The sequence below is a fragment of the Aristolochia californica genome, unplaced genomic scaffold (assembly GCF_029961685.1).
Source record: "Aristolochia californica isolate CCGP_79_NKW_82.1479 unplaced genomic scaffold, dmAriCali1.0.hap1 SCAF_9, whole genome shotgun sequence".
NCBI classification, from domain to species: Eukaryota; Viridiplantae; Streptophyta; class Magnoliopsida; order Piperales; family Aristolochiaceae; genus Aristolochia; species Aristolochia californica.
This window is the reverse complement of record NW_027182290.1, coordinates 1777021-1917990: the sequence shown is the minus strand read 5'-3', so window position 1 is coordinate 1917990 and position 140970 is coordinate 1777021. Positions and strand designations below refer to the sequence as shown.

The 140970-nt window shown below is 37.8% G+C and overlaps 14 protein-coding genes across 23 annotated transcripts; 6 read left to right on the top strand and 8 right to left on the bottom strand.

Annotated features, from left to right (window-relative positions):
• The first annotated feature begins 24221 nt into the window (after positions 1-24221).
• On the top strand, positions 24222-26039 carry LOC137941938 (alkane hydroxylase MAH1-like). Its single transcript, XM_068787558.1, has one exon. It carries the CDS (start codon positions 24262-24264, stop codon positions 25867-25869), a length of 1608 nt encoding a protein of 535 aa, XP_068643659.1. The 5' UTR covers positions 24222-24261; the 3' UTR covers positions 25870-26039.
• A 2887-nt stretch (positions 26040-28926) lies between these two features.
• On the bottom strand, positions 28927-36782 carry LOC137941553 (probable protein phosphatase 2C BIPP2C1). The gene is made up of 9 exons (XM_068787013.1): positions 36517-36782; positions 35471-36399; positions 33124-33269; positions 32885-32954; positions 30978-31065; positions 29772-29941; positions 29558-29701; positions 29343-29471; positions 28927-29227 (listed from the first exon to the last, which is right to left on the bottom strand). The coding sequence occupies exons 1-9, from the start codon at positions 36734-36736 to the stop codon at positions 29060-29062; spliced, it is 2064 nt and encodes a 687-aa protein (XP_068643114.1). The 5' UTR covers positions 36737-36782; the 3' UTR covers positions 28927-29059.
• Positions 36783-37674: 892 nt separating this feature from the next.
• LOC137940150 (non-specific lipid transfer protein GPI-anchored 11-like) lies at positions 37675-38439 on the top strand. The gene is made up of 3 exons (XM_068785088.1): positions 37675-38026; positions 38145-38174; positions 38264-38439. Exons 1-3 carry the CDS (start codon positions 37675-37677, stop codon positions 38437-38439), a joined length of 558 nt encoding a protein of 185 aa, XP_068641189.1.
• Positions 38440-40880: 2441 nt separating this feature from the next.
• On the bottom strand, positions 40881-44099 carry LOC137942174 (inositol-3-phosphate synthase 1-like). Its single transcript, XM_068787868.1, has 10 exons — positions 43759-44099; positions 43560-43628; positions 43288-43423; positions 42913-43160; positions 42536-42762; positions 42320-42435; positions 41833-42009; positions 41565-41753; positions 41402-41464; positions 40881-41297 (listed from the first exon to the last, which is right to left on the bottom strand). Exons 1-10 carry the CDS (start codon positions 43944-43946, stop codon positions 41178-41180), a joined length of 1533 nt encoding a protein of 510 aa, XP_068643969.1. The 5' UTR covers positions 43947-44099; the 3' UTR covers positions 40881-41177.
• A 9299-nt stretch (positions 44100-53398) lies between these two features.
• LOC137940057 (acetyl-CoA carboxylase 1-like) lies at positions 53399-68178 on the top strand. Its single transcript, XM_068784977.1, has 32 exons — positions 53399-53650; positions 54823-55198; positions 55277-55483; positions 55562-55723; positions 55798-55890; positions 55997-56092; positions 56722-56895; positions 56974-57067; positions 57392-57579; positions 57689-57739; positions 57891-57930; positions 58036-58160; positions 58251-58367; positions 58472-58546; positions 58648-58704; positions 58817-58921; positions 59016-59102; positions 59552-59743; positions 59884-60072; positions 60324-60434; positions 60567-60659; positions 60758-60934; positions 61065-61142; positions 61243-61365; positions 61495-61764; positions 61860-62215; positions 62345-62582; positions 62672-63009; positions 63089-63302; positions 64645-64824; positions 64952-67096; positions 67551-68178. The coding sequence occupies exons 2-32, from the start codon at positions 54824-54826 to the stop codon at positions 67605-67607; spliced, it is 6807 nt and encodes a 2268-aa protein (XP_068641078.1). The 5' UTR covers positions 53399-53650; position 54823; the 3' UTR covers positions 67608-68178.
• Positions 68179-79531: 11353 nt separating this feature from the next.
• Positions 79532-80050, top strand: LOC137940149 (chaperone protein dnaJ 20, chloroplastic-like). Its single transcript, XM_068785087.1, has one exon. The coding sequence runs from the start codon at positions 79532-79534 to the stop codon at positions 80048-80050; it is 519 nt and encodes a 172-aa protein (XP_068641188.1).
• A 592-nt stretch (positions 80051-80642) lies between these two features.
• LOC137941412 (uncharacterized) lies at positions 80643-84568 on the bottom strand. Its single transcript, XM_068786806.1, has 10 exons — positions 84410-84568; positions 84034-84314; positions 83674-83812; positions 83374-83495; positions 82907-83110; positions 82633-82692; positions 82402-82540; positions 82111-82229; positions 81769-81993; positions 80643-80944 (listed from the first exon to the last, which is right to left on the bottom strand). The coding sequence occupies exons 1-10, from the start codon at positions 84546-84548 to the stop codon at positions 80750-80752; spliced, it is 1623 nt and encodes a 540-aa protein (XP_068642907.1). The 5' UTR covers positions 84549-84568; the 3' UTR covers positions 80643-80749.
• A 1387-nt stretch (positions 84569-85955) lies between these two features.
• On the bottom strand, positions 85956-91015 carry LOC137940425 (sulfate transporter 1.3-like). Of its 4 annotated transcripts, none has more exons than XM_068785485.1 (14): positions 90992-91015; positions 89295-89653; positions 89160-89208; positions 88870-89077; positions 88608-88782; positions 88454-88519; positions 88256-88369; positions 88056-88172; positions 87841-87967; positions 87407-87693; positions 87137-87327; positions 86842-86927; positions 86641-86717; positions 85956-86506 (listed from the first exon to the last, which is right to left on the bottom strand). In XM_068785485.1, the coding sequence occupies exons 2-14, from the start codon at positions 89616-89618 to the stop codon at positions 86354-86356; spliced, it is 1974 nt and encodes a 657-aa protein (XP_068641586.1). In that variant the 5' UTR covers positions 89619-89653; positions 90992-91015; the 3' UTR covers positions 85956-86353. The 4 variants fall into 4 exon arrangements, with proteins under 4 accessions (XP_068641586.1, XP_068641584.1, XP_068641587.1 ...); XM_068785483.1 differs by lacking the exon at positions 90992-91015 and adding an exon at positions 90631-90923; XM_068785486.1 differs by lacking the exon at positions 90992-91015 and adding an exon at positions 90175-90623.
• A 5744-nt stretch (positions 91016-96759) lies between these two features.
• Positions 96760-100449, top strand: LOC137940440 (low affinity sulfate transporter 3-like). The gene is made up of 12 exons (XM_068785505.1): positions 96760-97232; positions 97319-97367; positions 97566-97773; positions 97890-98064; positions 98176-98241; positions 98326-98556; positions 98652-98778; positions 99025-99311; positions 99448-99641; positions 99740-99825; positions 99909-99985; positions 100061-100449. Exons 1-12 carry the CDS (start codon positions 96915-96917, stop codon positions 100208-100210), a joined length of 1968 nt encoding a protein of 655 aa, XP_068641606.1. The 5' UTR covers positions 96760-96914; the 3' UTR covers positions 100211-100449.
• Positions 100450-105444: 4995 nt separating this feature from the next.
• Positions 105445-107716, bottom strand: LOC137942144 (uncharacterized). Its single transcript, XM_068787837.1, has 2 exons — positions 106626-107716; positions 105445-105666 (listed from the first exon to the last, which is right to left on the bottom strand). The coding sequence occupies exon 1, from the start codon at positions 107674-107676 to the stop codon at positions 106627-106629; it is 1050 nt and encodes a 349-aa protein (XP_068643938.1). The 5' UTR covers positions 107677-107716; the 3' UTR covers positions 105445-105666; position 106626.
• Positions 107717-109133: 1417 nt separating this feature from the next.
• On the top strand, positions 109134-111047 carry LOC137942169 (protein SODIUM POTASSIUM ROOT DEFECTIVE 3-like). Its single transcript, XM_068787861.1, has 3 exons — positions 109134-109455; positions 110148-110223; positions 110727-111047. The coding sequence occupies exons 1-3, from the start codon at positions 109159-109161 to the stop codon at positions 110894-110896; spliced, it is 543 nt and encodes a 180-aa protein (XP_068643962.1). The 5' UTR covers positions 109134-109158; the 3' UTR covers positions 110897-111047.
• Positions 111048-113522: 2475 nt separating this feature from the next.
• LOC137941709 (FCS-Like Zinc finger 7-like) lies at positions 113523-114853 on the bottom strand. The gene is made up of 2 exons (XM_068787240.1): positions 114346-114853; positions 113523-113894 (listed from the first exon to the last, which is right to left on the bottom strand). The coding sequence occupies exons 1-2, from the start codon at positions 114666-114668 to the stop codon at positions 113738-113740; spliced, it is 480 nt and encodes a 159-aa protein (XP_068643341.1). The 5' UTR covers positions 114669-114853; the 3' UTR covers positions 113523-113737.
• Positions 114854-119212: 4359 nt separating this feature from the next.
• LOC137941887 (pentatricopeptide repeat-containing protein At1g62260, mitochondrial) lies at positions 119213-121706 on the bottom strand. Its single transcript, XM_068787497.1, has one exon. It carries the CDS (start codon positions 121587-121589, stop codon positions 119511-119513), a length of 2079 nt encoding a protein of 692 aa, XP_068643598.1. The 5' UTR covers positions 121590-121706; the 3' UTR covers positions 119213-119510.
• Positions 121707-122542: 836 nt separating this feature from the next.
• On the bottom strand, positions 122543-135979 carry LOC137941417 (TATA box-binding protein-associated factor RNA polymerase I subunit B). 7 transcript variants are annotated; one of them, XM_068786814.1, is made up of 14 exons: positions 135724-135979; positions 133009-133666; positions 131260-131982; positions 130998-131122; positions 127710-128605; positions 126027-126118; positions 125604-125737; positions 125285-125318; positions 124012-124088; positions 123821-123874; positions 123519-123673; positions 123361-123409; positions 123220-123270; positions 122543-122932 (listed from the first exon to the last, which is right to left on the bottom strand). In XM_068786814.1, exons 2-5 carry the CDS (start codon positions 133550-133552, stop codon positions 128021-128023), a joined length of 1977 nt encoding a protein of 658 aa, XP_068642915.1. In that variant the 5' UTR covers positions 133553-133666; positions 135724-135979; the 3' UTR covers positions 122543-122932; positions 123220-123270; positions 123361-123409; positions 123519-123673; positions 123821-123874; positions 124012-124088; positions 125285-125318; positions 125604-125737; positions 126027-126118; positions 127710-128020. The 7 variants fall into 7 exon arrangements, with proteins under 7 accessions (XP_068642915.1, XP_068642921.1, XP_068642920.1 ...); XM_068786820.1 differs by having other exon boundaries at positions 123519-123656; XM_068786819.1 differs by having other exon boundaries at positions 123519-123651.
• Positions 135980-140970: the final 4991 nt, after the last annotated feature.

Genomic DNA, 140970 nt, shown 5'->3' with positions numbered 1-140970 from the left:
AATATGTTTTGCTTATATGAATCCTTGGGTTTCTTTTCTATATAGCCCTTATTGTGGTTATTATCGGGCAGTTCTTTTTATTTTTTAGTCATAAAGAAAAAAAAAATTGTTTGTGTTTAGACAAATGGAGTCATAAGCTTGTTATGTTGCATAGCGAGATGATTGAGCATATTATTAGTAGTAACCTTTTACGTTTTTTTACTGCTTAAAATTCATAGAATATGTTTTCCTCATATGAATTATTAGGTTTCTTTTATATATAACCCTTATTGTGGTTATTATTGGAAAATTCTTTATTTTTTAGTCATTAAGAAAAAAAAAAGTTGTGTTTGTTTTTAAGCAAATGGAGTCATAAACCTGTTTTGTTTTTTCCTTTTAAGGCTTAAACTTAGCCATCCTTATGTCGAATCAACCGATCATAACCAAGAAAATATTAGCTTTCCCTGCAACATCAAATAAAAAACGAAACCACAATCACTTTATCCATTCTAGAAACATATGAGATAACGTAAACCAACAGAAATTGCACCTCAGTCACACATGCGCAAGGGCCAACTCCGTCCACGAGCGACAGACCCCTACCTTTTAAATATTGGGGTTTTTGAAAGAGAAAATGCCTAATTCCGACGGCGATGACCGAGCACGAGCGGCACCAGGCAGCTCGTCCACTAGAATTCTATCCATAATAGGGATGTTGGGTATACGATTAAAGTCCCACATTGGTTAGAAGTGGAGAGGATCTTGGATATATAAGTGTGGACACTATCTCCATTGGTATGAGGTCTTTTGGGGGTAAAGCTCAAGAGAAAATCCATGAGGGCTTAGGCCCAAAGTGGACAATATCGTACCAATGTGGAGATAAGTGGTGTCAATAGTCCTTTCAAATGGTATCAGAACTATGCCCCGGAGTTAGCCATGGTAGATGAATCCTCTGAATGCTAAACGAAGGTGGCAGGCCTTGAATTAGATCGCAAAGGGATCCGTGGATGTTCTCTATTGTAGAGGTGGTGTGCTCTGAATTCTTCATGGACGTGTCTTGGTACCAACACGGTGAAGAGGAGTTGATCTGGATAGAGCAAGTTCTCTAGATAGGCGATACTCCATGTAAGGCGTGTGCTTCCAACGCATTGGAATGGAGAATCTAGGTTGGTAGAGGGTGGACAGATGGATGATTGTTTTAGGGGAGGCTCGGTGGTCCTTTGTTCAAGGGGAGGATTGTTGGGTATACAACCAAAGTCCCACATTGGTTAGAAGTGGAGAAGATTTTGGATATATAAGTGTGGATACTATCTCTATTAGTATGAGGCCTTTTGGGGGTAAAGCCCAAGAGCAAATCCATGAGGGCTTATGCCTAAAGTGGACAATATCATACCAATGTAGAGATAAATGGTGTCCATAGTCCTTTCACAGGGACTTTCTCTTCGGCAATTTCCACCGGTAACTTGTGCAATGGTGACGATCTTGACGGAGGAGTCACACCGTTCCAATGGGCAAAAACGGGGAAGAAATAGAAGCTAGCTACGACAGTACTCGACGGAAGTAGAGGGTAACCTGACACGAGAGAAGCGGAGGTGTGCCTGGTCCACATCGAGAGTGTCCAAGGAGGGGGAGATGTCACGCACGCATTGAATGCAGGAGTGAGGAAGGTAGTATTGACGGCGTGTGCTGATGTGTAGACCTGTTCAGTGAATTATACATAGAGTTGTTGCTGTTGGCACCGTTGCTAATTTTTTTCTCCATAAATGGAATCTAAAAAATCTATTAGAAAAAATAAAATTACAAGAAATGGTGGGGTTTTTATTATTTAGAGAATTAAAAAAATAAATTTGATTTAAAAGATATGTTTTTTTAACGAGCACGTTCCGGCAGCCAGCATAAACTAATCTTAAATTAGGAATAGGTCGAGAAAAAGAAAAAAATTTCCTATTACGTAGAGATTTGGATTTAGGAATTGCTCGAGAAAAAGAGAAATGTTTCCTCTTCCTACTCGGATTTGGATTTGGATTTGAATCTGGATTTAGGACTTGCTCAAGCAGTGTTTCCTCTTCCTACTCGGATTTGGATTTGGATTTGAATTTAGATCGTAAAGTGGCAATGTTTCCTCTTCCTACTCGGATTTGGATTCGGATTTTAATTTAGATCGTAAAGTGGCAATGTTTCCTCTTCCAAATCCGAGTAGGAAGAGGAAACATTGCCACTTTACGATATTCTATTATACATAAATGATAAAACCAACACTTGTTCGTTCCAAATATTATCATCTCTGTTGCACTCTCGTCCTCCCTCACTCTCTGTAATTCTTCTTCTTTGCTTATGACCTATCTTTCTTTCATGGCTTCCCTGATTCGCGTAGTCGCCAATCACATCTCCATTGTTCCCACCACTTCAATTACCCGCAACAACGCCATGATCTTCTTCCTTCATCATACACGTTCCCTTGACGGCTCCTTGCCCACTGTTGCTCACCAACTCGACACCCTCAGAGTAGACAGGTTCTTCTATTTGAACCGTGAGATTCTGTCTTCTCCGGACAACAAGTACTTTCGGTTCATCTTCGGCATTCTTACCGCGTTCAACTTCTACCCCGACGCATACTGCGACCTTCTTGGGCGACTTCTCTTTTTGTGCCAAAACCTCGTGGAATGGACGAACGACATTGATATAGTGGTGCAGGAGAGGATTGTTGTGTAGGATCACTTACGGAAATGACTCCGTATCAGAGAGGTGACTCTGATACCACATGTAGGATGACTTTAAATAGAATTTCGAAACCATATATGAAATTCATAAACTGAAATCGTACCTCCTGACATGGCGTCAACTTCCAGCGAATAGAGCTTCTCGGTTGTCTATTGTAGAGTTTCGTTGATGGCAACGTTCAAGCATACCTCTGCTAGACTAGACCCCTTTTATAGCCTCCTCTCCATCAAAGGAGACCGCCAAACCGACGGGAAATCGTAAGGTTGTAACCGGCAACCACCATCAATGGAAAATCGTCCGACAAATGGGTCATTTAAGTGACAGATCGTGAACCGTCTTACATGTTGCAGCGGTGCTGAGGGTGAGTCATGATCAACCATCAAATTCTTCTTTCTTGGTGGAAGCTTTCCTCGAGATCTTGAGATAAAGGGAGACGGTGAGGCGGGTGAGGGAGAGATTTGCCCCGTTTGCATGGATGACTTGAGAGGAACCAAGGTGGTGGTAGAGCTACCATGCTTGCACCTCCTTCACAGAGACTACGTCTCTGCATCATTCAAAAGGAGTCCCACTTGCCTTCTTTGCAGATGCAATATTCCTCAAACTTGTTCTTGATTTATTATTAATAGTTTTTTGGTTATAGCTAATGGATTCTATTCATGCTCTACAACCATGCTCTGTTGTAAACATAACGATAATTCAATATTGTAGATAAAGATTCTCCTTCTCGAGTTCATTCTCTTTTATTTATTTATTTTCTGTTTCTCTGTTAATTTGATTTATCTATTATTATATCATTTCGACAAAAAAAAATTTCAATTCACACAAGATCCTCCGATTCAATCCTTGGTAAATTTCACTTGGTTAAACATGAGATTCCACAAAATTAATATATCAAACCCGATAACATTTCCAAACAATCTCTGCTACTCAAATAACAACTTCCAACTAGGTTAATCAGGGAATATATCCCAACATCCATCTCACTCGAACTTAGAACTCAGCCAACAACCTTTCTGGAGTTCCACACACAGTAAGAAGCCACTTGAAACCAAGCGCACATAGATTTACCAAAATCAAGCCGATCGGCCTTCCACATTCTCATTTGCTAAAGCAACATTAGATTTCCTTAGAAAAAAATACCTTTCAAACCAGCAAAAATACTTGACTAGACAGAAAAAATTCCAAATGCTCTCAGATTGAAGCACCAGATTCGTAAAATAGGAAAGCGCGAGAATGTACATTACCCTACCTGATTTCACATCCCATAATGCTTACAAAACAAGGAAAATCAAGGAATCCTAGTCCAGAAGTTTCGACATCACAGGGAGAAGCTAGGATGAGGGTTGTACTGTGGATTTTAGCTCGAAAAAGCAGTAAAACTGGAAATTTCTCCAAGGAAGGATGTGTCGGAAAGGAAAAAAAATGGTTTTGTTTGTGAGAGGATTTAAAAAAAGGGACGTTCCGCCAAATCTTCCGATTTCCGCTAGTAAAACAGATTTTTTGGAAATTGACTAACTGCCCTTGAGAGCTCACAAAAACTATTTTTTTCATACTATTCTCATTTTCTCTTTTGAGGATTTTTTTTTCAAATGGCCCCACATCTAGAAAAGATCCTAACCATTGAATTGATCCAAAGTGGGTTTGTTGTTAGGGCCATTATAATGTAACAAAGACCTCCAACTAATAAATTAGGAAATATGTCATTATTATTTGTTGGTAAATCATCCCCTCATATGCTTTTAGCTTATGGTTTTCCTATGCATGTGGATTATTTTTGTCTATTTTCACTATTTATTCTTCATCCATTTTTTTTTTTTTTGACCTTCATCCAAGCAATTTATGAAAATGCAATAACATTTACCCACTTTTCTTCAAAACTATGAAAACCCTTATCCCCCCCTTTCAATACTTGGAAAATAGTCTTAGTAATTATAATTTTCAAACATGTATATTTTAATCATTTTAAATTAAATCATAGATGTAATTTAAGGGTAAATAATCAAGTATATTTTTTCCAAATATCTAAGTTAGAAGTGAGCTCGACAAGATGTCTTACCCTTTTAATAAAAAAAATATTATATAATAATACATTTAAAATATCAAAATATTATCGAGTAATTGACTATCTAATATAACTCACTATTCCTTTCAATACTTGGAAAATAACTCCTCTTGTTTTGATAATTATACTTTTTAACACTCAAAATTTATTATTTCAACTTAAACTCATAGAAACTCATTATTCTTTTCAATACTAGAAAATTAGCTCTTTCAACTCCAATAATTATAAATTTCAATACTCAAATTTTATTATTTTAAGTTAAACTCATAGAAGTAATTTACAGGGTAAATAATTTAACCAATTTTTTACTTATATTTCAGCCATACGTGGGCATCGAATTTTCAAAGAAGGCAAAATGTCTCACTCTTTTTTATAAAAATAATATCTTATATCATATGACATTAGAAAAAACAAGAACACTTGTTACCAATCAATTGAACTCTTAAGGTTCAATATATTGATATCCACGTACTCAAAATCATTATATTTTATATAATAAAATGCGAGCTGAAAGTATTATTAGATTAATAACATGTATTGTATTGAGTGAAAGTAAATCTTCCACTAGGATAATCACAAATCACAACAAAGAGAGAATCAAGATTGCACCTAAAAGGTTTTTCTATAACTTCAATCAATATTTTTAGACAAAAATTACCAACGGTAAAAATAATATTACTTTTTTTCAAGACAAGGGTAGTTAATCGCGGGTTCGAATCTCCGACATGGCTTGTCTCCTCTTAGCAACAATGTGTGGGTTCCAAATTGGTTATTAAATTAGTCAAATCGGTCCAAATGTCTTGTTATTAAATTAGTCAAATTAGTCCAAATGTCTTGTTATTAAATAAAAAAATTGACAGTGCAAATGATAGAAGGTGAATGTAGCAAATTGGCAAGGCCAAGATAAACATCTTATTATCGCATGCAACGCAAATTGAAGAATACAAAATGCTCAAGCAACTCGACAAAATGTGAAACATAGAGTGCATTTTGGGAAAAATATGAAAGGCTAATTCCCATAAGCGTCTCGAAAAAATCATAAACCTTCCATGAATGCAACAAAAATATAAAAAAAAAATTAACAAAAAATTGAAATGAAACAAAGTAAATGTAATCGTAGCCAAATATGATCTAACATTAGAAGATGTGATGTTGGGTCCAAAACCATCCCAAAATGACTAGCTGCCTTAAAAAACCTCTTTTCCAATTATTTAACTCAAGATGTTTGATCTCACTAATCCATGTGGGACAATTCCTTAACACTCCCCATCATGTATAGGCACGTGGATAATTTGGGTGGAGGCTCATATATGAGTACTTACTTTGATACCATGTTAAGTTGGGTCCAAGGCATATCCCAAAATGACTAGCCACCTTAAGAAACCTTATTTTCATCTAATTATCCACTTATAGAGTCACAAAAGAGGGTCTGCACGTGGGGGAGAGTGTTAAGGAATAGTGCCATATGGATTAGTGAGATCAAAGATCTTTAGTTTATTAGTTGGGAAAGAGGTTTCTGAAGGTGTTTAGTCATTTTGGGATTGGCCTTGGAGCCAACTTAACATGGTATCAGAGTAAGTACTCGTATGTGGGTCTCCACCCAAATTATCTACATACCTACACGTGAGGGGGAGTGTTAAGGAATAGTAAATAAGCTTGTTATTGGTGTAAAAAAAACATTATGTTTTATCTTTCTTTCGGTCTATGGATTAAGCTCCCATGGCCGATTCATATACAATTTCTTTGTACGTATGTGCTTATGTTTTTGTTTTTTTGTAGTCTTTTGCAGGTTTAATCTTTACCATATTGGTCTAACTTTAGTGGACATTTTTTGGGAATACTATCCTAAGGATCTGTTTGGAACCCACAAAAAAGAAAAGAAAAGAAATAAAAAGGGAGAAAAAGTTATTTTCTATTGTTTGGCAGTAGAAAATCATTGAGAGAAAAGAAAATAAGAGAGAGAATCACTTTCTTTCTTAGTTAATAAATTTTTTCTCACAAACTGATGGAATTTGGGGAGAAAATAAAAGAAATAGAAACTTGAGAGAAAATTTTAATCATCAAAATTTTAAAATATTACTAATTTTCTTTTCCTTTTCAGTTTCCACATGTATCCAAACAAGAAAATCTACATTTTTCTTTCATTTTTTATGGGTATCCAAACAAGAGAAAAGAAACCTTTGTTTTTCTTTTCTCTCTATTTTCTATGTTCCAAACACAACCATAATCTTTTGTGTTATTAGTGAAAAATGAAAAATAAACAATCACAAATACCTATCAACCACAAGCACATAACATATAAGAGAGAGAAAAAATGAAACGTTTTAATTAAGTTATTATGTCATTTGACTTGAATAGAATGAATAAATCACGAAAAAAGGTAATTACCTTGTGGAATTCAGTTATAGATTGGAATCCTATTTCATATACTACACCAATTGATTAAGTCTAGTAGCTTGAGATTAAATCTAGTCAACTTTTTTATAGTACAAATTACATGTAAATTCCAGCATAAGAGTTGTTGAATATGCACTTCTATATCACAACCAAGGTTTCTCTTCATTCGATCCAACTATTAAGGCCAGTAATTTTACTTGGTCATCCATTATGTTATTTTACCGATTCATTTTTAAACAGATTTTAATGAAAATATTTACTTACATAAAGACTTTTATCTATTTACCCTATGTCATTTATTAAATGGAATAGATATGGATCAAGGCCTTTTTACACTTGATGATCAGTTTTATAATTTTTGATAATCTCTTCATTTGGAAGTGTATAAGAAAATATCTCCTTATTTAAAGGTTAATAAAAGATAAATAATATTTAGTTAAAGTAAATTTAATTAATAATTTATGATATTTTAGCATTATTTTAATTAGTTTAATACTCATTTCATGAATACATTTTAAATCTACCAGTGCATGTAAACCCTGGCCTGTCTACATATCTTAACCAGTCTAATGAAAAATGAAATATGAATATCCAACTTTGAACGATCATTCAATGGTGGGGGTGATAAAACAGATAAAACAGAATGCTAATGGACGTTGAAGCAGAGGATAAAATTTCAATAATGTATTGATAAAACAAGCAGTCTATATAAATAGACTAATACATAATTGTAAGCAACTAAAAATAAACACGACATGACAGACACGATCCAACGTGCAAAACCAACTTTTAACAATGTAAAATGAAACTAACATTCCTAAAGACTAGGACAACAGAAATAACATTCAGTTTAATAAGAGTCAAATTTTGAAGCGCCATCCCTCAAATTGACTCATTTGAGATGCAAACACCAAGTAGCTTCCTAAGCTTCTGAAATGCATGAAACTTGAGAGGCTTGGTTAGAATATCAGTAATCCAGTCTTCACTTTTGCGGAAAATAAGATTAATGACTCCATCATTTGTGAGATCCCTCAAGAAATGATACTCCACATTTATATATTTGCTTCAACCATGTAAAAATGGATTTCTTGAAAGCTTTATTGCTGAATTGTTGTCACAATAAATCTGAGTAGGTCCATCCTTCTTAAAATGCAGCTCTTTAAGGATTTTCTTTAGCCAAATAGCTTGACAAGCACAAGCTGTTGCAGCAACAAATTCAGCTTCAGTGGATGATAATGTGACTATTGGTTGTTTCTTTGATGACCATGAAACAACTCCTGTCACCATCATGAAAACATACCCAGATGTGCTTTTTCGATCATCTGAATCTCCTGCATAATCACTATCTATAAAGCCAACCATATTTGACTTTTCTCCTTTCTTGTAGAACAACCCAAACTCCTTAGTACCTTGCAAGTAACGGAAAATTCTTTTTGCAGCTACTAGATGAATCTCTGTAGGACATTCCATGTACCTGCTAATCATACTTACAACATGCATTATTTTTTTGGCATAGAAGTGGTGCAGTCTTCTACTGGAATTTTCATTTCTCACATGAATATAACTCACTTGAATTTGTAAATTTTTGTGAGAATTATGGAATCAGGAGACAACTTACAACAGCTTATACACCCCAACAAAATGGTGTATACGAGAGGAAGAATCTGACTATTATAAATATGGTGCAAAACCAAATTTTAACAATGTAAACTGAAACTAACATTCCTAAAGACTGGGATAACTAGTCTTAATTTAGTAAATAATTATTTACTCAACAATAAGAAAGTATTGGAACTTGTTCATTCCGACATTTGTAGGCCAATAACACCACATTCTAATGAAAGTAATGATATATCTTTTACCTCCATTAGAATGTGGTGTTATTGGCCCACAAATGTCGGAATGAACAAGCTCCAATGCTTTCTTCGCTTTCCAAGATTTTCTTTGTGGAAATTGATTATAGTGTTGTTTGCTAACAACACATTCTTCACAAACTTGAGAAGAGACTATAATTTGAAGAAGTCCCGTCACCATGTTCTTTTGTTGTAGTGTTTTCAATTTGCCAAAATTCAGATGCCTATAGCGAAAGTGCCATAGACAAGCCTCATCTTTTAATTTTGCTGAGAAGAACGAATGAGCTGTGTTGTGGAGATAAAGTGGGAACATATGATTCGCTATCATATTAACTTGAGCAATTAAGCCAAACTTTACATCTCGAATTCGATATACTCCATCTTTGATAGCAATCTCGTATCCTTTTTCTTGTAACTAACCCACATTAAGTAAGTTGGTCTTTAAATCTGGCACAAAAAGAACATTAGTGATAGTGTGAGTGAAATTTCCTTTCGGTTTGGATTGTTACCTTTCATTTTCCCATAACAGAGATTGTGGAGTTGTCACAAAACTTAATAGAGTTGCAAAAGGATTCATCTAAGTCAGAAAATGCCTCCTTTTCTCCACACATGTGGTTGCTGCTGCCAGTGTCTAAATACCACATGTTGTGTCGAGTTTCATCCTTCACATGACACACCATCAAAAGAGACACATTTTCTTCCGTTTCTGCAAAGTTAGTTTGATCTCCACATTGTTTATTCAAATCAATTTGACATTTTGATTTATAATGGTCATACCTATGACATCTGAAACATTCAACATTGGACTTGTCTGCTGATTTTGATCTATAAGTTGTTGATTGGTGGCCTCCATGTCCTCTGCTTCTCCCTTAAAACTGACTCTCTTGTTGATGATGATTTTGTTATTGGTGCCCACGATCATTGTTGTTTCTGCCTCTTCTACCTTGACCTCTGCCTCTTCCTCGTCCTCTATCAACTCTACTAGGTGTAAAGTGTTTTTCTAATAAAGAATTCAATACTTGTTCTTCTTTGTTCTATTGGTTAAGTTTTTGCTCATGAACCAACAAAGAACCTTGTAATTCATCAATTGATAATAGATCAACATCATTAGCTTCTTTTATAACACAAACAATAAAATTAAATTTTGGTGTCAAGGATCGAAAAATCTTCTCAACAATAAGAACATCCTTTGTCTTGTTGCCATGGATCCGCATCTTGTTAACGATTGTCATCGTTCTTGAAATATAATCTGTAATTGATTCTCCTGATTTCATTCGAAGTATTTCGAACTCCAAACGAAGTGCTTGAAGTTGTTGCCTCTTAGTCCTTGTTGTACCTTAGTACTTCTTCTTTATGGAATCCCAAATATGTTTAGTTGTGTCTTTGCAAAGAATAGTTTTCAAGATTGATCGATCATTAGCTCGGAATAAATAATTCTGTGTTTTAAGATTCTTTAGCTTCAACCCTTCAAGCTCTGTCTTTTGTGCATCTGTAAGCACAACTCCTACTGCTAGTTCTGCTACTAAAGAAACAACAACCGTCCAATATTTTTTGGACCGCAAAAAACTTTTCCATGAGTATGCTCCAATGGTCATAGTGACCATCAAAGCTTGGAATAGCTGGTTCAAAACTTGGAATGAAAAACTGGTATGGCTCGGCTCTGTGTTTAGGTTCGATTCGGCTCGGCTCGGCTCAATTAGTTTTGGCTTGGCTCAATATTTCTGTTCCGTTCAATTGGTCTTGACTCTGTTCAGTAATACGGCTCGGCTAAATTTTTATGGCTCGACTCGGTGCATCGGCTCGGCTCGGCTCAACTATTTTGACTCGGATTAAATCGCTGATTTAATTCGCGTCTTCCCCCTTTTCTCTTCGGACCAGAGCGTACGAGAAAAAAATTCTGCGTCTAACGAAACGAAAAAAATTTCTGCTGAAAAATTTAGCGAGAGAATAAAATACCAGATACCGACGGTACCGACGGCGGCAACGGCGAGGAAGGTCTGCGGCGTCGGCGACTCTGATTTCGGGATTTCTTCCTGACGGCAACGGCAGCGATGAGTTCGGAAAAAAAAATCGGCTCTGTCTCTGTTTCTTCCCGGCGGCAACGGAAGATCTGCAGCGACGGCAGGATTTTCGGGAGCTCTGATTTTCGGAATCGTTCCGAAAATTTTCGACTCTGGAGACCTGTATCTGCGGCACGGACTTTCAGCAATGGGATTCCGTCGCCAGTAACGACAGCGGCGACAGAGAAAGATATGCGGCGACGGCGACTCTGATTTCGGGATTTCTTCCCGTAATTATCGATTCTAGAGAGGTCTCGCTCTCTCCTTCTCCTTCTACGGCTGCGGCGTTGGAAGGATTTCGACTCTGGTACCGGCAGTGGTGATGACGGCCCTCGGTGATTTCGACTCTGTTTCTTCAGCGACGGGAGCTCTGATTTTCGGGATCGTTCCGAAAAAAAATTCTGGAGAGGTTTCGCTCTCCTTTCTCCTTCAACGGCTGCGGCGCAGGAAATCGAACGGAAGACGAAGGCGGCTGTGGCTGTGTTGTCTCCTAACGGGATTTTTCTCTAAAGGGAATTTTACTTAAATACCCATTTAAAATAAATTATTTTCAAAAATACCGACGTCATCAAAATATTTCTAAAATTACCCAACTTTGACCGGTCAAATGCCTATGTGGGCAGTCAAAAGCGACACGTAAGCTTTGACTACTTATGTGTTGCCATGTCATCATAGCAATCAATTTACATTGACACGTCGTATGACACGGACTATTTTACCACATCATCTGCCACATAAGCTACTACGTCACTTAAATAAAATATTAAATAATATTTTATTTAAAATAAAAAAATCTTATTAATTTCTTGCCACGTAAGCCCTCACTTAAGTTTTTTCTCAAAAATCTCTCTCCTCGATATTTCTTTCACCTCGCGTCTCCTCTTGACCCCTCCTCTTCCTCGATATTTCTTTCCCCTCGCGTCTCCTGTCGACCCCTCTCCTCTAGCTGCTGCCGCCGCTCGCTCTCCTGCCGTCGCTACTCACCCCTCGACATCCCCCCCTCAATATTTCTTTTCCCTCGCGTCTCCTCTCGACCCCTCTCCTCTAGCCGTGGCCGCCGCTACTCGCCCCTAGACAGAGTCATAGTGACCATCAAAGCTTGGAATAGCTGGTTCAAAACTTGGAATGAAAAACTGGTATGGCTCGGCTCTGTGTTTAGGTTCGGTTCGGCTCGGCTCGACTCAATTAGTTTTGGCTTGGCTCAATATTTCTGTTCCGTTCAATTGGTTTTGACTCTGTTCAGTAATACGGCTCGGTTAAATTTTTATGGCTTGACTCGGTGTGTCGGCTCGGCTCGGCTCAACTATTTTGACTCGGATTAAATCGCTGATTTAATTCGCGTCTTCCCCCTTTTCTCTTCGGACCAGAGCGTACGAGAAAAAAATTCTGCGTCTAACGAAACGAAAAAAATTTCTGCTGAAAAATTTAGCGAGAGAATAAAATACCAGATACCGACGGTACCGACGGCGGCAACGGCGAGGAAGGTCTGCGGCGTCGGCGACTCTGATTTCGGGATTTCTTCCTGACGGCAACGGCAGCGATGAGTTCGGCAAAAAAATTCGGCTCTGTCTCTGTTTCTTCCCGGCGGCAACGGAAGATCTGCAGCGACGGCAGGATTTTCGGGAGCTCTGATTTTCGGAATCGTTCCGATAATTTTCGACTCTGGAGACCTGTATCTGCGGCACGGATTTTCAGCAATGGGATTCCGTCGCCAGTAACGACAGCGGCGACAGAGAAAGATATGCGGCGACGGCGACTCTGATTTCGGGATTTCTTCCCGAAATTATCGATTCTAGAGAGGTCTCGCTCTCTCCTTCTCCTTCTACGGCTGCGGCGTTGGAAGGATTTCGACTCTGGTACCGGCAGTGGTGATGACGGCCATCGGTGATTTCGACTCTGTTTCTTCAGCGACGGGAGCTCTGATTTTCGGGATCGTTCCGAAAAAAAATTCTGGAGAGGTTTCGCTCTCCTTTCTCCTTCAACGGCTGCGGCGCAGGAAATCGAACGGAAGACGAAGGCGGCTGTGGCTGCGTTGTCTCCTAACGGGATTTTTCTCTAAATGGAATTTCACTTAAATACCCATTTAAATAAATTATTTTTAAAAATACCTAGGTCATCAAAATATTTTTAAAATTACCCAACTTTGACCGGTCAAGTGCCTATGTGGGCAGTCAAAAGCGACACGTAAGCTTTGACTGCTTATGTGTCGCCATGTCATCATAGCAATCAATTTACATTGACACGTCGTATGACACGCACTATTTTACCACGTCATCTGCCACATAAGCTACTACGTCACTTAAATAAAATATTAAATAATATTTTATTTAAAATAAAAAAATCTTATTAATTTCTTGCCACGTAAGCCCTCACTTAAGTTTTTTCTCAAAAATCTCTCTCCTCGATATTTCTTTCCCCTCGCGTCTCCTTTCGACCCCTCTCCTCTTCCTCGATATTTCTTTCCCCTCGCGTCTCCTTTCGACCCCTCTCCTCTTCCTCGATATTTCTTTCCCCTCGCGTCTCCTGTCGACCCCTCTCCTCTAGCTGCTGCCGCCGCTACTCGCCCCTCGACATCCCCCCCCTCGATATTTCTTTCCCCTCGCGTCTCCTCTCGACCCCTCTCCTCTAGCTGCTGCCGCCGCTACTCGCCCCTCGACATCCCCCCCCCCCCCCCCCCCCTCAACCGTTCTCTCTTCGTCTCAACCTCATCTCTCATTATTCTTTTTCGCTCCCCTCTGTTCATCCTCTCGCCGCCCCTTTCTCAAAACCGAAAACTATCATTTCATCTCTTCGGCGCCCTCTCTCTCTCAAAACTGAACCCTATAATTTCCTCTCAGGGCCCCTTCTCTTATTACCCTATTATTTCACTCTCTCGCCGCCCCTTCTCTCAAAACCGAAGCCCTATTCACCCTCCAAACCAGAATTTGAATTTCAGAAACCGATTTCGCAGGGTGATTTTTTAGGGTTTTTGTTAATTGAATCTAATTACTGTGTTTAATTACTGTATTGATTTTTTTTGTGATTTACTGTTTAATTACTGTATTGATTTTTTTTTTGTGATTTACTGTTTAATTATTGTATTGATTTTTTTTTGTGATTTACTGTTTAATTATTGTATTGATTTTTTGTGATTCACTGTTTACTGTCAATTGCAGATAAATTAAAATTATTGTAAAGTTTAACTTTAGTTTATGGATTCCTATGCCATTGAATATTGTATTTTCTGAAGTTGTTAGTTTAATTTTAGTTAATTTCGTTTAATTTTCTGATTTATGAAGTTGCTAGTTGTTGAATAAATTTGAAGTGTCATGGAATGATCATGCCATGTGGTGAGGAGTTTTGGGTGTTATAAATATCCACCACAATGTTTTTTTTGTTTTGTTTTTGTTTTCTTATGTTTGCCCTAGTTACTAGGATGGGTACAAATTCTGATTAAGAGTAGGTTGGGTCCAGTTCAAACTAGGCTGAGTCGCCTGTACGGGCGTCCATTAGCCAACGAAACCCGACCCCCATCACTGACGAGGTACGGTTCGTAGTGACTGCGAAGTCATATGGGGCTCTACCAGGGGTGTTCGGTGAATTTGGACTTAGGTGTGTTTTTGCATTGTTAGGACTAGTTATCTGTTATAGAATTAGTTGGATTATTTTTAAAATGTTGAATAATTTTGAAGTTCTATGGAATTATTTTTTTGTTTATGTTATATTGAGTTTCCATGTGTCCCTAGGGATGGGTAGAGAGTCTGATTAAGAGTAGATTGGGTCCAGTTCAAACTAGGCTGAGTCGCCTGCATGGGCGTCCATTAGCCAACGAAACCTGACCCCCATCACTGACGAGGTACGGTTCGTAGTGACTGCGAAGTCATATGGGGCTCTACCAGGGGTGTTCGGTGAATTTGGACTTATGTGTGTTTTTGCATTGTTAGGACTAGTCATAAAAATTAGAACTTAGATAATTTTTTGTAAGTTGCTGAATAGGAGTCTGGGGGCACCTGTCATTGTTAAATTGACTCTATTTCCATTTAATCAAGATGCTTCCACTTTCCATTAAGTGTGTGCCATTGTGATTTGAATTTAGTAATGCACATAGAAGTTCCTTAATATTGATGTGAAGTAGTGAAATTTGCCACAAAAAAGAAAGCTGATTTATTTATTTTATTTATGAAAGCAAATAATTGTATAGAGAAGACTATAGATGAATTTTGGACTAGCAATGTCTTGGATAGGGTTGTGGCATAAAACTTGTGTTGTAACCCTAGTTTGTTTGGTCTCTGGTGGCACCTACCTTGATGCTCTTGTGCTTATCCAACTTTATTGGATACATTGAGCTGAGTTATTTTTCTCCAAACAAGTGCCTAGTGAGAAGAGTTTCATCCATCTTGGTTAATGGACCTGGCAGAATTAGAAGAAGGTGAAAATGTTATGAGTGTAATTGGTGGAAAAACTTGAAGAAGGCCAACTTAGATATGGAAAGTAGCAAATAATTGAGCAGATGGAAGAGGGTATTCATGTATAGTGGCTTTACAATCAGCTAATTGTTAGAACTTGGATGCCCACAACTATTAATTCGTCCAAATGAAGTCAAAATGATAATGGAAATCCTAATGTCAGCAATGTTTTAAAACCTTGTTTCAAGAAAATTTTCTCATCATAATAACCTTATACAAATTATTTAAGTCTTGGATAAACTCTTCCGAATGCATTTTTATAATGTGTATTCCTGCAGTTAATTTTGACTTGAATTGTAGTTGACATGCTTGATATTGGGTCTTCTATGGAAGGAATTATGAGCTGCATAACATTCAACAATATTGCCTTGTAATTCTAGGTCATCTGTGGCTTGTAAGTTATGATAAGGTCCCCCTCCTTCTCATCTCCTTTTCTGATGGACCTGAGGGAAGGCAAATAAACCAGGAAAAAGAATTAAAAATAGTTCTTTTTTACGAGCAGCCTATTCTGACAGTTATTAAAGCAATATGATCAGAGGCTCATGCACTGCCCTGGAATTATCCAAGATCTTTTTTTAATTTTTTAATGTTAATTAGAACCTTTATTTTTTTTTTCAAAGAAATTGGAACCTTTATGTTGATCACCCGCATAGGTTTATCTTAGCTTTCAAGCAACAATTTTCTGTCTTGATTTCTTGGTGCCATCTACATCTTTTTTTCTTTACTGCCTTTGTACATCAGTTATCCCTCTCTCTATAAACTTCCTCTGGTCATTCAACAGAAAAATAAACTACTTATGTGGGAAGTTGTGGCAGAAGTTGTATTTGGCAAGAGTTAAATAATGCATAAAGTTGTAGAAGCTATAGTAGGCTATTTTGTGAAAGGAGCATAGCTTTTCTTACACTTTCATGGGCATGTACTAACTACCTTTACCAAAATGTTAACTTTTTATATTATTGTATTTGTCCACTTCAGAAATAATGTTGATTTTTTTTTTTTTAAAATAGAGAAATGTTGTTTATGTAACAATAGAGGTTCCGCAACAGGTGGTATTTGGGTGCATTTATAGAAGTGTGCCATTATACTACATCTACCGTAGCATGCTTTTACTGCTGGGTCGGTATTTGGGTTCTTTGTTACAGACACTAAAACATTAGACAACTTTGGAAGCTTATTATTCTGTTGGCCAGTTTTATACTAGCCAGGTTTCTGGAATCTGGATGCGACGATGGATATTTAATCTAGTGGTAGCTGATCTTTCATTTCTGGTTCCACTCGTACTTATCTTTAGGTCCATTATCATAATATGTTTCACCCACAATGTTGATGTTGGATGGCACCACTGTGCGGCATAAAAGCTCCCATTTACTACCTTTACAACACGCATTTGTGCTATCAAAATTTTTATGTTACGCTCCTCAGTGACTCTTTTCTTATGACGTGAAAGTTCCAAAGCTTTATTCAGCATCTCAAAAACAGTTGCACCTTCATGATTTTTGTGCTTTAAATTTAGAAAAAAATTGGTTGCAAAACAGAAGAAAGAAGATGTTTACTGACTTTTAAAACGATAGATAGAAGTATTAGAAAAAGGCATAGCATTGGAATTAGCTAACCAAGTGAAACAAGGAATCCATAAGCCAACAAGAACCTAAGGATCTTCCTAGTTTCTACAATTAATATCAGACATTGTAGGATACCATACCAATGTCCCCTACCCTATTTTCTGTTGTCAGTCTGTGACCCACTCTTCAATAAGTAGAAAAAATTCTCTCCTCGTTTCGTTTCTTTTCTTCACACATTGAGCTTGGACCGCTGAGAGCAGAGTACTAACCGAGGTAACAAGGAATCCATTTTTATGACTTCCAGTATGGAGCGCAATTCATTTCAGAATCTGAGACGTCGTGGATGCCGAAAGGCCTGATTCTCGCAAGACGCGCAAAATGGTAAGCCGTTAGAGAGATTTATCAGAAGGGATGGGGAAGGGGCTGGGTGAAGGGAACCCGACTTAAATATAGCCTTGCCATTTGCTATTAAATAGTTTTTTTTTAAAGTCGTATCATGTTATTGAGTTAGCAATCCTTTTGTTTTTGACAAAAATAAACGTTGTGTCATCTACCTTTTGTTCCACTTGGATGCTTTGTACGATTAGGGCATATTAAAAGAATCGTGAAATTTCGTGTTAACTTGAAATGGGAGCGAGCTCTGCTACTTGAATCAACTTAAAGATACACTAACAGAAATTCTTTCCTGTTCTGCAGAATTTACTGGATTTCATGTGAAACTAAGCATACGTTCTTAAAGAATCCAACTATGCATCATATGGCCCTTTTTGTAGATGAACTTCGTCCTCTAAACCCCACGACGCTTAGCTTAGATCCTATGGATTTCACAACACCGGGCTTCTTCCTTTCCCCTCTTGTTCTTGGGCTGGTAGGAGAAGAAGTTTTTACTGGCTTTGCAAGAGTTACAGGCTTCTTAGTCAACGATAATCTTCCCCTTTTGTCACCGACTGATTTCTTTTTGCCGTCAACCTTTTGATCTGGATGAATTTGCAGATGCAGCTGTTCCTTTTCTTTTTTGCTTTGAAGCATTTACCAAGCTCATACTTTTTCTCTTCGGATCACCCTGTCGTGCCTTCACCACATCTCTTTTAACTCTGTCTGTAGTTACAGACTCTAAGCTTTCGTTCTTCTTTATTGCCTCTTCTATTCGGGTTGCCAACATCAAATCCTTCTTTGCAACTACACTCGTAATTTTGCCTGTAACAAGAAGCAGGGATGATGTCCAAACCTCTAAAAGAATTCATACACAACAATATTTTTCTTTTTGAAAGTTCATTCATGTCAATTTAACATTATGACGAATCAAAAGAACAACCAGCTACGTCCAAAAGTCAAAATTATCAGCAACTACTACCAATTCTACACGGCTTAAAGTTTTTTTGTTCAACAACTTGATAGATTAATTTCAAATATACCTTTTGCTCCCATGCGAGCAGTTCGTCCAGTGCGATGAAGATAGTCAATCTAAAAGATCATGACAAATAACCAGATAAGAGCTTTTTCCAAATATAATGGAGGTTGTTGAATCTAAACCAAATAGTTGTTCGGGTTGCAAGCTTACAGATTTTGAGGGGAAGTCAAACATGATGACATGATCCACATCCAAGTCTAGCCCACGAGCAGCCAAATCAGTGCAAACCAAGGTTGGGCAATCTCCATTGTCACTTTTGTACTTCTTCAGGTTTTCAACTCTGAAAGATTGAATGACTTGAGATATTACAGAAGACCATCACTCGATTACCCTTTGCAAGACTTGGCTCAAGAACCTAACAGGCAAATGAAGCTTGATTATCAAATCCTAAAGCAACAAGCACTCAAAGATAGATCATTTCCAGCAAGAAATAGAAAAGATGCATTGACAAGGAAACAAAAAAAATTTGGTTATCCTTTCTAAAACCAAATGCGAAGATGACCAGATAATTAGGACACCATAAACATTCAATACACGATAAATGACACAATAAACTGTCTGGCAAAGAATGTGAGAACCATAACTGATGTGACATGCATGTCATATGGTGTGAGTTATAGCAAATGAAGATGGATGATCAGGGTACACCAAGACAACAAGTTTCCTTTAATTCAATGCAATTATGGTTGCACTTGATATCCAAGTTGCTTGTCACAATAAAATAGCTTCAACCACCACCCAAGAGAAGCTGTACATCGGACCATCGACAAACCTGACAAGTAGCACATACAAAAGAGCAGAAAGGCTCAAAGAACTGCATGGAGCTAATACAGTGCTTTGAGGTCTCCAGTTCCACATTTGGGATTGCTCTCTGTTTCAATTGACTTCATCCTCTCAATAAAGACATTACTATTTCATCCACATGTGAAAGGAAGAGTGTAAAAGGGATTGAAAACAATGATAACAAAGAACAAACTCATATAGAAGCATTCACCATTTTAGGCTGCAGGAAGACATAATACAACTAATTTAGGAAGGCCACATCAACTAACCGGGATTTAAGACTGCTTACATGTTTCCAAATTCACATAATCTCATGAAACTTAGCTAAATATTTGTCCCACAAATAATTACATATTCACTATTAGCAATGAAAAATAAAATGAGATAAAGATATATATCTAGTTATTGTTGGTTTAGTTTACATATTGTGCATGATTACTTTTTTTGTGTAACCAGAGACATAACATATATTTCATGGTTAATGAACACAAGAAATGTATGACAGAATCCCTCCAATGCTTCCATTTGTTTTTTATACATCTAGGGTCTTCTCCCTCAGATACTAAATTCCCATAGGGATGCACGTTCTGTTAGTTTTGAAAATAACCTATCAGTGCACATTTCTTGAATATTAAAATTTTAAGAAACTTTCTAAGAGAGTTACCACATGTTTTCACAATAGTAAAAATTTGAAAATGTCATTACTGCAAAGTTGAACAACTATATGATCAAATCTAATTTCAAGCAAAAAACATAGAGATTAATTTTACATGAATGGGAATGACTTAATTGTCGGTAAGGAAGAAAGCCAACCAGAGAGTAAAACCGGACTAATAAACCACCACCATTGAAGCCTTCAACCCTACCATCATAGATGACCCCACTATCCTTGTAAGCTCTTGCTGCCTTCCAGTCAGTAGACCTCTAGTTCTTTACAGAAATCAAGAATTAGATTATATCAATATAAGGATAAACTAACTGAAGAACGAGGCATTAAACACAGGACATGTTACTCTGACTAGTGTTCTGTGTTATGTTTTCCTTGAAATCAGGTAGTTAATGTCTTATAAAAGTTTTCCTTTCTAAAGATCCTTACCATCAATTGAAACAAATTAGTCACGAATCATATCGGAAAGGTCTTCTACCAAACTCTTACCTGTTGGACAAGTTCTACAAACGAATCTGGAGGACCCATCCGATCCGAGCTTTTGATTGATTATTTCCAGATGGGGAGATCAAATCTTGAACTTACATGAAATGAGGAAAAATAAACCTTAATGCATTCAACTAAGTACTCTATATGTTGAAATGAAACAAAAAATACAGAGGAAACATTAGAATCATCACCAGTCTTTACACAAATGGTGAATCTATAAGGAAACTCAACCACTGACGTGCCCTCATCTTCAAACAAGGGCTTTACCAAATGAGCACAAACCACAACTTCCACTAAGAACGGCTACAAAATATAAAATTTTAAAATGACTGATTAATACATATAGAATACCAAAATATAAAAGGCAATTATCAATAGTAATACTTAAATTTCACGAGTAATGAAAATATTCACCTTGGATTGCTACTTCTTGGAGCGTTAACTGGCGGGTTTCGACATGTTCTAGAGTTATGCCCCGATTGTTTACATCTACCACAGACATAGGTGCCATGTTCTCCTTTATCCATTTCTGTACGTATACGAACTGAACGTGGACGACCTGGTTGTTTCCTTGCAATAGGTGGAACAACTCGCACACCTGTATTAGGCCAATAGAGTTTATCTTTAGGAGGATAAAATCCCATTGCATATGTTCTTCTATATGCCTCTGTTGTATACCAATGACCACACAATTGATTGAAATCATAGTTGATTTTTTTACACACTGCAATGGCATGGGTACAAGGAATTTTTTCCATTTGAAAATGGGTGCATGTACATGGAATTTTTTTATAACACCCAAAACTCCTCACCACATGGTATGATCATTCCATGACACTTCAAATTTATTCAACAACTAGCAACTTCATAAATCAGAAAATTAAACGAAATTAACTAAAATTAAACTAACAACTTCAGAAAATACAATATTCAATGGCATAGGAATCCATAAACTAAAGTTAAACTTTACAATAATTTTAATTTATCTGCAATTGACAGTAAACAGTGAATCACAAAAAATCAATACAATAATTAAACAGTAAATCACAAAAAAAAATCAATACAATAATTAAACAGTAAATCACAAAAAAAAAATCAATACAGTAATTAAACAGTAAATCACAAAAAAAAATCAATACAGTAATTAAACATAGTAATTAGATTCAATTAACAAAAACCCTAAAAAATCACCCTGCTAAATCGGTTACTGAAATTCAAATTCTGGTTTGGAGGGTGAATAGGGCTTCGGTTTTGAGAGAAGGGGCGGCGAGAGAGTGAAATAATAGGGTAATAAGAGAGGGGGCCCTGAGAGGAAATTATAGGGTTCGGTTTTGAGAGAGAGGGCGCCGAAGAGATGAAATGATAGTTTTCGGTTTTGAGAAAGGGGCGGTGAGAGGATAACAGAGGGGAGCGAAAAAGAATAATGAGAGATGAGGTTGAGACGAAGAGATAGCGGTTGAGGGGGGGGGGATGTCGAGGGGCGAGTAGCGGCGGCAGCAGAGCGAGCGGCGACAGCGGCTAGAGGAGAGGGGTCGAGAGGAGACGCGAGGGGAAAGAAATATCGAGGAAGAGGAGAGGGGTCGAGAGGAGACGTGAGGGGAAAGAAATATCGAGGAGAGAGATTTTTGAGAAAAAACTTAAGTGAGGGCTTACGTGGCAAGAAATTAATAAGATTTTTTTATTTTAAATAAAATATTATTTAATATTTTATTTAAGTGACGTGGTAGCTTATGTGACAGATAACGTGGTAAAATAGTGATGTGTCAGACGACGTGTCAACGCAAGTTGATTGCTATGATGATGTGGTGACACATAAGCAGTCAAAGCTTACGTGTCGCTTTTGACTGCCCACATAGGCATTTGACCGGTCAAAGTTGGGTAGTTTTAGAAATATTTTGATGACGTCGGCATTTTTGAAAATAATTTATTTTAAATGGGTATTTAAGTGAAATTCCCTTCTCTAAATTGCTAATCTCAGATAAAAATCAAATGCAAACGTTGAAGAAAAGGGTAAAATTTGAATAATGTATTGATAAAACAAACGGTCTATATAAATATACTAATACAACTAAAAATAAAGACTAGAACAACTAGTTTTAATTTAGTAACAGGTGCACAATAACTTCCTAGCATGAAATTTGATGTCTGTAAAGGAAGTTTTGGTCTCCTACATCAGTTACTTTTGATAGGAGATCATGTGAAATGCCTGAGAAACTTAAAAGAGTTTGGGGACGAAGACAGTAATTGGTGCACAATAACTTCCTAGCATGCAATTTGATGTTTGTAAAGAAAGTTTTGGTCTCCTATATCAGCTACTTTTGATAGGAGATCATGTGAAATGCCTGAGAAACTTAAAAGAGTTTGGGGACGATGAAGTCAAGACATGGTTTCTTGTGATATGATCAACATTATATGTGTGGAAATGGACCCCAAGAAAATGAAAGTTCTTCTGGTCAACTATCACAAATTTCTGGCTCATTTTACTCTCCTCCCCTCCTCTCCCCTGCAGCTATTTTTAATTTTTGCAACATTTAAACTCAGTCGACTGAGTGAGTATTATGATTGAAGCGAACCCAACAACCTTCTGGTTGAAAGTTCGTTGGCTCGAACCACTCACCTTTGTGTATAAATGAGACAAGTGAACTGACACACGGAGGTCAATTGTCAATCGTTGTACAAATTTCGCACAGAAAAAGACTCCAAAAGCTTCGGCATGCCAAAAAATACTTGGAGAAGGGAAATGAAAGAGCATTATCAAGGAGCTCCACAAAGACCCATTCACCTTGCAGAAACCATGAACAAGGTCTTTGCAATCCATGATAAACTTCAGAGCTTCTGGACTGGCTGAAATGTTAAAAAAAAAAAAAAAAACTGTTCTCAATGAAACAGCCTAAATGTGAGAAATTAGGTATTTGCCAATTTACTACACTCTGGAAATGTGAGCTAACTTTCTGTTATCATATACGAAATCTTCGTCTTCAATGGAAAGGCTCACCAACTCTGCAACTACCTGTATTAATTTACAGCAGAAGGCAATTGGGGCAGTTCGTCTGCTGTGCTCAGTAAAGACTGCGAACTTTTCCATTAAAGACCGGAAGTAATGCTATTTTTCATGCAATGAATGGAAGAATCTTCAATCTAAGTCTTCTTTGCTACAATCTTCTACTTCATTAAAGACCTCAAATAGAGCTATACTGGATTCAGTCTTCGATAGTTTTCTTCATAAACAAATGATCTTCTCTGCTATGATAAGGTTGTTTTGGTATGATCCAATCTAATGTCTTACTTTCCCATGATTTTTATGCTAATCGAACTGGACAACCTTAGAAAATATGTTCTTGGGTTTAAAATTTTGTAAGCAGAACAGCAGGAAATGTCTCCTAGCTTCTATTTTCTTCCCAAAAGAAATTCATTCTTTCTACCTGTTTGGTTGGTGGAAGAGCCTCCGTGGAGTAGCTGCAGCTGTATGTGGGGTCATATATATGGTGGCTTTAAAGAGAGAATGGATATGGAGTTTTCAACTGGATGAGGTTTTTTACGTATAGTAAAAATACTTATTTAAAGTACTTTTTGAAATTTAAATACTTTAGAACTCATAAATCCGGGTCCATTTTCGACAGTTTAGGCTTCCTTGTCAGGAATGTCTTGTTGTTTTCAGAGAGCAGTAATTACTCATGAATTCCTGATTATAGACTTTTACTTTTTAACAGAAACAATCTTCTTTTCGTCACCTTTCTCTATAAATGAATATCAAAGCTTTGCGCAATCTGCATCTTCCCGAGTTAACACCTTCTAGTATCCTTCCACCTTTCGTCTTCCATTCTTGGAAGCCATGAAATTTGCTTCTGCTCTTTCCTTACTTCTCGCAGCACTTCCGTTGTTACTTGTTTACGCTCTACTGTTAACTCCTTACGTAAAGGTCTCGTTCCTGCTGCTATGTTTGATTACCTTGATTTCATACGTCAGAGCTCAGAAACAGCCGCTGGTGCAATGGCCGGTGCTGCGTCACCTTCCGACGCTGCTCTGTAATGTGCACCACTTGAACGAGTGGGGGACGGAGCTGTTCACGGCACTGGGTTGCGGCACGGTGAGACTGAAAGGTCCGATGTTTACTGGGTTGGAGCTCATTCTGACGTGCGACCCCTTGAATGTCGAGTACGTGACGAAGACGAACTTCGCCAACTTCGGCAAGGGACCGACCTTCGTGGAGAAGTTCGATATCCTGGGCGATGGGATATTCAATGCGGACGAGCAGTCGTGGTTCGTGCAGAGAAAGATGGCGCATTCTCGGTTCATGTCCAAGAAGTTTCAGAGCTTCTACACGGACAAGAGTCGGGAGGTGGCGATGGAGGGCCTCGTCCCTGTGCTGCAGCACGCGGCCACTCATGGGTCGCCCCTGGATTTGCAGGAAGTGTTCAAGAGGTTCTCTTTTGATGCTTCTTGTGCTTCAATTATGGGAACGAATCCGAGGAGCCTGTCTGTAAGCTTTGCAAAGATCGAGTTCTCTACTGCAATAGACGTAGCAACACAATCTGTTCTTTACAGGCACCTTGTGCCGAGCTTCTGGTGGAAGGTGATGCGGTTTCTGGGAATCGGATGGGAGGGGAGATATGCTCAGTCATGGAGGACTATAGAAGATCATTTAGCAAAGTACATCTCTCTCAAAAGACAGGATCTGGAAAACGGGAAAGGAGGAGACGATATGCTGTCCATGTATATGAGCCACATCCACAGGGACGAAGAAGAAGAGAAGTTTATCCTCCCCAGGGGCGACAGTTTCTTCAGAGATACCGCGTTGACTTTCTTCGTAGCAGGAAGGGACACAGTCGGCTCGGGTCTCAGCTGGTTTTTCATGTTACTCTGCAAAACCCCATCTGTAGAGGCTAAAATTCTCGAAGAGCTGAGGCTCGTTGTGTTCGGGGGGAACACCCAGGAAGCAAAAAACAAGCGGCCATGGTGCTGCTCTTCTGAGGATCTAAAGAAGCTGGTTTATCTTCACGCCGCTATTCTCGAATCCATGCGACTCTACCCTCCAGTTCCTGTAGAGCACAAAGGCATCAGGGAGGCTGACGTTCTCCCAGATGGGACCGTGGTAAAACCTGGAATGAGCATCATTTACTCGATCTATGTAATGGGTAGGATGAAGTGGATATGGGGAGACGACTGCTTGGACTTCAAACCGGAGAGGTGGATCGACGAAAAGGGGAAGCTGAGAAATCAATCTTCGTCCAAGTATGCGGTGTTCAACGCTGGACCCAGGACCTGTCTGGGTAAGAACATGGCTCTTACATTGATGAAGATGGGTGCTGCAACGGTTCTCCTTAACTTTCAAACTGAAATGGTGGAGAAACAGCCCATCTGCCAGGTACCATCTGTCACGCTTCAAATCAAGAATGGCCTGATGGTCAGGGTAACAGAAAGGGATGAGCTTTCCAATTGATCATTACTGATTATGGTATAATCTTCCTCTTACCTGTATGTTGCCGAGTTAAATATAATCCTCCTCTACATGTGTTTTGCCTAGTTAAATATAATCCTTCTCTACCTGTATTTTTCTTGGTTAAAAACAACAAATTCTGGAAGGAATTCTACAAGTGATTTGAAGTTAGGTTCAAAGCTTATCTATCCCAAAAATTTTGTTCTCATGAATTCATATAAGACTATTCCTTAACACTTTCCTGATACTATGTGATGTTGGGTTAATGCCTAGCCAAAAAATAACTAGTCAAATTAAATTATATATTTACAAACTTAAAACAGTTGAAACATATTTAGTTCTTACTAAACAATCTGTTGGAATATGTTGGTGATCTGTGTTAAGACTTGGCTTTCTGCACCTTAATCGACTAGTCTTTTCGGGTTGTATTGGTTAGGTTCTTACATGGTATCAGAGCAGGTTTCACCCATCCCGCCTTTGAATCCCCGCATGTTCTCATGTTTGGCGCGAGGACTTTGTATTTGCATTTGTATTTGGAATTTGTCCTGGGTTTAACCCAGGGGTTTAGTTTGCGGGGGAGTGTTGGAATATGTTGGTGATCTGTGTTAACACTTGACTTTCCGCACCTTAAACGACTAGGTTATATTGGTTAGGTGCTTACATGGTATCAGAGCAGGTTTCACACGTCCTGGGTTTAACCCAGGGGTTTGGTTTGCGGGGGAGTGTTAGAATATGTTGGTGATCTATGTTAAGACTTGGTTTTTCGTACCTTAATCGACTAGTCTTTTTGGGTTGTATTGGTTAGGTACTTACATAATCTACAACCCATATTTTTTAGCATAGCAAATTCTGAGGCCTAGTTCTTGGACCATAAGAAACTCTGGAATAGGAGAAAAATATAAACCTAAAATATTCCAAACTTCCACGCATAACCCTTGAGAATGGCTGCTTTTAATTTGTCACCAACCAGGAACCATGTTTCGTCTCTGTGTGAGTTGGAACTGAGGATGTTACTTGGAAAAAAAGAGAGAAAATCTGAAACTTTAGAAAGGAAAACTCTAATTGGTTCAGCATGTCTCAACCCAGTTCAACTTTAAGTTGGATTTTGGAGGACAGGCTAGTTTAATGAACCCATGCAATGAGATCCGTTCAGTATCTTAGGAAAGCATTGTGAAGGTTAACAAGCCCTAACAGCAACCCGACGACCAGATCACCGAGAGGCAAAAATACCCTTGTAATTTTTATGTAAAGTATTACCATCAATTCGTGGTGATTACAAAGGTTTTAATCTGAGTATTTCATCAAATCTTGCGAGCATCATGTAGGGGGACACATGAAAGATACTTTTGAAATGAAATGGGATTTTCTAGGCTAATAATGAATAAGACCAATCACGTAGGTGGGCCTGAAAGAGTATATCTTCGTATTTATTGAATTCATTCGTACGTACACTGGTTCAATTAATCTAACATCTGACAATCAAATGAAAGCCAACGGCATTGTTGTTGAAACACGTGGACTGGATCCGATTAAGAAAGGTTGGAGAAGCTATACGGATTGCCAAAAATAGAAAAAAACCACTCTCAAGAACAGTGAATACAATAGGATGATGGTACGTTTGACCCACTCTTAGAGAAGTGTCATGGCCAGAGAAAGAGAGAGAAATAAATTTCATCTTTTATTTCCAGAAAGCAGTTTCCCTGCATATCAGATAGCAGAGAACGACCGACCCACACCAACAATAAATACACATGCAGAAACCGTCGGGACGACACATTGCTCTTAACAGTTGTTTGCCATAGCGTTTCTTACAATAATTCAAGCAGCTGCTGGCGTTGCACACGACCGGTTTAAACCCATACCCACACTGCAACGTCTCCCTCCGTAATCCCTCCCTCGCACCTGCACAATCACAGACTCGCCCACATGAAACTTGATTTTCAGAAACGAGACTGGTTAATTTCTCGAGTTTTCAAATCAAGAGTACGTAACTGAGAAATCACTTACAGTGGGCAGGAGCAGCAGATACGAGAACAAGGAGCAGACCGAAGAGAGCAAACGCAGGAATGTTCGTCTGCTACATGCTCGCCATTCAGAGAGAGGAAAGCGAGCGATTGTGAGAATGACAAAGGATACGTGATTGTCGGGTTTTATAAGTTTGGAGTTCCTCAGTGGCAGCTGTAATCTTTAATGACTGAGAGATGATTTCGCTCTACTGACAGACTTCGTATGATTTCACTTGAGCTATGGAAACTAAACTGGACTTGCCTCTTGAAGATTGAATTTCGCGCTATGCAGAAGTAAATGAAGAAAGAAATTTGGGAATCTTTTTCTTTTTTCGGCTTCCAGCGTGTGAATGACAGGGATAAGGAAATTTCTCAGTTTAGGAGGAGCTTGCCTCTTTTATTTCAGTGAAAGGACTCTTATAGGGGATCTTAAATTTGATCAAATTCTACTATAATATAAGTATGCTCCGATTAGGTAATGTTCTTCCCAGTTTTCCATTCCGTTACCTTTGAACTTGCTGCTTAAGCAGCGGGATCTCCTCCACTGTCTGGAAGATCTTCTACAATGCTTGGAAGTAGGGTGGCATCAAACCGAACCTGTTCTTGAATAACTCGAGTTAGGTTAGGATCCAGTTCGGTTCTGTTCAAATAAATCCGATCTTGAATCAAATTTGAGGCTAGGTTTCCTACTAGTTTCAGTAAACCAACCGAACTCGAACGAGGTTCTGTTCTCACAACCCAGGGACTGGAGTGAGTCACGAATCAAAAGGTGAAACCTCTCTAATTGGGACAAAAGGCGAACCTTTCCAATCATCGGCAGGACTGTTCTTAAAAAAACAGCAACAGGGAGATTATCTTTTGTCTAATTGGAACTAACCAACATGAGTTTTGAGTAGCTTTTCTTTGGGAATTTTATCAAGTAATATGAGCAATTGGTCAAAGAGAAGAAACATGAACGAGCACCTGTATTAAGACAATCAATCCTAGTATCTCCAAGATGAACAGGTACATGGATGCTATAACAACCAACATTTTATCATTTTGTATTAATTGGTGAAAATAGAAGTTTATTCTGAATTTTCTTTAGAGAATGTAAAACTAAACTCACGTATTAATCAGAAATGCTTTTGATTTAATTTCATCTACAGCAGATCATTACAATTTTACAGAAGAAATAGGACATTGAGCTATGAGTTGGAGCTCTGAACAATGGACACAAGGACAGTCACATCGTCTAGCTTGCCACCTCTGAATGAAGGGTAGCCAGCTGCTTGGGCTGCATCGGCAAAGGGGCTTCTTGCAGATGCTGACCTCCCTATCTCCTGTGCCCGCATTGCCAGTACCTCAGCAATTCTCTGAATCACAGCAACCATGGAAAGCTCAAAAGAAGAAGAAATGTGAATAATGATAAAGATTGAGTAGCTTAACAGGTTTTAACTGTTTAAGGGGCACACAGAAATCAACTCAAACCTCTGGTTTCATCTTAAGTTGCAAGGATTTTGAAATAATTGATATAATTTCTTGCTCATATAGATTGTCAAAGAAGCCATCGGTTGCTGCAACGATCAAGTCACCTTCATGTAACTGGATTTTGTAGCTCTGCGTCATAGTTGAGCACAAGCAGATTTATTTGTACTAATAGTTGAAATTGTGTTCTGACAAAATTAAATAACCATCATGCATACCTCTATTTGTTCAGATGGATCATCTCCTTTCTGGACCTGGACGGGGAAATTGAACTCATAAACCATAGGAATGGACCTCTCAGAAACAGTGCCATTTCTTACTACCACAAATCCAGAATCGCCGATATTTGCCACATGAAGAACCTACCAATAGTTTCACTATTAGCAATTGTTTTAGTCAGTAAAAAGCCCAAGGAGGTTTCTTGAATAGTACCTGGCCATCAAATCGAGCAACCAAAGCAGTGGATGAACCCGGGGAACTAGCCTCGGCAACACTTCGAATGAGAACTTCATTAGGTTCAGGTGCTCGAGTGCTTAGAGAATTGGACACAAACCTTGCACAAATTTCCATCAGCTCTCGAGCATATAATCCTGCATTAATTCCTGCAGAAGTAGTGAAATCTACTATGTCAAAATGGGTGCATTTCATTGGCATGGGAGATTGCTTTTAAATTATGGGCTCAATCAGTCAGCTGCCAAAACTTGTTTGATCTTTTTGACGATCATGAACTATGCTATCAATTGGAAAAAAACTTATCAGATGCTTGAAAAGTGACTGTTCATTAGGCATCCTCTATGAGTGTAAGAAGAAATAAAAGGTTGGAGAATAGTCAAATGGTCCAGTAAGAATAAAATAAGGTGTCCCATATAGAAGTGAGGCATAAGTTCACAGTAGATCCACTACAAAATAGTACACCCTGTTCCTCGAATACTATTATCTGGATCCATCCATCTCTTTATTACGATTTTTTTTCTAAAAAATCATTGATGCAATTATCATGCTACCTGAAAAACTGACCTTTTGTCTACTACGGCATCATTTACTAATGAATACAAAAAAGTGCAGAGAAAGTTGCAACAACACTTACACCCTCAGAGACTAAACAGAGGGACAAGTAAAGAGTCTGGATTAGAAGCGAACACATGCCATTTCACATATTATTACAATTTTTTCACCATGTGAAGACTCCTACTTCAGTTATAAGCCGATGCCAGTGAAGCAAGGATTTTTATCTGCTTTTACTTCTTCCCTTTCTAACCACTGGAAAAAGGCAGCTTGATACCTCAAGAAAGCCATTACAACTGAATATTAACAACCACCACCATAATTATATAGTGGAATTTGTAAAACCATTTCCCTAAAAGATTGACAGATGCATATTGAACAAGAGTACGCTTCAAGACTTCAGGTTTACATAAAGTTTTGCAGCAGTGAGGATAATAAGAAACAAAAGTACAATAATAAAAAAGACAAAGATACGGTCCACAAGATTATTTTTTTTAATATAAGCAAAAGAGTTCCAAGTAAGGTTCAATCTACTTTTAATTAAATAAGCTCAAGTCGCTAATAAAAATGCATTAGCAAATTTGCTTTTATGAGAATTCAAAGAAAGCTACATATCACTAGCAACAAGATTACCTTCAAGTGACCACGCACCAACACCATCAGCTACACCAAACCAGTTTTCTCTTGACAAAAAGTAAGCATCCTCTCCACCTGTAAATACCTGACATTATATATTACTAAAATTGATGTTCCCTTCATGCTGCAACATTGAACTGAAGTGAAAGGGATAATTTACATACAGACACTCAACTTTTGAATACATAGCAAATAATCATTGAAGACAATCACCTAATTGGAAATTCTCACTCACAGAAGCTTGAGCACTCTACACTCCCAGTAAATGTAAGGCAACAGTAAAAGTGCAAAAATGAGTATTATAAGTGCTTTATTTTCACATCCATTCCTTTGACTTCAACTGCAAACCTTAGAACTTCAATAAAAATGGTCAACTGGTCATCTTTTTGATAGGTGCAGGCAATAGTTAAAACAAAAAGCCAAAGAAGGCCTAACCAAGTCAACAACTTTCTGTTAGGTCTGCAAACAAACTCTCCTATTTTTTGTATTTTTCCTCTTTTAATCTCACTTTTTGCTATTACCCATATCAATTCCTTCACTTCCTTGTCCATAATTTAAAGACTTTTTATGGTATTAGGGCAGAAAAGACCTATTTGATCCTGCATAAGATTCTTCCTCACTAAATATAGGATTGAACGCCAACGTAACCTGTTAGGGGTGATAATTGTTGCTTGAAAGGAATAAGGTAAAGTGAAAAGGCTGAGGAAGGCTATCTATCGAATCAAACATTTTGCATTTATAACAGCAGAGAAATGGTGTCTCTGAGCATCCATTGGAAAAAAAAAATTATGTTTCACTTGAATCCACATATAATTGGAGTAAAAGATGCCATGTTGACTTCTTATTACTTGACAAATTGCGCACCACCATCGGATGTCCTCAGGGAGCTCCTTCTACATTGTCGGTATTCTGATAGTCCATCGTTTTCTCACTCCTCCTCCCCCACCCCCCAAGCCCACCCCAAAAGAATTTTTTTTTTTTTACTCTTACTTAGTCACACATTAGGCATATTAGGATCACTAGAGGACAACCTACCTGTCCTGAAACTAAAAGTGTCTGGTAGGGTTATTTTCAAGTTCAAAAACATTGTAAGTGCCATCCAAGACATAGAAAGTTGTATTTTAGTGTCAACAACACATTTTTAAAGAAGACACCTTATCGTAGTCCAATAGTATAACATAATTCTTTTAATTTGTTCTCTCCTCCACCTCTGGTTTCTCCATGTTAAGAAGGGGACCGGGCTCCTGCTGCCTCAAAAGCCACCGAAGATATATATGAAAGGTAGAACAAGCCTGTAATTACTAATAACAGAAAAGGACCTTCCACACAATTATCTAATTTGAGCAAAGATCATCCTCTATTAGTAAGTGATAATCCAACAACCACTGCAAGTCATAGTCTTGGTTCTTCCACAAGTACTCTTACTGGTGATGATCTCCCCATTGCTTTATCATAATCGGTCAAAAGTACCACTCTATAAGGCAACACTTGGGATTTAATAATTGTCATCCCTTGTCTTTTGTTACTTCATTCGCTTCACTTCCACTGTTGTCTACAATAATTGTTCCAGTGTTATCCTCTATGCCCATTCCTAAGTCATTTCAGGAAGCACTGACTCGTTCTAGGCTGAGGACAGCTCAGGAAAAGATGCATGCTGTTGAATATCGTCAAATATGAGATTTTTGTAAATGCAGTAGAAGGTAGATGCTGTAAAAAAATAAAACGATTATGATAAGCGTAATATGGATTGGGTACTTGGTGCAATGGCCACTCAAAGGAGGGTTCTATTGTGAGGTCTTAGCATCTGGTCCCACCAAGGGCTCAAAGTGCAGTGTCTCTGTGTTCCCCAAAAACCAAAAAAATAAGAAAAAGAACAAATGATAGAAGCAAAAAAGGGTAGATACCTTAGAAGGATGTGGTATAATGGCAGCCCCAGAATATAGGACGAGATTCGTCGGTAATATTGGAGTTTCCCTGAACCAAAATTGAAAGAATCATGTACATAAGGTAAATGTTCAGAAAATCAACCAAGAAAAAAAAAAAAAAACAATAGTGCAAGAGCACTTGATTGACAGATTAGTGAAGGCCTAATTTTCAACATTGAATTAAATAACTGTAAGTCAAAATAGAGGGACAAGCATACCCATAAGGATCAGGACTAGTTTCAGTGTCTCCTGGATGAGCAGAAAAGGAAGGACTTTCAACCATCTGAGCCACCTCAGCACTGGTGTTCCTTTCATCCAGTTCAATGTTTTGCATCTCAGGATGCAATGAAATACTGGCTACTTGCTACAAAAAATGGACACATCCAAAGTATGTTAGCCCTAGCTTATGCAAAAGATACTTATTCCATATCAGGAAATAAAGACAATAAGAATTCTCTGAAATTTATCATGTTACCTAGTACTAGAGGTAATTTAATCCAATTACCCAATTAGTCATCTGTCTTTTATTAAATGGAACAAATACAAAACAAAAATCATACCCATATATAATCAGTGTACCAATTTGCCATTTATAGAACGGAAAAGAACGGGATGGAATGGGGTAATACCAATATGATACCCGATTACCTGATCACCGATTATGTAAGGCTATTATTGCAATTTCGTTACATATCTATTTATGGAGGACCTTGTTATGTATGTTGTTATATGACTTTTTACTGTCTTAAGACATTATAAACATGTGGTTATTTTTTTATTTTTAATAATTTTATACGTTTTTATCATTTTTTACTATTTTTCATTTATGTATCCGTTTATTTGGTCAGTAACCGGGTAAAAAAAATGGAATCTGATACCTTCATTAAATAATCGGAACAGATACAGGATACCAAGATAATAACCGGAACAGTATACAAATAGCCTATTCTGTCTCATCCATATACCATATACACTCCTACCCAATACCAGAATAAAAAATAGAAATTTTTTCTAGATGAAGTGCTCTCAAAAGTTAAAAAATCATCTCATTGGAATAAAGCTTCAAACACTGACGCTTGTTGATGAAAGATTGTTAGTGGAAAAAGAATTCCACGTCTCAGGCTACTGATTTGATTGTGAGCACTGCTTCATGTGAGAGACTATTTCCAAAGTAGTTTGATCTCAGAAAGGTCCTATATTTATCAATTAGAAATAGATTTCTAACTTCAACTAACTGACAGCGACTAGCCAATACAACCCAACAGACCGATCTGTTAGGTGCAAAAAGCTACCGCCTACAAGAGTGGACAGAACCACTCTAACACCCACCCCGCCCATTCTTGACCACCTCTCGCGGGATTCGAGTGCGGGACGTGGCATGCCCAGCTCTGATACCATGACAGCGGCTAGCCAATACAACCCAACGGACCGATCTGTTTAGGTGCGGAAAGCTACAACCTACAAGAGTGGACGGAACCACTCTGACACTAACCACATTGGGAGGAATTGGCCCATTGTATGAGAAAAATCCAAGTCCATCTGTTCATTCATAGTAGTCATGTATGCGTGTTCTCAATATCTTAGGCCAGGTTGTTTGTTTATAACCGGATATAAGGAGAAGTGTTAGTAGGTAAAAGGTTCTAAAATTTTGTGGGTGCACCTAACTTCAATTAGTCATTATGGGAGGAACTGGCCAACTTCAACTACGACAAAAAGTCTTTTTCAAAAAAATTATAAGACATTATTTTAAAAAAAAGAGAACTCTGACCTATAAAGATCAACGAAGTACACATCACCTATGTCAAAAGGGACATAATAGCTACAAGAAAGAGAGACACATAAATAGCCAGAGATCTAAAAAATGAGCATGCAAAAACAAAAACTCAAGACGATATTGATGGCTGTGAGGCAGATACTGTTCAGCTATTCATTAGACATGCATGTGACCAACAAACTAGAGTGAGCACCCTTATCAATGACTTTTAATCATCATGTAGGCTCACGCCAAGCAGCAAATAATGTGCTTTCGAGCAGATGGATAAGATGGATCTCATTGCCACTGGCAAAAAGGTGTAGATGCAGCTAGTTCGTATTTCTCACAGAAATATTCTCTTATCTTCTTTTAAACAATCAACTGAGAACTTCAACTAAAACATCTCTAAGTTTGTAACAGAATGTATTTCAGAACTTTGTCAAATAATCCTTTAGATTAATAGATGAGACTCAACAGCAAACTAGGTCCAAGATTGAGGATTTATTAGCACTTCACCAGATGATAAGTCACAAAATCACATTGTAGCTTCTAATCCTGTTTTTTTCTTGTTTATTATATCATTTAAGTAAAAATTGGATCCATCAATGATATCTTTGCTTATAATGTGAATTGGCAGGTCATTATGTGGACTAGTCCATCTCAAACAAATACTGCCCCAATTGTACTTCATGGATTTATGAAGGACGCTTCCAACTAGAGATGAAGTAAAGCCCTAACATGTAACCATTAAACAGCAAGCCACACAAACACGAAAATGCAACTGACCACTTTTTAGCTTTTTTCAGCCTTACCTCTTCATGATGCCTGTCCACATTTAAAATTGGTTTATTCTCTGCAATACTAGAAGTTTCCAACTCATCAGAATCTTCCAGTACCTTCTGTGGAGATTCCAAACTACTGCTAAACATACTTATCACCACATGACTCTCACTGGCACATTCACCATTATCTGCTTCTGCTTTTTGGGTCAATGTTTCAATGCCAAGAGGAACATCACTGATCATATCATTGCTCTGCTCGCTGCTCAAGAAAGTGTTTTTCTTATCTTTCAGTATTTTTTCAGAGTCATTTTGTGGTGAGGATTTGCCCTCCAGTTTCACGTTAAAATTTTCCAGAATCCCCTCAGTCGATTGCTGTTTGCTGCCACTCCCAACCAACATGTCATCGCTCTCACTAACTACAGGACCACCACCATCATCATCACCTGATATTTCCATAGCAACTGGGCTTACACATATGTGTTCAGTCTCTAGGCCAGCAGCACCTGTCTCTTCCAAATCAATTGAAGTATGCTCCTCATCGGTATGAACAGTTTCTCTCTCCACATTGGAATCCTGCTCTGACAAAATTTCGTGCTGCTTCTTTAAGGATCCTGATTTCGCTTCTTCTTCAGAATGATCACAAACCTCACTAACAGGTGTCATCCCATCAAGAGACGTTTCTGCCAATAAAGGGGCTTCACTAGACAGGCACGCCTTCTGTTCACTCTTTGGACCAGAAAACTTCTCTCCCCAACATTCATTTTCTAACTCCCCTGGTCCAAATTGTTCATCATTTCCTTGAATTTCTGGTTCCGTTTTCTCCGTATCTTCAGAAGCCAATACTCCCTCCTTACTCTCCTCAGACACCAAACGCCTGCTTTCAAATTCTTCCAATTCATTCCGCTCTCTCGCCTCTTCAGCAGTTCCGAACCTGAACACGACACTACCATCCGAGCATTCTGCCGAAATCACCGAAGCCCAGATGAATAACCACAAAACAGCATAAAAGCATACCCACCTCATTTTGCAGAAACTAGACTAAAAAAACGACGAGGTTCAAAGATATGGTGAAGTACCAGTGGCCGAAACAAGATCAAGTTCACCCTCAACGGGAGCCGACGGAGGAACCGCCGAGACTACGTGGTTGTTGAATCTTCGACTCTGCGGTTGAAGAAATGAGGAAACTCGGGCTGATCGAAACAGTTTCGGAGCGACTTTGGCTGGAAACAAGAGCGTGTGGGAAGACGAAGTCGTCAAAGAGCGGAGGTCAAGAAATCTAGTAAAGGATTCCGACATCGTCGAGGTCTTTGGGGGAAGTCACGGTTTTCGCTCCCAGGAGAACATCAAGAGTTCCAGAAGAGACACGAGCGAGGGGCAGTTTGCTCGATCCTATATGTACGAGTATGAGAGGCGAAGACTACGGATAAGCTTACGCGCCATTAAAAAAGCTTGATACGGTTTTTTTAAGTAAAACAAAACAAAGCGATTAATTCAATCCATCAAGGTGCTTAATGAGAATTAAAATTGTGTCTATCTTTATTGATTGCCTTTAACATTTAGGATTCAAATTATCAAATTTAAATAATCATAATAAAAAATTAATAAATTTATTTTATAAAATATTCTAGTAAAAAATTATATTCTTGAAAATAGAAGATATTATAGCTCAAACTGTTTTTTCTTGAATAATATTGTGGGTACTGCTGAGAAGTACATAATTTTATTTGTAAAATATAAAAAAGTATTTTATGAAAAATAATAAATAATAAATAATACTGCAAAGGGAACTTAAATCTTATTATTAATAATAAGAAATTAAGGGTTTTTTTCAAATTCGAATTTTGGATTCTAGGATCTGGTTCGGGTTTTAGTAAACCCAACCCCTATCCATGTCTGCTTCATAATGCTTAAAAAGGATATTATAATAACCGACCCAAATTTTGTCTAAGAGTGGAATTATCTCCTTAAACCCGTCAGCTAATTAAGTTGCTAAACATGAAATGTTAGGAAGTTTAATCTTCTTGATTCAACCCTCGAATCTTTCCAAATCCTCCCTCATCATCTTTACCGTACACGTGTCAAGTGTTCAGATAAATCCTACTCTCCCTCGCTCTTCTCGGGACGTTCGGTCTCATCCTCCCCCAGCATTGGCGCTTTTTATTTTTACCCATTCGCCTCTCTTCCGAAGCCACAGTCATCTGTTCTTCTTGGAAACCTTCTTTCCTCCTCCGGCAATGGCGAAGTCTCTCTGTGTCTTCTTGCTTCTCGCTGCTCTCGTCTCCACGGTGCACTCCGATCCACCCAAGAGCTCGGCGCAATCGCCTACTCCCGACCCTTCCTTCCCTGCCTGCATGACGCAAGATCTCACGCCGTTGATGGCCTGCGTCAACTTCGTAGAGGAGGGAAGCAACGTCTCTAAGCCGGATGCTGATTGCTGTAAATCTTATGGCGAAATTCTTAAGGATAATAAAGCCGTGCCTTGTCTTTGCGAGGCCTTGAAGCACCCGGGTGCTTCTCCCATTCCGTTGAACTTCACCAGATTGCATTCTCTACCTCCTCTCTGTAACATCCCTAATCCTCCTTGCGGTATGTGGAGTTTTCGACGTTTTCGTTGATGGTTTTGTGGTGTTTAATTTTGTTATTGTTTGGGATTTTCGGATTCTGGATTTTGATTAATGGGTGAGCACTTATCTTCTTCGTGCAGGGAATGGACCGTCTCCTTCTCCTTCTCCTGGTAAGTGGTTTTTCTGCCATTGTGAGTGCATTCTTTTCTTGTTTTAATGTTTTTCCATTGTATTGAAGTTTCGATTTTTGTGTGTGCAGTTCCTCCATCACCGCCAAACAATTCACCCCCTTCACCACCGAGCGTTCCCACACCGGTACCAGCAACGCCTACGACGCCTCCACCTGCAGGTTCTGGCAGCTCTGGTGCTTCATCTCTATCAATCTCGGCCGCATTCCTGGCTGTTATCGCTGCTTCGATTGCAGCTCTCTTCTAAGACATCTATGGGATTTCACTGCACTAGATTTAGATTTAGATTTAGAGTAGAAAAAATATCGGGCTAGGGAATCAATCAGTGATTTGCAAGTAGTTGTTCTCGTCGGCATCACGTCGTGCTGACTTGAATCAACTTCCGATATCTATGTTATGAGAAATTTCAGGATGTTGAATTCATTCGCTTTATTTGTTGATAGTCTTGGCAATAAAAGTTTGTTTCTCGTTTTACGGGTAACGATAGTTTAACTTTAGATATGATGAAGATCCACCGAATCCTAAAGACACGACGTTCCCCAGATAAGAGTTCTTTCTTTTTCAACAGAAGTTGAGGTATAATACGAATATATATTTCAAGGTTAACTGGGTTTGATCGCCGGCAGAAGGTAGTAAGGAAGAAGGGAAGTCCGGCGCCGCCTGAAGGAAGAAGACTCATATATTCGGGTTTTTTTCTCCATTCTTCTGTGTTCCCATTGTATTGAAGTTATGAATTTTCCCGTGTACACTGCCGTTCACCACCTCCACCTCCAGAGAAGACTCCACCTTGTCCACTTCCCACTCCGCCACCGCCGAAACGATCCCACACAGGTTCAGCATGTGCCTGCTCCGTTCGTCGTCTCTGATCATCTCGGTGTCATTTCTGGCTGCTAGTGCTCTCAGTGCTTTGCTTGCAGATCCCTGAGAGATCATTCGGGAGATTACTGAGTATACAATATATGGTTAGGGAAGTAAAGCACTGATTTTTTACTAGTCGTTCTCGTCTGAATCAGTTACTCCAGAAGATTTCCAGAAGGCATGAATGGAATCAACTCCCATAGTTGCAGTCAAATATTCCCATTAATTTAGCATTTAAGAGGTCCGTCGTTTTGGAAACTGTAATCTACAGATGGAAAGAGTAACCTTCTGTAGCTTTCATCCGGAAACTTTTGTATTAATTCTCCGAAGGTAATTTTAAATGTGGCCATCTAAATACATCCAATGCAGTCGAGCAGTCTTAGTGTAGAGGTCCAGTCCAATCCAACCCATCCAAGAGGTTGGCTTGATCCAAGAAATTGTTGAATCACATAATCCAACAAATCTAATCTCAGTTAATTTTTTTCTTGGAAACATGCAATTTATTCACAGGACAAAACATGGTTGCCTGGATGATTTTGTTAAATCGCATTATTAGATGGTAAAATTGGGATATCCGGAAAATATAATGCCAAGGGGCATGTTTAGATTTGTTTTACTATATTTTAGAATTTATATTTCTTAAATATTAAATTCCAGAGATAGTGACATGACAATAACAACAAAATAACGTTAACATAAATTAAATAAATTTATCAAGTCATATTGTTTCAAATTTTAAATTTATTAATATGCAGTATTATATCATTTAAGTGAAAATTTTATATAAATTATATTGATATGAAATTAATTATTTTATTTAATATATTCTGAACTTAGTGTTTGACTAATATATTTAAATTACTATTTAATAAATTAAAATTTTAAAATTTGTATATATTACAATAATTATTATATTATATTATATTAATATATACTTTTTAATAAAAATATTTTTTATTTAAAAATCATTCATTTGTTGAAATACTTTTATAAATTATATAAATTAAATTAATTTTTATAATAACTGGTTTATATTAATTTGAATGAGAATGTTAATTAAAATAAAGTGAAATTTGTTTTCGACTTAACATTAAACTGATTTAATCAAATAAATAATATGACTAATTATATTATACTACTTAATGTGAAATTATTACATTTATTAATAATTGTATTGTAGTTATTGTGCTAATACTCAACATATTTATGGATATTTCCAAACATCCTAACTCGAAAATCCCTGTTAATTTGGAATTGAATTAAAATTGAAAAATAAACAAATGAAAACAGATTTCAATTAACAGTAACAGAGCAACAAGGACTAGATGGCATCGAGGACATCATCATATTTGGCCTCCGAAGCACTTATATATATATATATAGATTGATCCACACTCAGGAGATTTGACTGAATAATCTTGGGTTTCTGAACATTTTTAATACGCAATCCACAGCATATGAAAATCTGAGCCAGGAGTTGAATTGGGACTCGCTGGTTCATAGCCAAACCCGGGATGAATCGGAGAGGACTCGGCCAAAACCAACAGAGAGATAACAGTGAGGAAAGTCCAAACTAGCATCTCCTTTTCATCCTTCCACTTAGACGGAGCATGAAGGTCCTCCTGCACGCTCTCCATCCCAGATTGTCCGTTTCTGCTACATGCAGATGGAGCTGCATTCTTGTCCACAGTTTCGAGTACAAGCAACAAAGCGTAAGCCTTTCGTCTCTTTCAGTCAATACAACTCTTTCCAACAGCGGTGGCAATTTCCAATTTCCAATTACAGAGAGGTCGAGCTTCTTCTGGAGAGGGAATCAAATGGACAACTCCGGAAGCAAGCTATACTTGATATTTTATTATATATTCATATTCGCCGTAAGAATAATTACAACAAGGCACCGAGGATTGATTGCACCGAAAGCGCATCACCGGCAACACACTTACATGTGGAAAAAAGGCTAAAAAACGGAAAACAGATTGGAAAGAAGCTATCAACGCCTGAACCATGCAAATACAATTATAATGCAGGAGGTACTACCCGTGAACAAAAACAAAACACAGTAAATACACCTTGGAGACGACGAGCGAGAGTTGATCGCCCCCTATATCTAACTCCGACTACCACTCTTCATTTGTACTCCAAAATCATGTTGTTCTCAGGAGCCAACCCAATGCAGGCCCTCATTATGTTCTCCAGCATCGCCCTTTGCTTTGACAGGGCGTTCACCACTGGGGTGCCTGGCGGGACCTGCACCGTTTTCCCCAACATCATCAGATGAACAGATAACAATTATTAAGATTGAAGTGAATCTGAGATGAAATTGTATCTCAACGGTCGGTCTTGTGATTTACCAGGGGTGCCTTGGTGAGGTAACTCAGAATGGTGGCTACTGGGTGGAACGAGTGGAATTTAGCCTGCAAAAAACACTCGATAAAATTTGTAATCTTGTCGCTAAGAGCAAAAATTTCAAACTGGGTTTGACCCCAGGTAGAGGAGAGGAAGAAGGTAACTAACCTCTCCATCGGCTTTGAGTTGAATCCTGGTGCTGAGCTCGGCGAGTAAGACCAGGTCGAGGATGATTGGAGCGGCCAAGAGCGAGTCCTCGCAGGTGTTGTGGAGGACGATGGTGCTCTTGCCACCCATGAAGATCTCCGAGGTGTACTCGTCCAAGGCTCTCTTGCTGTCTCCGACATACGGCACGTACTGCAGACAATCAAACAAGGAATTAAAACCAAACTCAAACGGGACGATTCACCTGGTTTTAAGATGATTTGCTTTTTACCTTGATGACGATGACGTGATCAGGGTGCTCGCCGGGCTCATAGAGGATGCCATTGCTGGACACCATGTCGTCGACGACGTTGCTCTTTGAGATCTCCTTGGACCTGAAGGTCTGAGGAGCTGACAAGTTCATGCCGTCATTGTTACCCAGATGATTGTAGCTGACAATGGATGTGGGCTGAAAACATAATTTTTTTCAATGCCTCAGTAATTCCAAAGTAGAACCGGCTTCAGTAATTAAACAGTTCAAGTAAGAGACCCAGCAAAGCAACAGGGGCAACTACCACTTTGGTTGCAGGAAAAAGGAGGAAAACAATTAACTCTTCTAGGTCAAATTCAACCGGTTATAAAATAGGAAAATCTAGATTGAGGGCACTCTACAAGACTGTCTTGTAGTGGGCTGTTCTCTGAACATTCTAAGCACTCCAGAATAGCTAAGCTGATATTTAAATTCAGGCAATTCCCGCAGATAAAACATCGTATAATACCTTGATACCAGCACCAACGAGGAAATCAACCAAGACAGACTTCATCTTGGTCTGCCCACTCTTAAAATCATCTCCACCTATCAAGCTGTTCCTCTTAATTGCCAAATCAATTAGCCCTGCACAATTAAATTATCACAACAAAAGGGGCACTTAACACCCATGCAATTTCTTTACGATCAGAGCTTGACATCCTGTATCACTAGTTTAGACTGGAACCTGGAACGAAGGTGTTCTGTGGGCTTCCATTAATGAATGGAACGTTTTCCATGATGCATGCCAAAGCATACAATGTCGAAGGAGATATTTCCGTTTCGTCTCTGTCCAAGGCAGCAAGGAGGTTCTCCGTGGTGTCGTTGAGACCCACCACCACGTTGCTGTATCTCTCAGTGTTGGCAGTCCAGAGGACCACAACTTTATCAACCTTGTTGGCAGCTTGAAAATCCCTTTAGTTCATAAAAAAGCCCAAATCAGAGCTAATCATAATTGGGTAATCAGTTACTGTATAAATTTTAACGAGCGTGACTCTTGGGTCCCGGATGGGTGAGAATTTTTTTGTAGTTCAACAAGACTACGGCCAAAGAACGGATATTTACCTAATATCCTTGATGATTTGTTCAACTTGTTCCTTCTTGGTGCCTTTGATTATGTTATTAGCACGGGAACCCTGGTTGGCGGCAATGAAATCTGCGTCATATATCCCAGGCAAAGGGACCATGGATTCCATGTAGGGCCTCAACTGCTTCTGCAAATCGAAGTCCAGGACCTTAGCCCTAGCCATGGCGTCAGCCACATTCATGTTGCTGATGTCCCAGCCTCCAAAGACAACATCGTCAGGATTCACCTAAAATGAGCAAACCAGAATGCTGAATTAATAATTGTTGAGTAGTAAGGCAAACAAAAGCCAACTTATCAATGCGTATTTTAATGGAAAAATATAATATATTATATACTCTTTATTATATTATTACCATAGGGAGCAAGCTCTTAAACGGAGCGTAAATCTCTTCGCCATTGAAGGACCCAACCCTGATGGACGAAGCTTGGGTCAAAGACCCAAAGTAGTTGGCCTGCTGCACTTTGTCTTTTGTTGCCCAGGAAATGCCCCTATCAAATCAGACATCACAGAACAGTAGCCAATAAATACTTCCACCAAAACCAAAATATCACCTCAAAGCATCATCAGCAAACCAAGATCAACAATTAAGAACAATAAATGTCGGGAAAAAATGACAAAACTTACTCCCGATTAGCGATCACACCAGCCGTCAAGGTGGAACCATTGTTTCCGCCCCACCCAACAAGCATCACCCTGAAGACAAAACCACAAACGAATCCCATTTCAGCGGAAAAACAGAAAAAAAAAAAAAACAGAGCTCCGCACCCTAACATGAACGAACTAAACAACCACGTTCAAGATTTCCCATTTCAAGTACACGCACCCGAGTTTGGGAACACGAGTTTCGGTCTTGAACTCGTATTGGACAGTCTTCGGCTTGACGATCCACTGGTAAATCCCGTTCCGGTTCTCATGAACGAGCTCGGTGGTCTCGTAATTATAAACAGACTGAATTTCATCGTCTGTGTACATCACATTCGGGCTCTCCACACGGAAATTCTCGATGAACATTTTCGCGAAAAGAACGAAAGGTCGAACTGGGAAAACACAGAGGAGCAGCCAAAAACCCTAGACACAGGTCACAGAGACAGGGGTAGAGAGCGAGGTGCGAGGGATAGAGCGACTTCTTCCTCCTCGTCGCCAATTGCCTCAGTTCTACCTCTTCGACACCCCCTCGGTGAGAGATTTATAACCACGAAGGGTAGGCACGTGGCTCAATATAATAGGACGCAGAGGAGAACATCAGAAAAGTTCATAGGGGCTCAGAAAAGTTCATAGAGGCCACTTAACCGCTCTGAGCCGTGACACAAGCGTGGGAGCGCTTTGACATGTGTGGGGACGGGTGTCCAGGCTCTTTACACGTTGGGGGCCCACAGATGGGCACGTGTTACTGCTTGAGGGAGTCGGGCCCACCTTGTTCTCTTAGAAAAGAAGTTTGGCGAGGGCATTCCTTTATATTGGTGAATAATTGGTGAATAATTCAATCAGAAGTTAAAATTCGGCAGTTGATAAAAACAACCTATGAATTAAAGGGTAGTCTATTACTAGTCTATATCACAGTTACGCCAATGGGGTAGTGAGCCATGGAACATCCCTTTTGAGACATGAACATTTTTGTGTAAGAGCCCACCAATGGTCCCTAATGTTAGACAGAAACTAATCGATTTTCATTATTGGAGTTGTCCAAGTTGCATTCTCAATGTGTCATGGACCCATGTTATTCATTGGGAGGCTGGTAGGTCTAATAACAACCAGGGTTTTTTCACTTGTTCGGTCTGTTTGGACTCAAAACTGACACGACTCGACTCAACTGTGGAGTTTGCGACACTTAGGGTGCCTTCCTTGAAAAATAAAACACGTGTGGGATTCGTAGAAAAGTTGCTTGTGAGCTAAAACCATGTTTCCCGTGGGAGTAGGATTTTCTCCGGAAGAGAGAATCTCGATTCCCGGACAATAACTCCACCCGGTTAGAAACAAAGCAAATAGCGCCGAAAATCTCGTGGTACCCATTTTTCTTCTATTTAATGAGCTGAGAATTTTCGTGTCGTTTCGTGGGTCGCGCGAGGCGCCAGTGGCTGCCGCTTCTTCTCAAAAGTGCACGCTTGTGGGCCATCTTGTGGGGAGCTGGATTGCGTCCCATCATGAGTGGGTCCCACGCATCGCATATACGGTTTATTTAGGCTTGTCTGTGGGGAGCGATACCGTGGCCTTTCAGGGCCTGGCGGCCTTGCTATGCCCAGACAGTTCATGGGTTCGGTTCCGTTGATTGAACCAGCCCGACTAGTAAACATTTTGACTGATCACTTTTACTTCAGCCATATAAACACGTAGCACTCCATCTGTCCATTTCCGGTTTGTCTTTATTGCGAATTTATTATAATTTTTAAAGGTTCCCTCACTGACCCAAGTCCAGCCAAACCGTCCCCTCCACCTATAAACCGGTCAGCCTCTCCCTTTCCAGACGTGGTACAGACACGCCATTGTCAGATCAAGGTCTGGACTGTCATATTAAGCGGTCCAAGACAACCCGTCACAAATCCCGATGGGACCCACGCATGTGTAAGTACCTCAAGATTCCCTCAACCTGACCCCTTCGTATAAGCTATAGGAGGAGAAAAAACGTATCAGTGATAATAGACTAGTCGTAATACAGTAGGAGACCTTAAGTTCTGAGGTCCATGATTGTGCCAGCGTGCCCATTTTAGGGGCGGACCCACCAAAAATGTGAGCGCCCAGATTGATGGAGAAGGCCTGAAAGGCAGAGTGTGAATGGGACAGGAGGAGGACAATAATGGGGGGTCGGTATTTTAATCCTATGGTAGGAGTTGTACCACATAGGCCATTGAATGGGGGATGAAAGTGGCCAAATGTGAAGAAAGGGACACCCACATTTTCACCACATGGGCAAAATACACTCTCCATGGGCCAATACATTTCCATAAGGAAGTGGTAAGTAACAAAGTAGGTGCATCAGTAGTTTTTCTTAATATGTATGGATACCTAAAATCTGATACATATTGGCTCTATCAATTAATACACTCTATATGGATAGTGACTCATGACCCTTAGGGTAAATTTTGTCACATATGTATAATACAGGGATTTATTGCAATAACAAAAATGATAAAGAAGAAACAATGGAAAGAAAAAGGATTTGATATCGTAATCGGGTGGAATTTGAATGATGAAAGTTAAATTCGATAAATATCCAATCTAAATTATTAATTGTTAAATTTATATCCGACGATCTATATTCTTTAAAAGTTTTAAATTTCTTGAGTCGAAAATTCAAGAAAATAAGATATAGACAAATATAAGATCAAGTGGTGTATATCCTTTGGAAGCTTTCGTTTTTTTTTTTAAATGGTTGTTCAAGGTGTGGGCGTTTCAAACCTTCTCCAAGTGGTGCATGTCCTTTTTGTTAAAACATAACCTTCAAAAAATAGTTTTCAATGATGTTTTCTTCTCCGTCTAGGAGGTTATTTATAATACATTACAAGTCGATTTTAGGATCAATTTAGATCCTAAAATCAAGGAATAAAATAAAAAATACAATCACGGGATCAGAGGAAACAATCACGCTATACAGTTCAACACTCCCCCTCAAGTTGGTGCATAGATATCGGTCATGCCCAACTTGTTAATTATACCATGAAATGTTTTCCCTGATACTGTCTTCATGAGCATATCAGCCATCTGACTCTCAGATTGAATAAAGGGGAATTGTATAATCTTTGTATCAAGGTTCCCCATGATGAAATGACGATCAACTTCAACATGTTTAGTGTGATCATGTTGAACAGGATTTTGTGCAATTGCGATGGCTGCCTTGTTATCACAGTGGAGATTCATAAGTTTGTCGTATTTAATCCCTAAGTCTTTCAGTATATTCCATATCCATAACAACTCGCATACACCATGAGCCATACCTCGAAATTCAGTTTCAGCACTTGATCTTGATATTGCCTCTGGTTTTTACTTTCCCTATTGGCATTCTTTTGTAGAGCCTCCATTTCTTCGTTCATCACCTTTTTCCATTTTGGATCAGCTAATGCATCCTGCATATTACTAGGAATAAAAACCCTGGATAATTGATCAAACGTAAATGCATACGATTTAGTTAACCTATGGGAGGACACATAGTTGTTGCTTGAGTATTTGGTCTTGACTTCAAGATCAGGTTCATACTGTTTCTTTGGAACTTTCCTATTCAATCTTTGTAGATATCTAGGAGTTATATTTTCTGTAGGAAGACATATTTCTTTAGAATCATCAAACACAAGATTCGTATTTACCTGAGGAGGAACATTCCGAGTTGATTCTTCAGTTGTTGGTGCAGATTGGGGCAACTTTTAGGATTCTTCAACAGGAGAAATTAATGATTCACTCTCGGCTTCATGGTTGGGAGCACAATCTTATTGCACATCATGACGACCTAGTTGGTTAAGAAATTCATTTCACTGCTTCTAACTTAGTAAACTCAGCCCCTCCGCTATTCTCTTGTTGAACATTCTCTTCACTTGAGCTCTCCCCCTGAAGAGAATTCCGAGAGACTCCCCCTGAGAAATAAGTTTGTAATTCATGGAACAAGTTATCTAGAGTTATGTGAAGCTTTCGGGTGTGTGGATCATAGCATCGATATCCTTTTTCAAAATCAGAATAACCAACAAAAACATATCGTTTGGTACATGAATCAAGTTTATTTCGCAAGACTTTTGGGATATGAACGTATACAGTACACCCAAAAACCCAGGGTTCAAGATTCGGAAGATGGGGAAAGGAAATTAAGGAGTGCAATTTTTGTTGAGGAGTTTGAAAGTCTATGACTCAAGAAGGTGTTCGATTGATAAGGTAAGCAACAAATTTGACAGTTTTACCCCAATAAAATCGAGGCATGTTCATACCAAAGAGAGAGGCACACACTACTTCCAAAAGTTGTTTATTTTTCCTCTCTACCAATCCATTTTGTTAGGGAGTATAGGTGCATAAGGTCTTATGACGAATTTCATGATTGTTTAGAAAATTACCAAGAGAAGTATCGACAAACTCAGTACTATTGTCAAATTGCAAAACATGAATCTGTTTTTGGTACTGAGTATGTACCATTTAGTGAAATTTCTGAAAAGCTAGACACACATCATTTTTTTTATCAGCAGGGACACCCAAGTCATTCTAGTGCATTTATCAATAAATGTCATAAAATACCGAGCTCGAGAAATAGAGGGAACCTTTGCAAGACCCCAAACATTAGAATGAATAACCTCAAAAGGTTCAGAACTCTTATTCAAACTTGGTATATAAGAGATACGCTAGCTCTTAGCCAATTCACAAGTGTCACAATGAAAATCCAGATTATTCAAACCTGAAAAAAGGGTGTGATCATAATTTCTTAAGATAACCAAAGGAAAGATGGTCAAGTCTTCAGTGCCATAACCATATAGTTGTTTGAGCACTTTCGTCACTACTAGCTTGATTTGTCTGACTGATTTTCGATCCCCCATTCTCTGTTAACTCCAAATAGTAGAGTTTGCCCCGTCTAACACTATAACCAAAAATCTTTCGAGTTAGAATGTCCTGAAAGACACAAAAGGAGGGCTAGAAGTTATAGTACAAGCAAGAGTTGAAGCAATGTGGCTAACAGACAACAAGTTGTATTCAAGAGATGGAACGACAAGGACAATATCTAATGTAAGATTATTTGACAAGATAACTAACCCTTCCCCAGTAATAGGAGATGTACTACCATTGGTGGTGAAAATAACAGATTGAGGAGAAGGTAGGACAAATGTTAATTGACTGGAATCCCTCGTCATGTGATTGGATGCACCTGTATCAATAATCCAAGTTCTATTCTTAGAATATGAAGAGAATATTGATGCTTTATGATAATACCTGGATAGGCAATATTCGCCGTAGGCACCAGTTTTTCGCCGACGATTTTTTTTCGAAGTTTTTTTGAGAAGTACCACCACTATAGATAACCAATAATCTCGTAACAACGCTATTGTGAATGACCTTTTTCTCGGTAGTGAGTACATACCTAGTTGTTAGATTTTGTAGTGATTGGACGATAGCTCCCCATTCTGGGATAATTCAGATTTTTGGTTCGGTTCGGTCCAGTTCGGTTCGATTGTGGCCCGGTTTGGTTCGGGTCCGATCCGGTTCTGGTTAGGTTATGTTCGGGTCCGATTTGGATCCACTGGGTTGACCCACAGATAAATAAGGGAACAATGTTCCTAAGTTAACCAAAAATAAATAAAAATTAAACGAGCACCTTCTCTGTCAATCTTCTTCGTCAATGTTGGTGGTTCAGTGGTAGATTCGGCGGCGGTTCGTCAGCTTTCGGGATTCCTATCGGATTTCGGGTGGCGGTGGCTCGGTTTTACGGCGACAAACACAAAAAACTTCTTTGATGACGGCAGGTTGTCTTCGGCGACGGTGATGGTGTGTCGGCAGCTTAGACGACGGTGTTTTTCGGCTATGAAAATCGTCTGTCCACTGAGTCGTAGAATTGTTTTTTTTATTTCTTCTTCAACAACGGCAGCGTCGGCTTCCTTCAGCACGGTGGTCAGTAGTGACAATCGAAGTGGGATGACGACGGTGATAATCGGCGACGACGGGAAACTACGGGACATAGCTTCTGTTTTGTTCTTCGGACGACGAAAAGCTACGGAACAGAGTTTATGCGCTGTTCTTCGGCGACGAGGAGGAGAAGAAAGACTCCCGCTTTGATACCATGTTAAAACAAAACCTTCAAAGAATAGTTTTCGATGATATATTCTTCTTTGTCTAGGAGACTATTTCTAATAGATTACAAGTCGATTTTAGGATCAATTTAGATCCTAAAATCAAGGAATAAAATAAAAAATACAATCACTAGATCAGAGGAAACAATCACGCTATACAGTTTCCTCCGATCACGATATACAGTTCTACACCTTTAATTCAATTTGATGATTAAATTTAAAATTTTAGTACACCTAGCTTAGATTGACTTAGCTTTATACTCCGATATTTTCATAACAAATCGAAGTCGTAAATATTTTAATTCATTACTGTTTTATCATTTCTAAAATATTTTAAAATTTATGTAAATACATTTGATTTGATTAAATCCAATCATAAATATTTGGTAATAATTTTATGTATGTAACATACCGGGTGTATTGTTATAACCCATTTGAAAATATCCTAGATGGCCCTCTTTGTCTTTGCAGTTTGTGGGCCATAATGGATTGGGCTTGGTGCCTTGATGGGCATCATGCAATTGAGACATAAATATATTTGAAGCCCAACTCAATTGGGCACAACAGTAATAACACATAGGAAATTATCATTACCGTCGTTTTGTATTTTTTTCATTAATTATATTCACCCCTTTGTTGATATCGATAATTTTATCACTTCCAATCTAGGGAAAGGAATACCCTTGTTACCCAAAAACCTAGTGTTATTAGGTCTAGTTCAGACCTACTGCTTAAATTGGGTTCTCCTAAACCTCGTCGCATTTTTGGGCTTGAAATGTGAGATTGTCAAAAACAGCTGGACCTGATTGGTTTTAGTGGTTTAATTGCTAATTGGGTTAGCTAGCTGTCGAGTCCCATGGGTAACTGTGGCCATCGGGTCCGATTTTATGAGGAACCTGACCTAAAAAACCCGGGTTGGGTTTGGGTATCTGATTTTTCCCTAATAAAAAAATTAGTTTAAATTTTAATTACATTACTTATTAAAAACCTGATTAAATTGGGTTTAATCACATCTAATAACCTTGTCAGGTCAGGTTTAATAACATTGGTTGGGCTCCTATTTATCTATTTTGTCAAAGATAGTTGAGTTCGTCTGTTTGGAATCCATAAAAAAGAAAATAAAAATTTAAGCATTATTATTTCAAAAAATAATTTATAAAAATGAGATAATAATAACCATAGGTCAATTGGTGTCAAATCCATTGCCCCAAGTTCAAATGGACCACGGTGGATAAGGCAACAAGAAGACACATCAATCGTTCAAGTTGACCCTTTTAGTTTTATAATAGCGATTGATCAATTTATAAATGACATAAACATAACATTTGTTGTGTCTATTTGGATGAAAAGCGACTGATGGAAGAAGAATGGTGCACATGATTGAAGAGCTTGGCTTGGTTAGGAGAACCATGGTTGGGTTTTGGTAAACCTGACCCTGACCTGATCTGTGCCCACCCTTACCTATAGAGAACTCCTTTAAGACCGTCAAAGTTCAATTCAATTTAGTTAATTCGAGTTGATTAGCTTGAGTTAGAGCACATTTTGTTGAGTGAAGCCAACTCAAATTGAGACTAGGATGAGTCACGTACCAAATCCATTCAAGACCCTAAAATTGTTTCATAAATTGAATTGACTCGACTAGTCAGACAACCATGACATTAACAAACTGTAACCCTAGTTGTGAAACCATCAAAATGGCAAGCTATTTTTCAGCTGTAATTTTGATCTCCTCAACTTGAACCGCCTACTTCAAGAACCGATCGACCCGGTTAATCGCTAAACCATATTAACAATAACAAACCGACCGACCCGGCTAATCGCTAAACGCTCTTCAAATTCCTTGGGTCCATCGTCTCTGTCCCTTTCCTCCTCCAGAACGATGGATAAGGAGATAATTTAACGAGTATGGCGAATGGGTTGATGGGGGCGTTGCGATCCGTCACCTCCCCATTAATCCTCTCTCGCACGTAAAGACTTTCTCGAGGTAATCCAGAGTCGTAAAACCCTGTTGATTGCGATGACCGCCATTAGAAAACAGTTGCTCCGTTATAAAACATGCTGCTGCAGAGGCGGAAATCATATTTAATTGCGAGGCTTGTATCGTTTCGATGCAATTTACAGTTTTTCCTTGTGGGTGGGAATAAGTTTCCAGTTAAGTAATCCGGCCAGAAGGAGAAATCGAGTTAGAGTAATCGAAGCGACTTCCATGAGAGAATACAAACAAAGCGCGACATCTATTGTTAACAGCGTGATTGGCCTCTTTCAGATCGGAATAATTGATGCGTTTACTTGGATTGCTCAAGTGGGTTATTTCATCTAATTTGTTTGAGTTCTGCTTACGCACCAGAAAAGGAATTGGAGCTTTCCGTAGTGTGACGCGCGTTATCTGTTTGTTTAAATGCGTCAACAAGACGAATCCATGTGGTTGCAGTTGTTTGATAACTGTATCGCCTTCTTTGTATAAATTAAAGCTTAAAATTGAAGCTCGGTTTCGACAAAAGCATGGTGGCGGATTAAGGTTGGCTGCCGAGATAATTTGGGTATGATCAGATGACGTCCGACGATGAGTTCGATATTCGTCTAATCTTCTTTAATGATTTGTTTCAACTGTGCTACGTCAGTTTTGGAACTGTCAAGATTTTAGTATACTTAGCCTTTGGTCTGATTAAACTAGGTGTTTTCTTTATGAGAATTTTTTTTTATCATTCTTTTACTATTGCAAATAAAAAAGAAACGAAAAGATATTCTTCTATATCCTTGATCGATCCTATTAAAATAAAATCTCAAATAAAAATGAGTTGAAAAATCATTGAGATTTATAATTTCTTTATATTAGAACACTTGTTTATTTCCATTAATAGAAGAAAAAAATTGGTAGAGAAGGATATTACTTGGATTAATAGAAGATTAAAAATTCTCAATAGTTCAATTATCTGGACAATAAGGGATCAAGTCAATTTGATGTAGTGAAAATAATGTTAAAATGGACTTTTAAAATTACATAAAAATGTACAAAAAAAAAAATCCAGGTAAACTTCAATTTATTCAATGGCTTGATTGTGACTCTGTGTCTAAGTTCATAAAAACTGTGTTTAAATTTGAAAATTGAAAGTGAGAGAGAAAAGAAGCAATAAGGAAGGCATGGCCTCAACTACCTCCTACCCAACCAAACCAACCCCTTTGGGCCATGTTGTGTATGATTCGCATTCACCCAAAAAGCCGAGAGGAAAAAAGTGGGAAATGATTATCCTCGATCAAAATTATGTCCAAATCAGAGGGAAATTGTGTTGAGTCCTGGATATGAAACGAAAAGAAAGAAAGAAATTAGTTAAGCAGCTCTGCCCTCGCCGCTCCTGGAGATGACGGAGAAAGAGAAGAAAATTATCTGGACGTGGAACCGTCATTTGGGTCGACGTCAGAGTAAGATTTTGATTCGGCGGATCCTCTCCGCATCCTTTCTCCCACCCCTTCGCGCGGCTGATCTGACGAGAAGGGTTGGTCGACTACGCCACCCAACTCTCAGTCAGTCAAAGGACTCTGCCTCTCACACGTTAGTAATAACAAACTGAACTAGTTCAACAAGGAAAAACCAAATCGAAACAAGAAATGGGGTTGATGGGAAATAGAGCTTTTTTAACAATGGGATTTGTTTGTTTCTCTCTCCGTGCCTTAATTGAGTGAGGTGGGGAGAGGAAAGGGAACAGGGGCTTTCCAATTCTCTGATTTATGAGTGTCTCGTGGTTGTTGGGAACTACTAGGAGGAATAGAGGCAGGTAGGTATGACGTGGAGCTCTCATTAAAAGCAGTTAATAATAACAAATCTCTTCTTTGGGATTCTGGGTTCTCATTTGGATCATGGGTGTCTTTAGTTTTTCTCCGAGCATCTCAACATTTTGATGCTTGGCAACAAGAGCAAACTCAAATTACGCTGCTGGGTTTCTGCGATTCGGCTTCTTCTTCTTATCGAAGGCACGTAGACTCAATTCTCTGTCATATTTTATCCGTTTTTCGGTTTCATTTCTGTTTGGGTAAAATTATTTTGAGTAACATTTACTTGTTACTGTTTCCTTTCTTCTGTTTCTGTTTCGTTCCGCTAGTAGAGTGTGAAGTCTAGATTTCTTCTTTCCTGCTTCGGATGTACGTACGGAGTTTGTGTTTGAGTTTCAAGGACTGTTGGGAGGTTCAATTTCCATGCGAATGAGTAAAAATTCTTGAGTTTGAAACGTGTAATGAGTTTTCACAGGTGATTGGGTGATCATACTCTGCTAGTACGGGTTTGAGCTCAGATTATATATTTGCTTCACATAATGTATCAGTGGCTCGGCTGACGGCTGGTCTCTAGTCGGAACTGTCAAATCTAAGAGTTTTTGTTGGTATTATATGACTTTACTTGAGCTTCTCTCAGTAAAAGGAGAAGAAGAAACCAGCTGTTCAAATAGCCAGGGATTTGATCAATAAAGCTTTTGTTTTTGGGTTTGGATCTTACACCTTTTTGGTAATGTTCATCTATATAATCTTTGCTGCCTTTCATTGAAAATGTTACTCCTGATTTTGTTCTTCTAACATGGCCTTTGCCTTTTTTGAATAATCAAGTGGAAGTTTTATCCATTTGATCAATTAAGCTTGCACTTTGGACAGCTTAAATTTTTCTTAGTAAACCAGTTTAAATCTTGATATGAGTCACAAAACCTATGTTGTTCATTTTCCTCGGTTTAACCCCAGCATTTTTTCCTTGAGTAGTTGTTTGTCCCATGAATGAAAACAAATAGTTGTTAACCTTTTAAACATGTGCAAAGTGGCATATTCTAAAAGGTTTTGCTTAAGATGGAACTGGGAAAAATACTCCCTAACTGACAGGAGGTGGTGCAAATGCAAGACAAGTAGGTCAGAAAAGCACAAAAAAAAAAGAAAAAGAGAAAAAAAAAGAAAGAGATGAAGATGAAGGGAGTCAACAGAGAGACAGAAGCTTAGCAAGAACTAGCTTTATTGTTTGAATAATTTGAAGTGTGGCAGAGTGCTAATTCTTTGATTAGTCATCTTCTTCTATCCCTCATGCATTGCTGTCAAAAGTTAAATGACGAGGACCCTATTTTTTTAACTTCATCTGTTTATATTTTTTATTAATTGTTATGGTCATGCAGAATGTCTGAAGCCCTAAGAGATCCAGTCATGGCTGCGTTATGGCGTAGCAATGAGGTTATAAATGGAAAGGTCCAAATCAGGCATGCTGAAACATTATCAAAAGTTGATGACTTTCGTACATCATTGGGTGGAAAAAAGCCCATTCAAAGTATCTTAATTGCAAATAATGGAATGGCAGCAGTCAAGTTCATGAGAAGTATCAGAACATGGGCCTATGAGACCTTTGGAAATGAAAAGGCTATCTTGTTGGTGGCCATGGCCACTGCAGAGGACATGAGAATCAATGCAGAACACATTAGAATTGCTGATCAATTTGTGGAAGTCCCTGGTGGGACCAACAACAATAACTATGCCAATGTGCAACTCATTGTGGAGGTTAAAACCTTTTACCACCAGTTATCTTTTTACTATTTTCTTAAGTATGTTTGACTCTTAAATTTTTGCTTGTTCTAGATGGCAGAGGTTACAAGGGTTTCAGCAGTTTGGCCTGGATGGGGCCATGCATCTGAGAACCCTGAGCTCCCTGATGCGTTAACTGCAAAGGGAATAATATTTCTTGGTCCACCAGCTTCTTCAATGGCAGCACTGGGAGATAAAATTGGTTCTTCTCTGATTGCTCAGGCGGCTGGAGTACCAACCTTACCATGGAGTGGTTCACATGTAAATTCTCGTACATCTATCTTCTGCTTAACTTTAGCTTGATGTATCAAACTAATTATAAAAAAATTATAACTCCAGGTAAAAATTCCCCAAGAGAGTTGTCTAGAATCTATCCCAGAGGATATATATCGTCAAGCTTGTGTTTACACTACAGAGGAGGCTTTAGCCAGTTGTCAGGTTGTGGGTTACCCTGCTATGATCAAGGCATCTTGGGGTGGTGGTGGAAAAGGGATTAGAAAGGTTCTATCTTACTCATCACACACAAATTTGTACTAGGACTTTCAAAAGTCTTTCGTACTTATTTTTTTTTACAGGTTCATAATGAGGAGGAGGTAAAGGCTTTGTTCAAGCAAGTTCAGGGTGAAGTTCCTGGATCTCCAATTTTTATCATGAAGGTTGCTTCTCAGGTGAGATGAAAAACGGAAATTTTAACTCCAATTATAAAAAACCACCATGTGGCATCCACTATATTACATGGGTATTACTGACAATAAAATTTGTTTCTCTTGTTAGAGTCGGCATTTGGAAGTTCAATTGCTCTGTGACGAGTATGGAAACGTGGCGGCTTTACACAGTCGTGACTGCAGCATACAGAGGCGACACCAAAAAGTAATATCCCTGTGGAGCTCAAATTTATAACAATATTTACAATGCCAGCCCTTACTGAGGAGACTAGAATAGCTGGTCCATTAATATGTGAAAGACCCGTTTGAATAAAATTAATATATCAAAAACCTATGGAAGAATAGAATTGCTCCACATTCTTTTTTGTGTATGTATAAGTGTGGTGGGAAAGGAGGCTGGACTCAAGTCTAACCACCCTTGTCTGCACCTAACTTTTTCTTCCTTAGAAAAGTCACTATTTGTAAAACTGCTATGACTTCTTTATATTTACAATAATGTCATTATCTCTATTTTATTATTAAAAAATGATAAAAATAAATAAATCAAATAAATATCGATATGGAATGCAAGTGATTAAAAATGAATGCCAAATAAGAACTTAACTTTTAAGTCATTCATTCAAATTTGATGGTTAAATTAAAAATTGAGTGCTCCCTATCTTAGATGGATTTAGCTCCATACCCCATTTTTGCATTTGTATATTAATTTATTCCTATATGTTTATACTATATACATATTTATTTGTGCATGTTTTTCTTCTCTTGTGCCAATGTGATCCAATGCATCTATCCTGGAGAACTCCTCTAAGATGTTTTTGAATTGTTGTCTGATAGATTATTGAGGAGGGCCCTATTACAGTAGCCCCAGACGCAACGGTGAAAGAGCTGGAACAGGCAGCGAGGAGGTTAGCTAAGTGTGTAAATTATGTAGGAGCCGCTACTGTTGAATATTTGTATAGCATGGAAACGGGCGAGTATTACTTCTTAGAATTGAACCCAAGATTGCAGGTTTGTCATGTTTGTCCATTGATCACAACTTCAAATAATTTTTTTTGTCTTTCTAATATCCATTGGATTCTGGTGTAGGTGGAGCATCCTGTAACAGAGTGGATAGCGGAAGTAAATTTGCCAGCAGCTCAAGTTGCAGTAGGGATGGGCATTCCTCTCTGGCAAATCCCAGGTAGGACTCTGTCTTTGTCTCTTTCTCAGTTAGACACATCCATGAATGTCATGAAGATATATGAATTGTTGTAATTTGCGTTTATATGGTTTCTTGGTAGACCATAAAGAACATAATTTCATGGTAGGCTTTTAGCCTTCTTTAACAAATTCATGTAATCTTTAACAAAATTTCATTACTATGAAAAAAGTAAAAAATACAAAAGAAAAATAAAAATGAGTCAAAGCTTTATGTACAATAACTCTTCTTTCTTCTTCTTATTTTCACATAAGAATGGAAAAGTAGAAAATGCTGACAGGGCCATATTATGCTTTTGTTTTCCAGAAATTCGACGCTTTTACGGAAAAGATTCAGGAGGAGGATACGATGCTTGGAAAAAAACATCTATTGCTGCCACCCCATTTGATTTTGATAAAGCTGAGTCAGTAAGGCCGAAGGGCCACTGTGTGGCTGTTCGTGTGACTAGTGAGGATCCAGATGATGGTTTCAAGCCCACTACTGGGAAAGTTCAGGTTAGATCTATTAGCAGAGAAAAAACATGTCTACTGTACTTTTGAACAGGAAACATTATTCTTTTTATTTGTGATGAATATTGATTGCATTCTTGTTGGTATTTTACAGGAACTTAATTTCAAAAGCAAGCCAAATGTATGGGCATACTTCTCTGTTAAGGTACTTAATCCTTAGGATCTCTCTTTGTGCTGGATTTGGAGGAATAAGCTTATTAGGCACTTGCACAGTAGTTCATAATAATTATTTTCCAAATCTAACTAAGATAAGAAGCTATTAGGCGCTCACCTGTTGTGCATGGTCTAATTTGCAGTCAGGTGGAGGAATTCATGAGTTTTCAGATTCTCAATTTGGTAAATAGTTTCCAAAATTTTCTGGTTTCTAATTTTCTACCAGAGGATGTACAAACTTACCAACAATTGTTTTACTGACGTTTTATGCAATTTATTCTGTTACAGGACATGTTTTTGCTTTCGGGGAGTCTAGGGCCCTAGCTATAGCTAATATGGTTCTTGGACTGAAGGAAATCCAAATTCGAGGAGAAATCCATACAAATGTTGACTACACTATAGATCTCCTGCATGTGGGTCTTAATTCGTTTCATTATTTTTTGACTTATGAAAATATGGAAATAATTTTTTCTATCTTTTTAATAGATTGGGTATCATTTCAGGCTTCTGAGTACAGAGAAAATAAAATCCACACTGGTTGGCTGGATAGCAGAATTGCTATGCGTGTGCGAGCTGAGAGACCCCCATGGTACCTTTCAGTTGTTGGAGGGGCTCTGTATGTAAGTAACAATAGTTATTGTTATAATAGTCTCAAGAAAAAATATGCAGGATGAAGAATTTGACTGATGATATCTCTCTCTCTCTGTCTGCTTCTATCTCATAGAAAGCATCTACTAGTAGTGCAGCCATGGTTTCTGATTATGTTGGATATCTTGAGAAAGGGCAAATCCCACCCAAGGTAAATGCATTCTGACACCTCACAGGCTCTGGGCTAAAATTTTCTTATGTTTTCTACAGAAATTTCAGTATTCTTTAATGAGTCTACCTATAATATTGCAGTACATTTCCCTTGTTAATTCTCAAGTTTCTTTGAACATTGAAGGGAGCAAATATACAGTATGTATCACCAATTTTACTTCACACAGTTTTTTTGTCTTTTGTCTTTTCTTGTATGAGGCCACATAAATTGTTCTGAAAGTTGTTTACATTGTGAAAAATTGTAACTTAGATTGAGATGGTATGGGGTGGCCCTGGTAGCTATAGAGTACGGATGAACTACTCAGAAATGGAGGCTGAAATTCACACTTTACGTGATGGGGGTCTTCTTATGCAGGTGGGTGTTTTCCCATTGTTTCAGTCTTATATTTCGTGTAATGTAAGGAAATTTTGAGTTATCTTTCTTAATGTCTTGGCTGCTTTTGTCACAGTTGGATGGAAACAGTCATGTGATATATGCTGAAGAAGAAGCAGCTGGTACTCGCCTACTTATTGATGGGAGGACTTGCTTATTACAGGTGAGTTCCCTTTGTTTTGTACTTAATAGTTTGTATTTATTATCCCGAGATCAGCAAATTCTATGGCTGATGTTTAAGCCAAGCAAGGAGCCTCCTTGCAATTTCTTGTTGTTAGGAGTTACCTCCTCCTTTTTGGTCTCTTAATAAAATCACATTTCATAAAAAAAAAAAAGTTTGTAATTATGATTTTGTGAGATAAATCTTACAGGATTTTTGAAATTATTATTATTATTATTATTATGATGATGATGATGATGATGATGATGATGTTCTTATTTTTATTATTGCTGTTATTATTATTATCTTCATCAGATTTTTCTCCAATGGTTGTATGACATAATCTACTATAGTGGTCTTTCGTATATGTCTGTTTTGTTGGTAAATGATCCATCATTTTTTTTTTTGTGAGCCAGTCCCATCTTATGAGATCCTTGTCTTGGTAATTCCAGAATGATCATGACCCATCAAAGCTAGTGGCAGAAACACCATGTAAGCTGCTACGCTTCTTAGTGTCAGATGGTAGTCACGTAGACACAGATGCTCCATATGCAGAAGTTGAAGTGATGAAAATGTGCATGCCACTTTTGTTACCTGCTCCAGGAGTAATCCACTTTGTGGTTTCTGAAGGCCAGGCATTACAGGTATATGATGCTTTAGTTGTCACACTTGACTATTTGGATATTCACTTAGTTTTTCTAAAATGATTCCGTCATTGTTATAACTCATTGATGTTCTACTGTCTTGTCATTAGTTTTTATCCTGGATTTATTATTTTCTGCAGGCTGGTGATCTAATAGCAAAGCTTGATTTGGATGATCCATCAGCTGTAAGGAAGACTGAACCCTTTCATGGATGCTTTCCAGTACTGGGCCCTCCAACTGCAGTTTCTGGGAAGGTTCACCAGAAGTGTGCTGCAACTTTAATTGCTGCTAGAATGATTCTTGCTGGTTATGATCATGATATTGATGAAGTAAGTATATGGGAATGAGTTGACGAGCATTTACTTGTGTTGCACAACCTTTTGCTATTTTTAACTTTTGATCTTTATTGTTGTAGTTGCAGAAGTAGATTTCTTATTAATTTTAGTTTTTACCTAGAAGTTGTCATGACTATCATTATCATTGATCATCACCATCTCCTGCTACATTTTCTACTCTTATAGTAGTTGTTATTGTTGTTTATTATTACTATCATTGTCACACACTTGCATCTCCTTTTCAGGTGGTTCAAGATTTGTTAAACTGCTTGGATAGTCCTGAACTCCCATTCCTTCAGTGGCAAGAGTCAATGGCTGTTTTGGCTACTAGGCTTCCAAAAGATCTCCGGAATGTGGTTTGTGTTAATTTTATGTTCGAGCATACTGGTTTTGAAGTTCATTCTTTCTTTGCACTTACTCTGTTTGTTTGTGGTTCTTATGGTTTAAACTTTAGATTGTGCTCATGTGCTCTAACTGATGAATTGCAGCTGGATGCTAAATTTAAGGAGTATGAACCTGTTGTAAGCAGCACACAGAAAAATATTGATTTTCCTGCCAAATTGTTGAGGGGAATTCTTGAGGTTGATAATAATCTGTGGTTGTACCATTCTGTCTCATTTATATTATCTTCCCATTACAATAAGAAGTCAACTACTAACTTAAGACTTTGCTAATGTAGGCACATCTCTTGTCTTGTCCTGATAAAGAAAGATCTACTCAGGAAAGGCTTGTGGAACCTCTTTTGAGTCTAGTCAAATCATATGAAGGTGGAAGAGAGAGTCATGCTCGTATTATTGTTCAATCCCTTTTTGAGGAATATTTGTCTCTTGAAGAGCTTTTTAATGACAATATTCAGGTTAATATATTGTATTCAATATCACATTTAGGTTCCTCAAATTTCATTGTTCTCACTGCATCAATTATGTTTAGCTAATTGTTTGGGACATCATGGAAGGTTAAGACTCATGATTTATTTACATGTCTAGGCTGATGTAATTGAACGCCTTCGTCTTCAGTATAAGAAAGATTTGTTAAAGGTTGTGGACATGGTGCTATCTCATCAGGTATTTAAGAACAGATACAAACATTAACTAGGGTTTCCAATCTCTTCTGTAGTCTAACTTCCTGGTGTTGGATACTTGGTTGTATCTTTATTGTTTGCAGGGTATTCGGAGTAAAAATAAGCTGATACTAAGGCTGATGGAAGCTCTGGTCTACCCTAATCCAGCAGCTTATAGAAATCAATTGATCCGCTTTTCTGCTTTGAATCATACAGTGTACTCTGAGGTTAACAACCCAACAAATTGCTATAAATTCTTTGCTTGTCTTGTTTGTCCATGAATGTAGATGATCTAGATTACAAACGTTCTTATATTCCAGAAATGCTAAGTGTTCCTCATAATCTTGTGTTTGCAGCTGGCACTAAAGGCAAGTCAACTACTTGAGCAAACCAAACTGAGTGAACTTCGGACAAGCATTGCAAGAAGTCTCTCAGAACTTGAGATGTTCACTGAGGAAGGTGAGAATGTCTACACCCCCAGACGGAAAAGTGCCATAGATGAGAGGATGGAGGATCTAGTTGGTGCCCCATTGGCTGTTGAAGATGCTCTGGTTGGCTTATTTGATCATAGTGACCACACTCTACAAAGGCGGGTGGTGGAGACCTATGTTCGTCGGTTGTACCAGGTATTGTCTTTCAATTATTTTAATTTGGTATTTAAATGTAAAAAGTAGTTTCCAAACTTTCTTCTGCATCTATATTGTTACTTTTTTTTTGTCAGCCCTTCCTTGTCAAGGGAAGCATTCGTATGCAATGGCATAGATCTGGCCTCATTGCATCATGGGAGTTTTCTGAAGAACACATAGAGAAAAGGAATAGTTCAGAGGAGCCCCTTTCAGATCAGCCAATGGTTGAGAAGCACTGTGAAAGGAGATGGGGAATTATGGTTATCATCAAATCTCTTCAGTTTCTGTCAAATGTAATTTCTGCTGCCCTAAAAGAAGCTGCTCATCACTCAGGCTCTGGTTTTAGTCATGAGGTTATGCCGAATGGTTCAATTGAATCCGTGAGCCATGGTAACATGCTCCATGTTGCATTAGTGGGCATCAACAATCAAATGAGTTTACTTCAAGATAGGTAAACTAGTCTCTTTTCTTTTTCCTTGCAGTGCTTGTGATATCTATATATTGTTCAATTCTCTCCCTAAAGAAGTTTTATGACTGATGCGTGGCATGTCACTGATTTCCTTTGGAATTAATTGGTTAGTGGTGATGAGGACCAAGCCCAAGAGAGAGTAAACAAGTTGGCCAAGATACTGAAAGATAAAGAGGTGGTTTCCAGTCTCCGTCACTCTGGTGTTGGGGTCATTAGCTGTATTATTCAGAGGGATGAAGGGCGGGCCCCCATGAGACATTCCTTCTACTGGGCAACTCAGAAACTCTATTTTGAAGAAGAACCTTTACTTCGTCACCTAGAGCCACCTCTATCTATTTTTCTTGAACTGGTTGGTTCCTTATAAACCCAAGAAGTTTTTCTGTTTTCTTTATGAAATTTTATCACTCTTTAAACAGATTTCTCTTTGTAAAAACTCAGGATAAACTTAAAGGTTATGAGAACATACAGTATACTCCATCAAGAGATCGTCAATGGCATCTATATACTGTTGTGGATAAGCCTCATATTCAACGGATGTTCCTTCGAACCCTTCTGAGGCAACCTAATACAATTGATGGCATTTCTGCATATCAAGAAACAACCGAATCTCAGTATGATTTGTCCTACACTTCAATTAGCATATTAAGGTCTGTTAACAATGCACTTGAAGAGTTAGAACTTCACAGTCACAATGCAACAATCAAGTCAGAACATGCTCATATGTACCTTTGCATATTGCGTGAACAGCAGATATATGACCTTGTACCTAGCTCGAGGTAAGTTTAAGCATAAGGATGTTATAAACTTAGTATGTGGTATACATGTTTTTCTTGTCTGATGCTGTAGGATTTTCAGGAGCATTGATATATACCCTGGCCAAGAGGAAACAGTAGTTGGGCTTATCTTGGAAGAGCTTGCCCATCAGATCCATGAATTAGTTGGTGTTCGGATGCATAAGCTTGCTGTTTGTCAGTGGGAAGTGAAGCTTTGGTTGGCCTTTGTTGCACATGCTAGTGGTCCCTGGAGAGTGGTGGTAACAAATGTGACAGGTCATACCAGCACTGTGCATGTAAGTTTGTATTATGGTTCATTCAGTTCATGATGACTAGAATTGTTACTTATTATTGTTGTATTTTTTCCTCAAGGACCCCCATGTAATTTCCTTGCATTGTGCCCCTCTTGCTAATTTAGGCATGTGCACCCTATGTGATAGAGGAGTAATCATGCATCAGAAAGATTTTTTTTTTTTTTTTTTTTTTTTGAGAATAGTGAACAAAATCATTTCTTATTCTCAAAATTTATTATACGGCTACTTTAGCTTGAAGCTAGTTTTTTCAAGTTTCACAGTATGATTTGTTGAATTGGTTAGTATTAGGGTTTTAGCATGCTTGACCTATAGTTTTACATAAATGGTCTACCATTTTTACTATAGATGGCTGATTACTTGGATCAACTTGGCTTGAAAAGCTTGGAAAGAAAGCCTGCATTAGAAACTTGGGCTTGAGCTTGAGCTTGTGATGTGACTTTTCAAGCAAAACAAGCTCTCATGTCAGTTGGTCTTAATGCTGCAAGTTGTTTCCTATGATATTAGTGTCTTCATGTGGTTAATTTGAGGATGTTTCATACTTTTCAAAATAAATGAGAGAAAAAGGTTCCTGTTGTTGCTAGCAGAGCTTCAGATTGCTGTTGCAGCTTTGAGCTTGAATTGTGCTCGAGTCAAGACACTTTGGGAAACAGGCAGATCTAAATGATTTGATTTCTTCCTTGTCTCTTAGTTTTGTGCATAATTGTATTTTAAAGAAAATTTTGTGCATAAATTCTCATCATCACCATATTGATAGAGTCCTTAGCTAAGAGAAAAGAGTTGTTATTATGTTGTGATCTTTCAAAGTGCATGGTATTTCATGTCAATCACATTCTTTATCTGAGGACGGTGGAACAGTTTGGGGAAGAGGCTCATTTAGCTGAAAGTGAGAGTTGGGATGAGCTGTGGTGATGATGGTGATGAGCGACAGGTTATTTGTCCACAAATTGACTTGCCTCTGTTAATAGGTCTCACAATTATTTTGTTCTGTTTTTTTGATACAAGCATGAATACGATTATTTTTAATAAGAAAGAAATCAAAGGAGCCCCTCAAGAGGAGTTCAAGAAAATTAAGAAGACTGAAGTAAATACAGAAAAGACAAAAATAAAATAAGAAGTAAAACCCATAAAAGTTCTAATCAATGTGTTAGAATGGTATCTCCAACAAGAAATTGTTGATTGAGAAGTCCTGGATCTGGCAAGTGAGTCCGTCCCCCTCTTCCCCTTTCCCTTCAAATATTGGGCTGATCCCTTTTTAGTTGTTTTTTTTTTAAAAGATGATCCATGTTTAGTTGTCATCGTAGTGATCTGTTCATTTCTCTTGTAGATCTATCGAGAAGTGGAGGACACTGAGGCCCATGAAATAGTATACCATTCCATCATTTCCCCTCCTGGTCCACTGCATGGTGTGCCAGTGGCTGCATGGTATCAACCTCTGAGTGTAATTGATAGAAAGCGTCTCTTGGCAAGGAAGAGCAACACAACCTACTGCTACGATTTTCCTCTGGTGAGAACAATCAATCCTTTATGAATGGCCATCAATAAGGTTTATTTTTATTGACACCAATTAGAATTTTCATTAGAAATGACATTTCATTTTGAACCTCATTAACTTTGAAGAGTTATGGTTACAGGCATTTCAAACGGCACTACGGAGGTCATGGGAATCCCATATCCCAGGAGTCAACAAATCAAAAAGTAAAAATCTTTTTAAAGTCACTGAGCTAGCATTTGCTGACAAGCAAGGATCGTGGGGCACTCCTCTTGTCCCAGTGGACTGTGCTCCAGCTCTTAACGATGTGGGAATGGTAGCTTGGTGCATGGAGATGTCTACTCCAGAGTTCCCTGATGGCAGGAGAATCCTAATAGTAGCAAATGATGTAACCTTCAAGGCTGGGTCATTTGGCCCCAGAGAGGATGCATTCTTTCTTGAAGTAACAAATCTTGCTTGTGATAAGAAACTGCCTTTAATTTATTTGGCTGCAAACTCTGGTGCCAGAATTGGTGTGGCAGAAGAGGTAAAGGCCTGCTTTCGAGTTGGATGGTCTGATGAGTCATGTCCTGAACGTGGGTTCCAATATGTTTACTTGACACCAGATGATTATGGGCGGATCAGATCGTCTGTCATAGCCCATGAGTTGAAGCTAGAAAGTGGAGAGATCAGATGGGTAATAGACACAATTGTAGGGAAGGAGGATGGACTGGGAGTTGAGAATCTGACAGGAAGTGGAGCTATTGCAGGTGCTTATTCTCGGGCTTACAAGGAGACCTTTACATTGACTTATGTCACTGGTCGGACAGTAGGAATTGGAGCTTATCTTGCTCGTCTTGGCATGCGTTGTATTCAGAGGCTAGATCAACCAATTATTCTAACTGGTTTCTCTGCATTGAATAAGCTTTTGGGCCGTGAGGTTTATAGCTCTCACATGCAACTTGGTGGTCCAAAAATCATGGCAACCAATGGGGTTGTTCATCTAACTGTATCGGATGATATTGAAGGTGTCTCAGCTATTTTGAATTGGCTCAGCTACGTTCCTCCACATGTTGGTGGGCCTCTTCCCATTTTGCCATCCTTGGACCCACCTGAACGGTTAGTTGAGTATTGCCCTGAATCTTCTTGTGATCCTCGTGCTGCTATTTGTGGCGTTCAAGACAACAGTGGGAGGTGGTATGGAGGTATCTTTGACAAAGATAGCTTTGTGGAGACACTAGGAGGTTGGGCAAGGACTGTGGTAACTGGAAGGGCAAAACTTGGAGGAATTCCTGTGGGAATTGTTGCTGTTGAAACCCAGACAATGATGCAAGTTATCCCAGCTGACCCTGGTCAACTTGATTCACACGAGAGAGTAGTTCCTCAAGCAGGCCAAGTTTGGTTTCCTGATTCTGCCTCCAAAACCTCTCAGGCTCTTCTGGATTTTAACAGAGAAGAGATTCCACTCTTTATCTTGGCTAACTGGAGGGGTTTCTCAGGTGGGCAAAGGGACCTTTTTGAAGGGATTCTACAGGCAGGGTCCACCATCGTCGAGAATCTTCGTACCTACAAACAACCTGTCTTTGTGTACATTCCCATGATGGGGGAGCTTCGTGGAGGGGCATGGGTTGTGGTTGATAGCAGAATTAATCCAGATCAAATTGAGATGTATGCAGAAAGAACAGCTGAAGGAAATGTACTCGAACCAGAAGGGATGATTGAGATCAAGTTCCGAATTAAGGAGCTCCTTGAGTGCATGGGTCGGCTAGACCAAGAGCTTGTTACCCTCAAAGTGAAACTTCAAGATGAAAAGAGCAACGGGGCCAGTGGAATGATTGAAACTCTTCAAAAAAGCATTAAGGCCCGAGAAAAAAAGCTTTTGCCAGTTTACACTCAGATAGCCACCAGGTTTGCTGAACTCCATGATACTTCACTTAGAATGGCTGCAAAGGGGGTGATCAAAGAAGTAGTGGACTGGGGAAGCTCTCGGTCCTTCTTCTATAAGAGATTACGGCGAAGAGTGGAGGAGGGATCTCTTGTGAGGACAGTGCGAGATGCTGCTGGGGAACAGTTGTCTCATAAAGCAGCAATTGCTCTGATAAAGCAGTGGTTCTCAGCTTCTGAGCCTACCAAAGATAAGTGGGAAGATGACAATGTTTTCTTTTCATGGAAAGATGATCCCCAAAACTATGAGAATCATCTAAAGGAGTTGCGAGTTCAAAAGGTGTTGTTTCAACTATCTAAGCTTGGGAACTCTGCCTTAGATTTGAATGCCCTACCTCAAGGTCTAGCTGCTCTACTGTGCAAGGTAAACCAGTTATTTTGCTTTTTATGTGCTCCCTCTCTCTCTCTCTCACTGTTTCTCTCACACACTCTCCCCCCTGCAAGCCCATACTTGGAGAAAGCTTGATAGATTCTTTTTTGAGGGGCTCCACTTGAATAACATGGTTCGAACCTTACATATGTCCAATGGCAATGTCACAATCTAGAAAACTTTTCTTTGTACCCTTCTATTTTTCCATATGAAATATTGAATACTTTGATGAGTTTGATCGGATAGCAAGATCACCCAACTGGAGAAGTAGGTCAACATTTGGTGCATAATTAAAATCCTGAAATTCATGATTTGGTTTTGTTGATCTGTGTTGTCAATATATAGTACCCAATTCAACATGTGTTGTCAAGATATAGTACCCCATTCAACATGACTTGATAGTCTCTGCTGTTTCAGTAATTATAGCTCAAATTGGATTTTAATGCAGGTTGAACCATCAACAAGAATAAAGTTGACCGAGGAGATTAGACGAGTAATCAGTTAATCTAACAGTTCAGCTGAGGGAAGTTCTGGTCCTTCTTATGGTTTGTCTACTAAATTTTGCCCCCTGTATCAGCTATAATCTGCAGTAGAGTAAGATCGACCACCAGCCACATCTAATCCATCCAACAATGTTTAGGGCTGAATAGGTGGATGTTGAACACTCCAAGTTAGAGAAGATTGGTAGTTCTCCTCCATTTTCAAGGTCATATCTATGAAGCGTTAATTGTACGTTTCTGATAGGTGCAAGCATTGTTTTGGTCGCTAGGAAATCCCTCTTGATCTGTTTATTTCCAGGGAACCAACTAGGCTACTTCCATTCATTACATTGCTACCTGGCGTGGCTTGATTCCAATAATCTCTGTCCGAGTAATTTTTACTTATGCGTCGTTCAGTGTAGCAAGGCCCAGAAATGGGCGCAGTTTGTATTATATTTTTATTTATAAAGAATGGTGTTCCTTATAAGCATTTAGTATGTGTTTACTTGCGTAGGTAGCAAGCATTTCTGGAAGATGAAAATTTTGAGTTATTTGTAGAAGAGAACTGATCTGACCATTTAACCAGAAACAGACAAGTTCGTGGAGTACTATTTCCATTGAATCATCCAATTAATACTACGGCTTTCACAACTTCGCACTGCACCTCACAAGAATCTTATAGTGCATACAAGTTGGTCAAATGGGCGAATGCCTTGTTGATCCATAATTGGTGGCTTTCAATCAAGTAAAAAAGTCTTGAGCCAGTCGAAATTTTCATATTTTTCATTGCTTTTATGCTTTATAATCTATGCAGGGAAGTTTCTCAACTCTTGGTTAGTTACACTCATGGACTGGCTTTTTGTTCTATAACACAATACAACCACCAGGCAGAGAGGACAGTAATGGAAGACAGAATGTGATTCATAGAAACACCAAGTAAAACATAACAGACCAATAGAGGTTCTTTCTCTTCCTCTTGTTTCAGCAGTTGGTGGGGAGAAAATATCGTAGATACCCTACTTGTTGTATATAATGGTGAAGATCTTGAATGTGATTAGTTTTGTAAGAATGCATGCCATTTTGTCCTTATGATGAAACATGACTAAGAGATAAGATACTAGCCTGAAATTTTTCTCGTATAAAATGACAGTAAACCTCAATGTGTTTTGTCCTTTCATAGAAGATAGGATTTGTGGTGATATGAATGACAACCTAGTTGTCGCAATATAAATAGAAACTTTTTTATAGAACCCCAATTCAATAAGAAAAGATTTGATCCATAGGAGCTCACTGATTGTGTGGGTAATAACTTTGTACTTTATCTCTGCACTGGACTTTGCCACCACATTTTGTTTTTTTACTTCTCCATGTAACTTGGGTTACCTCCAACTAAGGTACAATACCCCGAAGTGGCCTTCCAGTCATCAGGTGATCCAACCCAATTTGCATTTGAGAAACCTTCAATGTTGTATTATTGTAGAGAATTCGTTTCTTTGGAGCTCCTTTTAAATATCTTAGTATCCTCTCTAAGGCTTGCCAGTGGATAAGTTGTAGTTTGTGTATATATTGACTTATTACATTTACTGCATATGATATATCTGGTTTGGTCACCGTGAGGTAGATAAGTTTTTCCATAAGCCTCTGATATTTACCTATATCAACATCTTATCCAGAACTTGCACATAACTTTACATTAGCATCCATATGAGTATCTATAGGTCAACTCCCCATCATCAGTGTGTTTTCTCGTAGATCCAAAACATGCTTCCTGTGGAGTAGAAAATGCCACAAAGCCAGAACCTTTACTTTGTCCATGTGGATCATACATCACCTTACAAGTAGTAATAGTTTCAAACTCAGAAAACAACTCTTTGACTTTCTCATCATCAATGAAATCAACAAGATTTTTCAGATATAAGTTAACACGTTGTAATTTGTATAATTTGTCATAGTATCAACATTGTCCCTCAAGTTGGGAGATAATGGCAATGACCCTAGTTTGAAACAAATAAAATAGATGTAGTAATGATCTCCTCCATCAAGGTATCCCAAGGACACAGACTCTAAAAAAGTAAAAATTGGGTGATAAAATATAAGTTGAAACCAATATCAAATGATTTTGAATAAAAATAGTGATAATAATTACTAAAGTGGGTAATGTATGCACTCATTAAAAACCCAAGGGTGTCAATAAAAACCCCAACTAATTCATATCTTCCAACAAAAAAAATGTATTTGATATAATTTGCGATATCAACTAAGAGTGCAGACATCACCATCCAAAGCATTAAGCGACCATGTGAGAAGTAACTCTAAAATTGAATGAAGTTCAAGGCATTTCAATTGTTGCAACAACTCCAAAATTCTCTAAACTTTAGTGGAAAAATGAGATCCTCTCAATGGAAGAGAGTAGGGGTCTACTTTTGAAAGTCTCTTTTGAGGTTATTCTTTGTTTTTATGGTATCAAAACCAATTGTATGCATAGCCCAAGGTTATGTTTTTTGCTCCCCAAATTATCTGTGTGTTATGGGTTCCAAAAGGTAATAGTCAATGTGTTATGGGCTCCATGAAGTAGGAATCGGTGTGCCCCATTAGAGGGGGTTTTCTAACGTCTAAAGTCCATTATGTGTAAACTTATATGGGGGGGGGGGGGGGGGGGGGGGGGGGGGTGGAATAAAAATTTTAATGTGTTATAAGTTTGAACAATATGCCCTCTATATGGCTAATCATTTTGAGATGGAACTTGGTTTGTGCTCCATCGGTTATCTGTGTATTGTGGGCTCCTTGAAGTAGAAATCTATGTGCCCTAACAAAGGGTTTGTGCACAAGTCTAAAATCTAATATGTATAAGCCTAGACATAAGGGGGAGTGTTGAAAGGGAAAAAAGTCTCATTGAAGCATACTCAAACACCATTAACCGTAGGAAAAGTTCATCATTTTTGTAATAATAAAGAAGATCCATAAAGCTCTTGTGGTTCACCTGTAAAAAAAACATCAATATTTTTCATGAAATAATGTTTTACAGGTTTCGACCAATGCTTCTTTGATTTAGGTGAGGTATCTCAACTTTAGTTAAATTATCTTAACTCCACTTGACAATGTCCCCTTGAGAAATTTACACTCAGTCACAATAATTTTTAAGGTATGCTATATTTAACTTAGATTTCTCTCTTACAAATATTTTTTGAACATATCCACTTAATCTAGTCTTTTACAGACTTATGGTAGACATTTATTTGTTTCAATACGTCAAAAATATTATTGTGGCTACTAATTGGACAAAGGTCACAATAAGGACAATATAAATGTACTTTCACTTGCCCACGTGTCTAGCTCTTGATTTAGCATAATATGTATTGTGTTATCAGGAGCTAGGTAAGCAGCGATATGGTTGAAGTTGGTTGCACATTTTGAGAAGTTCCTCTTGTTGGTATTTGGGGTTCTTTCTTACTTTTATTTAGAGAAGTTGTATGAGAAATGAACTATTTTTTGTATAAGGAGTGACGAAAATTTGTTCAACTGGGGCCATACGAGCAGAAAGAGCAGCAAAGGTGTTACTAGATGCTCCAAGTGAGTCTCTCTATGAACATCTTTATGTTAAAAAAATAAAACTCATTGATTGGGCTGCTAAATTGAGAACTATAATGGAAATAACTTATTGTCTACAATTCACGAATCATGGGCTGAATCCACCAATTGTACATCAAATATGCAATTATGTTGTGTCTATTTAGTAGATAATTATGTATCTAAGATTATAGAAGTTGAAATCTTGAAAGACTTGGTGAAAAAAAGAAAGATAACACATGAGGATAAAAATATCTCTTTAGATTTTCCACTATAGATACCATAAATATTATATAAAATATTTGAATACTATATCTCGAAATCATATCTGGAAAACTTTCCTATTTAGAAGAGTAAGCGTCTCTTGAAAACTGGGCAATTGCGTAGATAAATGATAAACGTCGCATCAGCTACACGATAAATATTACACTAGAGTTATGAAGAAAAATGTGTTTGATGTCATTTACAAGGTCAACCAAGATTACATACATCACAACCCAAAACATAACTATTTATTGGAATTGCAAGCTACATATATTAAAAACATTGTATACAATTTGGGAACAATTCTACTCATAATCCTATCTAGAAAACTTTCCTATTGATGAGAGCAAGGGTTTCTTGTAAACAAGGCAATTGAGTACTTGAATGCCAAATGCATCATCAACTACATACTAGATGTTACACAAAAATCATTTAAGAAAAATATATATTTGATATAATTTTTTATGTCAATAATGAGTGCAAACATCACGACCCAAGACACTGAGCGACCATGAGGGGAGTAACTCTAAAATTGAAGGAAGTCATAGGAATTTCAACTTATGCAACCTCCAAAATTCTCTCAATTTTAGTGAAAAAATGAGATATCCTCTCAATTGAAGAAAGTTGGGGTTTATTTTTGTAAGTCCGTTTTGAGGTTATTCCTTTTGTTTTATGGTATCAGAACCGATTGTATACATGGGTCAAAGATTAGTTTTTGCTCCACAGGTTATCTACGTGTTATGGGTTCCATAAGGTAAGAATCTGTGTTGCAAGCTCCCTGAAGTAAGAATCAGTGTGCCCCAATAGACGACTGTTTCCAATGTCTAAAGCTTGTTGTGTAAACTTAGAAGTGAGGGTTAGTGTTAAGTGGGAAAAAGTGCATAGTAAAAAAGAAAAAAAAATTAATGGGCTATAATTTTAAGCAATAGGCCTCCTATGTAACTAATTATTTTGAGATGAAACTTGATTCAATGCAAAACACAAGGGTAAGTTGTGAATGCTACATAAGGCTCAGTTTATGCTCCCTAAGTTATTTGTGTTGTGGGTTATTTGAAGTAGAAATTTGTGTGCCCCATCCAAGGGTTTGTGTACACGTCTTAAGTTTGACAATAAGGGGGAGCATTGAGAGGGAAAAAGTCTTACATTTAAGCATACTCAAACTCCAACAACTGTAGGAAAGGTTTATCCTCTTTACAATAATGAAGAAGATTCATAAAAACATGTGGTTATCATGCAAAAAAATATCAATTTTTTTTTCCTGAAACACTGGTTTACAAGTTTTGACCAATGCTTCCTTAATTTAACTATGATATCTCAACTTTAGATCAGTTATCTCAAATCCACTTGACAATGTTCCCTTGTCTTGTTTACACTCAGGCACAATAATGATGATATTGATAAAATACTCACAAGTTGTTTTCATATATGCTCCATTTAACTTAGGTACCCTTCTTACAAATGGTTTTTACAAATGCCCACTAAATCGAGTCTTTTGGGGACTTATGACAGTTATTTATTTGTTTCGACATATCAAAAATATTATTGTGGCTACTAATTGGACAAATGACACAACAAGAACAATATAAACGTACTTTCACTCACCCACGTATTTAGCTTTTGGTTTAACATCATATATATTGTATTATGAAGAGCTACATAAGAAGGCAACATGGTTGAAGTTGGTTGCACATTTTGAAAAGTTTTCTTGTTGGTACTTGAGGTTATTTCTTACTTCTATTTAGAGAAGTTATATCGGAAATAAAATATTTTTCATCCAAGGAGTGACAAAAATTGGTCCGTCAGGGGCCCTACCAGCAGAAAGAGCAGTAAGGTTGCTACTAGATGCTCCAAGTGGGACCTGCTATGAACATCTTTATGTTAAGGACATAATACACCTTTATTGCGTTGCTAAATTGAGAACTATAATGGGAATAATTTATTGTCCATAATAAATGAAACTTGGACCAAATCTACTTAGTAAATTATTATGTTTTGATGATTACATAAGTTGAAATATGGAAAGACTTGGTGGAAAGAGGAAAGGTAACACATGAGGATGAAAATATGTCTCAAAATTTTCCATTATAAATATTAAAAACATTGTATACAATATTTGAATACTACTACTTGAAATCATAAATGGAAAATTATTTATTCAAAAGAGTAAGAGTCTCCTGTAAACTAGGCAATGCGTACTTTGATGACAAGTGTCGCATTAGCTACATGATAAATATTGCACTAGATTTATGAAGAAAAATATGTTCAATGTCCTTTGCAAGGTCATCCAAGATTGCATATATCACAACCCTTGGCATAACTATCTCTTGGAATTGCAAACTACATATATTGAAAACATTGTATACAATTTGAGAACATTACTACTTGAAATCCTATCTAAATTTTTTTCCTATTTATAAGAGCAATGGTCTCTTGTAAATAAGTTAATCGAGTACTTGAATGACAAGTGCAATATAAACTATATACTAGATGTTACACTAAAATTATTTAAGAAAAATGCATTTGATTTAATTTTCGATGTCAACCAAGAGTGCATACATCACGACCTAAGGCACTGAGTGACCATGAGAGAAGTCACTCTAAAATTGAAGGAAGTTAGGTATTTCAACCGATGGAAAAACTCTAAAATTCTCTCAACTTTAGTGAAAAAATGATACATCCTCTTCCAATGTCTAAAGCATATTATGTGTAAACTTAAAGTGATGGGGAAAGTTAAGTGGGAAAAGTGAATATTAAAATAAAATAAAATTTAATGGGTTATAAGTTTAAGTTATAGGCCTCCTATGTAGCTAATCATTTTGATATAGAACCTGATTCAATACAAAATACAACGTGGTATTAGGGTAAGTTGTGAGTGTGATATAAGACTCAATTTGTGTTTCCTAGGTTATTTGTGTGTTGTGGCCTCTTTGAAGTAGAAATTTGTGTACTCCATCAAAGGGTTTGTGTACACATCTAAAGTCCGATATGTGTAAGCATGGACGTAAAGGGGACCGTTGAGAGGGAAAAAATTTCACATTGAAGCATACTCAAACACCATAAATCATAGGAAAGGTTCATCTTCTTTGCAATGATGAAGAAAATTTATAAAGCTTTTGTGGTTCACCTGAAAAAAAATATCAATTTTTTTCCTAAAATATTGCTCTACACGTTTTGACCAATGCTTCTTTGATTTAACTGAGGTATCTCAACTTTAATTCAGTTATCTCAGACACAATAGTGATGATATTGATAAAATCCTCACAAGTTATTTTTAAGTATGCTCCATTTAACTTAACTATTCCTCTTACAAATATTTTTTGCAACTACCCACTCAATCTTGTCTTTTAGGGAGTTATGATAGCCATTCCAGTAGAGGGTTTATACTTATGTCTCAAGAATGTGTAAGCCTGGACATAAGGGGGGTGTGAGTGGAAAAATTTCCACAATGAAGCATACTTAAACACCATTAACAGTATGAGAGGTTCAACCTGTTCAGAATAATGAAAAAAATCATGAAGTTCTTGTGGTTCACTCGTGAAAACACATCAATCTTTTTCCCGAAATACTGTTCTACACATTTTAACCAATGTTTGTTTGATTTAAATGAAGTATCTCAAATTTAGTTCAGTTATCTCAATTCCACTTGACAATGTCCCATTTACAATTTATAATTAGGCATAGTAGTAATGATATTGTTAAAATCCTCACAAGTTGTTTCCAGTTTTATTATATGTAGTTTAGGTACTATGTTAAAAGTGATTTATGCAACTGCTCACTCAAACTAGTCTTCCACGGACCTACGGTAGGCACTTCTTTGCTTATACACATGAAAAATATTATAGTGGCAACTAATAGGACAAAGGTCTCTGATTGGAGCATATAAATCATTTCCACCCACCAATGTGTTTAGCTCATGGTTTGGTATCATAGGTATTTGTGTTATCGGGAGTTGGGTAAGAAGGGGACTTGATTGAAGTTGGGTGGACATTTTGAGAAATTCTCCTTGTTGGTACTTATGGTTTTTTCTAACTCCCATTTGGAGAAGTTTTGGCATGAAATTGATTAAACTAGCACTAGGAGCAGGAAGAACAGCAAGTTGCTACTATATGATCAAAGTAGGACCCTCTATGAACTTTTTCATGTTAAGTAGAACTGCTTGATTGCGCTGCTAGAACGAGAGTTATAATGAGAATAGTTTATTAGCTGCATTACATGAATCATAAATTGAATCTACCAGTTTATGCATTCTAATCTAGAGTTAGATTATGTCTTCTTGATATGTTTATGCTGCCAAGATTATAGAAGTTGAAATCTAAAAAAACTTGGTAAAATGAGGAAAGATAAGAGGTGAGGATGAAAACCATCTCTCTGAATTGCCCACTGCAAATATTAAAAGCATTATATACAATTTTGGAATACTACTGCTCAAAATTATATCTAGAAAGTTTCCCTATTCAAAAGTGCAATTGTCTCTTGTAAATTGTACAATTGAGTACTGGAAGGACAAGCATATCATTCGTACATGACAAATGTCACACTAAAATCATTCTTTCTCTCAACAAGGTATTTGATTTACTGTGTAGCTGATATTTCCATAAAGTCTTAACCATGATGGTTTTTTTTCTCAAAGATCATCTATCCTATTTTTTTTTGCAAGCAATTACAATGAAGTGATAACCTAGAGAGGTCTATGATTCGTGCATTTCTTTGTCTCATGTATGTAATTTGAGAGAATGGGGTTTGAAAAAATAACAAGTACTTGGGATCTCAGTCTTTTCTCTTTAGCTAACTAGTCTATATCTACTATAGAGGATTTGAAAGAAAATACAAGTACTTGGGAAAAAGTCTCATATTGAAACGGGTTCAACCAAAACCCAAGAATGGAATGAGAGTATTTTGAAGCAAGATGCAAAATGTTTGTATGAAAGCGATCTATCAAATGCATAAATTAACTTGAATGAAAAACACCAAAATAGATATAGCAAAAAAAATTGTGTGGAAATTAATTGTGAAACAAAAATTGGTAAAATTAAATCTTTGGCTTTGATATCATGAGGATTTTTAAAAAAAAAAAATGAAATTGAAGATGTAAGGAACAAAAGGCACAAGGGAATTTTACATGGTTTGGCCTTAGAAGCCTAATCCATGGACAAAAAAAGAAAGTGAGAATTATTAAATCAGAATGATTTTCTAAATCAATACAATCATATTTATAGGTTGACAAAGGATAATATGAATCCTTATTAAGGGTTTAAATTTCTTTAATTTAATAAATTAAAATCAATCAAGACTTGATTTTAGAAAAATCATGACAAATCAACCTCTTGATTGATTTATCATTAATTTCCTAATTTATTATATAATTTAATTTCAAAAATATTTTCCTAACTTTTCTCTTAACAAGATGGACATTTTGAGAAGTTGTCCTTATTGTTATTTGGGATTAAGAATTTGTGGCATTAACTATTTCCAATGGAATGAGTAGCAAAAATTGATTTAACTGGGGACCCCAATTGCAGGAAGAGTTGTTACTAGATGCTCATAATAGGATCATCTATGAACATCTTCATGTTAAAGAATTAGAACATCTTCATGTTAAAGAATTAGAACATCTTAATTGGATTGCTAAAATAAGAATTATAATGAATTGAATCCACCAGTTGTGCATTCTAATCTACAATCAGGTTATTTTCTTTACATGATGATTATATTGCCAATATTACAGAAGTTGGTTTCTTAAAAGACTTGGTAGAAAGAGGAAAGATAACAGGAAATGATGACAACGATCTCTCTGAATATCTACACGGCATGGATGCTAAAAAAGCTTGGATTTACAGCAGTATCCTCTACGCTTGATTTCATTAGAAAGCCAACGTAAGGAATGGTTTCCTTAACGTGTTTCTAAGAAGCCAAGAACTCATTAGTTTCTCGAGGAAAAGGTTCCCGTCTCGGTCACCTTGAATGAGCTAATTTCAACTGCTCATTGCATGCCGTGTTGCCGCTAAAGGAGATAATTTCAACTGCGTTGCTGATAAGATTGATAATCTGTGGATCATCCACAGGCATCTATTTGACTCGACGTCTGCAAAAAAAACTTGTTAGGGCGTATGAACGAGGATTGGAGGCGAAGGACCGAGAGCTAGGATTCCATTCAGTGCCATTTGGCATAAAAATTGCTTAGGACTCCATTGAAATTACCACAATGGATGAGATTACGATTCCCTCAATTGTCCTTTCTCTCTCTCTCTCTCTCTCTCTCTCATTTTCTTCTATTTTTTTGTACCTATAGTAAAACACATTTTCTGAATACTTGCTACTTCACCAACAGGCCAGCAAAGGCTAAATCAACCCGTTCTACTATTTGGTTTGAACCTTAAAATGGCCGGCAGCTACAGCAACAAACAAGTCGACTGGTCCTATTGAAACAGTAATCCACCTCCAGATGACAGCCATCACAGTAATAGTCTCTGCTCATCATCCCATTATACGTCTCTTTTGAAGTTTCTTTTCTAGTAGATCTTCTACGCGTAAGATGACATAAAGTGTAAGAGAAGGTAACCAAGCCCTTATGAATCATAGGACTCTTTCCTGAATTTTCTCCTCAGGTTTCTCCAACCCTTCTCTGCTTTCTCTAGTTCTCTCTTTCTTATACCTAGTAGAATACCACTGGCAAAAATAATAAAATAAAAAACATTATTAAAAAGAGAAAAAGTGAAAAAATATTTAAGTATTTAATAAAATATTAAATATTTTTCAATTTTTGAAATACTGATTTTTGAAATAAGAAGCTGAATTGCCGAAAGAGGAAATATAAAAATATTATTATATTATTATATTTACAAAAACCTAAGAACAATATCATTATCGTGTATAACTAAATCCTTAAAATAATATTTTAAAATCATTAAAAATATTTGAATCATATTTTTCCTCAAACAATTTACTGAAATACTCTTATATATAATCAAACAATCAATTAACTGGATATGAAATAATCGGGTAAAATTATTCAAATGCTAAATCGAGTAAGATTTTTTGTTCTATTTAATAAATAATAAATATTAAATATTAAAACAATAAAATCGACACTGATGAAAAACAATAGAGAAACTCAAAACTATTTATCGATGTAACCTACTTTAAGTGTAAGAAAAAAATTGTCCTCATGTACATAATGCATGGGTGACATTAAGAATATTTTTTGTTTTAAAATGGAAATCTCCAAGAGGAAGTTTACATTATACGACCACTGGGATTTGTGGTCGAGGGGGGAAAAGTATACAAACTTTGAGATTCCATATGGTAAAAGAATATGGCATTCATCTTTTCTTCGATAACTGCTTGCAATCTTTGATGTTGTAGAGCTTATTGGTAATCTTTAAGAGAGAGATGAAGGAAATAGCTGAGAAAAAACTTAGACAACCAATATAGTAAATATATATAGTCTCTTATGATATGGGATTTTAAAGCACGAAAAATAAAATTATGAATTGCAAATAAAAATGGTAATGTAAGTCCTTACATGTTTTGTATATAATGCGTATATTACCAATAAAAAGTTACATAAAACGGAATAACGGCCTTCATGTGCCCACAATTGGCTCAAGTACAAAGCCGGTACATCAGAAATTATTTCCTTTCTGCTCTTTGTTGACTTTGACCAGCCGGCTCTAGCGTCATTGATATTAACGTTCAAATTGAGGCAACTTCGTGCATGGTTACTTAATCTCTTTATCACCAGTATAACAAATTACTTTTGATTTTGACTTGAATCCCTAAAAATGGTGTTTTTAATCCATGAAGCGCCGCCACCGAAATCGCCATTAGTGAAAGCAACCACTTGAACAGATTTTCTTACTCGGTAGCGGGCGCTTTCACCAGTAGTTTCCTCTTCTCATCGATATTTCCTTGGAATGAAACCGCGTTGAATAGAAGATCGTCTTTGTTCTTTTCACCGCCTCAGACGGACGAGTTTCCTGTCTTTTTCCCCCATCCGTTGACACTTTCAGCAAGCAATACCTAAGAGAGAAATCTGTGAACTGGCTTCTATAAAAACTATTACTGAAAACCCACCGTCGGTTTTTCTTTGCTCTTTGATTGAATCGGCTCATTCGAAAGTATGACGACGTCTATTGTATCTGGCTTTATGATCAGAAGTGATCCAATTCGGATGAGGCCCCCTTCTGTCACGTTTCCAAGTTACAGACGATATGGCGCAGCTGTTTCATGCAAGGCAAGCAAGATGGCCATGGGAGGAGGAGACAGGAACTTGTACAAAGTTCTTTCTCTGGAATCAGAGAATGCGAGTTTCGACGAGATAAAGAAGGCTTATCGACGCATGGCTCTTCAGTACCACCCTGACGTGTGCCCTCCGACGAGGAAGGAAGAGTTTACAAGGATGTTTGTGGAGGTGAACATGGCTTACCAGACGCTCTCTGATCCCACTCTGCGTCAGAATCATGACGATCAACTGGGTTTGACCGAAGCTGGGAGGAGGATTAATGGGGTGGAGAGATGGGACCTGGTGAGAGAAGCATGGAAGGCCCAGCTCAGCGAGCTGAAGAGACAGTCGGATTATCGAATGAGGAATGCCAGAGAGGGATCGTGGGGAAGTAGGATGAGGGCCAATAGGGAATGAATCGCGAAATCCATGGAAGAATTTCTGAGCTCACCGTGAGCTCTGTGTTTCTGCTGAACTATTTAGTCGATTTAAATTCTTTGATTTTTGTATTATTTTTAATAAGTGTTGATATTACTGGGAATTTCGAATAATATATCATATTTTCAATTTACAGTCTTTTTCCTTAAATCTTGCAATAATGGAAGTTCCGGGAAGACGAAGTGGTAGAAAACGAGGTTTTGTCTCAGATTCATTCATGTATTAGCGTAGTTTTTGCCTACGATTGCTATAGTGGGGGTAGCGTCGTCCCGTTCAGGTCAGATTTTTAGAAAAAAACCCTGTACCCTGTAGATCTGCATCGAAATTAGAAAAAAAATTAGACCCATCCTCACCCAATGACAGGTTGTTTTCATGAGAACCCAAGTTGCCCCGCATTGTAGAATTTTAGAATTTAATTAATTAGATTTTTCGGAAAATAAAAATTGTTGATAGCGATCAAAGAAAGTTCCAAAAAATATCTTGGGGATTTTCTTTATACAATAAAAAATAATAAAAAAGCAAAGATTTCATGATTATCACGATATATCTATTGCAATTATAAGTATTTTAATTATATTTTCTCCAGATATCAGCAGTGTTTTTTAATTATTTCAAGCTGTACGAATACATACATTACAGAAAATATAATTTTCAAGTTGTTGAGGTGCGATGCCGTGTTCATTTGCCGATACAAAACCTGCTGAAGATGTTTGATAAGATTTCTTCTGAGATATCAACTCCGGTTATCTGTCCAAGGGCCAGTGTTGCTTCCCTCAGCTCAATCGTCCAAAAATCCAAAGGCAATTCCTCTACAATTGAAGCTTCTAATCTTGACAGAGCTTCACGGGTCCGAAGAAGTTGCTCGCATTGTCTCTGACAAGAACAGCATAAGAAGAACATTAAGCAAGCCTCGCTTGAAAATTACAAAAGCAGTAGTATTGATTACAAAACTATCAAATAAAATCACAGATAAAGAAGCCTTGGTATGGATAAAAATGCAGTCAGCCAGTCAAATTAAGTTGCATAAGCTTGGCCTGGAGTCAGGTTAACCAATAATACAGTTCACTTTGATTGAGAAGAAAGACAAGAATATCACATAAGATCTTGGTATGGTAAAATGCCCAAGATCTGCATCGTCTAAGTTGTCAGCAATTGAGTGTTATCACCCATATCTTCCTTCGAACTTTTCTAAGACAATTTGGCCACAAACTATGATACAGTATGAACCAGACGCACTCTCCTAAAACCTGTGGCTGATATGAGAAACATGCCATAGAAAGCAATAGCATCATCAGGGCCATAGCCAGTCCATGCAACTGCTAAGGTGACAATGTTGACCATGTGCAACATCGAGCTTGTCCTCACTCCTCCTAACCATCCATCTTCTTAGTTCTTACCATACAAGTAGAAATGTTACATTGAGTTTCTGCTAAAAGAGATTAACAGTCGATAGCACCACTTGATGGGTAAGTGATACCTCTGAAAGCAATTGAAAAAAACGAAGGAATCAACATCATTTTTCCTACCAATTGTAGCAGAAAAAAATCACACCAGTAATTAAAATAAAAAATGCAGTCACAAGGACATAGCCAGGAACTGCAGCAGTTTCCTCTGTCACTGCAGAGGACCACACACTTGAGGAAAATAACCAGATGTAACAAACGTCCAACAAATTAAGACAACTAATAGCTGTATACCTGATTAACTGTCCACTTTCGTCCTCCTGAAGCAATTAGATCAAGGCCTGCAATTTCAAGGATTGCTGATTCTAGCTCTTGGATTCCTTGTCTAGTGACAGCACATGTTGAAACAAGCTTCCTGAAAGTGTTCGTTGTTGTTTCAGGAAGTTTGATGCGTTCATATGGAACACAGTCTATTTTGTTAATTGCAAGAATAACTGGGGTGGCAGTTCCGCCGGGTTCCTGTACTCAAGGAAGAAGACGATAGTAGAAAGTAACATCAGTCCAAGTGATATTGGAATATTTTGTGGTAGGAATAAATCCAAAAATTGGAAAATATGGAAGTGAAGGGCACTGAACCTGATTACTTTGAATACGCTTCAAAAGTTCTGAATCATTCACAGTCCAGCCCTCAGCAGCACTAATGGTCATGACAATCACATCAGCACCCATAGCAACTGCTTCTGATCTCAGCACACCTGCACAAAATTTAAAGATTTAATTCGTGATAGAAATGGAAAATAGGCAATGGAAATGGACAAGTAGCCAAACCATATTGCAATGGTGATTTTAGCCATACTACTAATTGGAGCATAATTTTGAATGTGAACGTTCCCAATGTTTTTATTGAGACTGAAAGAGCTATCTCACCGATCTTCTCCACAACATCATCAGTTTCTCTGATACCAGCAGTGTCTAATAGAGTTACAGGAATTCCCTGAACAGTCACATTAGCTTCCACAATATCTCTTGTAGTTCCTGCAACATCTGTAACTATCGCTCTGTCACTCTGCATGCTAGAAAAATATTTCATTCAGTTATAAATCTGAGGAAGACAATGTCCAAGTAAGCAGCATTGAGCTAAACCATCAAGCAACCTACCCTGCTCCATGCATTGAGGAGGCTTGACTTCCCAACATTTGGCCTGCCAACAATTGCAATCTGTAATAAGAGAAACAAGGCTTAGTGGTAGATCTGGTTGTATTGATCATTCATTCAGTAAGCCAAGAAAATAACAACTAAAAAACGTAATAACCAATGAAAAGCTGTTTTCTCCCAATTATTCAAGAAGTCTGTCTCAACTAAAGAATGACATTACCGGTTCGAACATTTAAGAGACCTTACCAAGCTACACAGTTCATTTACTCAAAAATACCTGTATTCCAGATTGTAGAAGTTTATCATAATGAGCAGTATCCAGTGCTTGTTGAACATCTTGTGACATAGAATGTATTTTATCCATCAGCAATTTCAGATCTAGAGGTGGCATCTCATCATCAAAATCCAAGCGAGCTTCAATCTCTGCTAGCAACTCGATGCACTGTCTCCTCAGTGACTTGACTAAACCAGAAAAGCCTCCCTATCATAGAACAAGTTTTTTCATTTGCCATCAGACTGCTTATCAAATGCAGCAAAACCAGAACATTTCACACAAAGCACCACCAAGTTAACTAACTAAGAGACTACTAGCTCAGGGTCTCAGACATTGTAAATCTAAAAAGAATCTGTTTGTTATGAAATGTTCTTCACGTTGATTATGATGGAGGACAACTAAAAGTGCCCAACCACTATCCAAAGAAGTAAACTTGGAAGTTAACAGGAGACTGGAGGAACAGTACATGCCTGGATCCCTGCTAATGCAGCATCTGCAGCCACCATGGACTTAGCTGAGATAAGTCTTTCAACATTTTCGGCTTGAGAAAGGTCCAATCGTCCATTTAGAAAAGCACGCAAAGTGAACTCACCTGGAAATTGAGATCAGATAGGTAATGTCAGGACCAAGGCACGAGAAATTGTATATACAGACCGGAAATGGTTGAGCCTAATTCACCATCGTGGATTTCAAGTTCAAATTTTGCAATTAAAGCACATTACAATAGAAACATCAGAGACGCAAGCACAATGAAAAAGAACATAATAAACCAGGTTCAGCAAGCGTAGCCCCTGCTTCTAAGCAAGCTCTCAGAACTCTCTGGAGGCACACATCATTGCCATGGCATTGCAGCTCCACCACATCCTCTCTGGTGTATGATCTCGGGGCCAGCATGGGTACAGCCAAAACCTGACAAAACGAGAAATGGGAAAATATAGGTTAACGAAAAACCAGAAAAAGAGCCAACCGCAGAGAAGAAGCTGACATTAAAGAACTACTGAATACGGACATACAGTTCAGTTTCTCAAAACAACAAGGGCATCCAAGCTTCATAGTAAATTTCTTGTTTTTACTTTTCTTTTATATTAAAGTTGCATCAATAGTCAAAAGTATCAAAATTGTGGAAGCACCTCATCGACAAGATTCCCCTGAGGGTCAGACACGACGCCATACTCCACAAAGTGGCTCCTGGGCTTCCAAGGAGAAGAATTAGATGTCTGCTTGTTCTTAGCCCTTTCTGGGCGGAAAACACGAGCTGCAACGTCCACCGCCGCTGGACCCGACAGTCGAACGATACCAACCGCTCCAGGTGGACCACCCAGGGAAGTCACAATGGCCGCAATAGTGCTCGAGCCAGTACCAGCTTTAGAACTGAAGACTCTCTCGTCTTCAGGGAAAGTTAGGATGTTTTCTGTTATAAGCAAAGAAAGAAGACTGAAATAAGATAAGAGTAGAAATGGAGGTGAAGGGTTTACCTAGGGTTTTGCAGCAGGAATATCAATTAACCTTGAAGATGCGATTTGATCGTTAGAGTTCTGGGTTTTTGAAGTGCTTTTGCAGGGCTGAGAAGGTGAGGAAGAAGAGCAGGCTTTGTAATGGAGTAGGAGGCAGTGAGGAGATGATGGAAGCGCTGCAGAAGAACCATTTGAAACAGCTCTGCAGTGTGACAATGTTGGTTAGGGGAGAAGCGTGGATATATGAAATTTTTACCTGATGCTTTATTGGTTAGGAATTGGCATGGAATAGTCTTTTTCACTCCATACATTTTATTAACTAATATAAATGAGAAAGTATTTTCTAATATTAATTATTTTAAAGATAATGATTTTAAAAATAAAAATAAAAGTGAAAATAAATTACCTAATAAAAGTGAATTATTTTTTATGTTAATGTGTACAATAGAAAAATACAGGGTAGAATACTTCTTTGTGTTATTTTTATTAAAAAAATATTTTGATGAATTTGATTTTTATAATTTTTACTTAAAATTTTTTATTAATAAATTAAAAGATATATTTTAACTTGTAAAAAAATTAATATCAATTAATTAATTAAATATATAAAAATAATAATTAAATAAATGATTACTTTTATAATATTAAAATATTTAATCAAAATAATTTTATTATATCTAAATTCTCAATTATAAAGTAGTAATTAAATATAATATTAACTATCATGAATTTATATAAAAAATTCACTTTGATACCCGCCCCGCCTATTCTTGATCGCCTTTTACTAGATTTGAACGCTGAACGTAACATACCTAACTCTAATATTAAGTACGGAAAATTACCGTTTACAAGAGTAAAGGGAACCATTATAACACTTCTAACTTGTTTTTCGTAAAGTACTCCCGTTTGTGTCGACGTCAAAGCAAACATTGATTTGGGGGAATGGAGGAATGAATTATGTATTTCAATCCTTATATTCGTCCTTTTCTATATATTAAAATTCTGTTACAAGATAGGATAGTGATGAAAGGTAGGGTTACAAGATAGGATTTAAAAATAAATAAGCCCCATTATGGGACCAAAGTGAGAATGAAATTACAAGGTGGCTCTTTCGAAACCCTAATACAATCTTGCGTTAATATAATACAAATTGTCAGGTGCTAATGCTGATACGACAACCTTGGAAATTTTTTGTTGGAAAATTATAAGAATCAAAAAGTGGCTCCGCCACGTCCGTGCTTTCATTGAGTGCTAAATGACCATATTTTAATGTTTTTAGTGCCGTGAATTTCACAATTTACGCTGTGGTTGGAAAAATAAAGCGTCTTGCGTTGTTTTAATAAAAGCAGATTGTTCAGATTCGGCCTGTTCGATTCTGTTTAATCTTCTCCTAGCTCGGCAATTTTTCTTATTTCTCTGCAGTTCCATGCGAATGCTGTCACTTCTGGTGAGCTGATTTAGCCAATCAGGTATGCTTGATTTAAGAACCATTTACCTTGATTACATTTTCCTCACCATGCCTTGATCTTTTCATTGGCGCAGAAACTTCTCTGGTTTCAGGACATTTGAGTTTGGTTTCTAGCTTGTGCACGTTCTAATGGGCAAAACACTAAGATATTTTATTGGATATGGAAGAAGTTGCGCTTCCAACTAGCTAGCTTGACAAAACTGGGCATTTTGTCTGCAACTGTGATTTACATTATCCAGTGGCTCAGCTGTACAAATTGCTCAGTGCGCCTTTTTTTCTGTAAATCATCTTCCGGATCTATCACAATCTAGGTTTTGATCCCATCCGTTGTCCCCCCAGCAGTCACCACACATTGTTGCTTCCCAACTGATAGCTATCTTCATTACCTCATGAAGGCGAAACATTTCTTGACTTCTCTCTAAATTTCCTAAACCAGTAGCAACCATCTGCTGATGTTTTTATAGCGAAATACTTCCTTTTTTCTCGGTACTTTATTCAAATAGATTAGAAACTGCTCTTTCCACTCTCTTAGATCTCTGCTAAGCTTCCTACTGCCTTGGGAGAGCAAGTCTTCACAGCATCTGCCACGGTAAGGAAGATCCGATCTTGACCAATCAGTTCTACAAGTTTGGAGGCGTATAGCTTGTCAATGACTACTTGTCCAGGATTGGCAAGAGCAAGCTGCAAACAGAGAAGATAATAAGGTAACGACCAGCTTACATTCTTTACAATTTAGAAGTCTATCGATGGCAATTTTTCATTATTTATGGACAAAATTAGAGTAGAAAGGTTTGCAAGAAAGAGAATCTTCCAACCTGAATTTCTCTCTTTTGGAGACTCCTGAACAGTTCCTCCAGTGCTTGGATCCCACCCGTATCTATGTCAGTAACAGCTGAAGTTGCAAAAGCAGAAAGAACAGGTTAATAGTTGTAGTTGTGTTTACCATGAGAAGGGAGACGATGCCTATTCATATACTACGATAGAAGGATCTAAAGATATAGGATTAGGTTACTTACGTGACATTTCCACGATCAAGAATTGGATTGGTGTTTGGCCTTTTTCTTTCAGCTGTTCCTCTTCATCTGCCAACCATCTCAGGATCCTGCATACGAAAACTTTTAATCTCAAGAACAATACGAACTCAATCAAAAAAAGAAAAAAAACCTGCCTTTCAATAATTCGTTTTCACAGAACATAAACTGGACATAACAATTTGTGATTGGGATGTCAGGTGTTGTAGCTACTTTTTAAGTACATCCTCAAATTTTCTTAGAAATAAACTGTAATTATAACTGAAAGAGTGTCAAATACCTTTCCCTAACATAGTTGCAGTTTGAAAAATATATGGCTGAATCAACTCGTACAACCAGAACGCCAGGAATTTTCTTTGCATCAGGATATTGTTCAATATTCCTATAGATAGAAGTATGTGGTAGGTTGCCCAGTAATGCCGTTCGTGGTCTTGTCACTTGTAGAAGAATTTTTGCAAACGAAATTGAGACCTGTTTAAAAAAATGTTGAGGGGGAGAAATTTTTAATCAAAGATAATTTAAAATTTGAATACCCAGTCTTGTATCTTACTGAAATTAAGAGACCAATCTCAACAGATACAAAAACTACACCAAAGAATGCTCCCATGCAGGCAACAAAATCAAATTTATCAATCTTCCATATAAGAAGAGCAGCCTCATAGTCTATTAGGCCAATCACTGCAGAGATAATGATAGATGAAAGGATGGCATTTGGAGTGTATTTGAAGAGTGGTGTGATGAACTCTAGAGTTAGGAAGACAACTCCTGACATCACAATGTTAGAGACTGCAGTGTGGCAACCAGCCATGTAATTAACAGCAGACCGGGAAAAGGAACCTGCACAAGAAGCCTGATCATCTGAGAGACTGGCAATAACTTTCCATTAGGAATAAATTTGGATCATTTCCTAGAAACTGAGCCAAAGTTTGTAAATGCTTTGAGTCATGAGCTGTGCTTTAGTTCAGAAGCTCCATTTTCTGTTACCTGTTGCAACATAGCAAGAAGTCATTGAACCAGCTATATTCATCACCCCTAGGGCCACCATTTCTTTGTTTCCATCTAACTGATAATCCTTCATAGCTGCAAATGTTCTGCCAATAGCTGCAGCTTCCTGATAAACCAACAGAAATTTAATCTAAGCACTAAGTAAGAGAAAAACAAATGTTTCTACATCTTATGAATTATAGTTTGGTAAATACCGTTAATGCTATCATCCCCGCCACAACACCAATCCTGATACCTTTGCCAACAAAGGCACCCGAGAAATAAATTTGATTCACAGATGATGGATTGATACCCTTCTTTAAATCTTTCACCTATTAGTCATCATCAGAGTTATCAGTACCAAAACGCCTTTCTGATGAATGGTAAATAAATGTTAAAAATAATTCATGCTTACAATTTGAACACCATGCTTGTCAGCACGAGTAATAAATACAAAAAAGGTGGATAATACAACAGAGATTAGAGGTGCTATGGCGGCCACCCAGAAAAGTTTCTTCTTCTTCTTCCCCTGTTAGATTATGATAGTGTAAGTAGAGAGCTAGACAGCTTTGTAAGAATTTAAAGGCATGTGCAGGGAAGAATCAGCTCTTACAATGTATTTAGCGAATAGAAGGAAAGCTAAGAAAACTGCCCCAATTAGTATTGTCTGCCAATTCCACTGCCAAGGCACAAAAAATGGTAACAATCAATGGATGCAAATGATATGAACAGATAACATCCAATATGGTGCTTGCTAAATCTTGTACCTCATCATGTACTGTACCCCACACAGAATGCATAACAGAAATAATATCGGTCTTCTTAGTGAAATTCTTTATGCCAAGAAAACCTTTTAGCTGTTGTAGAGCAATAGTAATTGCAGCCCCACCCATGAACCCAACAATTGCAGCATGGGATAGGAAATCAATCAAGAAGCCCAATCTGGAGTTAAATTTAAATTAGAAACGCCCAAGTATGAGCATAAAACAAACAAGAAAAGAGAAACAGTTGGTGACTGTAAGCAATAACCTGAAAAAACCAAGTGCAGCTTGAGTTACGCCAGCAAAAAAGGTAGCAGTGAAGGTAAGTCTCAGATACTCCTCCGGATGAGTAACATAGTCAATCTCACCTTGTAGCAGTGTCCCTAGTAAGAGAGACACCACAGCAACAGGTCCAATGGCAATGTCTCTTGAACTCCCCATAAATGCATAAACCAGGGGAGGCACAAAACTAGAGTCTGCAATGTGTCACACATAAGGAATGGTTGAAAAACTGACACACATTATCGAGTCAAGATCAATTTGGCACAGCAAACTTACATAACCCATATTGTGGAGGCAAGTTTGCAAGCTTCGAATAGCCGATATCCTAATCAGAAGCACAAACTCCACATTAGTGATAATATGCAAAGAGCCTAAAACGAACTCAGCTTACTGAATTTGATTGTTGTCTACCTGAGGAATACAGAGACTGGCAATGGTTAGACCTGCAATAATATCTCCTTTCAATTTCTTCAAGTTGTAGTGTCTCCCCCATTCGAGAATGGGAAAAAGAGCCTGGGCCCCTAGGATGGCTTTTCTTGATTTTGTCTGGTCCTTGAAAGGCCGGAAAGGGTCATCAGAGAAGAAAGTTTCCTTCACTGATGCAGCGATTTCCTTCATGAGGTTTTGCCGAGGGGGAGGCCTCACTTTGTGAATCGATGGTATTTCATCCACATGTCGATGGCTCTCTATATCCATGTCTGTTGCTTGATGATCATCAGAAACCGAGTGCCCCATTTAACAAGAACACTTAGAGGATTGCCCTGAACGATCTGAGAACGGACAAGACAGATCACATTAGACAAAAAGAAAGGATCACTTGAGAGTAAGACATGACATATTCCAATACATTCCACCCACAAAAATATATAGACTGAAGAGTAAATAGCAAAATGTTGATGGCAACCTTTTTAACACAGCTTGATTTGATTAAAAGGAAACAACTAACAGCTTCTACAGAGATAACAAAGACAGTATCAGCTCCAAGCTGAAGCCTTCTAATCTCTTCTCTGGCAAGGAATGAACTAGAGAAGCTCTTTATATAAGTTTTTAGCTGAAGTTCCAGGTCAAACGCTCTTAAGTATGAATCTAGATCTTATTTGTACCAAATACAACCAGAACCAGCCAGGCCAGTAGAGATTGCCAATGTTTCTAAATAGCAAATGAACCGTCAGATTTGATTATTGAATACTATAATAATGAAGAAATTAGGCGGATCAGAATTGCATTAACAATGTTTACTCGTTCTTTAAAAAAATGATGAAGGAAGGTGTTGACTTGGGGTTGTGAGTACTCTTTTAAGCAACTCCATGGAAAGCTTATAAAAAGAGAATGCAGAGCAAAAGCCAGAAACGACTTCCATTCTCCACGAGATCATGCTCTTTATCCCCACAGACAAGGCTGGCAAAAAGTTGTGTCCTTAATAAAAAGGCAAAAGAGAATAAAGACTTCGTTCAGGGCCCGCTTGTTGAGTCCCAGTTCCTGCTGCTGCAAGAGAACAGAATACCTACTTGCAGGTCGGAAAACACTACTCATTACAGAAGAGATTCGAAGCAACAAGACTAAATTTTCGGAAGAGAACAAGAAGTATCCCGGTTTAATTTACAAAAGGGAAATCTGATGTAACAATGACAGCAAATGGCATAAGCTCTCATTCTCGTCTTCAACGAAGAATGGATAAACAGACACCCACCCAGAATTCTATATCAAACTAAGTGACAACAGGAACAAAACTCTAACAAAAACTCACGACAATTTCCGGTGCTGGCAGCGATCCCAGCTCTTTCTAAAACCCAAAAGCCAACCTGACGTAATTCAATTTACACAAACCACCCAGATTAAAGGAGCATAAAATAATCGATAATCCCAGGAAATCTATTTCATATTCTGGTATTCTCAAAAAAACCGCAAACTAGAGAGACTCTCATATCCCTGGCCAGTGCCCACCACCGCGCCTTTACATGCAAACCTTCGAAAGTGCAGAGACGATGATGCTCTCACAGAAAAAGGAAAAAGGAAAGATCCGTTTTAAAAAAACAAAAACACAGCTCTCAGTAAGCGCTGGAAAAACATTAAACACAAAAGGGAACAAAGTACCGCAAAGTTTTCACCTTTGTTTTCCCGTCCTCTCATTATTGCCTTCCCACCACGTTCGATGGCTCTCGACGTCCTCAAGACTTGGGACAAGACCCGAACGACCGACGAAATCCCGTCCAGATTCAATGAATGTTGAACTGGGCTCCCCTCCTATTCCAAATTCCTATATCTGTTTGTTTGACAAGTGTCATTTGTTATTACAAAACGCAGTCGCCCGTTCAACCGTCTCCTGCCTGAACCAGTACTGGGTTTACCATATTCATAGGAATTGCTTATTTACGAGGATTTGCTATCCAGTAAAGGGTGAGATCAAATCGTCCAAATCAAGTCGGGGAAAGAATGGAAAGACGATGAATGATTTATTATATGTATTTTCCACGAAAAACTGGGAGGAAGAATCGACGACTCTCTCGCTCGGTTGTTAATGACACCCGGGGAAACCGATCTTAACTGATCAAAGGAGTGATGATAGTAAATATTTTTCCTTGGTTAGCAGAGAGCAGGTGAAGCTTTTACGTGGGAATTGATCAGACAGTCGGGGACTGGCTTTTTGTAGAAAAAACTTTAGGAAAAAGAATGATTTTTAGTATGTGAAATCTCTAATACGTAATGGGAAGCTTTAGGAAATATTATTTTCAACTTGATGGTGTCTCATATGATTATAGGATTATTATGGGGCTTTTCCCTAGTCCAAGCTTTGTTGATTCTTTAAAAATAGCTCTTAGTTTCTAATACAGCCTAATATGATCCTCTTATTAGAATAACTGATAAAACTATTTAAAAATTACATTTACATTCTTATAAAATCCTTCACGAAAATAGCTTCTTGTGCATAATTCACTTAATAAAAATAAATATTACCTTATGGTCACTTTCTTGGGGGAGAAAATGAGACAGGAAGGGAAACAAACATTTCTCTGTATTTTGAACTCAATTTTCTTCAAATGTCAGTAAAAGTATAAGAAAAAAAATATTATTATCAAGCAAATTTACTAGTAATTAGGACCCTAAAATTATGATATTGTATGGTTGACACATTTTCCATAGTGGAATTAAGCTTAAAAATGTTAAAATTCAACACTCTATGGTCCTGTTAATGCACCCCGAGGTAAAGTGAAAGTGAACGAACTATATAATTCACTTTCACTAGCTCACTCGACACTTTCTGTATCTATCTATGTCTCTCAAATGCTCTCTAAGTCTCTCTAGACATTACGCTCTTGGTTGTATTGCTTCCTCTTGTTGTGCTACCATGTTGCTTTTCTCTCGCTTAGCTTCGTCCTCGATGCCTTCCTCTCAACTGTCTTGTAGAACCCTATCCTCTCGCATTATCTTTTGTCCCTAATCGCCTTCTCTCAACTCCTCTCTTTCTTCAATTTCCCCCTTTCACATTTTCTCGGCTTCTTTGTCTCTCACAAACCCCTCTTCTCCGCTTCTCTATCTCTCGCCACCCCTTCTCTCGACTTCTCTGCCTCTCACCGCCCCCCTTTTGAATTTAGATAATTTAGATAACGTAGGTAATATATATATTTATTAAAAACTATAATAAATAACCATCTTTGTTTAGGTATTTTATTTTTATTTGTTATTATTAATTAAAATAATAGTTTTATTTATTACTGTTAACTCTATATTAAATTATTAATTTAAGAGTGATAATTAAGATATTGTTAAATTAAGAATAATTTATTCTATTTATTTAACAAGAACAATGACATGAATGAGCTGCTTATCCATTGTGGATGGATGGATCGATGGATAATTGAAGGGAGAATTGTGAGAGAAGTGGATAAAGCTTTGAAATCTTCACAAGATTCTGTATTATTGTTTGTGAGGTCAATGCAGGTAAACCACACATCCACTTCTCATGCCAAAGACTATCAGCCGACCAAATCAACGGTCCAAAACCACTCTATGCCCGTGTCAAGTTTAAACCCCATAGATGCTGAGATTGGTCCGACCAGGCAACACGTTAGCATGACTTTGATGGAAAAATTTTTCTATCATTTATCGAAACGAGATCTTTTTAAAAAAAAATTGGATAATAAAACATAATTATTGTTTATTGTGACCATTAAAATCATAAAAATATAAATCAAATAAAACATATTTCTACTAGAAATGCATTTCCAACGTTTCATGGAAAAGGCACTAACATGGCCTTATTCAAACATGATTGATATGCTTCGGAGCCTGGAGGTCCCTGCTTTTGTTCCAAACGTGATTGATATGCTTCGGAGCCTGGAGGTCCCTGCTTTTGTCCAAACAGCAAATTTCTAAAGTTTTTGTCTGAAACTTTCTTCCTGAAAACAGTGAGATACCCTCCCCTTTTTTTTGTAGAAAAGGATTGCTCTCTCTGAGTGCCCCTTCACTTGCTTTGAATGCTATCCTACCTATCTTGTGCTTCTTGACTACCCACAAACTGTCCTGAAACCCACCATTCTGTCTATATAAATCGGGAATCAAGGTCCTGGACAGACTGATGGTGTCCAGACCTGGAGAATTAGATTCACTTATGAGTACCAACCATAATGGACAGGTAAAAGCACTAGAAATTTAAACCATTCCCATATTTCACTGTGAGCTTTTTAAAGCTGATTCTCATCAGTGCATGATCATTGCATAATTAGAGCAGTAACAGTCCTACAGCAAACTGTTCATCTTCCGAGCAATTGAAAAGACAACATAAAGTTTATATAGTGAAGGGGATAAATCAAGTTCATCAGGATTTAAAAAGCCTATGAGCTTTTTCTGATATTGGTAATCAAGAAAAAGACTTTAAAGGAATGGCAGGCTTCCACTAATAGTGCTTCAAGTTTCAACACCTAATGACTTTGATAGGACAGGGAACCTGGTTAGTGGCAAGAGATAATGAGCACGAAGCAACCCAAAAGTAGCCCAGCTACACGAAGGATTCCACTGCTTCTAACGATTTTTTATTGTGAGCACTTAAAATCATGCTATCATCAGCATATTTTTGCTTTTGTAATCGACTTTAATAGAGAAACAATAACAGAATTAAAATAGGGAGCTTCCTGGCACATTAAACTTGGTGTAGAAGAGAAATCTAGTTCTAGGAGATGTACCCAACAGCTTCAAAGCCATGCAGGCCTTAATCCCACCCGATTGATCCATATGGTTTGGTGGAGCTTATAGATTGAAAATCTAAAGAGATAGAATAGGTTTCATGCCCTGGCTGCAACTCTTAATGATTCCCCCAGAGGCTGCCCCAAAGTGTAACACTTGGAATCATCAACTAAATTCTATCTGCTTAGAGATTATAATCTTTTAAACCAGTTGTGTGGAACAATATTAATAACATAAAAATGCAAAAAAAGATACTATAACTCTTTATGCTTCCAAGCTTCTTTGAATAGGAAGCTTGTTGTGTGGATTTATGTGAGAGTGGTTGGATTTCATAAAAGATTGAAAAACTGAGACCAGTGAAAGAGCAGTGGATAAAGATGGGAAGAATGGAAGTTCATGTGATGTAAAATAGGACCACAGAGTTCCTACCACACGGGTTCCATACAACTTTACAGGCCACTAACAGTAGAGCAAATAAGTCCATAAGGAAGATCAGTACCCCAGCTCTGATCTTGCAAGATAATGGAAAATGGTCAGTGAGACTTCAATGATTCTTCGGGACCCAGTTCTGGAAGGAACTAAGAGTTGGTCGATCTGAACTGGTGCCAAGCGTCTGCTAGTTGGATGGATGTGAATTCTGGGGAATTGGCTGTCATTTTCTTCAGCAGAAAAACTTCCTGCTCCGGCACTCTTTCTCTCTCTCTCTTGGAATTTATACCCTTCTTTTTCTTGTTTAAAGCCTTGGCGGATAGACGATTGTAGGTTGGTATTCTTTTGCTTCTCTTGTCCTTATTCTTGGATTTTGTAAGAGATAATTCATATATTGAAACTTCAACAGTTCTCCACTCTCTTGTCATTCTTTTGGCGTAGAGTGCACAGATAATGTATTATCTGGCAATGAAAAAATTTTGGGAGCAAATGATTGTGATTAAGAACACTACAAGGTATTCAGCCTTCAAGAAACATAACTCTTCTTTCATTAGTTCAGGATGAGTTTCTTTATTGCGTGATGAGTTTTTCCAAATTTTGTTCCTGATCCCCTATAAACTATCTTATACTAAGGCAAGGAAACAATAAGGGGGGGTTTGTCAACTTGAAGGACAAGATGATCTTCAACTGCATAACGCCCTTCAACACTGGGAAGACATTGAAGAATGCAGGTAAACGTTTGATCCCTGTCTTTCTCTCATTCAGAAATGTGACGCAGATGCACTTCTAGGAGACTGACTTTCTCTGTTAATGCACCAGACACTGTGCATATATAAAAAAAAAAAACAAGCAATATCATTGTTATGGAACTGTGCAACTTTCTAGCCAAGTTGAAGATACTTTGGTAGAAAAGAACCTTACATCTTTTTGCAGTTATCGCCTCCACCCACAAGCACGGGTTCCCTCTTTTTTAGTCCTCTCTCAGCACACGTTTTGGTCAAGTTATGAGTGCAGTGGTCCTCTTTGAAGTAGCAACAGAGATAAGGCCAGACACTCTTTGACAACAAGAGTCATGAAAACGCTGATATCTAGTTTCCCTTAACAGACAACGACAGTGAGATAAGGAAGAATTGAGTTCTCCAGGTTTAGATAAGTATCAAACTCTGTTTCACCAACTGCACGTATTCGGTAATGATTGAAAAGAACAAAAATTTGAGAAATTCGGTTCTCAAATCTGTTTCAATTCTTGATTACGTTGAGATGTGATTAGGAGAAGTCTTTTCCAAGAAGGAAAGAGAATTTTGACTGCAGACAAAAGGCTCACTGATTTGGAGAAAAGATGAAGAGGATTTAGAGATTCTCTCTTTTGATTTTGTCTTTGTCTCTCTGGGTTCTCTCCGAGATGAGTTACCAGAAACTCAATTGTAAAAAAACAATTAAATTATATATATTTAAATTAAATAAAAAAAATTGAGGAACAAACAAATTACCCTTGAGTGAAGTTTGAGAGATGTACATAAAGACATAATACCTAGAAGATACACTTGATAGATTTCAGATAAAGCTTATTTCGTTGTGGGGATGTAACATGAACAAAATATGTACATCGAAGACTCTCAAGGAAAGTGAAAAAGGGTCATCATGTGAAAATAATAACGAATATGTGAATTTATGACGGAGAACGGATAAAGGGTTAGACCCGACTCAAGGTATAGACATGGAGGATACGCTCAAGGACTTAATTTTCTCATTAAATATATACGGTATAATTAAATTTAAAAAGTTTAAATCATAAAATAAGTTTAACGGGGGAAATAAAACTTCCATAGAGTTTCCATGGATCTTATTTCCTTAGAGGTTTCATTGGCGTCAGTAGTTTTAATCATTGACATTTAGCGTGAGAGAGAGTCTACTGCAGCAACATTTTATTTCATACTAGGCTCAATCTGAGGTGTTCTTATTCCCTTCTTCCTTCATCTGTTTTCCTTCTCTCCTTTTTATACAGCCTTTTGTTATAGAATCAAGTTGCTGTAGAGATAAAGTGTAGCACAAACTGATGCCTGTACCACTGGGAACAGGAATAACATTTGAAAATATACGCCAGCAATCATTGAGTCAACCCCGGACATCGTCGTCTTTTCTACTCAGACAGAAAAGAATCACTGATAGAATTACTGCATGTCTAACAAGTTGATATCCGTTTCGTTATAAATAACTACTTCACATCAGGCTGCTCTTCATCTCCTTCACATAACTTATAGCTTGAGGTTGATGTTCCGCTTCCTGACATGAAAGGAACCCGTTCTGAGCTCGTAAAACTTGGCAATGGTCCAGTCAGTCAATCCTGCCTTTTAATGGTGAAAGCTCGTTTATATCTCTGAGGGAGGACTCTTGGGTTCTTCCAAACACTTCAAACCACTGATGGGTTCATCATGGAATGAACATTCCCCTGAAGAGGTCGATGTGGAGGGCAATCGTCCCACAGCGACTGTGGGATGGTTGTTGAGCTTCCCCAAGCCTCCGAGCTTATGGCAGGAGCTTTTGGGTTCTGTCAGAGAGACTTTTCTTGCTCAAGGAAACAAGTCCTCTGTGGCCAAGAAGCAGCCTACGTCAAAACGGGCTCTTCTGTTCTTTAGAGGCTTGTTTCCTATCATTGGCTGGGGATGTGAGTACGACAGAGGCAAATTCAGGAGTGATTTACTAGCTGGTTTAACGCTGGCAAGCCTTAGCATCCCACAGGTGAGCAGAGTTTCAACTTGTCTAAGCAAGAATTTGGCTACGATGTTCTATATATATATGTATTTGAAGTCTAACTTCCGTTGCAGAGCATTGGATATGCTAATCTGGCGAAACTTGATCCTCAGTTTGGCCTTTGTAAGTTTCCTTGATATCTTTTGTTATAGATAATTAACGTAGCCACTATTGCATTTTTACTGTATATTTGTGTCTCTCTAATGGCGACCCAGTGTGTCATCCCTGTTGCCAGCTACCAACTTGAGAGTTTTTGGGAAGCTTTGAAAGTTTTCGTACTTCAACTTGGTTTCATTTGGCGTAATGAATTTTGTTTACTAGATACAAGCATCGTCCCAGCGCTTATATATGCTGTCATGGGGAGTTCCAGAGAGATAGCTATTGGTCCAGTTGCTGTGGTTTCACTGCTATTGTCCTCCATGGTTCAAAAACTGGTAGACCCTTCAGTGGATCCTGGTGCCTACAGGAAGACTGTTTTCACTGTAACTTTCTTTGCCGGCGTGTTCCAAACAGCATTTGGATTGTTCAGGTAGGACTGCTGAGCTCAACAGCTTTTCTTGAATTCCGTATTTTGAGCTCTCAAGTATCATATTTTTATTGATTAAAATGGTATGGATCTTTTTTTATTTTTTTTGGCTGCTGTAGACTGGGTTTTCTTGTTGATTTTCTCTCGCATGCTGCCATTGTTGGATTCATGGGAGGAGCAGCCATAGTAATAGGCCTTCAGCAGCTGAAAGGACTATTTGGGATCAGTCACTTCACAAACAAAACTGATGTGGTCTCTGTTTTGAAAGCTGTTTTCAACTCATTTCATCTTCCTGTAAGTTTTAATCCGTCAGGGAACTTGTACTGAAGCAGAGAAGAATCTGGCAGTTAGAACTGAATCAGAGTCTTTCAATTTAACTGTCACTTCTTGTGTTAATTATTGCAGTGGAACCCAAATAATTTTCTCATTGGGTGTTCGTTCCTGATCTTAATCCTTGCAGCCAGATTCTTAGTAAGTCCCATAATGTAATCTCATCCTTGTTTGATCATACATGTGAAATCTAATATCAAATAACCATAATTCTTCAAATTTCAGGGGCGAAGAAAAAAGAAACTCTTCTGGATATCAGCAATTGCTCCACTGCTCTCAGTTATTTTATCTACCATGATGGTTGCTTTAACCAGAGCAGATAAACATGGTGTCAATACTGTAAAACATGTTAAAGGAGGGATTATGCCAAGTTCAGTTCATGAACTGCAATTTACTGGGCCTTATGTAGGAGAAGCTGTGAAAATTGGATTAGTTTCTGGCATCATTGCTCTCACGGTTGTCTTAACGAACACTTTTTTGATTTGCATATGTTGTTAGTCATTTACTATCATATTGAGCATGGATGTACTAACTCTACAGAAATAACACAGGAAGCTATTGCTGTTGGTCGATCTTTTGCATCTATAAAAGGTTACCAGCTGGACGGGAATAGAGAAATGCTGGCCATGGGCTGCATGAACCTTGTGGGATCTTTGAGTTCTTGCTATGTGGCTACAGGTGAATTTTTCAAACCAGTTCATGTGGGAGTTGTTCAGTATTACTGATGGAGAAATTGGTTCCAGTCCATATGAATTGATTAAGTCATGGGATTTTGAGTTTTCTATAGTTGTTTCAGCTGAATATTTTGATGCCACAGTAAAATCTGAGATTATAATTATCTTTAGTACTTATTTGTACACTTTTAATTGACTGACCAGAAGTACATATCCCAACCATTTCATCCATTTGATAAAAAAATTTCAGGTTCATTTTCTAGAACAGCTGTAAACTTCAGTGCTGGATGCCAAACTACAGTTTCCAACATAGTCATGGCCATTGCAGTTTTTATATCCCTGGAGCTGCTTACTAAGCTGTTATATTACACCCCAACTGCCATTCTTGCATCGATTATTCTATCTTCTCTGCCAGGGCTTATTGACATTAAGGAAGCATATACAATTTGGAAAGTTGACAAACTAGATTTTCTCACCTGTATGGGAGCTTTCTTTGGTGTACTGTTTGGTTCAGTGGAGATTGGGCTCTTAGTTGCGGTAAGGTTTTTTTCTTGATTGACTTCTTATTATCTTTATGTAGAAAACTGTAAAAAAATCTTGAGCCTTTAAAGTTATCCTAAGCAAAATCCTGAAAAATATGGTTTATTCTAATCTTGACCCTTTTGAGTTGCAGATAATAATCTCTTTTGGTAAGATCTTCTTAAATTCGATCCGGCCAAGCATAGAGATGTTAGGAAGAATCCCAGGGACAGAAACATTCTGCAGCATAAAACAATATCCTGTGGGCAAGAAAACTGAAGGCTTGCTAATAATCCGCATTGACTCAGCTCTATTGTGCTTCATCAACGCCAATTTCACTAGAGAAAGGTATATAAAAAAAATAAAAATAAATAAATCTATCTAAATTTAATGGAGTAGATGTAAACGGTGTAATTTAATTTATGATTGATCACGAACCCTTTTAGGATTATACGGTGTTTAAGAGATGGACAAGACGAATCAAAGGAAAATGCAGAACAGAAAATCAGTGGAGTAGTGATTGACCTCTCAAGTAAGTCTCATTGTAATACTTGTTTCAGTATTTCCATTTGGAATCTCATCTAAATTTGGCTAATGAATGAAGTGCCATTCCAGATGTCCTGAACATTGACACTTCCGGGATCCAGGCATTAGAAGAACTGCACAGGAAGTTGATTTCTCAAGGGTTAGAGGTAAGCCAAACTCGCCCAGAATTGCTTACTGTTCTCAAAATCATCCAGATTCATTAACACGGTGTTTGCACCCAGCTAGCCATGGCCAATCCAAGATGGCAAGTGATTCACAAGCTTAAATTGGCCAACTTCGTGGAGAAGATAGGCTCAGAGTGGATCTTTCTTACTGTTGCAGAAGCTGTAAATGCTTGCCTTGGGTCTAACAAGGCAGGGCTGACGTTTTAATTGTCCCTTCTACCGTTTGGCTTGAGTGTGTTTGTGATTCTGATGCTACGCAAGTTGCTTTCACTGTAGGAAAATGCCACAGGTTGTAATATTTCAAATATGTGCAAAGAAATAATTGGGGTGGTTTGGTGAAACTAGATGCACACATGTATAACTAATTCAGTCACCAGAGAGGTCTGCAGTTCTGACTCTTTATCTTGTTTCATAGAAGAGGCTCCCATTTTAGTGAGAACTGTTTTTCTGCCCAATCTGTAACCATTTGACCAAGAAGCAGGCAATCTGGGCAAAAGCAGTTCCTCGTGCCCATTGAAAGAGAATGGAGTGAGAAACACCCAGAGAATCACATCAAGTAACTTTATGGAAATTGATTTGACATGCATTTTCTACGGGAAAAGACCCTCACTTAAGACTAGTCTTACTTGAAAAGAGAAGCACTTCCTCATAGACTACCTGGGTACAAATCAAAGTGTAGCTCATGACATTGAAAGAGAATGGAGTGAGAAACATCCAAGGAATCTCATCAAGTAACTTAATGGAAACTGATTTGACATGCATTTTCTACAGGAAAAGACCCCCACTTAAGACTAGTCTTACTTGAACAGAGAAGCACTTCCTCATGCACTGCCTGGGTACAAATCAAAGTCTAGCTCATGACATTGAAAGAGAATGGAGTGAGAAACACCAAGGGAATCTCATCAAGTAACTTGATAGAAACTGATTTGACCTGCATTTTCTACAGGAAAAGACCCCCACTTAAGACTAGTCTTACTTGAACAGAGAATAGCATGTGTGTAGGGTTTAGGTGATGTCTATTTAGGAATATAAGTAGGAGCAATATTTCAAGGATCATGATATGGAGAGAACATTAAGTTCATTCCAAGGCTTTGTTGGACTTTGGGTATGGAGAGGGGAGGGGGAGGGCTAGTAAACTTATTAAAATGAAACTGGTGATATTGGTCAGATTTAAGGCAAATGACCCTTAGCTCGTTCCAATCTTCTTTTCATTTTAATTTTTTTTATTTTTTATGTTATACTTAAAAAATCAGTTGTTTTTAATAAAAAATTTCCCCTAAAATACCATCTTATAAAGTTTAGAATAGTTTTTTATAAAAATTTATTTTAAAACATTTATAATTAATACGACTTTGGTGATAAAAATCATTCTGATCCTTTTTTACGGGGTGAAGGACACCCATCGGGGTTTGGATATGGTGAAACGGCATAAGAGTGCAACACTACGACAAACTAATAAAAGTTTATTACACAAGAGACAATACGTTAAAGGATTATATGAATCTTAAACACAAAAAAATGAAACTGGGAAATGGATACCTGGGAGTAGGGGTGACATTGAGCCCGAACCTGCTTATGTTCGAGTTGAGCTTGATTTAAATATTTTGAGCCATGTTTCGAGCTGAACCTCGTCTCGAGCCTAAAATTGTTATCAAGCTCGAGCCCAACGAGTTCGAGCTGAGCTCGAACCTCAACATACATTTAAAACTTTTCAAAAAATATATATCGAATAAAATATATATAAAATTATGCATACATTTTACATAAAATTGGCTCTACATAAAATTGGGCATAACTTATATATATATATAATATGTGTATAAGATTGGGCATAACCTCTACTTAAAATTGAGCATAATCTATATATATAATACTTGTATAAAATTCGGCATGACCTCTACTTAAAATTGGGCATAATCAATATACATAATACCTGTATAAACACTCCATAAACACTCCATAAAATTGTCTATACATTCCATAAACACTTCATAAAATTGTTTATACACTCCATAAATAATCTAAACACTTCATACACAGCGTAACATTATAAATAAACTCCATACAATAATCAAACACAACAAAATTAAATAAAATATCACTATCAATTTACAATCACCCAAATAAAAACTATAAGTCCTTTAAATAAAATCCTATTACTATTACAGACTTATTAGAAAATTACAAGAAATATTTTAAATTTTTCTTAGGAAAGTTAAATGGACCTATTATTGCCTTTTCTAAGGAAATAAATAAAAATTAATAATTAATCTAATATATTATTCTACTTATGGATAAATTTTTAATCACATCAAATGTCAAACACAAAATTGCTATGAAAATTGCCTCATGCTCAAAGTATTATATCATCAACTATCAAATACTTATTCAAAATTTTTCTATATGGTTTTCTAACCCATCTTGGCAAGAAAATCTTACTTAGAAAATTATATTATTTTTTTAAAAAGAATTTATAATTAGAAAAATATTTTGAAAAAACATGAGGCACTAATGGTCCCTATATTTCTATTAAAAATGTATTTTCAACATTTATTTAAAAAACCACTAATAGTCTCTAGAAACGTATTTCGACTAAAATATATTTTCAATATATTTAAGAGTCATGAGGAAGGGACAAAGAGTTTTTTTTTCCTTGTTTATGATCTCGCACGTAGGGGTGGCTTTGAATAAATTATATATAAAATTATGCATACATTTTTAAAAAATATAATGATAGGAGAGGTTCAGGATTGAATTTCAATAATGGATTAAAATGCACCAATATTAATATTTTTTACTCCAATTGCTGACTAGCTTGTTTTGTAATTTTTGAATCTGGCTATAATTTATTATGGCCTCCTTAGTGCCCCTAGATAAAAATTTATATTCTAGGAAAAACTAAAAATATTTTTCCTATGATACATATTCCAAAAAAAACCTTTAAATAAAATCTGATTACTATTAGTGACTTATTAGAAAATTATAGGAAATATTTTAAAATTTTCTTAGGAAAGTTAAATGGACCTTTTATTGTCTCTTCTAGGGAAATAAATAAAAAATAATAATCAATCTAATATATTATTATACTTATCGATAAATTTTTAATTAAATAAAATATCAAACACAAAATTGCAATGAAAATTGCTTCATGCTAAAAGTATTACAGCATCAACTGTTAAATACTTATTCAAAAATTTTCTATACAGTTTTCTACCCCATCTTGGTACGAAAAATCTTACTTAGAAAATTATATGATTTTTAATAAAAAATTTCAATTAGAAAAATATTTAAAAAAACATGAGACACTAATAGTTTATAGAAAATTATTTCTATAAAATTTATTTTTAATATTTTCCAGAGGAAAAAGTTTTTTTAATTTTTTTATTTTATGATCTCGCACATGCGAAATCGCACGTGCGAGATCATCTTCTCGTAAGGGAGGGGGGAGATTATTTCTCCCCTGTTCTGGTTTTCCGTCGAGACGACGCGGGGTTACGGCGCCGGGGAGGACCTATCGTTGGGGATGACGGTCACGACGGAAACAGAGGCGACGGCGAGGAGAGGAAGAAATCGAACAGACGACCACAGAGGCGGCCGACGAGCAGCTGCGACGACGGTGGAGACGGCCGGCGAACAACTGCGACGGCGATAGAGGCGACGACAACAACCGATGGGAGGGGTCGGCGGTGACGAGGGGGGAGGAAAAATTTTCCCCCGTTCGCTCGCGAACCCGTTATCGATTTATACCGATCCGACTCACTTCGAGTCGACGAACCGAACCTAGCTTCGGTCGAGCTTAGCTTGTTAAGGTAAACGAGCCGATTTCGGTGCTCGTGCTCGGCTCGAGCTCAATAGATGACGAATCAAACCAAGCCGGTACCGAGCCGAACCGAGCCGGCTCGGTTCGGATCCACCCCTACCTGGGAGGATTTTTTTTAAAAAAAAAAAGTTTTAATAGTGATTTCTTTTTTATTTCTCTCAATTATCTGTGATAAGATGCTTGTGTGGCATTAAGGTAAATTCTTTCTGGGTACCAGTGCACTCAATGTTTAATTATGGTGTCAAAGAACTTAGAATCGGTGGCATATCACTTGAAGCTTTTTTTAGAGTTACTTTTATTGTGTTCGGAATTGACTATCAATAATATATTTACAAAGGGAACAAAGATTTGGGTGATGAAATTGTGGCAATCTGAAGCAAGGAAGAGTAGAAGAATATATTTACAGAGGGAACAAAGATTTGGTTGATGAAATTGTGGCAATCTGAAGCAAGGAAGAGTAGAAGTAAGTAGTGCAAAGCAGGAACTGTCATGTGGGATTCTTGAGTTAGAGCCTACCAAATAAGGTATACTTCTCTATTCTCTTCGAATCTGATCATGACACACTTCTGGATGAATAGTTCTTGCAGGGCATGGGAATAATTGACCCATCCGAGTGTGTATGGGTAAAAAGTTTTTGGTTTAACCAATATGCTTCTCCTCTGCGGTTTTCTCTGCTGTCCAAAAGATCAAGTTTTTTATTTGTTTGAGTCATTTTCTGGCACCTGTACCCTGGTCTTGAAGGATAAGAGTAAGAACAAAGAAGTTCTTGGTTATTGGCAAGGTTGCTGGCCTTAACCTCAAACCACAATAGGATTGATTATAGAGAACAAATGGTAACCTGTTTACGAGTCTTGATTTAGATTCAGAAACATAGAGGTTTTCTATGCAATTAATTGAGCCTCTAGTTATGCAAGATGTTGCTGAGTCTACTAGAAGAGCAGAAGCAGCACAGAAACCTGCAGCAGATACTTCAGGAGCCTCCACCAGGCAGAGATTGGAATTCTGACCCTGTGTTTAAAAGGGTCAAGGAAACACATTTCCTTTCACTGATCAAGGAAAAACCGACAGAGAGACTCAGGAGTCCTTCACTACATTAAATCCCTCAACCTCAGTACCATGATAGGAGCTGAAATCTAAAAAGAGATCAAATGCTCCCTGCAATTTGAGGGTTTTTTGTCTCAGCGAGACATAATAATGAGAGCTCGAAAAAGTAAATACCGGAGGCTTTGACATCTTCGTTCCCTCAAGGTCGCCAAAACTTTTGACCAAAATATCTCGTCTCCCCCTGAATGCTTTCACCATGGTAGACAGCCTCACCTCCAGCATTTCCAAGCCCTAAAGCAGCAAGTTCAGCTTTCTGAGAAATGCTGCTAGCACCTGATGTAGACTACTGGAAATTCAACACAATTTGATCATCAGAAGCAGTCTAGAAAGCCTAGAACTAAAGAAAATTAATCCAACAGCGGATTTGGAAGTAAAGAGGTCAAGTTGAGACTCCTTTGCTTTGTCAATAAATGGCATGAATTCCATCGAAAGAGGAATAGTGAACTACAAGCATTGATGGCAAATCAAAGACATTCAAATTCAAGAGAGGCATGATTTGCTTTCACCTGTTTCTGGATCTTCCCACCTGCAGCCACGAAATGCTTGGGAATAGGATTTCATCCCAGCCTTGTATATGCTTTCACCTGGTTCTGGATATTCAAGAGTGTACCTTGTATATGCTTCGTGAATAGCATTCATCCCAGCGTTAATATCGAGCGTCATAGGTTCAGTGCTTCCCTCCCCTTTTATCACAGCTGCCATTTTTTGACAATCCGTGGAGCTTCCTCTCTCCCAGGATCTGTCACATTCAGAAGGATAACGCACGTCACAAATTAAAAGCCGCAAACTTCAGCAGGAAGAGCTTCAAATTAGCATAAACTTCAGCAGGAAGAGCTTCAAATACGTTTAATCCAATTCAAGGGTGGGCGTATCGGTTATCCAATACTTATCAGACGCGCGGGACACCCGAAAATTCGATTCTTATTAGATACACCTTAATTGATATACTTGAAATCTCGATATGTGACACCTGTTTAGGAGACACATTTTTATTAACCATAATGTTAAAAGATTAAAGTGTTCTTGTATCATATTAACCAATATTTCGCTTACAAGGTGGAGAGGTTTGACCTATAATTCATGTATCAAACTAATTCATTTAATACAGATACTTTAATCTCACGAGTCCAAAAAACAAGAGTTCGGCCGACTCAGCAAAAAATTGACTCGTAACCCACCGAGTCGAGAACCATGATTAGCCCTCGTCTACGTTTGCTCTTATGTTATCTCTCGCCACGACGACCTAGGCCTGGTTAATAGCGCGGAAGCATATTTCATGAATGGATACCACACCATGGCTGACAGCTTCGACAGCCTCCTTGATGATCCCTTCATAAGCTATAAGCAATAAGAATTCCTACGAAGTTTCCCAAGATACAAAGCTAAGTATAACCATATCTATGTTCTGACTCAAAACCCAGATGATGACTCCTATAATAAAAGAATTCCCAATTGTAGTCACTCACCTGCCTCCATTATCACTGTAATCAGAGCTTGACGCAAGTTTGTTTAAGTTCGCAATATGAATCTTTTTCCTCTATTTACAACCAAGAGAGTGTTTTGTTGCAGAGTTCAGGTTCAGGAATCAACAAAAGAATGAGATCGCAGCACCCACGGCCAAAGTGCAATAGAACAGTTCACAGAAGGCATGAAAAAAGAAAAGGGACAATAGACGAGTCTAAAATTTGATTACAATACCTCAACTTCGAGTACAAGAGGCATCAAAATCGTCCGGTGCAACCTGGGCAATCCAATTGCTAAGAGTTTTCATAACATCAGAATGGTTCACATAAGCTAATTCGTACATACTACACAAATTCACAACCATTGTCTCGTTCAAAGCCACCGTGGGTGCCCGCTCCAAGGAGCTCTCCACCACCTTGATTGCATCGGACAAATCCCTCAAATACATCAAACACAAACCCTTATTGTTAGCCGCCACCACGTCCGTTTCATCCCTCTCAAGGCACTCCTCATACTCCCTCACCGCGGAAATATAATCCTTCCCGACCAAATAAACCAGCGCATTATTCCGATTCACCAAATTCCTCAAATTGACCTCATTGCTGTCCTTCACCAAGCTCTCGACCCGAGCGAACGTCTTCCGGGTGCTTTCTATATCCCCAATGTACAACTGGACGAGTCCGAGCTTGGAGAGAAGGTCGGGGTCCGCCGGATCGCGACGGAGAAGATCAAAAATCAATTGCAGACAGATTCCAAACTCCTTGTTCGCCAAATGGACCGCAATAATAGAGTTTATTAAGAAAAGTTCCCTCTTTCTCCAAACGGAATCATTACCCTTTTCTTGGTCATCCTCTTCTCGTTTAAATTTACCACGAACGAAAGCAAGCAGCGAATAGAGACGATCGAGGGCATCGGACCGGTCGTTCAGGTATTGAGGAAGATAGGCATGCAAGAACCGCAGGGCAAAAGGGACCATGGATCCGGTGAGAGCACCATAGTGCTGCGGATGGGATTCGTAGCGGTAAGTGTCGGACTCGAGGCTATCGAGGGAAGAGAGCTCGGCGGCGGCCTCGGAGTACCTGCGAAGCTTGACGAGCGCGAGGACATTGAAGGTGAGGTAGAGGAGGTGATCGTGGGGCTTGGAGAGGACGCCGAGGCCGCGGTTGAGAGCGATTTTGTCGACGAGCGCTCGCCAGGAGCCGCGCGCGGCGAGGTCCCGGAGGGTCTGGATCTCGTGAGGCTGCGAAACGCCACAGGAAAGAAGATGGGTGGGAGAAGCTTCCATGGCCGAGGCTGCGCCGATCTCGGCCTGTCAGACGTATCGGTGGCAGCCGGCGCAAGCGTCGCATGCCTGAAGGTCTTGTTCTATTTTATAGCCAGTGTGATGGGCCCACCCATCCATATAATGCAAAACGATCCCAACCGTTGAAATCTTTTCTAAGGTAATAAACTTTCAGCAAATGTAGTATTTTCTAAATGGGCCAAATCTAAATTGGACCACGTTCTAAATTCAGATATCAGGAGAAAACTCTAATATATCAGACAAATATTTTTTTTATAAATAAATTAAATTTAAATTATATATTTAAATAATTTTAAATTTATTATTTTTGGTCTCCTCTTATTTTCACCTGTTTAACTTAGATCGATCAAAATTCGGTGGGCCCGCGTCTCTGAGACCCTGAACGCTACACGATAAACCAGTCCTTTTCTCCTCCCATTCCTCCCGACATTCATTGAAGCATGGAGAACTAGCCACCTTTTGTGCAGCCTTCCCAGTGGGTCCAATCTCTGATAATCTGTCATCCGTGAGATAATGCTCTCCTGCTACTCCCCCTATATGCAAGTACAATAAGCCCCAATTCTCCTGTCAGAATTCCAAGCTAAGGTTGACTCGACTCCTTTCCATGTCTTCGGTTTGGTTAGTACAACAGGTAAAAAAACGAAGTGAACCGGCAGAATTCGATTTGGTCCACGTGAGTTTTTGACTTCTTAACCGTAACTTACGTTAATTTTTTGCAATTAAGTGCCTTAATCACAATATCAGAGATTAATTAGGAAAGTAAAAAAATGACTTTGTTGGTACCTGATTAGCCGGTTCGGCTTCGATAACTCCGGCTCGGTGCGAATCAAATTCAGAGGACGACAATTACGGAACTGTCACTGAGGCAAATCCGACCCGACCCGTTCAGTCCTATAACCCGGTGCCAGTCTGTCTTGTTTCATATTCCGCTTTCTGACCTGACAACCAACCGCCTGCTCATTCCTGAACCCGGAGTGAGATTTCAGATCTGGATTTCTGATCGAGTTGGGTCGCATCTAATTCTTCACAAACCCGACCGCAAAGCCCACCCCTACCTCCAAACATACACGTGGCGTACCATCGTTTGACACAGTGCTGACGGTCACGTTCAGTTATTTAATGACTAGAGTACCCTTGCATGAGGATTAATTTTCTCTGTTCGGGTATCAGCAGTGAGGGTGTCAGATACCTCAGTTTTGCCCGTATTCCGTAAATGAAATTTTACTTGTGACCGTCATTTTCACGTTCCGGGTCGCCGGATGACGAGGGATTGTTTCGTAATTTAGCGTACCGAGCTGTTAATGATTCGGATTCGAATCGGCGGCTCACTCGCGCTGCCGCTGTGGTTAGCTCGATCATAAAGCTTGCATGATTTCGTCTCTCTTCTTTCTTTAAATCCTGCAGCGGCTCTCTGGCTTTCTCCCCGTCTTCTACTTCTATCTTCTGAGGTCTCTTTTTCTGTCCATGAAGCCCATGAAGATGACCCGCTTCAGCTGCCACTCCCAGGCCTCCACCGCCGTCTGCATGACCGGAGATCCGCGCTCGGTGATTGTTCCCAGACGGCCGGACCAGACTTACGTTGACCACGCCAAGCTCCTCGACTGGAAGTACTCGCGTCTCTTGGAGTCTAAGAGGTTCGCCTTGGGCGGCGCTGACAAGAGATCCGCACTCGCGATTCCCTCCCGGAGAGATCGAGCTGTGACAAAAGCTCCATCCAAGCCCGGCAACGTCCCGTCCCTTCCTTCCAACAATGTCTTTCAGGTGACTGATAGTTTTCCTGGTAACTGGTAATTCCATCTCGAATCTCGTCGCGATCACGGGCGGGATTCCAAACAGTGCATCGGGGAAATAAATTATATGGAAATTTACACCATCTTTGGTTGGAATGTTGCCGTGATTTGTTTTCTGCGATTCAAAAATGTAGGAGAATTTTCGTCTGCCTCCGTGATTCAACTCTCTTTTTGTTATCTTTTTTTAAAACTGGAGTTCTTCGTTACGTACTGTTTTTACTATGATCATCGACGACTGTAAACTTCATTTTATTTGTCTCCAAAGTGGACAAAATGGGTTTTGTCTGGTTCTTTGATTCTTTCAGTTTAAACTAAGGTATTCGAATTTCTCTCTCTCACAACAGCATGTGAGGAAGGGAACACTGAAGCTGAAGATGCTCTGATGTGGCTCAGACTGGAACTGACATTAGGATCGCTTCAACTTTTTTAAATGCCAAAAACTTTTAGTAACTGCCATTAGAGGCATGATTGATGTGAGAAATCTCTTTGATGAAAAATATAACTGTCACACTTGATGCACAAGGAATTGAACCAGAGGGGACCATTCTATTAATTGCTGGTTGTTCTCTCATTTATTCTTTGAAGAAGGTCAAGTAAAAACTGTAGCAACCTCACATGCTGTAACTGCTTCTTTACCGTTTCTCTTCCTGCTTTGTGGTGCAGGTGGTTGTTATGAGAGTTTCTCTCCATTGTCAAGGATGTGCAGGGAAAGTGAAGAAGCATTTGTCTAAGATGGAAGGTATCTCCCCATTTTTCCTCTTGATTCTCTTTGCCTTTGTCTTGTTATCTTCTTCAACTGTTCATCTTTCAGTTAGTGGCAAGTTAGTAAGGTTACCAAGAGACCCCTTTTACTGAGCATAATTCACCCATGAAGTTGACTAGGAACTAGACATTTAAAACTAGGAAGCTTGATGATAAATAAAGGAAGACCGAAAATAACGTCGATGAAAATGGTGAGAAACTGTGATTTAATCATAGATATAAGAAATGATGATGAATAAATTTGTTTTTACATTTATATAGTTTCATTGCTGTTTGATTTATTCCAAGATGATCTAATTTGGCCTAGACAATGTGAAAGTTATACTATATATACAGGCAAGATCTAACTCCAAGGGATCCTTTATTTATAGCATTTGATCGATTGACGGCAAGTGACTTACCCTGAAAGAGACTTTCAGCGACTCTTTACAAGGTTTCACATTGACCCATTATTTTATTAATGGGAAAAAAAAAATGCAGGAGTGACATCCTTCAGCATTGATTTGGAATCGAAGAGGGTGACTGTGATGGGGCATGTGTCGCCAGTGGTGGTCCTGGAGAGCATCTCCAAGGTGAAGAAAGCCGAGTTCTGGCCGTGCTCAGACGGGAAGACACCCATTGATGACCATCAACCTCGTCAGAGCCTTTGAGAGAAGTGGTACATGAGCAGGTTCCCATTTAGGGAGGAGGAGGACGATTTCTTGTAGTTCTATTTGTGTTTGGTTCCTATATGTAGAATTGGATTGATGGATGAGAGAGACGATGGACGTTTTCTTGTTTCTATAAATTGTTCTTTTCTTTTATGGATGGAGTAGATGAGAAAGCTTGTGAGCTTCCCAAATCCAGGAGGAGAGCGCATCTCCATGTAGGTGTGATGAACGCCTGCGACAACTTGAAACTTTTGTTAAATATTAACCTACCAAGATGTCATATTCTGATTATGCTCAGCTGGAGCGACTTATCAATGTAAATTATTATTTAAGACGACTATTTAAACGTTTTAAAGAGGCTTATTGTTAGATTTATCTAAGAGAATCGATTCTGTAAATTGCTCACTAAATGAATGTGGAATCTACCTAATGCACTCTCCTATTGAATTCCAATATAGACGGCAAGAGTTAACCGCCTGAGAGTCGCCATTGTCACCTCCCCTCCGCACTCAATTTCCAGATTGAGGTAATTACTAATTAACCACTGTTTGTCGCCTTTCTCTGGTCTGCAAGTGTTTCAATGCCATGAATTATCTCCTCTGTAAATGCTAATGGAGGCCCGACAGGGCTACATCCTCCCGTCCCCACCCACCTCCGAAAAGACTATCATCTTCCTCAACACCCAGAACCAAATGGACGGGTACATCCTCTGGTCCATCAACAACGTCTACTTCACCCTCTCCCAAACCCCATACCTCATCGCTCTCAAAGAGAATCTCACCGATGTCTTTCGAGCAAACACCGCCACCGAAGACGTACGATTTCGTGAACTACGACAGCTACGGCGTCGTGGCGAATACGAACGCAAGCGACGGAATCTACGACAGTGGGCGTTGTTCTGCAGAACGCGAACCCGATGATCCCGAACACCGGTCAGACTCACGCGTGGCACCTCCATGGCCCTTGACTTCTGGCGTGCTGGGATACGGGAAGGGGAGTTTAATCCGATTAACGATCCGAGTCAGTTCAACTTGGTGGATCCGATTATTAAGAATACAGTTTTCTCTGCATCCGTATGGATGACCGCGTTGAGGTTTACGGGAGATAAGCTGTGAGTGGTAGATGGAGTGGGCCACATCAATAGAATACGAAAATCTCTCAATATTCTTTAAATTACCATTAATTATATAAAAAAAGAAGGTGTTCTCTTATTCTCTAGGAATGGCCCACATTTCAACTTATCTCCCAACGTCAAATACAGGTGACCGGTGGTCAGACTCGTTGGCCCCACACATCATAAGACAAATAATATGTCCCACGCAGGGGCCCCAATTCCCTACAATTTTCTACTTTATACGCAATATTGTCGTGTGCAGACATGGGTATCCCCATCAATCAACACGATGCATCCTACTCCAAATACATTGGGAGTGGGTCCGCCTTCTTCGACTAATTTTTTTTTGAATTAAAAAATATTTTTTTATGAATATATATATATATATAAATTAGAAATTTTGATTTCATTAGATAAATAAAAATCTAATTTGGACTAAACCTTGATGCTGACCGTACGATGTACTAAACCAACTGCTTAGGTGTGAAGTGACAAGTGGTTGTGACTTGAGAAAATCTACGTGGGCCCAGTTGAGAATTCTTCGTTCAGCATTTACTACAAGCAGTACCGGAGTACCAACCTACTCCTCCCCTGGCCCACACGTGTAGCACCTATGTTTGTATCAAATGTCACACGTAATAATTTTTTTTATTTTTACAGATTTTTATAATTTTCCGAGTAATAAAGAATCGTTTTTTTCCGGCTATTGATTAGACGAGTTGACTTCCTCATCCGTTGCTGCTGTTGGAGATTTGGGAGCATTTTAATTACAGCCTCGATGTTAGAAAAAAAAAAAATTAATGTGTTGTGGGACCCACCTTTGGGGCAGCAAACGGACGGCCAGGATCGATTTCGAGCGAAGAGATTAATAAATGCTGCATCAGAACACTGATTGATTGATTCGACTAATCCTATTTAAGAGAGGACACTTACAGCCGAAAGGTCCTCATTGGGAAGGTGTGCCGCTGTGGGGCCATGCATGGGACCCAACCACAAACCTTCCAAATGAGAATCTCTTTCTGATTTCCAATTTTTGGGGGCCCACAAGATTAAATGAAGCAACAAACCCGGGATCCCCCTGGTTAAGCAAGTGACAGTTCATTTAATTTACGGCTTGGTGCCACCCGATGCAGAATCTCTATTCTAAATTAAATCTCACCGAATCAATTGAAGAAGCAATCGATTCTGCTGAGATTTCAGGAGTTCAATTCAGGAAGTTTCCTGAATACAATCTAGGGGAATTTTACAGGGCCATAAATGGATAAGCATTGCGTTTTCTTAGTGAAAATCTTAGAGAACAAGAATCATTAGTGGCCAGTCTTCTCTTTGTTGGATTTACCTTCTTCCACAGTCATAGGAAAACCTCCCATTTCAAAACCACATGAACAGAAGAATCATTAGAAAATATATGGAAATCTCTCCAAACCCATCTCGTTCTCAACCACTTAAATTCATTTTTTATTTTATTTTTCTCTTTCTCTCTGCTGATAATAATTTCACACGATGAGAGTGTAAAAGTAAGCTAAGTAGATCTGCCATTTTTTTTTTTTTCCCCAAGTAGGATGGAGTACTACAAGAGCTGGTTCGTATACATTTTCGATGATTCCCGTGGAGACGGCAGGAGGGTAATCTTAAAAGCGAGAAGATTCATTCAATTCAAGGCTTTGTTTCTGTATTTTTAATAGCTGTTTTAAGGCTCGTAAGGTTCAGAGTTTTGATATGGTCTATCAGGCTGCTGCAATGGTCTCCCCTTTTTTTGAAGCTTCAGATCCTTCGGACTGAGACGCATCTTTCTTCACTGAACTCAATGAGCACTTCTCTTTTCTTTCGTCCTGGTTCATCTGCTGCTGCCTGCACTCTAGACTACAAAAAGCAGTGTCACCCCTGCGCAGGAAAATGGAGAAATGAGAATGGGAATAGACCTCGGGATTTAAGGAAATATCTCTAAATTTTATAGAAGCATCGGTTGCTGAAGTAAGAATAGTAGGAGTGACGAAAAGATGCTGATTGAAACGGAGAAAACATAGGAAGAAACAGATGGAGAAAAGAGGAAGAAATCATCATGTTTCCGTTCTCTTCTCTTTGATGAGAAGAAACTTTCGTGAACTGTAATAAAATAAGCCGTTCCTCGACATGCAGAGAAGATTCCAGAATATTTAGAAACGATAAATCGGAAGAAGAAAGCACACACAAACGGATCGATGTTTTAGACATCGGAAGGAGAATAAAGTAAACCAGATGATTCACCGCACTCAGAAATCTTTGAACCAAAAGAGAAAGAAACTGGATATCGATCCAAGACTGAAAAAAAAGGATCCAAGAAGCAAACGACTACCTGTACATATAGATATCCCTGCCGGTTCCCAGCCCGCGCTTGCAGAGACCACAAGCCCTCAAAAAATGCGCAGGCTCCAAAAATTCCCCCGAATTCCTTCGGTGGGTCCTCGGCGACACAGTCGACAGAAACCTCGGGTCGAATCCTCCTTCCGGCGGCGTACCGCCGGGGTATCTCAGCCCAGCCGCCGCTGTTTTATGGCCGTCCCTTGAGTTCCCCTGATCAGAGGACGGCGCGCCGACCACCGGGCTGATATCGACGGTGAATTCCGTCAAGCTCGTCGTTCTCCTCATCGAAGGTCTGGGGCGCTTGCCGAGCAGCATCTTTACACGCCTCAGAGGAAAAAGGAGAAAGAAGACAGAGAAAGGACTTCGGCTCTGGGTCGCTTCTGTGGAAGTAGAGAGCCGAAGAGAGAGCGTCAGTGAGAGAGAGGAGAGGGGAGGAGGGAAGAAAAGATGGCGTCCGGTGGGAGAAAAATATAGAAGAGGGAGGTGGAGAGAGACGAAGATGAGCGGACACCCGGAAATTACAGAGATAGATATCAGCCGTTCGCGTACATATGGATACACGTCAGCGTCTGCTTTTCTTTAGTACATTCACGTTTTTTACTGTTTTACTTTCATGCCTGTGCGAGGTAAGAAAAAAGTCACCACCTCTTTTTTACTGCTTCCAAGAACAAAACTGCCCTACGAGCCTAAGACAAAGAAATTATTATATTTTATATTAAAAAGAAATTTTTTAATTTCTCAGTGTGTAGGAAAAAAATAATAAATTTATTTTCTAATTAACCACACGAGCGGGATCCGCTTGCTACAGTAAAAAAATCCGACTCTTCGTTGGGTTGAAAAACGGCTTTTGACATGCATCATGCGCCGATCCTATCTCTCTTCCCACCTCTCCGGGCGCCACGTGGATAAGGCCGCAACAAAAAGCCGGTCCAGCCGGTCCGGACACCCAACCTCGTCTGAGTCTGGTCAGTTCCCGTGAGACGGACCTTTCGGTTAGACTCTCTTCCCCCCAAAGAGAAGAAACCAAAAAAAGCCCCGTCCGCTTTGTGAGCTGTTTTTGTTGGATTGCTAAGTGGGCCCAGATGTGGGGTCGAGTTATTTGGACGTTTCCCCTTGCGGCCGAGAGAGGTATTTCCAACAAAATTTTGACGTTTTTTTTTTTTTTTTTTCCTAGGAGGGGGTGGGACCCACAGGCAAGAACAATGAGCTGTCTCGTGGGTCCCATTGCTTAACAACTGCCTACCGGGTAGGTGGGCCCAGAGTTTTGTTTTTGATACTGAGGGAGGGACAGCAGTGGTCCCCTGTGGAGGTGGCTCGTGTGGTCCATCTAATTACAGAGTTGTGGACTCGTGTTAGCGTGTCCCTTGTGCCAGTGACTTATTAGTCCTAATCATACACAAAATAAGGGACCAGCACGGACAAAAGTTGACCCCCCCCCCACCCCACCCCTGGTCTATTGAGGATTTGTTTTTATGATTTTTTTTCTTCTATTTGATCAGTTTTCTAACGTTTTATCTTTTTTTCTATAGGAAACAATTAGAAAAATAACTAGAAATAAAATAAAGAAAATCTTCGCAAAAATAAAATATTTAAAATTATATTATATACATTAAAATACCTATATCAAAGAAGCTCATTTCTTAGTTTTTTTTTGCAATTTCTCTACTTATTTTTGTTTGGTCAATTTTTTTTTCCATCATCTTTATCGAGCAAACGAAAAGCTAATTGAATTGTAAACATATTTAAAGATCTAATCGAGGTGTCTAGATTCGGGTCGTTGTCCACGATCAATTGTGTTAATAGTAATTAACAATTTTATGGGAATTAATCAATTAATATTTAATTTAAACACCAAATATATAAGAAGATTAATTATTCATAAAATTTAATGAAAAAAACATATTTTTGCTTGTTTCATTAAATAAAAAACTTCCAATGATGATATTAATTCAACATTGTTGTGTCTTCATCTCATCTAAGATTTCTCTATTTGATTAATAGAGATGAAATGAAAGAGTAGTGATGGAGAAGAAGGTGGCCATTGGACCAAGTGGTAAGGCACTACTGAGAGTCATCATCTTGCCTTTATTGTAATGTATAAAAGTACCTCAGCAGGCTCCCCACCTTAAATCAATCATGGTCTGGTCTGCCCTCAGCTGGAGAAAAGTGTTTGGCTTTCCCTAACAAAACAAGAGGAGCCACTATTTTCTGCAATCAAATGGATATTTATCAAGTGCAGCATAAGCATGTCAGAGGAGGATTTGAAAAAAAAAAATAATAAATAAATTTTTTTCTGATTCTTTTGGAAGATTGAAGGCATCATTCGAGAATAACACTTTTTCTTTATGAAGATGAGGACCCACCAACCCCTTCTTTCACAAAAGATTCCTCCTGTGGCTCCAGTATGACACAATTCCCTGGGAATAAAATAGTGGCCACCTAATTGAATGGCTCAAGTGAAAACCCACCTTTGAACAAATTCAAAGGGAAAGGGAGAGCTGTAAGAAAATGACAGATAAATTGGAGCAGAGTTATTAATTGCAAAAACTATGGAAATGCTTAAAAGTAGTAGTGAAACAAAGAGGGAAAACATGTAAGAAACCATGAAACAGAAAGGAACTTGAGAGAAATAAAAAGAGCAATTGCTTTCCAACGAAAAAAAGAGGAAGAGAAGATGAGAAGACAGTTCAACTAATTGATGGAAACTGGTGAAGGAGGGGGGGAACAATTGAGTGAGGTTCCTTACTAAGATGCACACTGATGAGAATCTTTCAATTCATGTTTGCCCTCTGAGAAGGAGAATTTATGATGTTCCCCACTATGGACAAAAGTGTGATGTGCCTTGCCCACACTGAGTGCACAAATGTATCTAAATATGGGTTGCCAATCAATAATCACCATTTTGCAGTCTCTCATTGGCCCTCCCCTAAAATCAAGTGCTTTGGTGAATTCACTGCACTTGCAGGGGTGAGACATCCTCTGCTCCATTGTGCCTCAATCATCATGGGAAGGTTTGGAAATATCAATCTTTCCTTTGGCAGGAACAAGATGAGTACAGGACAGGAAAAGAGAATGAAGAGTGGATCACAACATGAGAAGTGCAATAGCTGGATGTCACATATGGCTGCTAAAACCAGAACAGTGTTGTTCCTGGAAAAGCAGTAAAATACTAGACCTAAGCCTCTGCTGAGCCAAAAAGTCTGATTATCATTCCTTCGCTTCTCACTGAAACCAAGGCAAACAGCCCCCTGTATGTCAGTGCAAGATCACAAAAAAGAAATGCTGAAGGTTGTCAACAGATCTGATCTCACCCAAGATATGCAACTGTATTTGCAAATAATTTCCTCAAAGTAAAGCTATTCCAGGAAAGATCTGAAATAGTCATCGATGAAAGCAACACCAATACGAGAGCAATAATGATGAAAACAATTATCGTGACAATCCACTTGCATTGAATCTCAACAGCAGAAAGGCTCAAGCAGTTCATTAGGGGTGAAGCTTTCAGTGTGTGTTTGTGCCTGCAAAATAACATTTCAACAAAAGAGAAGGAAGAAATGATCCTCCTTAAATGGATTAGCAGCAGAAATAAGAACAGTGATTAATTTGTTTCTCTCCTTGCCTTGTTAATAATAAGAATCAAACTACTGTTTGATATTTTGAAGCTAAAAATTAGGATTATCCACTAGAGAGAAATAAAATCACATAACATTGACAATAAGACAGTTTTCATCATTAATCAATTATGATGAAATTATGATGTACTCTGATAGACAATTTATTCCATAGAAAAAAGGTAGGGAAAACAAACTCAATCATAACAATTTACTCTACGTAAACTCCTATACTCAAAGTAGGCCAAACTAGGATTATTCAGCTCTTTCTACTAAAGTGGAGGAGAGCACCTTTTTCCTTACGGAATAAGCCATTCTCCTTAAGAGGGTAAATCGTTTCTGAAAATATTTAAGAGGAAGAAAGAAGATGCTCTAAGCATAGAGTAAATAAACATTTCAAAGCCACAAGAGTTAACCAGTACAAGTGAAATATGAAGTGCTCAACCCCAATCAAACAAAACAAGGAACAATAGTAGTTAATCTCATGCTTATAAAAAAGCTGCAACAAGTACATCTATTTGATTGACAGAACAAGTATCAAATCATTCATGCATTTTGGTACAGTCAAATATGATCCTAAAAGTGCAGCACCAGCTACACCTAAACAGACATCTCACCAGCAAACTTACTAAAGAGTCCAGTAGGGTAGAAACAGGAAAATTATGCAGTAGAGAAGAATTAAAAAAAAAAAAAAATTAACATGCAAAGAAATAGAAAAATTCAGATTATAAAACGAAAAGAAACACATGAGAATAAAACTATGGGTTATTACTTGTATAGCCTTAAATTATGCAAAAACGCTTGTATACCCCTGATATTAAATTTAATGCCTATGTGCCTGTATAATATGATAAAAATTACCAGAAAACCCTTTTGTCTTACTCCTATAAAGTATTTAAATGAAATATTTTTAAAAATTTAAGATGAAATCCAAACAAGAACCACTGATTAACAACTCTTATTAACCACAGAATTTAATGAGCCGCGCCAAATCTTTCTATGTACTGCTTCTTTCGCTTCTTTCTTTGTCAAAGTTCAAAAGGTACTAGCTCATATTTGGTAACCCGAAGCACATAAGGAGGCACATACAGCAGAATTTGTCATCTTGGCATGGGATTCCTTTAAAATTGGGAACCCATAGATTTATAAGATTCCAATACCCATGTTTCCCTATGTGACACTTTGCTCCACTCCTTTAATTTATGCTCCAAATGTGACTACTCTAACATACTCCCTTGACCACTTCAAGATAGTACAATGCCTAACCAATAGAGATAATTTTATTTCATAAAAATTGATCTTAAGAATGTGCAGCCATTGATGATCATGCCTGATATATGTCTGAATGAATTAAATAGTTAATACATGAAATCTTCATGACAAAATCCCATTCTTCTACCCAATGTTCAATAAATATAAAGAAACTGTTGCTCAGCCGGTCACCCCAAGCGAAGCCAGAAAAAGTTCAATTGACAGCAGTGGGGTTAATCTCCTCTTTTCCAACTTGTCTCATGAAGTTCTCCTTGTGCTCATAATAAATACTTCATCAATAATCAAATACAGATTGAAATATCTCAAAACCCAAATCCTTTATGACTTTGTTCAAATTCTCAGCCAAAGCATGAATTCCCTCAGCATCAGGATGGTCACAATCACCCGAAGCAAAAAGATGAACCCTGTCATGCAATTCAATCCAGCTATACCCACATTGTTTCCTGATCCCATTCTTCTCCATCTTCCTTCTCACTTGTTTTGCATCTTCCCATCTACCAAAGTCCACATGCATATTATGCAGCAAGACATATGGTGCTGAGCTTTCAGGTTCAAGCCTCATCAGCTCCTCTGCAGCAATGCAGGCCATATCCACATTCTTGTGGACCCTACAAGCTCCAAGCAATGCCCCCCAAACAGTACTATCTGGTTCCATTGGCATACACTTGATCAGCTGCAGCGCTTCTTCCAGATTTCCATGCCTACCAATGACGTCAACAAGAGATGCAAAGTGTTCAACTCTAGGAGCAATTCCAAACTCATTAACCATAGAATCAAAATGCATCCTCCCTTCTGTCACCAAGCCTGCGTGATCACATGCATGCAGAACTGAAACAAAAGTCAAATAGGTGGGCTTCACTTTCATCCTTTTCATTTCTTGGAAAAGGTCAAGTGCTTCACCTGCAAAACCATGCCGAGCATAACCACCAATCATGGCATTCCATGACACAACATCCCTCCTTGTTTTCATGTCATCAAAGATGGCCATTGCATCCCTAATGTTCCCACACCTAGCATACATAGTTATAATGGAATTATTTATAGGAATGTCAGCACTAAGTGTCTTTGTTACCAGCTGATGAATCTGCATGCCTTGATAAAGACCCCCAAGACCAGCACAAGCACTTAGAATGGATGATAGAGTATGTCGATCAGGTTTTTCCCCAAATTCTTGCATCTGAATAAAAAGCTCAATGGAAGCTTCATAAAGTCCATTCTGCTCATACCCAGCAATGATTGAGTTCCATGAGACTAAGCTTTTTTGGGGCATTCTGTTGAAGAAATCACGTGCAATTTCCAGTTCACCTTTCAGTGCATAGCCTGAGATCATAAAATTCCAAGACCGAGAATCACGATTTGGCATTTCATTAAAAAGGGACACAGCTTTGTCAAGCTGCCCTTCCTGAATGTAAGCATTAATCATGGTATTCCATGAAACCGCATCTCTCTCTGGCATCTCATCAAACAACTGTTGAGCAGAACCAGTGTCCCCAGCCTTGACATAGCACATGATCATAGAATTCCATGAGATCAAATTCCTGGTGAACTTCAACTTCTGGCAGCCGGTGTTAGTTTTGCTGGTATCTTCTTTCATTAAGCTCAACCCAGCGGGAATCTGATCAAATAGTCGGCGTGCTTCTTTGACCCTTCCATTCTGACCATATCCAGCAATAAGAGTATTATAAGCATCAAGAGCATCTCCTAGTTGACCATCCTTCCCATGTTTATGTAAAAATTCTGTCGCTTCATCCAACTTACCATTTCCAATAAGACCCGAAACTATTGTGCTCACAGATGCTGAATCCCGAACTGGCATTCTCTCAAACATCTTGATCGCGCTGTGAACATCTCCATTCTGCAAGAAACCCGTAATCATTGCATTCCACGAAATAACATTCTTTACAGGCATTTGATCAAACAACTTCACCGCTTCCACCATTTTCTTGTTCCGGGCATACCCACTAATCATTGTATTCCAGGAAACAGAATCCCTCTCCGGCATTTGATCAAAAAGACGCCGACCCTCCAACAGCTGGCGGGTCGAGCGACTATCTGCATAACCCGACATCATCAAATTCCAGGACACAACGTTTCTCTCGGGCATGTCATCGAACAGCCTCCGCGCGGAGACAATCTCTCCGTTTCGAAGATAGCCACTGATCATTGAATTCCAAGTAACCACGTTCCTTTGGGACATCTGGTCGAACATGCAGCGTGCTTTCATTAATTGACCGTTTTGGATTAATTGGGAGAGGTTTTTGTTCCATTTTCGGAAGTCTGGGATAACTTGAAAAGACGACTGGGATTGAGCTCTTCGTACATAGGCAACAAGTGAAGGAGCAAACGCGCCCATTTGCAGGCAAAGGGGTTATCATATTCTCCATGTAAGGCGCTTCCAGGAGATTACTGAATCTTCGCAACCTGTAGTGAAGGCGAGCAGGGGAACCCAAAGAGGAAGCATCGACGACAAGCGACCGAGGTTCCGGCTGGACGAGAAACATAAATACCAGTTGCCGCAAACGCAAGCGAAGTAGCAAATTTATAAAATTGTTTAAGAAATATTATTTATTTTTACAAAAATATAAATAATTAGGAACTATGCTTTCTCATATTGATCAGTCTGATCGTTGATTAGATTGCTGCATATGACACGTCTAGTGCCTCACTGAAAACCCAGCTTAAACGAGCCGCTTCACATTGCTATTCCTTCGTATGATAATTAGGATCACAGCTCTCTTAGAATGAAGAGCTAATTGCACCACTATCTGGCCTCTTCATGCCTAACCAAACAAGCCTGCAGTTAATTCCCGAGCTGATTATTCTTCTTATATCATTTTAAAGAAAACAAAAAGAATTGTTTGCAGATCAACCGGAGTAATAAGAGCGTCCGCTTTATATATATAGTTTATAAAAGAACGTGCTTCCTCTTGGTTTTTGGGCCTTTCATACGCGAAAATGTATGATATGGTGCTTCAATTCTACTGATTACTATTATTAGATGACTTTATACCTAGTGCTTCTTTGAAGCTACCTTATCATACGAGGCTTATATATATTCATTTTTTGTTCGTTTTAAAAATTCACTGAGACAAACGAGTCTAATGAAAAGACGAGAAAAGTTCCCCATTAAAAGTTTACGAAAGTAGTCAATATTTGCTTCATATGAAAACCTATTCACCTAACAGCACAGACCCTCCCCAACTTTTGGTCTTCTAATCTTAACAGTTCAGATTCAGATTCAGAGATCGAGGAAGTATTTAATACCAGTAGATGGAAATCTTCTTGTCTTGTCTTAATTTCAGTGCATTCTGTTAAGCGATTTATCTTAGATCTAAGAGTCATGTTCTCAGCACTCAGCCTGTCAACTTTCATAGCAAGCTGCTCAGTCTCAGCCTGGGGAAGACAAAGCATAGGAAGAAAGAAGAATTTCAGAGCCCCAAACAAGAGAACTACAACATACACAACGTAGTCGAGATTCCCATACAATTCCCTCTAGCAGATGGTAAACCATTGCAAGCAGGAATTACGGCTCTCAGAGAAATGCTGGTGGTTCCTTTTGTTTTATCATTACTGGAACCTCTGAAATCCAGTCCTGGCACTGCAGGTGAAGTAACGGTTGCTAACTGCCCAGTAGATGACCTTTTTTTTTTCCCTCATGACAAGTATTGGCTTGTATTTAACTGTTTCCAAAATTTCCTGCAGCATAATCTCCTATGGGTTAGTGAAGGAATGATGAAAGTCAACTAGGTGGAAAAGAAAAACTGGGGGTATCCAGAACATTAAATACCCAGTTACATATCTAGTCATTTCCTGAACTAAATGGATAGTGGCAGAAACTACTTGCAGCATACAGTGACTACAGAAGTAGGCCACAAATGTAATAATCCCACTTCCACAACGCCTTGCCGCACACATTTAATGACACCTCTGAAGCCCATTTCATAACCAAACCATTGTAACAGCTGAGGACATGTAAAACATACCTTTGACTGGCATATGCCCTCAGGACTTCGTTTACTCTTTGAGTCACTTCCCTAAAAAAGTTCAGAAAAAAATAAAAAATTGAAGGGTTCATTAATATAAAAAGGAACTATAGAAATTGAGTAACAGTAAAAGATTATAACCTCTTGATCGCTTCTTCTATCAATTGAACCTTCCACATCACATTCCTCACTATAAAGCCATTGCCATAGAGGTGATATCAGAACGACCAATAGAATAATTTTTTTTTAACTAAAACAACTACGAGAAACAAATACAAACACAATTTCAAATGACCAACCTTGATGACGCACATGTTACACCTCCAGAAGCAATTTCAGCATTTCCAGTGCTGATAGAGATAGCAATTCCATCAAAACTTTTCAACTTCTTCATTAAAACTCAATCTTTATTCCCTGATTTAGCAGGTTTCTCTACACTTAACGGAAATGTCATCTGAATCAGTACAGCAGTGAAATCTAATCAATAAATTTTAAAATAATTAATAATATCACAAAAAGTGAACAATAACAAAATTTATTTTTGAGCTATCCAATTCACTTTCAGAGAACACAAACAATGACGTAAAGATATTTTTAGTACATGTTCAGTTGTTGCAGCAGATGAAGTTATGCCAGGGGCATGTGGATGAGGTCCCTGCATATCAAAGAGATTTCAATAAGGATACCAGTTCTCAACATCTACAACTATAAGCAGGAGACAGAAGTCTTTTCATCACTGATGTTTAAGTACAAGGAGAGCCCCTGAATATTGAACTACCCAGATGGACTTACTACTGGTATAATGGTTGAGCGTACAGTCCATGTGGATAAAAAGCAGCATAAGGTGACCCACAAGGTGGCATAATATGCTGGAAATCCCAAATAAAGACGACAATCAATAGTAGGAATTATAACAGACACTTCTTACTTAGCTTGTACTGATGGTTCATAAAATAAGATCTGAATAAGCAAAACAGGCAAAGTGAAACATGCAGGTTACTCTGAATGCAACCAGACTACCATTTATCTCAAGCGGAAGACCATTTTAAATGTATCCATTTTAGTACTTACGGAAAAACTAATAGGATTTTTCAAAACATGGCTAACATTCACACTTTTTTTCTGTGTATATTCTTCTCAGGTATTTATTGTATGCAGATGATTATCAATATAATCTCCCAAATAATTTCCTCATGGCTAAACTAAATTACAAGTTACAAAAGCTAAATGTTTCGGCTACAGAAGACTGAAAACTAAATACTTGTGGGCCCTACAAATATGGGTGAGGAGGATGGCCTGGTGTAATACGTGAGCCAAAATAAGGAGGTGGCAAACCGAGACCTGGCCCATAATATACCTGAAAATGATCAATTGATCGGCAAGTTGTATTATTCCAATAAACAGAAGAGAAATTGAGAACAACAGACTAGCTGTGCAAACAAGGTCCAATAAGATGATTGCCATGTCGAACTGGTATCAACTGACAAAGCCCATATCAACTCAAAACCATATTCAAAACCTTCCTTGGAGAAGGTCATTAGATGGGCCTATAATGTTCATAATTAGTATATAACACTAATCAATAAACATCTCCAACTTAAACATCAAGTTAAATAGTAAATTTCAAATGGAAACAATTGATTTGGGTGCACTGCCAACGGAGTCGGAATTCATTACACTTTATATTTGAAAAGATGTTATTTTAGGTAAACAAATTCAGGGAAATTTTTCTTCCAGTCTAAGGTTGTCTAAATCAACTGGCAAAGCAAATTCCGGAATGAAACTCCTTTTTGGAGCACTCAACATATTGAGCTAGTTGCCATGACATGCATTTGTTAACTCCAATAAAAATGTGCAAAAGACAGTGACAATGTACAAGTTGAACAAATAGACAAAGACCAGATGACAAGGATCGATCTGCACCATCCAGATCCAGATCCATTAGAAAAGATTTTAAAGCCCTGTTATTTCAGGACAATATTACAGCAGGGGCCTGGATCCAACTCATATATGTCCCCCTACTATATATCAACAAGGAAAGGAGTTAGGACGTTAGGAAAATAACCTGAATTGATGCCCAGTCCGGATACCCGTGAAGCCTGTTCTTGCCATTGCAGCGACATATTGTCATGAATAAGCAATGAAACTAACTTAAACGAACAGAGAGACTACGTTGCAGTAGATCATTTACAGGAAATCAAAAGAAAACATGCATTTTTTATCACCTGGAACTAGTGGTTCACTTAAGAAAGGTAATTGGTGACTAAGAAAACTGAAAGCTCTTGAAGAACAGAACATGCATTTCGAAGCTTCTACATGCTCAATAATTCAAAACATGATGAATACACAATGAAGGTAATTCTTTAAGAAAGAAACCAGTTCACCTGCACAGGGGAAGGCGCTTTCTCCATTTTAGGAGGAGTCTCCGCCTCACCATTTCCAATGGGTGCCTAATTGATTTCAGAGAGTTCTAATATTATCCTTGCTTATGGCAACCATTGCATGTTGCTTAAATCAGCTGCACTTAAGAATCCACATTTAGACTTCAAAAACTAAAAACAGAGACAATAGGTAAATAAAGCATTTAATCACAGATATCAGACACACAATACTGCATGCAAACGTGGAATGTTATCCTTCTCTATGATCCACAAAAAGAAACTTATTTCCAAGGCACTCTTTTGTAACTTTCCAACAGCCAAGGAATAAAAACTCAAAGCAATCACTAGTGCACCAAAAAAAGAAAGAAAAGGTACCATGAATTTATCTTTTATTTATTCGAATGTAAATAGTGACTGCAGAATTACTTGTTTGGAGCTAACAGAGTTGAGATGTATTAATGTCACTTAGTGATTGAAGTTGAGATATCAGCTTGATAATGTCTGTGACATCATAAAGCCTGCAAACAACATTGAAGACCAGCATTTAATCATTTTGTACTATTTCAAACTTCCAAATTCAAAAATGAGAAGACAGAAGCTTAGAATCTTGAAGACAACGTTTGTCATTGGTAACCAACAAGTGTTTGCATTTAAATTTCAATCTATCTTATCCAAGTAAAAATTCATCTTATAGTTGCCACAAGATGCTGCTGAATAATTTCTTTACAAGAAGATTTGACACACTTTACTCATCAGGATACTTCACCATTTCAATGCACACTTTGGAAAGGGGGTATAGTTCATGAGTAACTCAATAATGAATGTGAATCACAGACCCATGTTGGATACTTCATTAGTTAAGTGTAGGGAGTTAGCAGAATATGTAAAAGATCTGAGGTTGAAATTTTTGAAAACACTGTTTAGCAAACACGAACCTGCCTAACATAGTTCAATAGCATCTGTTTATACTTACAATCCTTTAAATACATGATGATAAATTCAGTAAACAGTTATTCTGGTGCTTTACAAACATGACAAATTCAGTAAATCATCCACGAGTATTTATTAGCAAGGAAAGGTCATCAACTTCTCTTAAAAGGGTAACAAGTTAGTTTATTTATTCCCCCCTTGTTTCTTCAGTAAGAGGCAATACCGACAATTAAACCCCTGCAGGACGCATAGAGGCATCTGTTCCCACTACAAATCATTTTCACGAGTGCAAGGGCAGAAGGGCCGGTAATACTATGGCCTTTCCTGAAATCTGGACACAAGATGACAATGCTGTGAAGACCGGGACGATTTCTAAGGGATAGAAGAGGCAAATATGCCTTTTTTATACCTAACTGTAGGTCAGGAAGCACATATCAGCTTTAGGAAACAAGAATCGGAATCAATTGGAACATCAAAATCAGATCACTACAGACAGCATGAAAAGACGAAGATACCCCTCTTTCTGTGAAATATTGCTACACTGTTATAGAAACCACAGAGACTTGCACTGCCAGACGACCTTCTCAGATAAGCTGCTGTCATTCAACACAGAGGTTTCATGAAGAGGAGTGACTGTACTCCTCGTGAAATCGAATGCAAATTCGAAGATTCAGCGCTGTATCCGAATGTGCACAGAACACAGATACTTTCAATTGTCCAGAATTTTCCAGTGATCCTCCTTTTTACATTTTTCCTTTATTTATTCTGGCTTCCTTTCCCATCATTTTTGTTTTTCTGTTTACTCCAACTTCGTATTGCCAGAGAGAAATTGCTGCACTCTTAGAAGCCGTTCGGGCTTCCCTCCTTCCTAGACTATTTCCTATTTATTTCTTCTCATAAAAATATAACATATAAGACAGATTGATATTGTGACAAATATAACTCAACACAGAACGTCATGCTTCCAACACCACAGCGAAAAAGAAAAACACGATGAATGCAGGACGAGATGAATGTCATCCAAACATCTCAAAGAAGCAATTCAAAAAAAGGTTTCCACCCAACAAAAAATCCACAATATCATAAAAATGTTAACCAATCTTCGGTTAAAAAGAAGAGAACTTCATAATTTTTCATAATCTAAGAAAAAAATGCAGCAAATCAAACTAGATCACATACCTCTGTTGACGAATGTCCACAGCCTTCAGGAAACCTCAGAATTGCCTCAAGTATCGGTCCTTGACCTCAAAAAGCTACCTCAAACGAAAAGAAGAAAGAAAATCCTCGACCTGGGATAGGCAATGGAGCATCCAAAACTAGCTCCTCCAGCATTTGCTTTTCGCTCCCGCAATTTTATGAAATGCAAATGAAGAAAGACAGTGGAGGGGGGGAAGGGGGGTGGTGGGTCCAGTTGGTGACCACATCACCCGACACACGTTTGTATATCTGATCCGGTATACAGCTGTAAGACCATTACAAATATTCCCTGATTATGCTACATCCATTGAATCTGACTTGTGCCGCTCACAAGAAGGACCCGTCATCGTTTGCATAAGTTTATCAATCCATTCATCAACCCCAGCAAGCCTCCTCTCAAGTTTCTGAACACTTGCATGCATTATCCGTACATCAACCTGAACAACCCTTGCACAAGCACGAAGCAAGATATAGTAATCGGCATGAGCAACATAATTATATACCCCTCCAGAAATCACCCTTCTGTAAAATAGATAACCATCCCTACGAGATGTGGGAGTAACTCCCCTAGGAGGAATATAACCAAAGTTGTTTTTTTCCATGTCTGCTATCATCCTCCTAAGTGCCATGTCCTCCGGCAGAGGGTTTTCTCGATTTGAGCTTGAAGTCTCACCATTCATTCTCTGGCTGGCATAATCTTCCCTGTCCGGAATTGTGTCAACAAAGAAAGACATGCTATTATATGGCTCAGACTTTATCTGCTCTCTAGACTTAAAGGCTTTGTCATCCATAGACCTAATATCATGTTCTGCATCCCTAAATCGCTTTTGATTGAACGCACTGCATCCAGTTTCTGCTCCCACAGAGAGCTTACTGTCCTGAACACAAGGTTTAGAACAATAACCATGAGGAGAAATTTATATTGCAATAATATATAGATATACATAAAAAAAATTGTCATAAGCTGCTGGTAAATATAACAGAAGCAAGGATATATAATAATTCACCATTGACACATTAGTTAGCCGAAGCAAGGTTTTGCAACTCGGAATTGGAACACGACTCAGCATCTCTCGATCCCGAGTCGGATATCGAATTGACCTTAAGCTTTTGACAGGGTGACTTGGCCAAAAATAAATTTTGAAAAAATATAAAAAATAAAAAATGGAAAAAAATCTACATTATGATATATGGTATTTGTTATATAATTAGATAAATATCGTAATGACTTTCGACTTGCTCATATAACTTTCTACAGAGCGACATGGTCAGAAATATAATTTAAAAAATATAAAAACTAACCAAAATAGATGAAAAAATGTTTCCATTTTCATACATAATATGTTATATACGGTTCGCTAAAATTTTTAATGACTTCTGGAGCAACTCCGATTAGAGTCAACTCACCGAATCACTAGCCTGACCCGGCCAGCCAACCAGGTCGGCGTTAAATGGGTCCATACAAGTTTTAAAAAATGTAAAATAATCTGAAAAACTATTAATTAAACTATCTAGTTATATAAATAGCCACATACATTATCAATTAAGAAGTAATAGGTCATTAAGGAAGATATCTAATGCTAACAGTTAATTACTAACCATAAATACAAATAAACTAATTAATCATTAATTAAGTTTTTTTCATTTATAATTTACTAGCTCTGATATAAAAAAATTCTTTTGCATCGAGCAACACACCAGTAACATTCTCCATTAAGCACATCTTACAAAGAGCATCAATAAATGGTTAAACATATTAATAAAAAAAAACAAAATTTTGTAATTTGGAAACATTTAAATTGCATTAGGACATTAATAGCAACCATTATTCGCCATTAAGCATGTTGTACAAAGCATCCTAAATGGTTAAACCCATTAATCAAGAATAACAGTTTTAAATTAAAAAAGGTTTAAATTGCATTAAAACATTAAGAGTAGCCAATAAGTACATTGTACAAAAGCATTAATTAAAGGTTAAACACATTAATAAAGAATAAAATTTTTAATAAGATGAAAATATTAAATTGCATTAAAACATTAATAGCAACTTTTTCATTCACTTTACATATTCAGACATTCAATAAATATGAAATACTTAAATACAAATTACAGTACAGTGAATACAAAATAGTAAATAAAAAATGTGTATAATACATTAAATGATTTGTATAATACAGTAAATAATAAATTAAATTTTTAAATTTCGTTAGATAACATTTAAACAATTTTTTTTGAAAAGATGTGAATCCGACTTGGTTTAGGACTCAGGGTAGGAAATAGGAACCTGCCCGAGTCAAACCCTCAATCACCTGATTCTTTACATATACAGTGGTTTGGGTACATAGGACAGTTCCAACTCTCAAAACCAACTTGGTCAATCAAAAACTTGAGTCCCCTTGCCCAAGATGCAAGTCATAAAACAATGGGTCAAATTGCAATAGTGTCAACAGCAGGAGACAATTATTCCCTATAAGCATGCTTGAGAAGGTGACAAGTTTCTGCAAATAAGCTCTCATGGCATATGGCACCACATTTTCATAGGTCTGGATCATAGCTCAACCGAAGGGCAGATCATAACTTGGTCAATCTTCGTTCCATTCAGCCACATGCAAAGCAAAAAAGAGGGGAAGGGCAGATCTCCCAACCCATGGGAAAACAAGACCTAGTCCCCAATCTATGCTTGGAAACCTTGTTATTCCAACATAAAATGACAAAGGTCAGGTATCTGCCTCAAGTTCCCCAAAATACTAAAGATAACATCTTCGTAACATTCAGCCATATGCAAAGCAAAAAAGAGGGGAAGGGCAGATCTACCAACCCATGGGAAAACAAGATCTAGTCCCCAACCTTCTGAGAGACCTAGTCCCCAATCTATGCTTGGAAACCTTGTTGTTCCAACATAAAATGACAAAGGTCAGGTATCCGCCTCAAGTTCCCCAAAATACTAAAGATAACCACACGTGAAGACGAAGTCGACAACAAAAAAAAGCACTATCCCTTGTGATAAGTGAAAAAAGGGCACTCTTTTATGTTGATTAGTGTTCTAAGCTCAAATAAGTAACAGATAGATAATAGGCATTGTAAGCATTAACAACAGTTGTATACATATTAAAATCACTGTCATGAAAATTAAAATATACGTAAGGCGTATAGCCTCAGTCCAACAGGAACATGAGCAAAATTACACAAACATACACATTTTCCTCTAGGAAGAGTGAAACCGAAAGACAAATCACGAGTGTTAAATCATAAAAATGAAATCATAGCTACCTCATCACTCTTGTAGAAATTCCACAGCTGTTCTGCAATATTATCTTCATCATATGATGTTGCCAGTCCAGGAAAGGCAACATCCTTGCAGTATTTGAGGTATGTTGTCAAGTCTTTTGAGTACTCTAAAGAAAAGAGAATCAACTAAAATTGAATAAATTTAAAAAAAAATGATATCAAGAGCAACAAAATGAAGGAGTGGTCAAATCAAAATGAAACAGATAATTCAAAACATATAAATTTCAGGGGGAAAATATCCTACCAAGTTTATCACCAAGTCTATGATATATTTCTTTAAGGTGGTGCAGCAAATCACTGGAATTGTATTCAGAAGTCTCGGCACCTGATGAAGACTTACTAGCTTCCCCACCCTTGGACAAACTCATCTCCCATATTCCAAATCCATGTATATTATATAGAAACCTTATTGCAACTATCAGTATTGACATCACACACGCTCGAGTAGGCAGCTTATCAGGATTAGCTGATAACCACAAATCAGGGGGTATCAACCACTCAAAGATGCAACATGCATGTGGAAGAATCTTCTCTATGGGAAGAAAGAGTTGATTAAGAAATCGGGAAGCTATCAAATAAAAATTTACAGGAGGAAGTTGCAAGCAAATTGTTTGAGCAATGCTACCAGCAAGAGTCTCTATCTGCCAAGATTTAATCGCTCGGGAAGGCCGAAACATTGACTTAGAAGAAAATGGGCACATGCTTGATGGATTTCCAATACATTTCTCTATATCAACAAAGGCAGCCAGATATGGGAGCTTCCCCTCAAGCGTCCATCTTGCAATGTCAGTTGGTAGCACCGACTCCCTGGCTATGTGACAAGCTAAGAAGGAAATGGCTAAAGATGATGCACGAGGTATTTTCCTTCTTAGAGTTCTGAACCAAATGATAGCTGCTCGTTGACCATACAGATTATAAGGTTCTGATTCAAGCCTCCTCTTAACAGGCAGGCAAACATTTTCTCTGTCTGCAACAAAATATCAAATTTTGACTTAGTCAAGAGTACCGTACATGCTAATGTCACAGGTTTAGTCTCATAGTACCTGTGTGAAACTTAAAAAATTGCATGGTCAAAATAAGGGAACTAGAAGATCAAGAGGATGACCATTTCGTTTTATGAAAAGAAGATGACAAAAATTTTACAACCAGTATATATAAAGCAGTAAATTTTACAGAGAAAAAAAAAAGGTGGGACTTCAATTTTCTATGGATGCTCTACCTGCATGGACAGGAATGTGGACAGTGTTGTCAGCATTATTAGGGCATTCAGGAAGGACGTTTTGTATCATAATGCTTCCTTCAAGGGTTTCAATAAAATAGTGGAGAAACCATCCGACTTTGAAGTCATAATGGATAAATAACTAAAGCAGTACAAGGAGATCACCATTGACACCATTCAATGATACATGAAATATGAGAAGGCTTCTTTGCTACCTTGAGTTAGGATCTTCCCTACAACTAAAGACTATCAAAAGATAGAGAAAAAATATTTTTTTATCTCAACTTCACAGTTCAACAAAATATGACCCATCACAAAAGGGAAAAAATCATTAAATAGGAATGAATGAAGACATATTATATAGTCCCACACTGAATCTGGAATTTTAGTTCTTCGAAAAATTTAGACTCCTTTATGATGCATATAAGATAAAAACTTTAAATTGTAACAATCAAAGAGTTAAATAGAAAATAAAATATTAGAAGAGATATCCATGAAAATCAAAATGAGGGACTTCAAGAGAGTGTCGTTTGAATAATAAAAAAAAGAACAAAGAGACCAAGAAGATACACATAATCGAAAAAAATCTTAGATCAGATACATGAAACCTAAAAAATGACTTGAGATAACACATAACATTCGTTGGTTTTAGTAGCAAACAACCCAAAAATGCAAACCAAGACTATTTTCCCCTTTTGCTGATATAAAGTTGTTTCTCTTATTAAAAAACACAGGAAAAACAAAAATTAAAAGAAAGACATTTTAGATTCTAACCTTTTTCACCACCTTGACGATTTTGATACTGAACCTCTGACTCCATTATCACATCATTCACCCAACCATCCGCAAAAACACCAGAAGTTGCAACAAACCTCAGCCAGATAGTCCCAACAATACCACAAATCATGGCACTCACACCAAATTTCTGCACAAGAGCCTCACATTGCATCTGGATCATGACCTGGATCCCTTGAATGTATCGCATTCTGATACCATCACCAAATGCCTCTATGTTCAAGGCAGGTCTTTTAGGGTTCCCAAAGTCAAGTGGAATAGAAGTTTCATCTTGAAAAGGATTCAGACTGGGCACCGCTTTAGATATTTTGAATTCTTGGGACTGAGTTTGAAGTGAGGGCTCGGTGTACTGGGAGTTCCAGACTACCCTGCCATAGATTGAATCCTGATAGACAGCATCAACTTCGAGGGAGGTGTCAAATGTATCTTGGGATTGGGAACCGCAAACAGGGCAGTAGAAGAAGCCATCCTCATCACCAACAAAACCCATGCCACAACAATCATTTAAGTGGGGGTTGTCCATTAATAATACTGAAGACCTCTTTCAACAGTATGAAATGATTTCTGTTTCTAAGTCCTTTGCAATGACTGTCTCACTCTCTTCGTGGCTTCAGTCCTTTTTCATGGCCATATTTTTCTGCCGATCAAGATATAACAAACTAAATGTCAACGGTCATCATGGCACTGAAAAATAGTCAAAACATAAGTAAAAACCATACTGAAAAAAATCAGACTTATCATTACAGTCTTGTCTCAACTCTAACATGGTACTATAAACAATATCATTTAATTTGTTTTCATTTCAATATTCATACAAAATTCTAGACTATTATTTCTAGACAAGTGCAATCTCCAAATTCATTGGGTTATAATAAAGAAAAAAATCTGCAAATTCATTAGTGGCTATATTAGATGAAAACTCGTAGTCAAAAATTCTAATCAGTGTCTCTCTCTTCAATTCAGTTCTAGTACGCTATCAATTTTTCAGGCAACCTGTTCAACAAATTTGAGAGACCCACAAATGATAGTTTGTAAATATCATTTTTGGAAAACATATTCTTCAAGTTAGAAAGGATAATTTTGTATTAATCGATTCGAATAGACATTTCTTTCTATCTAAAGACACATCCCACAGTTTTCTTTTCTTCTACTCAGTACTTTGCACTCTCAGAGATCGTTAAAAAACCTATCCAGCAAGCGTTCACCCTGTTAAAGAACAAGTATGAAAGAATCTTACATGACTCTCATAGCGAGAAGTCTCACAAAGCCAAAATTAATATGATGGAGTCAAAGACGAATCTCATGGAAGGAGGTCTCATAGAAGAGTCTTTATTAAAGTTGTTTTAGTTATATTAGTCTTCTTATTACTTAGTTGTTTAATTTTTCTAGGACTTATATTTAAATGTTAGACTTCGAGTGTAACTGAGACATGGATAGTTTACTTTTAATCTTATTCTACTTGTTTCCTCTATTATAAATAGAGACTCATTGTACTCAGTTATGAACAAGTCAATAAAATATTTCTCTTTTCTCTTTGCTTCCTTTATACATAGAGGCGAATTCATGCCTTTGCATTGATTTTTTCTTGTTTCTATCTTATGCCCAAGGTCTTGGCTCCCCCTCTCCCTTAGGAATTTCTCTCAATGATATCCTTTCTCATTGTCACTAAAAACCAAAGTCCAACATGAAATCAAACAACATACCAAATATAAACAGTACTTCATATGATACTTATATTAGAATCATCTCCAAAACCATACGTTATGTGCTGCACCGTAACATCAGCAAAAAAAAAAATGTACATTTGCACTCATTTAAGAGATCAAAATAGGGAAAGATGAATCTTTTACAAATATTACACTTAGCAATAATAGGTTAAACTGCCAAAAAACAAATTCCAAAAAATTAAAAGCATAATCTTCCAATATGCACGATAAATGAAAACCTTTCTGGACAAGCATGACATGCAAAGCTGGTGACATTCTGGATAAGACACATAGAACTATGTCCAAGTAAGAGCCTAGCATGACATAAAGAGAGAAGATTTGCTAGTGAAAACTTGTTTATCTGGACACTTTGGCCACTTACAAGCTTTCTGAAAGACTCCACAATCTTTCTGAACACTGGCTTAGGGTTAGGGTTAGAGTTAGGGTTTAAGTGTTTGGATTAGGGAAATCATGTTAGCTTAGGTTTTATGGGTTTGGGTGAGGGCATAGGGGATAATCCATCAATCAAGTCATCAAGTAACAGAAATTAGCAGTGCAATTATAGTGCAAATAAATTAAATTAACAAAAATTAAATTCAATAAATCATCAATTAACATAAATTCAATTAAATTAAATCAACTAATACAATTAAATACAGAAGTTAAATCATAACAGCAATTAATTTCACTTAAAGTACTACAAAATTTAAAAACATCCAGATATGCAATATCAATACAGAAATTTCAATATCAATTTCAATTTAAAAAAAAAAATTGATTCAATATCATCGATTCAATGAAATAACACAGAATTTATTAACAGAAATCAATTCATTATCAATCAAATTTCACTAAATTTATTAAGTCATTATAAAAAGAATTTATTACATTAGACATTCAATATCGAACAATTACAGAGGAAACCCTAAATTCGCAGAAATTAACAAAATTCACGAAAAAAAAAACAGATTAGGCTAAAGTACAATACTTTTGGTGAGATATGAGAGGTTTTTGAATTTCGAGTCACGGAATTTGAGAGAAATTTAGGGTTGAGGGGCACAGCTGAAGCAGAGAGGAAGAGAAGCCGAGGAGGGACGAGGACATAAAGGAGAACCGGAGAGAGTTAACAGCAAGAAGAGAGGCGGCCGACGGCAAAGAGATCGACTAACGGCGAACAGATGGAAGGACGGCGATCACAGATAGAGGAGAGGGGAGAGGGGAGAGCTAGGAACCATCGAGCACAGTTCACTATCCGAGTTAGTAGGTTTTGTCGAGCCCGGTAGAGATGCACTTTGGAACGAGTTACCCAATACCCATGGGCCGATAAATTTTCTTAACCGATATTTAATTTTTATCATTTTTTTTTGTTTTTATCTAAGGAATGTTCTCTCCGGGAAAGAAGTAACCGGATAAAAGTAATAATTCTCCTTAAACCATATCAGCGAGTTTACTGTGTTAGTGCCCTCAATGAAAAATGTAGTGTTAACAAGATAATGAGTTACTTTTTATAATATACTTAAATAGATAATTAACCAAAAAAACACGGTTACCACCCTAATAAGTAATTTAATGTAGTATTAAAATATATTAATATATTAATTAATTAAATAATATTTTTATTATAAATTAAGATAGATTGTAGTGTAGTCTACATTAATACAATAATTACATGTGACAATTAACTGGTGCACTAATTAATTATAAAAATAAATCAATAAAAAGTAAAAAATAAAAGTAATGAATATAATAAATAAATAAATTATTCTATTAATAACATAATATATATTTTTGCCCGGTATAAATTAATAATATATTTCCACAAAATAAAAAATTATTAGTTTATTTAATGATAAAAATAGAATAATTAAACAAAAATACTTGATCGAATGCTTACTTTAACAATATTTTAATTACTACTCTTAAATCACTAATTTAAAAATTTAATAAAATATAATATAATATAATATTTTATTAATTACATACGTAGTGTAAATTAAAAATATATGTCCACAAAAAAATTATTAGTTTAATTAATGAACAAAATAGAATAATTAAACAAAAATACTTGATCAAATGCTTACTTTAACAATAATTTAATTACCACTCTTAAATCATTAATTTAATAGAGTAATAAATATAATAAATAAATAAATATATTATAAAAAATGAGAGGGCCAAGAGCGAGATGGAGATAGGAGAGTGAGTTCAAGTGGATGAACCAGGATTTTGATGGAAATCTTGATTCACCCACTTTACTCATGGGCTAGTTTAAGTGGATGAACCCATTCATCCGGTCAAGTGACAATATAATCAAATTCACTTTCACTTGATCCGCACACGCACTAAAAAACCCTATGTTGGAGGAAACCTTGTATACCTCTCTTATAGCTTCCCTCATTAAAACTCGTTGCTCTTGGAGGGAGAAGCGGGAGAGAGGGAGAGCGCATTGGCACAAGTAGGGAACAAAGCTTTTTGGCTCGTCACCAGAGGAGGATGGAAAGGTGTGAGATTTCAAATAAGCCCGATAAAATTTTTTCTACCCCTTTCTATTTATTTTATTTTCTATTGGAATTCTATAATTTTAAAATAAAAAAATATTATAACTAAGAGAAAAATTCAAAAAACGAGATTCCACACAATGTACTTCTTCCAAATTAATCAAACATCATAAACATGGTTTGCCTTAAAAAATATGTAGCACAAAATGTATCTTTTGGCAAACAGGGTGAACGTTACAATGCAAAACACCATTTCAATCTCAATGAAAATGGAAAAAAGTTCTCCGATATGCATGAAACGGTAGGGAATAAGCATGTAGAAAATTCTATTTTAGTGGGGGTTAGTGCCCCAAATGGATTCTTGAAGATCAAGTTCATGTCCAACATAAAGATCATGTCAGTCATGTACATGAAGATCATTTTCGCATTTAGTGTTAGTGTTGACTTCTTCATGTACAGGAAAACAATTTTCAGTGAATAGTCCCCACTCATTAGAAAAACATAAAAAAAAAAAAATCCCTAAACCTGTACAGTACACTTATAATTACAACATAATCCTCGAACCTCAAATTAGGTAAAACAATCATTATTACTACACGAGTAACTTATTTAATGTATAATTAAAATATATTAATATATTTATTAATTGAATTAGATATGTTATTGTGCATTAATATGGTAATTACGTGAGGCAATGAAATACGCACATGATTAATTATATGTAATAAATAAATAACGTTATAAATAACAAAAACGAAAGTAATATGTTTAGCTATTAATTTATTAATAACATATGATATACTATAGCCTAAAAATGAATGTTTTAAGAGGAAAAATTGATCTAATCATAACTTTAATACACTATATATTTGTACGTAATATCCACTATTAAATCACTAATATAATACAATAAATAAAAAATAAATATAATGAGTAAATAAAGAATTATTTTATTAAAAACGTATTATGCGTAGAATTGATAATATATTTCCAAAAAATTAAAATTAATCAATTGATCAAATACATATTGTAACTATATTTTATTTATCAGACTTAAATATCTAGTTTAATATAGTAATAAATTTTAATGAATATAATATATAAATAAATATGCAACTTTATTACTAATGTAATAGAGTTTTATTGTAATAACCAATTCGTGATTAGCATTAAAATCATCAAATTACAAGTTTAGTACATAAGAACAACACATGTTCAAATACAATAAAAGATACAATCATCAGTTATCATTCCATATGCAAGTTGCTATGTCATCTCGAAATTGTGCGGCTCTTGTGGATTCTAATGCATGCTGCCTTCGAAAGCTTGTTACTTGGGTATCCTCTTTCACAAGACCATCGCTATCATCGCTGTCTGTATCGTCCGTTGCACGTAATTAAACCCCATCACCTCCTCCACCAAACTCATCATCCGAATCATCATTTTGAATCATAACCTATTCATCCAAACTCAATAATCATATTCACATCCACACTCATCCACCATATTATCCACATAATACATTAAGACAATAAACATATAAAAAGAAACCTTAACCATACTGATAAGTCTAGCAACGTTATAATTCAAACATCGTCTTTAATACATAACAATCTTCTCAAAAAAGATATTGTACTTAAAATGCATTACAATTAGTTGTTTGCACAATAATTAAGCCACTCTACCCGCTCCGCCACTGTCATTTTTAAAAACAAGGCCTTCTTACTTGGCGTATTTATCTATTCAAGAGCGCCATACTTCAGTGCTTTTGACAGGTCCGGAATTTCCATGAGGGCATTGACCCAAGGTTCTTCGACATCGTATTCCTTATACTTCATAACACATTTCATAGCTTCAGCGATTTGGCCAACTACATCAATTAATTGTCTATTGTCTTTAGTGGGCAATTCGCTTCTCTTTCTACGAGGACGTGAAGATGGCCCTTTACTTCCACGAGATTGATCCGCTGTTGAATCATTTCTACTATTGAATTGCGGTGGAGTTCCCATAACTATGTCAACATTGCCGGGCTCATCCATCGGGACAGGAGCCGATTCATCATGGATAATTTCATCACACAGATCTATAGCAGTTGTACTACCATTCCCTATGGCTATTGTGTTTCCGACTACCATAGCCAATTTGTCGTAAAGGGGGCAACCTTGTTGTCTATACTTTTCAGCCTCTTTATGCTCCTACAAGAATAAAACATCATTCTTAGTAATGCGAAACAATACAAACTGTTTTATAATATATCATGATTTACTGACCTTAATGTAGTTTTGCCATACAGAATGACATGTCGTAACTCGTTGTGTGGTTGCATCCCAACCGAACCCACTAGTGTTGAGACAACTCGTTACCGTTTGATATATTTTCTTCCATGATCTTGTTCGATTCTTAAGCTGCTCAACAATTTTTTTATTGACTGCGTCTTCATTGAACTTACTGACACTTTCCGTATATACCTCGTGCTTCCAAACACCATTGGGCAACTTGTTCCCCATCTATACCTGCTCGACTAAAAGATCGAGCATTTTGTTGTCTTCTTCAAAGCTCCAAAAGTCATATGGTCGACCACTTGGTTGTTTTCTTGCAGCCATTTTCAATCTAAATCCAAGATTGTCCTCATGGAAAAAACTTTATCAGACAACCATTACCCGTCACGAAACAAAAACCACAAATAAGAAAATACCATGAGGTGGATATTTATTACACCCGAATCTCCTCACCACATGGCAAAAACATTCCATAACACTTCAAAATTTTTAAACAACATTCTAAAACATTCCAAAATTAATCAACTATTTCCATTGGAGATGCAAAACAATGCAAACACACACACACACACATCAAGTCCAAATTCACCGAACACCCCTGGTAGATTTGGCCCCATATGACTTCACAGTCACTACGAACTGTACCTCGTCAGTGATGGGGGTCGGGTTTCGTTGGCTAATGGACGCCCGTGTAGGTAACTCAACCTTGTTTGAATTGGACAAAACACCGTAAACCATAATTGAGAAGCTTAAAAACCCTAGACCCTAAACCCTAAACCTAGACCCCATACCTCCAAAACCTCCTAAACCCTATACCCTAAACCCTAATTCCAGAAGATAAACAAAAAACCCTAGATCTTAACAACCCTAAAAGCCCCAAACCCTAAACCCAATTCCCATTAAACCTTAGCTGAAAAAAATTGAAAAAAAAACCTAAACCTTAATTCCAGAACCTAAACCCTAACAATACCATAAATCCTTAACCCTAAAAACTTAACCCCTAAATACAAAGCACCAAACCCTAAAAACACTAAACCCTAACCCTAATAAAAATTTTAGACCCTAATCCGTAACACTAAATCCCACAATTGTGCACAAATAACCCCAAATTAGACACTGGAACTAAAATTAAATCAAATATAACACTCATTTAATCAGAAAAAAATTAGGGTTTAGTCATACCTTCTGAAATTTGGGGAAAACCGAAGCCGACGGCTGAAATCAAAGCCGAAATGGGGAAATCGATGCTGAATCGAAGTAGAAATTAAGAAATCGAAGCCTAATGTCAAAATCGAAGAAAATAAAAACTGAAATAGGGGAAATCGCAGGAAATCAGAGGGAATTTTGGGGGAAAATATATGAGCGAGAGGGAGAAGGGAGTGAGATGCCGCAAGGGAGAAAAGAGGGAGAAGAGACAGAGAGAAGAGAGGAAGGCCGAGAGGGATAAGAGAGAGGGAG

Excerpts from the sequence above, each read along its gene's own strand:
- LOC137940440 (XM_068785505.1), top strand. The coding sequence starts at position 96,915 with ATGGGTTCATCATGGAATGAACATTCCCCTGAAGAGGTCGATGTGGAG. Across the intron at positions 98,065-98,175 it reads TCAACTCATTTCATCTTCCT|TGGAACCCAAATAATTTTCT; the intron begins GTAAGTTTTAAT and ends TAATTATTGCAG. Across the intron at positions 98,242-98,325 it reads TCCTTGCAGCCAGATTCTTA|GGGCGAAGAAAAAAGAAACT; the intron begins GTAAGTCCCATA and ends TTCAAATTTCAG.
- LOC137941553 (XM_068787013.1), bottom strand. The coding sequence starts at position 36,736 with ATGTCGGAATCCTTTACTAGATTTCTTGACCTCCGCTCTTTGACGACT. Across the intron at positions 29,942-30,977 it reads TGGTGCGTGGTCACTTGAAG|GAATTAATGCAGGATTATAT; the intron begins GTAATCTTGTTG and ends CTACTTCTGCAG. Across the intron at positions 29,228-29,342 it reads AACTTAAGATGAAACCAGAG|AGAATTGCTGAGGTACTGGC; the intron begins GTTTGAGTTGAT and ends GCTGTGATTCAG.
- LOC137941887 (XM_068787497.1), bottom strand. The coding sequence starts at position 121,589 with ATGGGCGCGTTTGCTCCTTCACTTGTTGCCTATGTACGAAGAGCTCAA.
- LOC137942169 (XM_068787861.1), top strand. The coding sequence starts at position 109,159 with ATGAAGCCCATGAAGATGACCCGCTTCAGCTGCCACTCCCAGGCCTCC. Across the intron at positions 109,456-110,147 it reads CTTCCAACAATGTCTTTCAG|GTGGTTGTTATGAGAGTTTC; the intron begins GTGACTGATAGT and ends TTTGTGGTGCAG. Across the intron at positions 110,224-110,726 it reads GCATTTGTCTAAGATGGAAG|GAGTGACATCCTTCAGCATT; the intron begins GTATCTCCCCAT and ends AAAAAAATGCAG.
- LOC137940149 (XM_068785087.1), top strand. The coding sequence starts at position 79,532 with ATGACGACGTCTATTGTATCTGGCTTTATGATCAGAAGTGATCCAATT.
- LOC137940425 (XM_068785485.1), bottom strand. The coding sequence starts at position 89,618 with ATGGGGCACTCGGTTTCTGATGATCATCAAGCAACAGACATGGATATA. Across the intron at positions 87,694-87,840 it reads TTCTTGCTATGTTGCAACAG|GTTCCTTTTCCCGGTCTGCT; the intron begins GTAACAGAAAAT and ends CTTCTTGTGCAG. Across the intron at positions 86,718-86,841 it reads CTTGATCGTGGAAATGTCAC|CTGTTACTGACATAGATACG; the intron begins GTAAGTAACCTA and ends TTGCAACTTCAG.
- LOC137941938 (XM_068787558.1), top strand. The coding sequence starts at position 24,262 with ATGAAATTTGCTTCTGCTCTTTCCTTACTTCTCGCAGCACTTCCGTTG.
- LOC137941709 (XM_068787240.1), bottom strand. The coding sequence starts at position 114,668 with ATGCTGCTCGGCAAGCGCCCCAGACCTTCGATGAGGAGAACGACGAGC. Across the intron at positions 113,895-114,345 it reads AGGGATATCTATATGTACAG|GGGTGACACTGCTTTTTGTA; the intron begins GTAGTCGTTTGC and ends TTTCCTGCGCAG.
- LOC137940150 (XM_068785088.1), top strand. The coding sequence starts at position 37,675 with ATGGCGAAGTCTCTCTGTGTCTTCTTGCTTCTCGCTGCTCTCGTCTCC. Across the intron at positions 38,027-38,144 it reads CATCCCTAATCCTCCTTGCG|GGAATGGACCGTCTCCTTCT; the intron begins GTATGTGGAGTT and ends TTCTTCGTGCAG. Across the intron at positions 38,175-38,263 it reads GTCTCCTTCTCCTTCTCCTG|TTCCTCCATCACCGCCAAAC; the intron begins GTAAGTGGTTTT and ends TTGTGTGTGCAG.
- LOC137941412 (XM_068786806.1), bottom strand. The coding sequence starts at position 84,548 with ATGGTTCTTCTGCAGCGCTTCCATCATCTCCTCACTGCCTCCTACTCC. Across the intron at positions 83,111-83,373 it reads CTGCATTAGCAGGGATCCAG|GGAGGCTTTTCTGGTTTAGT; the intron begins GCATGTACTGTT and ends GTTCTATGATAG. Across the intron at positions 82,541-82,632 it reads TCCTCAATGCATGGAGCAGG|AGTGACAGAGCGATAGTTAC; the intron begins GTAGGTTGCTTG and ends TCTAGCATGCAG.
- LOC137942174 (XM_068787868.1), bottom strand. The coding sequence starts at position 43,946 with ATGTTCATCGAGAATTTCCGTGTGGAGAGCCCGAATGTGATGTACACA. Across the intron at positions 43,424-43,559 it reads GGTGTGATCGCTAATCGGGA|GGGCATTTCCTGGGCAACAA; the intron begins GTAAGTTTTGTC and ends CTGATTTGATAG. Across the intron at positions 42,436-42,535 it reads ACAGAACACCTTCGTTCCAG|GGCTAATTGATTTGGCAATT; the intron begins GTTCCAGTCTAA and ends TTAATTGTGCAG.
- LOC137942144 (XM_068787837.1), bottom strand. The coding sequence starts at position 107,676 with ATGGAAGCTTCTCCCACCCATCTTCTTTCCTGTGGCGTTTCGCAGCCT.
- LOC137941417 (XM_068786814.1), bottom strand. The coding sequence starts at position 133,552 with ATGGACAACCCCCACTTAAATGATTGTTGTGGCATGGGTTTTGTTGGT. Across the intron at positions 131,983-133,008 it reads TCGTCAAGGTGGTGAAAAAG|ACAGAGAAAATGTTTGCCTG; the intron begins GTTAGAATCTAA and ends ATTTTGTTGCAG. Across the intron at positions 131,123-131,259 it reads TAGACTTGGTGATAAACTTG|AGTACTCAAAAGACTTGACA; the intron begins GTAGGATATTTT and ends TCTTTTCTTTAG.
- LOC137940057 (XM_068784977.1), top strand. The coding sequence starts at position 54,824 with ATGTCTGAAGCCCTAAGAGATCCAGTCATGGCTGCGTTATGGCGTAGC. Across the intron at positions 58,705-58,816 it reads TTGAAGGGAGCAAATATACA|ATTGAGATGGTATGGGGTGG; the intron begins GTATGTATCACC and ends ATTGTAACTTAG. Across the intron at positions 61,366-61,494 it reads ATCATACAGTGTACTCTGAG|CTGGCACTAAAGGCAAGTCA; the intron begins GTTAACAACCCA and ends TTGTGTTTGCAG.